This window comes from Eleginops maclovinus, chromosome 19 (assembly GCF_036324505.1).
Source record: "Eleginops maclovinus isolate JMC-PN-2008 ecotype Puerto Natales chromosome 19, JC_Emac_rtc_rv5, whole genome shotgun sequence".
Classification (NCBI taxonomy): Eukaryota; Metazoa; Chordata; class Actinopteri; order Perciformes; family Eleginopidae; genus Eleginops; species Eleginops maclovinus.
Genome location: NC_086367.1, coordinates 1,424,442 through 1,568,620, shown reverse-complemented (window position 1 = coordinate 1,568,620; position 144,179 = coordinate 1,424,442). Strand labels below are relative to the sequence as shown.

The 144,179-nt window shown below is 42.5% G+C and overlaps 5 protein-coding genes across 13 annotated transcripts; 4 read left to right on the top strand and 1 right to left on the bottom strand.

Annotated features, from left to right (window-relative positions):
• Positions 1–2,593: 2,593 nt before the first annotated feature.
• Positions 2,594–4,049, bottom strand: LOC134881935 (E3 SUMO-protein ligase ZBED1-like). The gene is made up of 2 exons (XM_063909545.1): positions 3,340–4,049; positions 2,594–3,162 (listed from the first exon to the last, which is right to left on the bottom strand). Exons 1-2 carry the CDS (start codon positions 3,775–3,777, stop codon positions 2,758–2,760), a joined length of 843 nt encoding a protein of 280 aa, XP_063765615.1. The 5' UTR covers positions 3,778–4,049; the 3' UTR covers positions 2,594–2,757.
• A 68,126-nt stretch (positions 4,050–72,175) lies between these two features.
• Positions 72,176–78,722, top strand: LOC134881233 (GTPase IMAP family member 9-like). Its single transcript, XM_063908414.1, has 2 exons — positions 72,176–72,309; positions 76,271–78,722. The coding sequence occupies exons 1-2, from the start codon at positions 72,288–72,290 to the stop codon at positions 77,239–77,241; spliced, it is 993 nt and encodes a 330-aa protein (XP_063764484.1). The 5' UTR covers positions 72,176–72,287; the 3' UTR covers positions 77,242–78,722.
• A 197-nt stretch (positions 78,723–78,919) lies between these two features.
• On the top strand, positions 78,920–80,285 carry LOC134881646 (GTPase IMAP family member 9-like). Its single transcript, XM_063909151.1, has 2 exons — positions 78,920–78,941; positions 79,522–80,285. Exons 1-2 carry the CDS (start codon positions 78,920–78,922, stop codon positions 80,283–80,285), a joined length of 786 nt encoding a protein of 261 aa, XP_063765221.1.
• Positions 80,286–82,289: 2,004 nt separating this feature from the next.
• galcb (galactosylceramidase b) lies at positions 82,290–103,407 on the top strand. Of its 2 annotated transcripts, none has more exons than XM_063908412.1 (17): positions 82,290–83,856; positions 84,959–85,027; positions 85,110–85,173; positions 92,227–92,340; positions 93,216–93,355; positions 94,909–94,947; positions 96,379–96,509; positions 97,650–97,805; positions 98,290–98,414; positions 99,310–99,437; positions 99,676–99,765; positions 99,851–99,943; positions 100,033–100,177; positions 100,677–100,857; positions 100,951–101,114; positions 102,345–102,421; positions 103,008–103,407. In XM_063908412.1, the coding sequence occupies exons 1-17, from the start codon at positions 83,716–83,718 to the stop codon at positions 103,149–103,151; spliced, it is 2,001 nt and encodes a 666-aa protein (XP_063764482.1). In that variant the 5' UTR covers positions 82,290–83,715; the 3' UTR covers positions 103,152–103,407. The 2 variants fall into 2 exon arrangements, with proteins under 2 accessions (XP_063764482.1, XP_063764483.1); XM_063908413.1 differs by lacking the exon at positions 96,379–96,509 and adding an exon at positions 95,125–95,252 and having other exon boundaries at positions 82,294–83,856.
• A 510-nt stretch (positions 103,408–103,917) lies between these two features.
• On the top strand, positions 103,918–130,574 carry ak7b (adenylate kinase 7b). 8 transcript variants are annotated; one of them, XM_063909701.1, is made up of 18 exons: positions 103,918–104,047; positions 104,908–105,140; positions 105,231–105,339; positions 108,558–108,652; positions 109,185–109,286; positions 109,369–109,452; positions 109,726–109,814; positions 109,929–110,019; positions 110,257–110,334; positions 111,238–111,387; positions 124,490–124,618; positions 124,687–124,792; positions 125,126–125,254; positions 125,627–125,695; positions 125,940–126,137; positions 127,664–127,884; positions 129,340–129,498; positions 130,413–130,574. In XM_063909701.1, exons 3-18 carry the CDS (start codon positions 105,264–105,266, stop codon positions 130,449–130,451), a joined length of 1,815 nt encoding a protein of 604 aa, XP_063765771.1. In that variant the 5' UTR covers positions 103,918–104,047; positions 104,908–105,140; positions 105,231–105,263; the 3' UTR covers positions 130,452–130,574. The 8 variants fall into 8 exon arrangements, with proteins under 8 accessions (XP_063765771.1, XP_063765768.1, XP_063765766.1 ...); XM_063909698.1 differs by having other exon boundaries at positions 103,926–104,047; positions 104,985–105,140; positions 127,667–127,884; XM_063909696.1 differs by having other exon boundaries at positions 103,926–104,047; positions 104,985–105,140; positions 129,343–129,498.
• The last annotated feature ends 13,605 nt before the right edge of the window (positions 130,575–144,179 follow it).

Here is a 144,179-nt window from a genome sequence, read left to right as displayed (position 1 = left end):
AAACTTCAGACGGGCCTGGACATGTACTGGCTTAAGCAGGGGGACACGTCTGGAACTGCAGGATTTAAGTCCCTGGCGGCGTAGTGTGTTACTGATGGTAGCCTCTGTTACTTTGGTCCCAGCTCTCTGCAGGTCATTCACTAAGTCCCCCCGTGTGGTTCTGGGATCTTTGCTCACCGTTCTTGTGATCATTTTGACCCCACGGGGTGAGATCTTGCGTGGAGCCCCAGATGGAGGGAGATTAGCAGTGGTCTTGTATGTCTTCCATTTTCTAATAATTGCTCCCACAGTTGATTTCTTCACACCAAGCTGCTTACCTATTGCAGATTCAGTTTTCCCAGCCTGGTGCAGGTCTACAATTTTGTCTCTGGTCTCATTTGACAGCTCTTTGGTCTTGGCCATAGTGGAGTTTGGAGTATGACTGTTTGAGGTTGTGGACAGGTGTCTTTTATACTGATAGCGAGTTCAAAAAGGTGCCATTAATACAGGTAACGAGTGGAGGACAGAGGAGCCTCTTAAAGAAGAAGTTACAGGTCTGTGAGAGCCAGAAATCTTGCTTGTTTGTAGGTGACCAAATACTTATTTTACCGAGGAATTTACCAATTAATTCATTAAAAATCCTACAATGTGATTTCCTGGATTTATTTTTCTCATTCTGTCTCTCATAGTTGAGGTATACCTATGATAAAAATTACAGGCCTTTCTCATCTTTTTAAATGGGAGAACTTGCACAATTGGTGGCTGACTAAATACTTTTTTGCCCCACTGTACGTACTCTGTTTAGGCCAGATATGGCCATCATGGTGGACAGAGGCTTCCTTGTTGATGACTGTGTGCCCTGTAACGCCTGCATTTTTAGCTGGGAGACCTCAGATGATAGCACACGAGGTCAGGGAGACCCAGTCTATTGCGCACCTCAGAGTGTATGTAGAGCGACTAATTCGGAGACTGAAAAAGCAAAACAGTTTCGACACAGTCAACCGCCTTAATATGTTTGGGAACATTAACCAACTGTATGTAGTCGCTTGCCTCCTGTTAAACTACCAGAGTGGTCCACTTGTTAAAGCCTGGTCTAAGTAGAGGTGTCAGGATGAAGGTGGAGTGCTTAGCATTTAGTATTTAATAGTTATTTCAATCAGTTCAATCTCCAATCAGTTCAAACATATGTTTTGGTTCAGGATTTATTGTTCATCTTTACAAATTTATAAAATGTGGACCTGTGGAAAAGAACATGCCAGGATCCCATTGACTTACAAATTCAAAAGAGAAAGTGGAATTGGATTGGACACACCCTCTGAAAACCTGCCACAAACATCACCCGACAAGTCAATGGCCTATGCTCCCTAGAGGAGCTGAGGGCTAAAGTCAAGTAAGACACGTATATACCAACCATTACAAATAATATGTATTGTTCACTTTTACAATTGTGGCGCTTATGTTTCTTCACTTTCTAAAATGTATAGAAATTGTTATGTCATGTACATGTCACCAATAATTTATTGAATTACATATTTTCCTGTAAGTGTTACTCGGTGTGTGTGTTTTGAGGTTATAATTCATTAGTACTTAAATAGTATTGTATAACTGCTGTTTGTAATGACCACAATGAAATACACAATGGTTTTGGGAGCCATAAAGAAGAGCAGCTTGACAGTTAAACAAACTTAAGTTTATTTACTGAAAGTGTGAAACTGACAGGGAAAGGTACAGATCCCTCAGTGTGAAGTATATAGGAAATAACGGACATTTTCAAGCCAAAACCATTGGTAGGTAAGAGTAAAAGTAGTCAACTTTCTGTTTGATTGTTCTTATGACTCCCTCATCTCTGGGATTTCTTTGAATGAAGATGTCGTCTTCGGCGTAGACAACAAAATCGCACCACTTCAAACCAGTGACGAGTAGTTGGCCCTGTACCTGCCAGTAGTATGTGTGACTGCTTGAGCTGTAACACTCCATCAGAGACCCTAAGGTAGGCAGTCTACATAGTTTCTCACATTTGGGCACTTCACTTCTAGCATTCCAGACACAGGTTCAGCTTAAGGGTCATACACCAACTAGGGCTGAACGATTTTAAGAAAAAATTGAAATTGCGATTTTTCTGGCAGAGATTGCGATTTCGATTTCAACCACGATTTTTTTTATTTAAACAAGTTTCAGTGTAACAACAAAGTGGAGCAAAAAAAGAAGTCTTACCTTAAAAGTAGTGCAAAATGGCTCAAAGGAGCTAGCTTATGAACATCAACATCAGCAGCAGTTACAGATATTCAACCCATGTATTCAGAAACCTGTGCTTCTTCTTCAAATAAAGTGGCAAGAGGAAGTGAAATGTAAAGGTAGTAGAAATAAATAATAATAATAATAATAATAATAATAATAATAATAATAATAATAACAATAATAATAATAATAATAATAATAATAATAATAACAATAATAATAATAATAATAATAATAATAATAATAATAATAATAATAACAATAATAATAATAATAATAATAATAATAATAATAATAATAATAATAATAATAATAACAATAATAATAATAATAATAATAATAATAATTTAAAAAGTTGAAATGACCCTACATTTTCCTCATCAACAAAAGATGTCCAACTGGTTCCATTATTTAACATCTAGTCTGTAAACAAAAGATAAGTAAAAAAGAGTGAACACCTTTTTTAATGGAACAAAGACATGTCAGGGTAAGGTGCAGAAGAACAACAACAAAAATCAATAAATCTTCCCCTTCATCCCTTCAGAGATTTTTGGCCAAGAAAACCAACATGTCAACCTTTGCTGGCTTCAGACTTGCACGCTGACATGTGACAATATTGCCACTGGCACTGAACAGTCTCTCTGATGGTGCACTCGTTGCTGGTATGCAAAGGTACTTACGAGCCAACTTGCTAAGCCATGGGAAGTTGACATTGTGCACCCTCCACCAGGCCAGTGGATCTTGCTCTCCATCAATGGTAGGAGTTATGAGGTAGTTGTCCAGTTCTGCTTTAATGGTATCCTCCAACTGCACAGTAGAGGAAGCAGGGACCACCTTGGTCTTGAAAAAGCTGCCCAGTGACCGCTTTCGCTTTGTAGAGGTGGATGGTGGTTCTTCTTCTGCACTCAGGGGCATGGGATGGGTTGTGACACAAGCCCTCTGCTCCTGCAACACACAGTAATAAGAGGCATCAATGTTTTGCTATCAGTTGTGATTAAGACCAACAAGGCATTTTGTCTAAAAGTTTAAAATGTCAGTAGAGTATAGTTCAAAAATTAAAAATTAAAAACACAAATACAACTTTGTTTTATTTTGAAACAACAAAGAAAAAGGAAAGCTTACCTTTTGTGCCACCTGTTCCATTTCCATCTTCACTCTGTCTTTGATGTATGGGACATTCTTTTCACTTATGTAGCTCTTCTTGAATCTTGGATCAAGGAAGGATGTGATGTCCAAGAGCTCCTGTGTCACTGGGTCGCTGTATTTCTCTTCAATGTAGTGGAGAGCTCTTGATTTGATCTCCTTGGTGAGATTCGTGTCCTGGTCAGTTTCAGGAAGCATGGGTGATCTGAGGAGATGGAGCACTGGCTTCAGGTATGACACGCTTACGTAGTCCTCACCTGAGAGGGCGTCTGTGAACTCCTGAAGAGGACCGAGGGCATTGTTTACAGATTCAAGGACATCTGTGTCTTGCCAAGTGGGGACCAGGTGCCACGTCTTCCTGTCTTCAGACAGAACCTGGCACAGTGCCTTGCTCTGCTCCAACACCCTCCCAATCATTTTCTGCCGGGAGCCCCATCGTGTCGGACATTCAGTGACCAGTGACTGTTGAGGTAGGTTCAAGTCTTGCTGTGCCTGTTTTAGTGCCGCCTTCTTCTTCCAGCTGTGAGTGAAGACCGCAACCAGCTGCTTGCAAAGTCCTGTGGCCCGTTTGATTCTTTGCTCATCTTTGACAGCATTTTCTGGGGGAAAACATTACATGTATTACAGTATGAAAAGCCATAAGGATAGCTCATAACACAGTATTCATAACATACCATTGATTACATCTGTTGTCATGTATTTAGTTCAATGACGTTTTTTTTAGCAGCAGACTTCAGGTGGTACTACCACAGTAAGTTATTGCCCATAAATTAATTTGTAATTGGTAATTAATGTACAAGCAAAAAATATGCTTCTTAGATATTCCACTAAAAACCAAAAAATCATTTAATCTGTATAGTGGCATCAGCTGATGTTGCACCACCCTGACATGTGCTACTACTAAAACACGTTAGCCGTTTATTGTACCAAAAACACGTTTCCCCCTCGCACCGAAACACACATTACATGGCCTCACTAATCCCTAATCCTTAAAACGTGCACACACACACACACAACACACACACACACACACACACACACACACACACACACACACACACACACACACACACACACACACACACACACACACACACACACACAAATCAGCAAAATTACACGTCACTGACCCATTAGTAAGGGCTTCAAAAATAGGGGAGACCGCCTTGCATCTCTCTGTTCCTTGGCAATCCGCAGTTAAACAGAAGCAAGTGGTATGTGGACAAGTTTTTGGTGGACTCCATGCTGGAAGGTGATAGGAGAGAACACTCCCTTCTTGTGATTTTCCAAAGGCACTGTCCACCAACGGTACATTCCCTGCTATTCCCATAGTTGTTATAAGCGGAGCAGTTTCCCTTGCCATGCCTTGGTAAACCTCATTCACCCGCAGAACTGACATGTCTGGAAGGGCACAGGTCAGTTCACAGGCCCCTTTGTACAAGTTACTCCTGGAAACATACATATAACTTAACAGTTAGTTAGACTGTTTATTATTATTATCATAAATGCTTTCCATGTCAAATTCTAATTCCGTGTTAAGTAGCTCTGCTTTACAGGGACGTTGTGTGTCTGTGTATGGACATTCAATGCAATTAGAGGTTAATGTAAAGTGCAGATCACAATGATCATAAACTAGTCTAAAAATACAAAGTACACATTTTTAATACATGTAGCAGAAATACTACCCATTCCTACAAATTACCTTTTACCTTTGGCCAATCTTCTCTATGGGCCTAGCTGACTACACCACCATCTCATTCGTCGGACCAGGCTTAAAGCCCTGTAAACGAATGTTGTATAAGAATTTATTTACTTTGTGTACAGTTTAGTTTAGTTCATATGATCACATATTGTCATATGAAAGGATGCTATATGTTCAGCCTTATTGAAAGTTAAACAAGGAACAAGACTTACATGACATAATGGGATAATTGTAATAGTGTTGGAAACATCACCTGGGTTCTGGGTCTGTGCCACTGCTGCTCAGATCCTGTGCAGCTGTGAGTAGGGGGGACAGCCGTTGCTCCCTGCTGGCTGTAATGTGAGGTCTGGTAAAGCAATGCTGCAATATGATTGCATAGTGCAAGCCCTGCCACACACAAGCATTGATGGGCCAACAGCTCCACAGGTTTACAGTCTTTGAGAACAACCTGTAAAAGACATTGATATGGATTGATAATGTAACCTGATGTGTTTTGAGGTTCAGGTAAATATAGAGTGGCTGTGATATTACTGAAATAAAAATGTATTAATGGAATAATGTGGGTTCACACTGTAGCTAGTGATATGTTTTAGCCTCACTGTGTACAATGTCAAAGGCTGGCCACCTTACTGTCTCTACTCTCTGGCAATCCTGATCTGTGTCCCATATGTCTACTACACACTGAACCTAGATGGTGTACCATGTGCTATTCAGCAAAATACAAGTTACAGCAGTAGGCTGTAGGTCCAAACAGTATAGTCACTATCTATTCTCCAGACTGTAATATACTAGCAAATATCATTTTCATTCCCAGAAAGAAGAGACTTTTAACATTATTACTTTGAACCTTCTCTCATTCTCCTACACTCAAGTTGTGAGGTCTCTCATTTTTCCTCGTCAACTTGAAGCAGCTTGCCCTCACAGACACCTCTTCTCATTCTTGTCAGACTGAGAAACAGAAGCAACAAATTCAACAACAACAAAGACATAGCAACACACAACTTTATGTTAATGCATATCTATACATTTCAATGCTGCCAACGGTAGTTATATCCTGTTTACCGGTGTTACGCTATCGCTAGCGTAGTGCTAGCTAGCTAGCTGTCTCGTAGCCTATAGAAACACAGAATTGTACTTTTGCCAACTTACCTTCGTAGTCATGGATATACATATGTATATATATGTACATATAGATGGATATGTACAGCTTAAATCCCTTTACACGTTTGCTTGATGAAGCTTTTGAGGTTGCCTGAATTAGGCGGTGTACATCATTGATGTTGACCTGAGGTATATCCTGCAAGCAGCGCCTATAGAACAACATCTTTGACAGTTGACCGGAAATTCCCGAGCTGGCTTATCTAAATCCAGGAAGTAGCCCTGTATATGTGACCGTTGTGAGATGTCTTCTGTCTAAAACGACTTCAGGAGCTGATCAGGCTTGTGGTAAAAGCAGGTTTATTCCTCATCTGCATTCATAACAAAAGAATAGGGTAGAACCTTCGTCACATGGGCAACAGCGCATGGTCTGTCTCAACGTAAATCCTCCGTTGCTTTGAAGATTACCCATCATCCTTTGCTATTTGTAATCATGCAGTTAAATCTTTATGACAGCAGGTGGCGTAGTTGTCCCATTTAGCTGGATTTAACCTGAACCTTTTTAACTATGTTACATACCACCCCCTTCAATTCTGCTAAATTGGGACACAATAAACAAGAAAACACAACAATTACAAATCACAAAACTTCAGTTGTGTAGCAATAGGAGCATAACTTAGTTCAAGTCAGTTAGAAACGTTCCACTTGGGAATAAGTCAGCAAGGGGTTGGCCTATCCCTTTACCAAAGACACAAAAGATGCCATGTACACCTCTTATATTGTAAACATTGCTCCATAATAGAGATAACTCCGACATACCTCAGGTAAGTACTAGTGCAGACAGAAAAAAACACATAGCACTTTACCCAGAAAATATGGTCCTCACAAAAGAAAACAAGGAATCAACTGTTGACACAGAGTCGTCAACAACCTGTCCATTCATTTCACAAATGAGTCGAGCTGGGGGTTTAACAGGTCTACCCAACCTAGGGCGAACTGGAGGTGGCTGTGCACAAACTACATGGTCAAGTGTGAGTGCATCTAGCTGTGTGTCAGTTGCATGTTCAGGGACTGGTTGAGTTTTATCTGCTGGGGGCAGGGAGAGTGCATTCCGGAACTCAACACATTCAGCAGGGGGCTCTGGGGAAGGTAGCTGTGCAGCATGTACTGAAAAATCTGAGGTATCCAACACCTGACTTACAGTGTGTGGGACCACAACCGCTTCAGTCACTGAGGGTGGCGTGCTCTCAGCCTCATCAGAAGAGCAGTTGGGTTGGCTGGCTGCAGTACCCCCATCACTTGTATCTTCCATTTGTAGAAGCCAGTCAATCGTCCTCGTTTCACTGTCCTGTATGTCAGCAGGAACCACTGGGTCATATTGTAAACTTCCAGCAAATGAAGAGCAGCTTGACCCCAAGGAGTCATCATCTCCCATTGGGAGAAAACTCACAGATAGCAGGAGGTTTCTGTGAACAACCTTTTCCTTTGATGTCACAGGGTCTCTGATGCAGTACACATTGATTCCAGGTTTCACCAATGTCACTTCATAGACTATAGAGTCCCATTTGTCTGCAATTTTTCTCTTCCCTTTTACACCACGATTTGCAAGCAAGACTCTGTCACCAACAGTGAGGGGTGATCCTTTTGCTTTGCGGTCGTAGTTCTTGGCCTGACGCACCTGTTCTGTTCGACTGTTCTGCCGGGCGATGCATGCAGCTTCAGACAGGTCACGCTTCAGACCAGAGATAAACTCATGGTGGTCAACCACAGCATCCTTGGGGAGGACATGCTGGAATACCACATCAACCAGCAGACATGGAACCCTCCCAAACACGAGAAAGAAAGGTGCAAACCCTGTCGTCTCATGCTCAGTACAGTTGTAACAGAACATCAGCATGCGAAGCATTTGTGGCCACCTGGCTTTGGAATGGGGGCGTAGGGCCCTTATCATGTTCCCAAGAGTCCTGTTGTGTCGCTCAACAACTCCATTCCCCATTGGATGGTACGGGGTAGTATGCGATTTCTGGATACCAGCCATCTCCAGGAGCTCTTTAATGAGTTGACTCTCAAAATTCGCTCCCTGATCCGAATGGATGCGTTTAGGGAAGCTGTATATGCAGAAAAAATCATTCCAGAGACGACGGGCAACCTGCTTTGCTGACTGATTTTTACATGGAAAAGCATGTGACAGTTTGGAAAAATGATCTGCAACCACTAAGACATCTACACTCTTCTTGTCAGTCTGTTCAGCAGTCCAAAAGTCAATACATACTAGTTCCATAGGTTCGGTGGTGCAGATGCTTTCAAGGGGAGCACGATCGTTAGGCTCTGGGGTCTTTCCAACCCGCAGCGGAAGCAGTTTCTCACATGATTGATGATGTCACGTTCCATCCCTATCCAAAAGAATCTCTGCCTGGCAAGGGAGAGTGTGCGAGCCTGCCCTTGATGAAAAAGCTGAGTCGTGGAGACCACGAAGGACTTGGGCCTTTAGGGAGTCTGGAACAACAAACTGGTAAATTGTCTTGTTCATGTGTCTGTCTTTCTTCACCTTGTACAACAGGCCATCCTTGATGGAGAGCTTGGGCCTGTGTCTCAGCAGTTTTACTACACCACAAGACTCACCAGCACGTTCACGCCTAGTGGGCCTCCTATGACGCTGGATGTAAAAGGAGGTTCTGCCCAAGACACCATCTTGCTCCTGTAGATTAGCCAGCTCACTTTTTGGTAGTGTTCGTCACTGACAAGCTGAGGGATAGCAGGACCTGTACCTCTCATTTGGCTGACACCTCCAGAGTCGTGTGCATCCAACACGGCCGAGACATCCCGCAAAGAGAGGGACCCTTGAGGTGGAGTGACAACAGCTTCCTCCTCGGGCCGATCAACAACCAGCTGGCAGTTAGTAGTGCATCGAAACGCATCCTGTCCACCATCCCATTAACTTGGTTCAGCAATGAGGCATAAGGCTCAGTTACAAGACGGTGGGCTAGACATGACTGGACAAATGGCTCTCTACTCAGCGCATCACCAACAACATTCTTTGTGCCAGGGACATAGTTCAGGTCGAAACTGTATGCTGCAAGTTTTGAAACCCATCGCTGTTCACATGCGTCCAGCCTAGGTTTAGTCAAAATGTATATTAACCGATTATTATCCGTCCAGACTGTGAACGACCGCCCTTTGAGCCAATGGCTAAACTTATCACAGACCGCCCATTTAAGAGCGAGGAACTCCAGGTGATGTGCTGGATAATTCAGCTGGGAGCGTGAAAGGGTCTTGCTAGCAAATGCCACTGGTCTGGCTAACTTTCAATCAGGGGGCAACTGTGAAAGAACAGCTCCTAAGCCATCAAAGGAGGCATCTACTGCTAGAATGAATGGTGCATTAAATTCTGGATGGGCTAAAGTGACACTGTGCACAAGTTCATATTTCAGAGTCCTGAATGCTTCTCCGCACTCATCAGTCCAGTCAGTTGGAGACAGCCTTACGCAGCCTTTTTTTCATTTTGGTTTGTGGCCTCTTCCTCTTTTTGGTGGTGTGGGTGGTTCAGCCACGAGATTGAACAATGGGTTAGCTTTGGCAGAACATGCTTCAGTGAAATGATGGTAGTACAGAACCATCCCTAATAAAGATCTGATCTTCTTAGCACATGGTGTTTTCCCATCCAGCTCCATCAGGTCAGCTTCCTGCACACCATTAATAGCCTGCATTTTGCTTGGATCTGTCATAACACCATCTTCACATATGATGTGTCCCAGAAACTTGACAGACCGGCAGAGAAAGTGACACTTCTTGGGAGAAAGCTTCAGGGTTGTTGGCAGCAAGACGTGAGAAGACCATCTGTGCTGCCTTCTGATTGGGACAGCAGAGAGAGGAGATGGGGCAGCTCATCATTCCATGCACTATTCACTGGAGATGAGGCGATCTGGTCGCTAACGGTCCTTTTCATTTGTGAAATCAGCCACTTAATAGCATTGCTTCCGAGGATCATTTCATCAGTTTGGCCTGGCACAACTAGGACAGGGATTACCACCTTATAGCCATAAACTGATGTAGTGAGTTCATACATGGCAGAAGGTGTGACAAAATGACCACCACAACCAACAATGACAAAGTCCTCAGCAGATTTTTTCTGTCAGGAGTCGACTGTGAAAGTTTTGCTGTAGAAAGTGCTGTAATGCTAAAGCGCTGGGAATGTGTTCATGGTGGTGAGTTCATGTACAGTCACATTAGTTACTCTTGGTTCTGTCCCTGTTAGACTTCAGTGCGGTCTCGTGAACATGGTTGGGGTTATTTACTCTGGAGTACGTCCAAGGTTGGGGTGGAGTTGCTAGTTACTTCGCCAGGCTTGTGGGAGAGAGTGCGTAAATACCCGCCGCAATTAACATCTGAAGACTAGGGGGAATTGAGCTAGTTTCCTGTGAGGCAGATAGAGGGACGGACCGCATGGCATCTGTGTGAGTCGTGCAGTGTTGCACTTGTTATTTGAGGGAGAACGTACTAGGAGGGCTACAATAGGAGAGAGGGGATCAACCAAGAATTGAACAAAAAGTTATGAAATAACTGATGAATCCAAAACTCCATAACGTTTATCAAGCAAACTAAGGTTTGTGATAAAGGAACAGCTGAGACCTTCAGGAGTAAAGGGTAAGAATGTATGGACTTCAGAACATTGTGTGCCATGATAGCACTCTCAATAAATATATAATTATCACATTTATATACCAGATGGAGACCTGCATTACATTTGCAGGAGAAACAGAAACAAGTCGGAGAATCAAAGTGTTATCAGCGGAAGAAGCTAACAAGCTCATTGAAGAGTTTCACTGCAGCAAATGTGGTGGACACTGTGTTGTGTTCTAGAATTTCTCTACGGAGCAAGGAGTCCAAACGAAGTGGTGAGGTTATAATAAAGCTGATTTATTTCCAGTTGAGATAAGGATAAACATACTCAATATTGAGGTTTCTGGGTTTAGTGAGTGAAGGATATTATTGAATTATTATTGCTTGCTCATAAAGACATGTTAATGTATAAATGCTACCAGAGAGGGTTTCAAACCATGAAGAGAAGTGAGCTTCATGACAGAGTTAAAGGTGAGCCAAAAACATTAAAAAGGAACTGCATTTTGCTTCTTTGTTCACAGTGAACACTAACTGCACATTCCTTTGAGAGAGAAGGCAGAGAGGCCCGAGAGAGGGACAGTAGGAGATAGTGAAGAGAGGCCTCTGGGTGCTTCACAAAGGACAGGAGAGTAAAAAAAAGATTAGGTAACAGGCTGCAGACCGGAAAATTGTGGACGCAAAAGAAGACTCCAACCAGAAACCAACACACACCACACTCAAAAATATTACGTTAAATATGTACTGAGGGACCGCCCCTTTCTCTTTTACAAAGTATAAGTATTGTGTGATGTCACATGCCGGGGCTCGGGGTGGAAGGAAAGACAGAACCTGCTTGCAGTCTGTGGCTCACTAAACCCAGAAACCTCAATATTGAGAATGTATATCTTCATCACAACTGAAAATAGACCAGCTTTATTATAACCTTAATACTCCTTCGTTTGGACTCCTTGCCTCGTAGAAAAATTCAAGAAACACAACAACTTGCATGCACGGAGAGACGCAAGGAAAGGAAACCACGCGAAAGAGTGGAAGCAAGGAAATATGGTCAACAGCAATGGGACGTCCTTTCCTCCAGAGCATCACGTGAAGCGACATCTGTTTGTGATGACGCCGGTACAGCTGGATCGTCTGTCAGCAGCCAGCTCTGTCCCCGTGGTATTCACACACAAACACCCTGCCGCCTCTGTTGTACGCATTTACTGAAAAAAACATTTGCATCATGTATTGTAGACCAAAAATAAATACAATAAAATAAGAACTCATTCTCAAAAAAAGATAAAAGCCATTCTTATAAAGTTTAAACAAACAAAAGTATAATTAAAATGTCTTTGAGTGTAAGTAGAAAGAACATATAAAAATAAACATAAAGCGTTCAATAACAGAAATATTTTGCGTTGAATACCATCTATTGTTTGTTTATATACTTAGTGGCACACTAAATTAATACAGTTGATTATGTGCTGAACACTTTAAAACAATGAATGATGTTAATCTTGTTAGCATTTGAAGAGCAGTTCAAATGTTTGGTTAGCATTCATGCTAATAGGAACTCAGCAGTTTACAGTGTTTGTTCAGTCTTGTGTATTTGTATTGATTGTTTGTTTATAAAACGAAAATGATGGAATGAAATGGCTCAAAAATACAATGGAATGAAGATGAGATGAAAAAGAAGCAGTAAACATCCTAAACTGACCTGCTGTCCTCCTGGGTGTGTATTATAGAAATTGATAAGCAATCGGCCAAGCCTGAAATCGCTCAACATTCTAGAAGGGGCAGAATCAAAGAGAAGAGAGAGTTCACTCCTATAGAGGTGCAAGGAAACAACTGCCGACAGCTTCAGCTTTCAGACATGTCAACAGTGTTTTACTGAAACGCTCAACAGATAGTGGCCACCAGTACATACAGTGAAAGAAATAAGCATTTGATCCCCTGCCAATTTTGTAAGTTTGCCCACTTACAAAGAAAGGAGCACTCTGTCATTTTTATGGTAGGTTTATTTTAACAGTGAGAGGGAGAATATCAAAAAGAAAATCCAGAAATGTACATCATTTAAAATATATAATTAGATTTGCATTTAATGTTGAGAAATAAGTATTTGATCCCCTTGCAACCAACAAAGATTCTGGCTTCCAAAGTCCGGTCCAGTGATCCTCTGAATGATTCAGAGAAGGCTTATCAGAAGGTGATGTGGTCAGATGAGACCAAAATCAAGATCTTCGGCATCAACTCGACATGTTGTGTTTGGAGGAAGAGAAATGCTGACTATTACCCAAAGAATACTATCCCCAGCATCAAGCATGGAGGTGGAAACATTATGCTTTGGGGGGATTTCTCTGCTAAGGGGACAGGGAGATTCACTGCATCGAGGGGAGGATGGAGGGGGCCATGTACCGTAAAATATTGGCTGTTACCTCCTTCCCTCAGCCAGGACACTGAAAATGGGATAGGATAGGTCTTCCAGCACGACAATGACCCAAAACATACGGCCAAGGCAACTAAGGAGTGGCTACAGAAGAAGCCCCTTAAGGTGATGGAGGGGCATAGCCAGTCTCCGGACCTCTATCCCATAGAAAATCTGTGGAGAGAGCTGAAGTTTCCAGTTACCAAGCATCAGCCTCCAAACCTTAAGGATTTTGAGAGGATCTGCAGAGAGGAGAGGACCAAAATCCCTCCTGAGATGTGAGCAAACCTGGTGACCAACTACAAAAAGCATCTGACCTCTGTGCTGTCCAACAAGGCTTTCTCCACCAAAATACTTATTTCCCCCAATTAAACGCAAATACATGTAGATGATTTATATAATGTACATTTCTGGATTTTCTCTCACTGTTACAATAAACCTATCATTAAAAGTATAGACTGTTCATTTTTTTGAAAGTGGGTAAACTAACTAAATCAGCAGGGGATAAAAAACATGATGTGTCAGCTGGAGCTTTCTGTGACAGACCTATGTACAAGACATAATCCATCTGTTTCCTGTAGAGATCACTGGTCTGCAAGAATCACCCAGCAGTTGGGAGATGGGCGTGAGCATTGATCATCCCAAACAGCAGGACTTGACAACATGCGGAGGGTTTGTTTGCAAGGTAACATTTATTATTGTGTGTATATATAACCATCTGTCATTAAAAAAAAAAAAAAATACGAAGACACTTATCCCAGACTTTGTTAGCTTGCAGAGCAAATACTATTGGACCAAAAGGCCTGTGGACCAGGCGGGTGTGGCCTCAATGAGGTTCAACATGGCAATGGCTCTGGTGAACAATGCAGGCATACAGGGCTAAACCAGGGAAACAGAAACATTGTGCCTTCCTTGGCATTTCACTACCTTAATACCTTTATTTCTTTTTTTTTCAGATGACCTATCCCAGCTGTGTTGGGCTAAGGTTGACCAACAAGTGAGGAGTTTTATTCAATTCCTGACTAGCAGATTATGAAAGTGTTTACTTTAATTCACCAAATATGCATGTCTTTGCACTATGGGTGTTATGATCTCAGATTTTGTATTTATAGTTTACTGTTTTATTTTGAAATGTATCTCGTTTTGTCTTACTTCCTGTCTTGTCTGGTTTACTTCCTGTGTTTAGTTTCCCTCCTGTCTGATTGTGTTCACCTGTTGCCCCTGTGTTTCACCTCCCCTTCCTAGCTGTGTCTTGTCTTGTGATTACCCTCCTCTGTATTTAGTCTTGTCTTCCCTTTGTGTTCATAATTGGTTCGTCGTCGTTTGCCTGTTTTGGATCTCCCTTTTCCACCGGTTTGTCTGGGTTTTTCGTTTGATATTTTTCCTTTGTTGTACCTTTTCCTGCGTGCCTAGATCTGCCTTTTGGTTATCAGCTTTTCTATTAATAAAAGCTTGCCTTTTGTTATACTTTTTTACCCCCGCCTCCTCTATTGGTTCTGCGCTTGGGTCCTTTTCCCCCCATCGTGACAATGGGGGGACCAACTCTACACAGAAAGGAACACCGCTTAGATCCCAACCTATACATTACTTGTTTAATGAAATGTAAACAGCTTGATTGTACAGCGGACTCTGGATGAGTGATGTTAACCTGAGTAAATGTTTGACTATATTCTAACATGTGTTATTTGTGTTTCTTTTAATTGAGTGCACCAGCTGCAACAAATGGTGTTGGGCAGCCCTCCATTGATGCGGACTACTTCAGCAAAGCCTGCACTTTGTAGACCAACACTGTGTAGACAAACACCCTCACACACATACACAAATTCCTTGTTTATGTTCACATCTGGTCCAGGCCCTTGTCATCGCACACTAAATGCTAAATGGAATGGAATCTAACTGACATGCCAATACATTTTAGAATCTTGAAAAAACTTTTCCAATAAAAGGTGGTTCTGAAATATAACTTTCACTGTTGTTTTTCCTTGTATAACAATAATGTAGGCTAAAAAAACTTTGCATTACATAATATGTAAACTTACATTTGGGCTCCAGTTGGCACTTAGCCCACGAAAAATTACATGTTGCAACCTAGGCAGTTAAGCATTTGCTATCAGTGGGTCCTAATGGTCCAAGATGGGAGAGGCAGACAGAATTGCTTAAACGTATATAGGCCTAACGGTATAATAGAACTACTGATTCAACTAGTGCCCCGGTGATAACGTTTCTGTGGTTTATTACCCATGGTAGGGACACAATTGATTCCAAGCTATGTATTTATGGTATTTTTATGTCGCCAGACAATTATCAACAAACAAATTAAAATGCAAAAAGATGCAGCTCTGTTGCACAGTGTAGAGTTACAAATTAGTTGGGAAGAATATGACCAACCTGAAGAGACACTTGAAGGCGCACCATTCTGCTATTTATGCAACGGTAGGTTAGCTAACTGTAACGTTACATGATAAGTCGTAATGCTAACTAAGCATATCATTTCGCTAACGTTAAGTCAATATTACTGGGCAGTCGGCACATTTGCTAGCTAGCCATGTTGGCTTAGCCTTTCTTGGAAAAAAGTTTTCAGTTGGCGGTAGCAAAGGATTGAGCCTGGCTTCCAGGCTAATGTTGGCTAGGCTTGCATTGCAGTAACTATCCAGTCACGCTGCAGTAAGTTGTTTTTTAAGATTACACAGCAATCTATCTGTAAGATATTTGTGTATGGTTTCTTATCTCCAAGGCCAGGTAGGCATATATAATAGGCTAGTTGTATTGTGTTATAACATAATTAGAATCTTCAAAATCTAAACGTGATACTATATTTTAATGATAATATTATTATACATAGATAGTATGCACCTTAGCGGATCAGCAAGGATAGCACAGCAGCATTGCATCAATGTGAGAGTCCAGGCCACAGATATCCAATAACCAAGCAAAGGAATCCAGATATTACACAAAGTGTTAAGAGAGTGAAATGTTGCTTCACGAATTTCAACACTTGATACTATCACCTTGATTCCAATTTCAGATACCTGTATTTGCCTAACTGAATTAGTTTATAGAGAGAAAACATTTTGACTAAAAGTTTACTAAAATGTAATGACTAAAACTATGAAGGATAAACAGAACTAAAATGTGACTAAAACTAATAACCATTTTCGTCTAAAGACTAAGACTAAATCTAAAATCGCTGCCAAAACTATCACTGCATGGCAGCCTCCACTGGCGCTTCCAGAAATCCTCTGCCACACAATTGAATTTCCCTATATCTTGCAGAAAACAGTGCTTCTGGTTTCAAAAGTAAGACTGTTGCACAGTGAAAATAAGAGGTGAATAAACTTGCTCTAGGTTGTGGCCAGGATAAAAAAACCCAGCAGCACTTAAAAAAAAAAATCAACAACCAAACTGACGAAGACATTAAAGCAAGTTTTGTATAAGTTTATGTGGCACTGAGTGTTTGCAGAGACATCAAAAGGGTTTTCAGAGACATTAACATTAAAAAGACTTGATCAAAATATCTTGCCCCCCATTTAAAATTCGGACTCATTAAAAACCTTTCCTTTCCATTCCGAGAACCTTTCCGAGGTCCTTTCCGGGAACCAGCACCTTATCGTGGTGGAGAGGTTTGTGTGCCCTGTGTTGTCTGGAACCTTGTGTTCCTGGTAGGGTCTCCCGTGACAAATTGGTCTCAGGTAAGGGGCCAGACTAAGATTGGTTCAAAAAGACCTTATGAAAAACACACTTGGAAGCGAGGATACCCGGCCCGGAGGAAGCCCGGGGTCCCCTTCTGGAGCCAGGCCCAGAAGGAGGACTCGTGGGTGAGCGTCTGGTGGCCGGGCTTGCCACGGAGCCCGGCCGGGCACAGCCCGAAAAAGCAACGTGGGCAACACCTCCGCTTCTCCGTCCCGTGGGCCCACCACCTACGGGAAACAACAATGGGGTCAGTGCGCTGCCAAAAGGGTGGCAGTGAAAGCAGAGGGTCTCGACGGACCAGACTCAGGCGACAGAAGCTGGCTTTGGGGACGTGCAATGTCACCTCTCTGGGGGGGAAGGAGCTTGTGCGGGAGTTGGAGCGTTACCAGTTGGATCTGGTGGGGCTCACCTCTACGCACAGTGTCGGCTCTGGAACCTTACTTCTTGATGAGCTAGTCGAACTTTTTAATTCAAAAGTTAAAAATGTCATAGAAGCCATTGCGCCAACTAAGGTAAAGGAGGTATGTGGAAAGAAAATATCTCCATGGAGAAAGGCCATGAGCGTGAGAACAGAAAAAAGAGGGTCTAGAAAAGCTGAACGCAGGTGGAGAAAAACAAATCTCCAGGTTCACTTTGAAATCTAAAAATAAAGACTTGGGATTTATAATTCGGAATTAAAAAAGGCACAACAGTCTTTCTTCTCTGACATCATTGCCAAAAACACAAACAACTCACGTGCCTTGTTTGCTACCGTTGAGAGACTAACAAACCCCCAGTGTCAGTGGCCTCTGAATTTCAATCCACCAGGGCCTGCAATGCATTTGCCTCCTTCTTCACTGACAAAATTCAGAAAATCAGACAGGCAGTCTGTGTTTCTGTATCAGGTACAGCAAATGTGTTGCTCTTGTGTCCACTTAAAATCAATGACACAATTCCATCTGATTAATGATAAAGACCTAGAGGACATTATTCAACATTTGAAGTCCTCCTCCTGCTGCCTTGAGATTATACCTACAAACTTTTCTAAAATGTTTTTCATAGCATGTCCTCAGAGCTACTTCACATAGTAAACAGGTCTCTTGTCTCAGGTGTATTTCCACAGGCCCAGAATACTGCAGTAATTAAACCGTTCTTAAAAAAGAATAATCTGGACGCTTCAGCAATGAATAATTACAGGTCCATATCAAACCTCCCATTTCTAGGTAAAATCATTGAAAAAGTAGTTTTTAAACAGCTGAGTAATTTCTTGGATGCAAATAACTGTTTTGAAGTGTTCCGGTCAGGCTTTCGACCGCACCACAGCACTGACACTGCTCTTGTTAAGGTCTTCAATGACATCCACTTAAACACAGACAGAATCTCAGTGTTAGTATTATTAGATCTCAGCGCTGCATTCGACACTGTAGACCACAACATATTACAAGACTGACTAGAAAACTGGTTGGGACTTCGGGAACAGTCCTAAATTGGTTTGAATCTTACTTAAAGGACATGAAACACTTTGTTTCTAGAGGCAGCTACATATCCGATTTGACCAATATGACATGTGGGGTTCCTCAAGGCTCCATCTTGGGGCCTCTTCTCTTTAACATCTACATGCTACCACTGGCTCAGATAATGAAAAGCAACAAAACAAGTTACCATAGCTATGCAGATGATACACAAATTTACATTACCATTTCACCAGGAGACTATGCTCCAATTAAAACACTGAGTAAGTGCATTGAACAAATCAATGACTGGATGAGTCAGAACTTTCTCCAATTAAACAAAGACAAAACCAAGGTCCTTGTTTTTGGAACAAAGGAGGAACGACAAAAAGTCAGTGATGAGCTTCAGTCAGCAATGTTCAAAACAACAGCAAACGCTAGAAATCTAGGTGTAGTCATGGACTCTGACCTGAACTTCAACAGTCACATTAAAACAGTCACTAAGTCCGCCTACTATTGCCTGAAGAACATATCTAGATTAAAGGACTAATGTCACAGCAGGATCTAGAAAAACTTGTCCATGCTTTTACCTTCAGTAGACTGGACTACTGTAATGGTGTCTTTACAGGTCTCACTCAGAAATCCATTAGAAAGCTGCAGCTCATTTAGAACGCTGCGGCTCGAGTCCTCACTAACACTAAGAGATTGGATCACATCACTCCAGTTCTGAAGTCTTTACACTAAGAGATTGGATCACATCACTCCAGTTCTGAAGTTTTTACACTAAGAGAGTGGATCACATCACTCCAGTTCTGAAGTCTTTACACTAAGAGAGTGGATCACATCACTCCAGTTCTGAGGTCTTTACACTGGCTTCCTGTCTGTCAAAGAATAGATTTCAAAGTTCTGCTGCTGGTTCATAAAGCATTGAATGGTTTAGGCCCAAAATACATTTTTGATATCCTGCTACATTATGAACCATCCAGAACTCTCAGGTCTTCTGGGAAGGGTCAGCTTTCTGTCCCCAGACTTAGAACTAAACAAGGAGAAGGAGCGTTCAGTTATTATGCTCCAAATATCTGGAACAAACTCCCAGAACCCTGCAGGGCCGCTGCTACTCTTACTACTTTTAAATCCAGGCTGAAAACACTTCTTTTTGCCGCTGCTTTTGATTGAACTGTTCTTATCTAACATTGCACTGTAACTTTTATTCTGCACTGTGACTTTTATTCATATATATTATACCTGTTGTGTTTATTTCATTATCTTTGCTCTTAAATGACTGTTTTTGAATGCCTTTTTATAATGTGTTTATGCTATACTATTTTTTACTGCTCTTAATGTCTTTCATGGTTGTAAAGCACTTTGAATGGCCTTGTGTTGAAAGGTGCTATATAAATAAACTTGCCTTGCCTTCCATTTACTGTATTTTCCCTCTGATCTGACCCCATACTCTTTCTGCCTGTGTCAACTCTTCAGACTGTACATCATCCAGCTGTAAGAGTACACTCAGATCTGTTAAAAAAATTAAAGGATCGCTTTCACTAACCTGCCGCGCACTATTTACATCATGCAATCCTAAAACATCATTTTATTTTACATGCCCATCTACTTCTGTTCTGTTCTGTTGTAGCGGTGGGATGTGTCCACAGCGCAGCAGTCATACTGTCATATTAATTCCCACAACGGCAGGCAACCGAGACAGTGAGTTTAATGAGAAAAATCATTGGGATGATGTATGTTGCGTTTTGTTCATATCACACCAGTTATCGAAATTACACCCTGAACACTTCACCAACACTTGACCAACTGCCTCGTTTTCTCACTGCCTTATGACTAAGTCAGAAAAATCTATTTGTCATTTCAAGTCAAACCTCAGGTCAGTGACAGTATTACTGCCTAAGGTGTTCTGGAGTGTGTGCAGTGCAGCAGTGCAGTGTTACCAACTCCATAGTAAGGATAGTAGTGATTGGTTGTCCTAAAAGGCGCTTCGCTAAATGATGTCATTGACTAATTTGCATGATTAGCTATTTGAATGTAATTGTTATGGACACTGTAAGACAGACAAAAAAGGGGAAAAAACACCCTTAATATTTCTAGAACTATAAATTAAGTTTTTTCTGTTGATTCTTGATACTTTTTTAAAAATGTTGCCATTGAAATGCTTTGTTTAATGCTTTGTCTAGACCAGTGGTTCTTAACCTTGTTGGAGGTACTGAACCCCACCAGTTTCATATGCGCGCTAACCGAACCCTTCTTTATTGGAAAAATAAAATGTGATTTTTTTCAAATTCAAGACATAGGTATATGTTTTACTGGTGCACAAAATGAACCGTGCATCAACATCACTGTTCAAAGAACAAAACCAGCAAAACATGATTTTCACACAAAAACATAATAATGAATACTTACTGCAAATCAGTGTGACTTCTGCTGTTGCCTTTGAGAGACCAGGTCAGAAATGCGCGGCTTCACCTTGGCAAGTGCCACTCTCATGTCATTTTCGCAACAAAGTCTGATCCTTTTCTTAGTTTTTATGTCCAGCATCCTCGAAAAGGATTGCTCTCAAAGATATGTTGTAACAAACGGTATGAAAATCTCCAATCTCCTTTCTTAGCAATAACAGGGTACGTTACCATTTGTTGACACCAAAACGTTGAGAGCGTTGTTGTTCTGAAGAGTTGCTGTTGAACCTGGCTCTGCTGAATTTCAATGATTTCGTCGAGGTATTCATCATTGACATCTGCTGTCTCAACACCAAACGTGAACGGCTGTCTCACCCATGCTGGATATGACTCTCTTGTAGGGAAGTATCCGTGGAGAGACTTTGCAAGCTCATCCAAGTGCGTGGCAATTGCTTGCTTCAGTTCCGCGGGTACAGAAATGTCTCCGATTCCAGACACATCTTCGATCTTACTTACACAGTCGTCCACCAGGGGAAAGTTTGCGAAGTTATCGTTCTCTGTTCGTCGTTTCCATAACGGAAGCTTTTTTTGAAAAGCCTTCAGGTTCTCTTCCGCTTCGATGATGTTGACTCCACCTCCCTGCATCTGCTGATTGAGACGATTGAGAGCTGCGAAGATATCAGCCATGTACGCTAAAATGAGAATGAACTCAGAATTTTTGAAGCAATCTGCATGACAATGTTGGTGCTCTTGCAAAAACAGGGCTAATTCCGCACGCATGGCAAAAAGCACGATTCAGCACCTGTCCCCGGGATAACCACCGAACGTTAGAATGGTACAGAAGTACCTCGAATTCAGCGCCCATTTCTTTACACAGCTCACTGAAGATGCGGTGCCTCAGAGCACTGTTTTGCACATAGTTCACGCATTCCACTACAATTTCTAATACTTCTGCCAGTTTTGGAGGCAAGGTTTTTGTTGCCAACGCATGCCTGTGCAGAATACAATGCGTAACAATGATGTGTGGTGCATCGGCTTTCACTAGCGCACCAAAACCAGACTTTCTTCCCAGCATGACTGGAGCTCCGTCCGAACAAACTGCAGAAACCATATCCCACGAAAGATTGTTGTCTCTGAAGAAGTCATCCACAAGTTTCTTCACATCGGCTGCCTTAGTTGTTGTTGTAAGAGGCTTACAAAATAAAAAATCTTCCTTTATCACGTCGTCTTCCACATAGCGCACGAATACAGCAAGCTGGCTTGGATTGGAAACGTCTGTGGTCTCGTCGAGTTGGAGGCTGAATTTTGCCAGGCTTGAAATCAGATCTGCAACTACTTGAGCCAAGATGTCTTTGCTCATATCCTCTATTCTGTCGCTGATGGTGTCATTTGAAAGAAGAATTTGGGATAACTTAACTCTAGCCGCTTTTCCCAGCATGATATTCGCCATCTTCAACACAGCTGGTTTTATGAGTGTTTCACCAATGGTGTGTGGTTTGCCCTGCTTTGCGATCAGGTAAGCAACTTCGTACGATGCTGTGAGGATCGGTTTGTTGATGGGTACAAAGCCGAGAACACGCAGAGTAGCCTTTTCATCGAATCTGGCTCTCTTCACCTTGAATTCAGCAAGTGTTGTGTTCTTGTATTCCCCATGTCCATGCTGCTTAAGGAAGTGTTCCCTTAGTTTTGCCGGTGCTAGACTAGAATTGCTCAACTTGGCATTGCAAATCATGCAGTTAGGACGCTGACTCCCATCACGTTCAGTTATACATGTGAATCCATATTGTACATATTCGTCCGACCACTTTCTTTTTTTGCTCGACATAATTAGTATGAAGGGATTAAAATATTAAGAAAGAAATCACACGACGTACCATCACGACAGTCACAAGTCGACTACTGAGCGCGCCAAATGCCCTGCAGCACAGATAGGCCAAGCGATGTAGCGTGATAACCTGCAGCCAGTGATGGCCAAGCGGGGCGTGTCATCACGAATCATATGAGTCGAGTGTGTGTCTTGACCTCCGCCGAACCCCTGAGACTGACTCACCGAACCCCTGGGGTTCGATTGAACCCAGGTTAAGAACCACTGGTCTAGACCCACATAACCTAAATAATGTTACAATATCACATTTAATCAAAGACTATTTTGTGGGATGGAATTGCTTAAGCTACGTCCAACTTGCCTTCTTTGGGCTTAGGACAAGCAAAGTGACCCAAAACAGACAATCTGCAAGCCAGGGCCTGATCAGCGGTGGCTTTTTGCAGTCTGGACTGCCGCTCGTTGAGGACAGTAACTGCAGAATGATACGTGCTTTCACACCAGAGTCTCTAAACATCAGAAAAGTCTCAGATAACACCAGAGAAGTAGCTGGATTTGTCACTAGTCGCTTGTTGGCAACACTGCTATCTATCTGAATTTAAACTAGGCATGGCTTCTACTGTGTGTCCCATACCTTAAAGTAGGAAATATGTTTTGTAAAAGATGTAATGTTGCCTGGATTATTAATAATCAAATTATTCTGCAAATACATACACACATGGACAAAATTGTTGGTACCCTTCCGTTAAAATAAGAAAAACCGACAATACACACTGAAATAACTTGAAACTGACAAAAGTAATAATAAATAAAAATGTATTTAAAAATACTGAATGGAGACCAGCCATTGCTTTTGAATTGTGGTTCAACAAAATTATTTAAAAAAACAAAATAATGAAACAGGCCTGGACAAAAATCACCCTTTAGATAGGCAGACTGACAAGTCTGAAGACACCTGTGATGCTAAATACAGGACACACCTTAGTTTAACATGACCCTGTGGTCAAATTATTTTCAGTCTTTTCTAGGGGTACCATCATTTGTGTCCAGGCCAGTTTCATTATTTTGTTTTTTTAAATGATTCTGTTGAACCACAATTCAAAAGCAATGTCTGATTTTCATTCGTTATTTTTCAATACATTTTTATTTATTATTACTTTTGTCAGTTTCAAGTTATTTCAGTGACCATTGTGGGTTTTTCTTATTTTAACGGAAGGGTACCAACAATTTCGTCCACGTCTGTAAATATATGTTGTTAGGGAATATTTTGTGTAAGCTTGTAAATCTTTAGCGCATTTGCGTCTCTTCTCTCTGTCCTCCTCTGACCTGGCTCTAAGGCCTTGCAGGTGCTGTTATCTTCATTAAGGAGGGGCAGCCTGGGCTTCCGAAGCCTTGTTGTTCCCACAGTGGGTACAAGCTCATGCTGACCTAAGATTGGCTTTATTGTTTAGGGACAGCTAGCTCCAGTTTATCTGGACACAGATGCTCCGGTAAACACCTTATCTGTGACCTAGATGACAGTTTAAGTTAAACGTATTGTCTGAGCTTGTTTAGTCTGGCGTTTGAAGAAAGGTGATTATCCATTTGGAAATAGTTAAAACCTCTTCCTATTGTCGAGATTTTCAGAATTGGTTTGGCAACTGCTATGGCAACTTGTGTCTATAGTAACTGTCTTGTCAATTCTCCGGCCGTAACTCCAAATAAACCCAACAGTGTTTTGCCATCAAGTTCCTGCTCTCCAGTGTCTCTCTGTTTCGTCTCCATTGCTTCAGAAGTGTCCACCACATATGTCTCCCCTGTGTGTTAAGACACTTAAAAGTGTCAGCCAAAAAGGTTGTCTCTCTTTTCCTCCTGATCAATGTATGTGAAGGCCACTTAAAAAATGGGTGGGGTTCACAATTGATGTCATCTTGTATTTTGTGGGTTGTACAGCATAGCAACCGGGGCGGAGATCCAGAAACACTTCCGCAAAGGGGCGTGGCCAGGTGAGAAAATCTCCTCGGCTGCATCGGGAGAAACCGAAATGTGAAAGGGGGTGGCGGGGGGTGGCAGCCCCGCCGGATGTTGGGAAGTTTCTCCTGGAACTAGTAGGCCAAGTAGAGCCTCAAGCACGGGCAAGTGCTGCTAGGTCGGTTGGGGACAGCCAAGATTAACCCACCAAAACCCTTTTTCTCCTTATAAATCCTTTCCAGAATCTATTCTGTAAACAGGAAAGGGCATAAAAGCTGGGCACCTGAAGGTCTTAGACCACCACCATCCACAAAGACTTTAGAGCTTCAGTTCTCCCTGCATTCTGAAACATCCACTCCTCGAAATGAGACTGTTCTGCTGCAGGCAGGTCTAGGAAGGAGAGAAGTGAATCTTGCAGATGATGCTGATCATGCAGAGATAGGCCTAGGTCATTTTTTCCCGGAATATCCCGGAACTGGCGTCCACAGGCCGCTGAATGAGTGGAGCTCATCAGTAGTTACTGTCTGGCCATCCTGAACAAAAGAGAGCTCGATTTCACAATACAAACATGTTTTATGGTATTATCCCTCTCCGGTCATAAAAATAAACAACTTCAAAATAAGACGAGCTTCATTCTAGTGCTCTCATTGGTTGGTAGCGGGTGCTGGATCCTGTTGGCCGCTTGTTGTCACATGGGGTTCTCCGGAATCTTCTATTGGCTGACGTAGTCGGGGGCGGGTCCTCCTATGACATCACCGTCGCCATCTTGTTAGCGTAGTCTTGAAGCGCTCACCTACGATATTCTATTATGCAATCCTTCTGAAGTTTATCAGTTATTAAACACGCATTAGTATCATTGCAGCATCAATGAGTGAGAGGTAGAGGCGGTGTGTTTAGTTTGTAACTCGACGCGTCCTTCTCTCTCTACTCATATATACAATAGAATATTAGCTATATGCTATCTGAGGCTAAAAACAACATCCGGTTAAAAAAAAAACAGTTTCAAAGTAGAACGGCTTTCAGAATAAGACAGTTTTGTAGTTACACATAGTATTGATTATTAATTCTTACAATATGTAATTCCAAAAATGGAGTTGAAACATATTAATTGCATATTCCTTAACGTTATACGAACACCACACTGCACATTAACAGAACTAATGAGTGACAAGTATTAAGTATTTGTTTCGCAATACAAGAGTAGTTACAGTTACAAGGTTTCAAGTTTCAAGGTTTTATTGGTCATATGCACAGCATATACAACGTATATGTTGGCAATGAAAATCTTATGTCCCATGCTCCTCCAACAACTCAACATACATGGTGCAAATAAGATAAATAAAATAGTGCAAAAAGAGAGAAGAATATTTACAATAACAACAATAAAGATTTGAGGATGTGAAATATATACATATGTGGAATACATTGAAAGTATTTAAATACTTTACACTGTTGAATGAGGAGGTATAGACAGATGCATATATTACATATAACAGATGTGTATGGCAGATATGTATAATATATAGATATGTATATATATATATATATATATATACTGTATATATATATATATATATATATATATACTGTATATATATATATATATATATACAGTATATATATATGTGTGTATTATAAACAGATGTGAGTAGACATTCACAGAGGTCAGGAGTTCAGCAGTCTTATAGCCTGTGGTATAAAACTGTCTCTGAGTCTGGTGGTCTTGGTCCGGATGCTGCGGTACCGTCTGCCAGACGGCAGCAGACAGAACAGATTGTTGCTGGGGTGATGGGGGTCCTTTATTATGCTACCGGGCTTATTCCTACACCGCTGGGTGTAGAGGTCCTCCATGGATGGCAGCTCCGTCCTGGTGATGTGCTGAGCAGTTTTCACCACCCTCTGTAGAGTCTTACGGTTAAGGGCGGTGCAACTGCCATACCAGGCGGTGATGCAGCCAGTCAGGATACTCTCGGTGGTACACCTGTAGAACTTGCAGAGTATCCTGGAGTCCATGTTGAACTTCCGCAGCCTGCGGAGGAAGAAGAGCTGCTGTCGAGCCGTCTTGGATATGACCCTGGTGTGATGTGTCCATGTCAGGTCCTCACTGATGTTTACCCCGAGGAACCTGAAGCTGCTGACTCTCTCCACAGGAGTCCTGTCGATGGTGATGGGTGTGTGTGCCTCTCTCTGCCTCTTCCTGTAGTCCACAATCAGCTCCTTTGTTTTGCTGACGTTGAAATGACGATTGAGATACAGTCTTTCATCTACAGATAACTAGGGTGCTACTTCAAGAATACCCCAAATAAGTTGATTGCGTGGAGGCTGGTTTCTCCAAAAAGCAACAGGTGAGATTATTACATACATCAGATAATAAATAAGGAACAATGGATTTTCCATCCATGACAGTTCATTGCATTTTCTAACTTTTAAACGAGAAAATTACCCTCAATGATTAAAAATATTCTGTAACTTTCAAAAGAGGCAGTGGTCAAAGGAAGATAACACCACTCCCACAGGGTTCCCAGGGGTAAACGGCCAAAATGCTGAAGTCCTCCTCAAATAATGGGAAAAACATGATCCACATCACTTCAAGAAACCATGGACACGACTGCCTTGCCATATGACGCACCGGAATTTGAGAATATGCCCAAAAATGACTGCATGACCTGTGGCAAATCAGTTCCTCTGCAGTTGCTGCCTTTCCATTGGGGAGACCCAGAGGTGAACTGTCAACCGCGGCCCCCCTCCCCTTTCCCCTTCTCACACAGCTTCTGTGCACGGCACCTTCTCAGCAAGCAGGGGCGCCTGCAGATGGAGGGGGCACCAATTTGCCAATTCCCCACACAGTGATATGATAGATAGAAAACCGCTTTGCGGCCCAGATGACTTTTTGTTTTTTTCAAGTGCTCGCTCGTGCCGCCCCCCGCTTCGCCCATGCCCAAAACCGCTACTGGTGATGAACAAGTTGGCAAGGGATTCAAAGGGATATTTGGCAAGTCATTTGGACACAGTTCAAGTCCAATTTTGTTTTATTTATGTAGAACTATAAAAATATCTGTCATATTTACAAATATTGTCCTATGCTTTTGTTTATGTCAATGAAGTACATGGTACCAGCACTCTGTTTATTGTTCAAGATGGCTGGGAGGATGATTGGACACTGTAGAAATGTTGTTTCATTCGAAGTCCAGGAGTAGGTTTAAAAGAAAACAAAGTAAAGCTCCTCTAGTTAGTTTCAAAAGGAGTATTTAATAAAAGGATGCGGCCGTAGGTTCAGAACACGAACAACTGTCGAAACACAAAGCAGTAATCTGTCTGGCGGTAGGGAACAAAGAGCTTGATTCTTCAGTTCAATGGTCCTTTGATGTTACTATCGCCTCGACGCAATACTACGGAGCCCCCTAGGGGACATGGAGAAGGAAAAAAAAGAAAAGTAGGCTACCTAAGCGGGGTCTATATGGTTTCGCAAATATTCTAGCCTATCAAGCGCCCAGTGAGATACATAGTAAATGCTTTTTTTAATTTCGTTTTCTTCAGAGCATTGTTAACAATGATAAAGCATCGATTATAATTTTAAATTTAATTTACGTTTCCGTTTCATTTCCCGGGGCTCTACTTTCGTTAGAGTTTAGTGTGACTGCGTGAGCACCCTCAGCACTGCAGCACCGTCAGAGTGAGCCCGTCGTTTACTGTCTAGAACAGGGGTGCCCAACCTTTTTTGAACCAAGATCTACTTTTAAAGTTGATAGTGTGTCGAGATCTACTAAGCCATATCGAAAGCCATAGCGTAGCCACAATTAATTGTGCACCTATATAATAACACAATGTTCTGGCCTAACTTGAAATCTTTCATGGGGCCCAAGATTTCTGGCGGCGCCCCTGGTCATGGTGGATTTGTATTTTGACTTAATGATTTTCATATGTGAAAAGGCAGACTCACACAAATATGTTGATCCAAAAAGTGAAGTCAAATTCTTTGCGGTTTGTCTGAGGTTCGGGTACTTTGCTTTCTGCATTAGATTCCAGAATTGGACATTTGTGTCAGGTGTAGCTCTTGATTTGAGCTCAATGTCATTATTTAGTGTGAGGATCTCATTCTCAATAGCACCGCTATCCAGGTTGAAGAGTGATGCCACTTGGACGTTATACAATCCACATCTATATTTTCCCCAAATGGAAAACTGACAAAACTGACAACAGGCTCAATGGATGCAAAGTCAGTAAAGCGCCTGTCAAATTCTGACAAGATGCTTTGCACTTGATCATCATAACGTGCACTCTCAAGCTCCGCACAGTCTTTGCCCTGACGCTTAAGTTCTGTGTCCATGTGTGGAAAGTTCCGCAGATCACACTGTTGCAACCTGCTTGATAGCAGCAGCAACTTGCTTTTAAAGGTGTTCACGGAGCTGATCATGTTGATGATGTGTTGGTTCTTACCCTGCAGCTCTAGATTCAAGTTATTGAGCTTGTCAGTCAGATCAGTAAGAAAGGCTAAATCCAAGAGCCACTGACTGTCTTCTAGCTGTGCATATTCAGCATGGTTTGAACGTTTCAGAAAGTCTTTAATTTCGGGCAACAATTCAGAAAACCATTCCAGAAATGTACCTCTGCTGAGCCACCTTACGTCTGTGTGCAGCAGCAGATCTGTGTGTTCTGCACCGGTCTCCTCCAGTTGCGCACGGAATAATCGCCTCTGAAGACTCCTGGCCTGAACAGAACAGGCAATCTTGTTAGCCACATCCATCACGTCTTTCACATTTAAAATCTTCCCGCACAACCCTTGCTGGTGAATTATACAATGGTAATTCAGGAAGTCTGGGAAAGATTCAGACTGTTTGCACAATCCAATGAATCCAGCAGTACGTCCAATCATTGCTGGAGCCCCATCGGTTGTAATGGAGATGAGTTTGAAGAGGGGCAACTTGCTCTTATTAACAAATTCCATAAAAACCTGAAAAATATCTGTGCCTCTTGTGTGCCCTTTCAGAGGCAAAATGGTAAGTAGCTCTTCTTTTACACTCATATTGTCGAAAACCATTCTAATGAACACACATACAGTGGGGCAAAAAAGTATTTAGTCAGCCACCAATTGTACAAGTTTTCCCATTTAAAAAGATGAGAGAGGCCTGTAATATTTATCATAGGTATACCTCAACTATGAGAGACAGAATGAGAAAAAAAAAATCCAGGAAATCACATTGTCTGATTTTTAATGAATTTATTTTCAAATTATTGTGGAAAATAAGTATTTGGTCAATAACAAAAGTTCATCTCAATACTTTGTTATATACCCTTTGTTGGCAATGACAGAGGTCAAACGTTTTCTGTAAGTCTTCACAAGGTTTTCACACACTGTTGCTGGTATTTTGCCCCATTCCTCCATGCAGATCTCCTCTAAAGCAGTGATGTTTTGGGGCTGTCGCTGGGAAACACGGACTTTCAACTCCCTCCAAAGATTTTCTATGGGGTTGAGATCTGGAGACTGGCTAGGCCATTCCAGGACCTTGAAATGCTTCTCACGAAGCCACTCCTTCGTTGCCCTGGCGGTGTGTTTGGGATCATTGTCATGCTGAAAGACCCAGCCACGCTTCATCTTCAGTGCCCTTGCTGATGGAAGGAGGTTTTCACTCAAAACCTCACGATACATGGCCCCATTCATTCTTTCCTTTACACGGATCAGTCGTCCTGGTCCCTTTGCAGAAAAACAGCCCCAAAGCATGATGTTTCCACCCCCATGCTTCACAGTAGGTATGGTGTTCTTTGGATGCAACTCTGCATTCTTTCTCCTCCAAACACGACGAGTTGAGTTTTTACAAAAAGTTCTATTTTGGTTTCATCTGACCATATGACATTCTCCCAATCCTCTTCTGGATCATCCAAATGCCCTCTAGCAAACTTCAGACGGGCCTGGACATGTACTGGCTTAAGCAGGGGGACACGTCTGGAACTGCAGGATTTAAGTCCCTGGCGGCGTAGTGTGTTACTGATGGTAGCCTCTGTTACTTTGGTCCCAGCTCTCTGCAGGTCATTCACTAGGTCCCCCCGTGTGGTTCTAGGATTTTTGCTCACCGTTCTTGTGATCATTTTGACAGGCCTCTCTCATCTTTTTATATGGGAGAACTTGCACAATTGGTGGCTGACTAAATACTTTTTTGCCCCACTGTAGCTGAGCCACATCCACAGCATCAGTGGATTCATCGAATTGCAGAGAAAAACACTCACATGTGTCAATATCATTCCTCAGTTGCTGTTCAACATCCTCCGCCATTCCCTCGCATCGCCGTGTAACAGAATTTCTTGATAGCTGCGCCTCCTGAATAGTAGACACAATCTCCTTTCCATTTTTAAAATCGGCAAAAAGTGCATCTGTGGCTTCCATGAACGCTTCTTTCACAATCTCACCATCCTTGAAAGATTTCTTTCCTCTTGCAAGAACACGACAGACACGATAAGAAGCTATGGTTGCAGCCTTACTCGTGGTATTGGGCCTGGTAAAAATGGACTGTTGTCCTGCTAGCTGACTTTTCAATTCCTTGACTTTTCAGGCGAGCAGTGGTGATTTAGCTGGGAAGTTTGTATAGTAGCTCTTGTGGACCGTCTTGAAATGCCGCTCCAAATTCCCTTTCTTTGGTAAAGCCACATTTGCATTGCAGATAAGACAGATGGACTTGGCATTCGAATACACAAAAAAATAATCCTCCTGCCACTCTGAATGAAAATGATAAGTTTTAGATTTTTTAGCTTCTGCCGCCATGGTAGTATCCACTCGCTCTAGTTAAGCTTCTTGCGCCCTTCCGAGTCCTTAGTTAGAACCTAGCAACCATACCATGCGCGCGCAGATAGAAAGAAGCGCGTGATATTTTTTATGCCTGATCTACCTTACTACAGCTGTACAAATCTACACACTGCTTCACGCGATCAGCAGTTCATTGTGCCTATTTAAGATGTTTTAAGTTGGAAGTTGGAATGTAGGCCTATTTTACACAACAGTAGGAGGATAGCCTACACACAACATTTTCTCGCGATCGACTGGAACTCAGCCCGCGATCGACTGGTATACCGCAATCTACTGATTGGGCACCCCTGGTCTAGAACTACACAGCAAGATAATCAATTGTCAGAGAGCCCGTCTACGTCGCAGTCAAACATGGAGGATGGTTTGGAAATGTTCCTTTGTTCCAGAGCGGTCCCAGAAGAGGACATCAGGAGGATGAACAATGACAAGGTGAGCAGAAAATACACCCGATAACATCCCCCATCACTGTATCACACAAACTGGCGACCGGTTAGCTAGCCGTAGATAGAAAGTTGTTAGCGCGCACAACTTTGAGCCTCATACCTAGTAGGGATTATGTCATGGAAAGTTGTGCTGTCAGGTGCAAAACCAATAATAAAATAAATCTAATTTTCCCGTTTTAGTGCCTTTCACGTGTAGTTCACTACCACTAAATACATGTGTTTTCCAAGTGTGATGTTGCCAAGGAAGCTAGTGCTACTCAATGTTAGATAAGGTGACCAGACGTGGGTTGGCTAGCTAGCACTACTCTTTATTAGACTCAAACAAAAAGATTTCATTCAATCACAATCTTACATGCGCATTTCATATAGCACTTGTGTTTCTCTCGGTCCAGACAAGTCCGTATGTCATTTTACCATTAGCACTAGTGCTACTGGGAAACATTGGTCGGACTCGTTTCAATCGCCCCCGCCACCCCATTGAATTTAAGTTAACTGTCCCTAGTAGTGCTACCTAGTAGCAAGCTAGTTGTCAGAAGATGCTGAGGAATCAGCTGACAGACACGTAGCTAGTGCCTGGAGTCTGCATTCACTAATTGAAAGAGGCTTTTAAGCAAATCAGTGTTTTTGTAGAGTGGTAAGTTACTCTATGGCAAAGTTCCGGCACAAAGCCAGTCTACAGTGCCTCCAGTGTGATGTGCTGATATGGACACTAACCCATGGTTAAATCAAATACACATTTGACATTGATCGGTTTCAATGACTACCTCACGTCACAATCGCCATTATACTCAATAATGTCCTTGTTTGACAAAACTTGATCTTTGGGCACATTGAATCTTGTTTCATTGATTTAAGTTCATATTTTTTAACTTTTGACTCAAATTTGCTTTATTGAAAGGCATCAAACTTGGGATTCCCTTACTTTTGCCTCCACCCCTATGAATGTTTGAGGGGTTACTCAACAGAGACATTAAGGGAAAAAAAGTTTAAACGTTTTAAACTATCTTTTCTGACATTTTCTGTTTGCAGATTGACATGGCAGTGCTGTCAGTTATGACGGATGAACTGCTTGCAAAATATGTGCCATCGTACGGCGACCGATTAGCAGTCCTTGCCTTCTGCAACTAAGCCGGTCAATTACCTAGTACCAGCAAGGATGACCTACTGCAGAGGTTGAGAGAAAAAATATGTGCAAGAAACTAAAAATCTAAGAAAAAAGGACTGAGCCACACAACTGCTGTATTCCAAAATCCTGGTATGGCAAGACAGCAAAATAAGGCAGGAGAAAAATCGAACAGAAGAATTGAGATTGTTTGGCTTCATTTCAACAAAAAATATCAACAAGTTAGGACCAGGAATGGTGGTGGAACACGACACGCTAACGTGGAAAAAAACACAACTGTTGCTCAGGTAATGGACATGGGAAAAAAGCTACTCTTCCCAGATAGTCTTTCAACGAAAGGCCCAGCAGAGGACTTCATATTTCATGTTCGAGACTTCAAAAGGAACACCATCCCCTTCGATGCCACTGTTGGCGAACAGTATGAACTCACCAAATTAAAACTTCGGAGGTTTTACATTTGCACCAAAGACATGCGGACTCATCTTCTGGGGATGATGACTCACCTGAGGACTCTACTGGAAGTGGCATTAGTGAAGAGGTTTGTTTCTGTTTCAATTAAGTTATGCTAAAAAATGTAACATTGAGGGGGAGAAAGAGGAGAGGAGATATTTTATTCTGATATTCATGTATCACCCTTTCACCTCTTCCATATCTCCAATGACTCCCACTAATTTTGGTAGCCATATTGGAAAGCCCTTAAATTTGATCAGAACCCCTTCAGTAGTGTGTCTGCCAAATCTGATGCTTTTATCGCAGTGATCAATTTCACGTTGAAAGGAGCCAGTTGAGGTGGTTCGGGCACCTAGTGAGGATGCCACCTGGGCGCCTCCTTAGGGAGGTGTTCCAGGCACGTCCAGCTGGGAAGAGACCGAGGGGTAGACCTAGGACCAGGTGGAGGGATTATATCTCTTCGCTGGCCTGGGAGCGCCTTGGAATCCCCCAGTCAGAGCTGGTTGATGTGGCCAGGGAAAGGAAAGTTTGGGGCTCTCTGCTGGAGCTGTTACCTCCGCGACCCTGACGGAAAAGCGGGAGAAGATGGATGGATGGATGGATGGATGGATGGTGTTACTTTGTTCTTCTGGAAGGAACATGGATGGATTTCACTCCCACAAGCTGTGTATTCAACACTCCAATCAACCTCAGCTGGCAGCTCAGGACGTCAAGAGAGCCTACGACGAGCATCGGTTCACAGGATAAAAGTCGTTAAAGATCTTGTGTCTGTGTTCGTGGACAGTAGCATAGTCAACATGACTTTAAAATTGTAATTTGTTCATGAAAATACCATTGATGATGCAGGGGTTTCTAGGGAGGTTTATACTGCATTCTGGAAGCAGTTTCTTGAGCAATTTCAAGGGGAAACTGAGAGAGTCCCAAGGCTAAGGCCAGATGTCAAGTTGAATGGCAGGCAGTTGGACGGATATGGGTGAAAGGGCTGTAAGATCATGGCGTAATGCCAGTGATGCTATCAAAGGCGTTTATGTTAGCCTGCATACATGGCATTGATTCAGTTGACAAATATATCTTCATGATGTCTTTTCTTAACTACCTTCCTCTGGTTGAGAGAGCAGCAGTTGAAAAAGCTCTTGAGGGGACCGTGGATGAAGATGACGAGGAGGACTTGCTGGACCTTTTCACACGAATGGGCTCCCATTGCCTACCTCCCAAAGAAAGCATAACACACGCTATCGAAACAATGGCTCACAAAGCCATTATCCACGAGCCGAAATGTGTGCTAGACAACTTCTGTGCAGTCATGGATGCTGTTCTGCAAAATCTACCAGACAGGGAAAGTGTGTTGTCTCTTTATGAGTCAAAGAAGGCAACAGACAAAAGAGTTATGCAACTATTAGTAACCCAGTCAGTGCTTTCTCAGAGAGAGCAGAAAGGATTTTTATCATGTTCAACGTTATGTTAAAAATGCAGACCAAACAAAGGCAGAGAAAATCCTACATTTCTGCACAGGGTCTAGTGTGATCTGTGTTGACAAAATTACAGTTTGTTTCAATAGTGAATTGGGGTTCAGCAGAAGGCCCGTTGGCCACACGTGGTGCTACCCTTGAGCTCCCTTGCACATACAGTTCATTTCCGGAATTCCGGCAATTATTTTCAAATTTACATTATATAGACCACTATCTCATTTAGCTGTCACCAGTGTAATTTATAGTGCACTCTAGCCTTCACTTTTTTCTGGAGGGAGAACTGTCTCCACCTCCTACGCCAGACGAGAGCGACTAGCCAGCAAGAACGTTGTTAACGGGCTGTTCGAAAATAAATATATTTTGTTTCAAAGTACCAGTGGTCCTTCTATCACTGGGAACCCAGGTGTGAGCCCTAATGCTCACAGTGGCGCCTGAACAGGGACCTGATGGAAGGCCAGAACCCCCCAAGCTCGCTGGGGCAGGCTCTCCAGAGCCTCGCGGCACTGCAGGAGAGCACCAGCCATCTCCAGCGGCAGCAGAGCGAGGCACTCCCGGAGTTAGCAGCGACCCACCGCGAGGATCGTGCTCTCCCGCGGGAGCTGCTGCAGCGTCCGTCCACGCGGGAGGTTGATCCCGGGACCAACCCCACCCGGCCGAGCTAGTACTCGCCTTATGCACCCCCTGATTTTGGGAACGGATTGGCCGGGGTTTGCTAAACTGGCGGGAGCTATGGGGGGGCATTCACGGGTGGCAGGGAAATGTGAATTGTGTGCTGTGTTTAGTGGAGAGTCGGAGGCTGCTGACGACGTTGAGGGGGAATCGGACACGGAAGAGGCCGGGGAGGGCCCTCTGGCCCTGCCGGTGGTTCCAGTGGAGGATTTCCCACTCGAACAGTAAAGGGATGACACCCTCCATCAATGCACCCAGTAATACAGAAGCTATAGGGCTTCAGTTTATCATAGCAATCAAGGTGCCAGATGAAGTTATGGCCTTTCGAGAAATAATTCCTTCGTCTAAGCCGTCTTGCCTGCCTTAGAGTCACGCCTCTGGGGTCTAGCTCCTTCAAGAGGAGATGTACACCTTTTTCCTCACTCGTAGCTCGTGATCCCGGCATTTCGCGTACATCCACCTATAGCCGTGAAGCTGTCCAGAGTATTGGAGTTGAGTTCAGATGAACTCCACAAGAACCCCCAGATCGCAATATATTTTACAGCGATTTAGTCCCATTTCTGCCAGAATCCTCTTCAATGTCTTACACTTACTGTTATGTTATGCCTCATTTTCAAAGCGGACCTAATTTCAGTGTACGCAAACCTAAACTCAAATGTGTCCCTCCATTGTTTATTTCTCTATCGTTCTGGTTTGACCATTGACCTCTTTGACGTGACCTTTCTGACTCAGGAAATAGTTTTGTAAAAAGTTTTGCCTTTTGCGAGATCTCGCAAAACATATTGATAGATTTCGCTAAGGTAGCTTACTTTTATTTATTTATTTATTTTCAACCAATTTTTTTTTTTCCAAGTCCCCTAGGGGGCTCCGTACAATACCGGACTTCCGGTCATAAAAATAAACAATTTCAAAATAAGACGACTTCCGGTCTTGTCTGCTCTCATTGGTTGGCATCGGGGGCTGAATCCTGTTGGCCCCTCGTTGTCACATGGGTGTTTCCCGGTCTCTTCAATTGGCTGACGTCGTCGGAGGTGGGTCTTCTTATGACGTCACCGTCGCCATCTGTTGCCGTACTCATGAAGCTTCCACCAAAGCCCGTCTACGGAAAGCCCCTTCACTCTCTATTCACCCCCATTGTACCGAATTTGGCTGCAGTTCACCTAGGGGGCGATCGCGGGCGAGTGCAGAATACATGGACCCCTATGGAGCTAGGCGGCTAGCTACATCATTCTCCTAGCATATCGTCTACAAAATCCAAAATACTACTGTGGTTTCCGAGAGGTCGACAGGGATTTTTCGTCAAAAGTGGAATAATCTGGGGGTCATAGCCTTTTGTTTTCTTACAGGTTGGGCAGTTGCGACCCAGGTTCTGCTAGCATCTGGCTAATGAAAGCCGATTGGTCAATGAAGAACTCACGACTGGTTACGACCGAAGAATACGCTTTGTGGTACCTGTCCACAGAACATCAACAACGATTTGTAAATTATGAGTATCAAATAATGTCACACCTTTTCAAAACATGTAGAGCCGAGTTCAAATCAGTCCCACGGAGCCAAATCAGCTGCGATCGTATGCAGCTGTTGCTGCGAGGGAAAGGAAAGGGAAGGAGAGACACAAGGTGCCGTAAAGCAATTTATCACGCATGACGTCATCCGATTTACAAAAACCTAATTTTAGTCAAAATCAAGCGAATATAAAATACTAGCTATGTGTCGTTTGTGAGGATTATCCATTCCATGTTTAAAAAACTATAGCAGTGATTTAAAAAAAAATTATATCCAAAGAAATGTAGGAATCTATGGGTGGGGCTCCATAGGACCACATTCATTCTGCACTGGCCCACCAGCGCCCCCCAGGTGCAGTACCATACCGGAACGGTTTTGAGAGTGAACGTTCTCGTCAATATTAAAAGTTCTCTGCTTCCACCTACAATATTCTTATTATGCAATTCGTCTGAGGTTTATGGGTTATTAAACACGCAATAGTATTATTGCAGCATCAATGAGAGAGAGGTAGAGGCGGTGTGTTTAGTATGTAACTCCACGCGTCATTCTGCCTTTACTCATATATACAATACAATATTAGCTACATGCTATCTGAGGCTAACAACAACATCCAGTAGTACTACCGGAATTGGACAAATATGGTCCGTCCAGAAACAGTGAATTATCTTTTAATATTCCGTTTCAATATATTGATTATTTCTTACAACACTTCTTCCTACATGGTGGTCCTCCATTGACAGGTATAAGCCCAGCAGTCGTGCATGTGCTGCTCGGTGGCTCCTCTGAGACAGCAACCCTAGTGTTGGACGATGTGGCAGACATTGACATCCGGGAAACAATTCAGCTAGTAGGTTTGAAGTGGAAAATGTAGAATGAATGCCACATTAAAACATCAAAGTGTTTCACCATAGTCGTATACCTTTTTTCAACTTTGTCCATTAAGCTTTCTTTAGCTGATTGCTCCATGAAGTCAAATGGTGAGAGAGGAGACAATGAGCTGACAGTATAAAAGGGTAGCTGTCAATGATTTGGCATTATCTTGGGACCTTCCTTTATTGACAGAAACCAACCAAGCTTGGCTCCTACAAAGTCTCCTTCTGCATGCGGTAAGGTTAAATGACCATTAAGTTTGACATAATTAAGAAAAGGGATTGCTTATTGCGGTTTTCTTTCCATAAACTGTTAGTTCAGCTGAATGTGCAATACTTTACTAGCCTAGAATACATTGTAATCTATCCTTGGTGCATATGTTAATGTGGATGTTTTAGGAAAAATCATTTTGTCTTAAACATACGTATGTGCTCAGACGAACATCGCAACAAATTACAAAATTGAGGAAGGGACTGCAAGAGTCAATGTTGTGGCCACTGTTGGAAGCCAGACCAGATGTGGTAGACGTTGTCTTCCCACGTCAATCTAAAACTGAATGCAGTGCTCAGGTATTCTGTTTTATGTTGATAAAATAAAAGCATTTTTCAATTAATTGACATTGCGTCATGATCCTTGTTTTGTGTCTGTTTCCTGTCCCACTGGTCCCACTGAGACCTGTTCCGTTGGGGGTCCCGCCAACACCTGCTCCTGTTCCGTTGGGGGTCTCGCCATCACCTGTTCCGTCAGGGATCCCGCCAACACCTGTTCCTGCTTCATGGGGGTCCTGCCGTCACCTGTTACGATGGGGCTCCTGCCAACACCTGCTCCTATTCCGCTGGGGGTCCTGCCATCACCTGTTCCAATGGGGGTCCCGCCAACACCTGCTCCTGCTGCGTTGGGGGTCCTGCCATCACCTGTTCTGCCGGGGTCCCGCCAACTCCTCATCCCGTAAAGTTGCTGGTCCCTCCGACACCTGTTACGTTGGTGGTCCCACCGATCCATGTCCCTTTCCAGTCCGGGTTCCCGTTGACCCATGTTCCTGTCCAGTCGGGGGGCCCGCCGACCCGTGTCCCTGTCCAGTCGGGGGCCCCGCCAACCAATGTCCCTGTCCAGTTGGGGGTCCCGCTGACCCATGTCCCTGTCCAGTCGGGGGCCTCGCCGACACATGTCCCTGTCAAGTCGGACCCTAACCCGGCCTCCAGCCGGACTCGTCGTCCTCTGGAGCTATTCCACCGTCCTTCAGGTTGTCCTCCAGGGTTCCTTTGCCGTGATCTACGCCAATGTCTCCAGCCTCCGGAATTCCCTCGCTGTGGTCTCCGCCCTTGTCTCCGGCCTCCCGAGTTCCCCTCGCCATGGTCTACGCCCCTGTCTCTGCCCCTGTCTCAGGTCCCCGGAGTTCCCTTGCCATGGTCTACAAACATGTCTCTGACCCCCTTGCCACAAGCCCTGTCCGTGCTCTGTCTCGTCCTCTGCCTTGCCCCCGGGCCATCCGCCTGAGACACCCTTCTCGTCCTCTGTCTTGCCCCCAGGCACTGCACTTGGGTCCTGTTTCCCCAACCCTGACACATTGTACCTATTTTGGCTTTCCTTTAATATTTGTGAATGTTACATTTAGATGGTTCTAAACAACATAATTTGGCCTGAAAATGGTATAATGAAGATGACGATGGATGTCCTGTTGCCATCAAATGCAGAATTGCTGACTACTTAGGGCAATTTGTGGAGACAGGTATTTAGATGTTGTGCTCTCCTGGTTGTGTCAGGATCTGCAAGATGTTATGGAACATGTGGAAAGCCATATCAGTACTGTATTCTTATGCAACATTTTTCATCTTCGCTTCAGGAGAACATAAGTTAAGAATCACTTGTTTTTTGTAAAAACAATTGAACTTTTATCTTGCAACACATGTGCCAAACTGCTCTATTGTTTAACTGAAAAGGGTTAAAAGCAAGACTCATGTCCACATTGCTTGTGACGGTCAGGCCAGCATCTTGCGTGATGGCTATTGGTGAGAGCATGTGTTAATTGGCGAATGAGAGGAAATTGTTAGGTTCTATACATTTGCTGTATATACTACATACTTATATTACTACACTTATACAACATTTAGTAATTACTACATCATAAAAGAGACATTGTAGTGAGTTATGAATTATCAATCCATTTGCAAATGAACAACTTGAGATCTCCTAGTACAGTGATGCTGCATTAGATATTCAGATATGTCTGTATGCTCCTCTGGTAAAGATTATTTGAATAAATGGCCTCTAGGTCCTCATTATTAGAGAATCCTGCTAATGGGATTTAACCTTTTTATTTGATCAAAGTTTACTATAAGATTTCATTTTTATTCTTAATTTCCATGACTAAAATAAAAGTTTGGATTTCAATGTTTTCTGGAAACGAAAACAACCTTTAACCACTGAACTAATACATAATGTTTCTCCAAAAACAAACATCTTAAATACATCAGTATTGTGAACTCAGTCTATGTATATGTAACGGTTGTTCTCCTCTCTTTCTTTGGCATCTCCCTTATACAGTGACTGAAGACAAGCGGAAGCAGTTGGAGGTGATGCAAGGAGACCATCCAACATCTTCTACCTGCTGACATCCTGCATTTGCCATGTCACTACAGCAGTTATGAACAGCTTCATGACCATTTGGAAAGTTGCATTGCAACAGCTGAATATGGGTTTGGACTGATTTAAACTCCCTGTTGGTCTCTGGGCAAATTTGACCTGATATAAATGTGTTGGAGTTCATCCCAACATCATTGAATTGTGGGTTTGTTGGCACATATGGCACATTCATACACAGCTACTGCAGCTAAGAGTTACCATCATAATGCACTGGATCACACTACATATATTGTTTCCCGCAGGTTGATGCACCAGACTGTGTAATCCTGTTCTTATAATACCAATGCATAACAGCCCAAGTTGTGTTCTTCAGCAGATACAGTTTGTATCAAGATTTGCTTTTCTTTCAATAAAGAAATATAATATATAAAATCAGTTTGTTTATTACTGAAGTTACTGCAGTATGAACGCTAACCTGTTAAGAAGCTGCTTTTGTTCTTTTGTTGCGTCTTTTTGTTGTGTCACACACATAAACACGCCTAAGACTTAGAAATCAGAAGGTCCTCAAAGGATGCTGATTGGTCCGGACTCAAATGCATCACTTTAATTTCTTATTAACTTTAACAATTAAAGCTCAATTTAATGGAATTTCATGTCAGGTTACAAAGGGAACTACCAAGTATGGTTATTGTGTTACAAGCTTATAAAAGCTAGATAATGTCGAGCAACTACGCTTTAGCTGATGAATTATCTTTGTAAAAAATCGATTAAATTTTTCAAAAAGCAAAGATTTACACTGTTGTGGAAACTTTCCAATAACATACACACAAAATGATGCACAAAACACTCATGGTTGAAAGTGTGAACAATAGAAAATATACTCACGATATTAATAGTCGAGCTGTGTTTCTCAGAAGACACATGATACTTATTACATATACTATACATTTTTTCTTTTGGCAAAAAAGAGAGAACTGTGTGAAGGGTGCGTTGGGTGGTGCTGAGACCAGTGTCCAAAACCCCTGGAATCAAAGGTTACTTTACATATAGCCAATGCACTGCATGTACTGCATTGCAGCTAAGTAGGTGTCAGTACCCAGACGTGTTGACTCCGGGGGGTCCACAGCAGCTTTCAGTCCATCAAATTCCACTGGGGTAAGTGGGCTTTCTATTTTAGAAACCTGGATACCTGGATTGGGGTCAATGGGTACAAGGCCACTGCTTTCCCACTCTGTATGTGGAATTTGGAGATCCTGTGAAATAAAATAAAATAAAATAATTCAAATGAAATAACATAAGAAGTCATATCCAATGAACTTAAGCCTCAAAGGCAAACCCACCTCATCACACTCTTGGGAATTGTGCTGCTGCCCTAAGTGCCACAACCGATTGGGAGAGATGTTCCCTTCTGTTAAAAGGGGATTGTCATCCCAGCCATCTCTGAATATGTTGAGGTGGGCTTGAATAAGTGGAATGAAGGCATAGTGGCAGCAAAATATGTGCAGTGCATTTGCAGATCCAAATGGCTGTCCTGTTCGAACTGGTGTAGGACATCATAAAAGCGGCCAGTGACTGCTGTGAATACATCCCGCCACAATCGTTCAATTCTGTTTAGATGAAATGTGGTAAATGATTTGTTAGTCTTGATATAAACCCTTACAATTACAAAGAATTTCACGTAAGGATAAATCGAAAGAAAAATAAAAAATGCACACACATATAGAACACCTGCATCAGGTCGTTGTTGGCATCTTGACTGTTGCGTCAGATCTTTCATTTAATTTTCTTTTAACTGACCTAGTCTTTAGCCATCAATCAATCTTAATTTTAAATGTGACATTTTACTAATATACTCATGGACTACACATTGAGAAAGACTGATCTAGGTAAGTAAATCATTTTAAAATCAATTTGAAATTAAATGGGTACAGACGGACTTCGCGCAATTTGTTGGGACCTGCATGAAATTCATATAATGTGGCTATATCTTTATTTAATGCTGTTAAAGGTTATATTTTTATAAGTAATATTAGGGCTGTCGCGGTTTTGAAATGGGCTCAACTTCACCCCAAAAATATATTTGCATATCAATTAACCACCCATTTCTTTCCTTGAGATGGTAATTATTGTTTACTTGAATGCTGAATCTTCATTCATTGAAATCAACAGCTGCTGTTACTTTAGTGTTAATGATGTAATTAAAGATTGTGTCTTTTTTTTAAAGTTGTAATATTTCAAAAGTGAGCTCGTAATTACCTCTGATTGTGAACGCTTTTGCCTGCGATGAAGCTTCTCCTCCCTGTTCCCAGGAAAAAGAACATGAGATGAGCCACATCAACATTCTCCACTCCATGATCAGCCCAGACCCTGCAGGGGAATTGTCAGTGAACAGTAGACAGTGGTTACATGGAGTCGTCTTCATCCTAAAAATGTAGTGTACGTACAGATAAACCCTTATGTCAGATAGCTTCTTGAACATTAAAAGGTGACATGCATCTCTACGATTTCCAAGTTTTTACTCAGTGGAAAACCAAAGGTTTGTACTGCTTCATTGAGGAACAGGATGTTTGTTGCTGCCAGATTGTTGTTTGCCACACGTAGATACATGATCTTAGTGAAAGCACGGAAAACAATAAAGTTAGAGTACATTACATGATATTCTGTTAAAGGTGCAGTATTTAGAATGATGGCCATTAGACTGAATCGCAACGCTCGATGCTTCCCCCTCCGTTTCGGAGAATTGAGAGATGTGTGTATGATGTGAGGCTATTGATCTGTTAACCAGTTGAAAGCATATTAGAAACATCAATACAACAATATGGCATATCACGTTTGCAGGCATCCATTTAAGAAGTGAATTAAATTAGATTATGATTGTTAACCAAAATCTGTGCCCACCCTAAACCTTTTTCATGACTCAATATTGAAATAAATACTCCATCAATTCAAAAACTGGGTAGGAGCATTGTAATCAAGCACATATCTGTTTCATGTCCTTCATTAATGTAATGCAAAAGAATTGTATTGTATTAAATGTGAAGATGTTCAGTACCTTTGTAGAAGGTTACAATTTGCACGCAACGACGCAAGGAGGGCCCACAACGACGCAACGGGTCCGTAAGGTACCTTGCGTTACGTCGACGTCGGCCTTGACTGTGTGACTGACCCGAGTTTGCGCCTCGTCATTCTGATTGCTCCGCCCCTTCGCTCCAACCGCCCTCCCTCCCCCACATCTACAACACATTCATCGCAAGAGGTGTAGCAAAAGTCAAGGATGCAGATTCGTGGATTCATACTGCCACAGAGCAGATTTGTGAAGTTGTAATGACTGATTTGAGAGGTTGTAATAACCAAGTTGCAGTTGTAATGGAAAATATATTGAAAAAATAAGAAGTGAAAATTTCAGCACTAAGTAAAATTTTTCTACAAGCTTTTTTTTTCTTCTGTGACTTCACATTTTGTTAACAGACACGTGGATTTTTTATACAAGTGTAAATGTATGCACACAAGCTCACAATTTCTGCAAGATCTCACATTGTACTCTACAAGTTTTCACATCAGGTCTTCAAGCTCTCGCATTTTGCACCATATCTACCTTCATAGTTTCCCTCAAAATGCAAAAGGAAATGTTCCTGCTGCGAGTTTCCAGAGTGCTCTGTGGCGCAGTGAACTGATTGATACTGATAAACCGTGAAGCCTGAGAGCTTTGCCTGCTGAGCTATTAATCTGCCACTCTGCTTCCTCGCAATGATTGGAAAAGCTATTTCACTGATAGGCTTTTTTGTGCATTCTTCAATTAAATAAATTTGTAGGGAAACAAAATGGCATGGGTAGGCCGTGTAGAATAATGCATTTCTTGAAACGCAACGGATAAGGTGTCAGCAGGATGTGATCCCTGAAGGAAATGTGTCTGACTCTAAAACATCTCATGAATAACGAGTGAAGTCCAGAGGGTTTATTCTACTGACCTATTAGGATGAATACAGAAAGTTCCCCAAGGAATCAATACCAATATAAACACTTCCCTGAAGTAGTGACACAAGAGTTAGGCCGACTCTATTCAAGTCACAGAAACTGCTGTGACCTGAACTGATATGGTTATGGGACTACGGATAAACTAGTGTGGTTTTGTAGGGTTTTTAAATCTGAAGTAGGAATAGCAAAATAATTACAAGAAGCTTCTCATCAAGTTTAACGGCGTTTATTAATAAAATGATATGATAAGTCTACAAAGGACACTCAGCCGAGGTCTTCTCCTATTTCACTGGTCAACAGTCCACTTTTGAGTGGTTATCTGTCTACAGGGTCACAGAAAGAAGCTCCGATCTCTCGTTACAAAACACTTTAACGTCGATGTTTTGGTGTACAGTCTTCTCCTATTGGTTGGCAGCGACGGGGGTGGGTTCTCGGCGCATACTGCTTCGCCATATTCTTCTGTCGCTCTCTAGTGACGTAGCCATAATACAGCTATCGTAATATCTTGTTACACAATTGTTTTGATGTCTGTTGGGAATATTAAGTAACTAAACACATAATGATAGTTGATATAGCGTCGATGAGTGGGAGTTGGAGGCGGTGTGTTTAGTATGGAACTCCCGCATCATTCTTCATACTCACAAAAAAAATAATCCTATTAGCTACATGCTATTGTGAAGCTACAAACAAATAACAACTGGAAACCGGAACTCCAAGGTGTCGCCCATCATCCGGTCCGTAAGGCAACTCTACAACAGTGAATTATGTCCCTTACAGTTCCGGAACAATATATTGATTATTCTCATAGTTTGATATTTTTTCCCGATGTCCGAAGAGGAAGGTGGTTAGGCAGACTGGACTCTTCCAAGCAGAGTCCCCCACACTTATCCTTTGGCTTTAGATTTGCTTTTGCCTTACCTTACATACTACCCACACATTCACATGTTCACCTTAATAAAGTAATTAGCTTAACAGTGTTCATTTACTTATTAGAAATGGCCCAGGACCTGGGTGGTAACATATAGTCTAAGAGAAGAAATCACTTTGAATCAGCTTCAGAGATATTAGTTTGTGTGCTGCTTTATTCTTGAATCTATATGATATTTTTTCTGGATCTCAATCCATTTAAGTAAGTTCTTACAGCAAGGAAATATGATTGAATTTATAAAACGATTATTTTCTAAGTTACTTAAGATGACAATGAAATGTTCACTCACTCAAATCACATCACAAGTCCTTGGGAAAGGACCACTGAGAACAGTTTTGTAATGTTTTCTGACTCAAACGTCCTTCATTGCAGCACACTGGCAAAGACTTGTTTGTTACAACAAGGACTTTTCTCCTGTTTCTAGTGTGACAAAAGAGATGCACAATTTTGATGTGTCATTTCAGCATATATAAACAGGTAAGGGTCAAAAGGAGTGTCTGCAAAGAAAAACAGAAATGTAAGTGTGACTGAAAATTGTATTTACTGCTTGACTATGGATTTGAACTATAGTACATTTGCAGGTCTAGGATGGTGAGAAAGATAAATACTTAATGAGCCCATACGTCTGTCTGATCATGAGGCCCTGCAGTTGTTGTGTTTTCACCATGTTCCATTCCTTAGGGGCCACATTCAGACCTGAAGTGTATCGTTATGTGCACAACACACCTCTGTGCATTGGGATACAGCACTCTAAAGGGGCTGTTCAATTTCCTCCCCTCCTCCCTCTAGGGAGCAATAGATCAGCCTCCTCCCCCGCCCTCGATGATAGAAGAGCACCTAATCTGTCATCCCCCCCAGCAGGACTTCTCTCTTATTATAGGTCGGACTATTTCAAGAACATAGTCATCATATATGGAACTTACCTTGCAGGTGGAGCGACACATTCCCACTCAGCAGTGAGTCACACAGCGGCCCCTCATCCATCACTGACACCCTCTCTCACTCAGAATGTGCGGCAGAGCCATTAGAACCACACAGGACTGACACCAGTAGCGTTGAAAGCCCAGGGTGGTAATCATTAGGGGTTACATTAATTGAAATATGCAATAATTTGGATCACTATATATGATGAGACAGTTAAATTAAAAACGTACGGACTTAATGTTGAGTGAAAGTGTTGCATCAGTGATTCCCTAACTTTTTACCTGTGTAATGCTTTCTGTTTGAGCTATATATTGCGTTATATTATTGAATAGTTAAACATTTATTAACTTGCTGTTGTTGTTAATGCATATGAAAATCTTATATCCCATGCTCCTCCAACAACTCAACATACATGGTGCAAATAAGATAAATAAAATAGTGCAAAAAGAGAGAAGAATATTTACAATATCAACAATAAAGATTTGAGGATGTGAAATATATACATATGTGGAATACATTGAGAGTATTTAAACACTTTACTCTGTTGAATGAGGAGGTATGGACAGATGCATATATTACGTATAACAGATGTATATGGCAGATATGTATAATATATAGATATGTGTACTATAAACAGATATGTATGGCAGATATGTATAATATATATATATATATATATGTATGTGTGTACTATAAACAGATGTGAGTAGACTTCACAGAGCTCAGGAGTTCAGCAGTCTTATAGCCTGTGGTATAAAACTGTCTCTGAGTCTGGTGGTCTTGGTCCGGATGCTGCGGTACCGTCTGCCAGACGGCAGCAGACAGAACAGATTGTTGCTGGGGTGATGGGGGTCCTTTAATATCCTACCGGCCTTCTTCCTACACCGCTGGGTGTAGAGGTCCTCCATGGATGGCAGTTCCGTCCTGGTGATGTGCTGAGCAGTTTTCACCACCCTCTGTAGAGTCTTACGGTTGAGGGCGGTGCAACTGCCATACCAGGCGGTGATGCAGCCAGTCAGGATACTCTCGATGGTGCACCTATAGAAGTTGCAGAGTATCCTGGAGTCCATGTTGAACTTCCGCAGCCTGCGGAGGAAGAAGAGCCGCTGTCGAGCCATCTTGGATATGACCCTGGTGTGATGTGTCCATTGTCAAGTCCTCACTGATGTTTACCCCGAGAAACCTGAAGCTGTCTTGTTTTGCTGACGTTGAGATGGAGGTTGTTGTCCTGGCACCAAGATGTCAGGGCTCTGACCTCCTCTCTGTACGCCATCTCGTCGCCGTCTGTGATCAGGCCGATGGCGTTCGTGTCGTCAGCAAACTTGATGATGGTGCTGGAGCTGTGTGTGGCCACGCAGTCGTGCGTGAACAGGGAGTAGAGGAGAGGGCTGAGCACACAACCCTGAGGGGCTCCGGTGTTGAGGGTCAAGGTGGAGGATTTGATGCTCCCCATCCACACTGCCTGGGATCTGCCCGTCAGGAAGCTCAGGATCCAGTCACAGAGGGCGCTGTTGAGCCCAAGGTCCCTGAGCTGGTAATGGTGTTGAATGCTGAACTGTAGTCAATGAACAGCATTCTCACATAAGTGTTCCTGTGAAGTGTTGGTGTGATTAGCGCTCCAGCATAAGGAAATGGTTTTTTACCAGGGTGAATCAAAGGTAGCTATAGGAAAGGCTTCAGGAAAGGAATACATTTCAGTTCAGTTTCTGTTAACTGTTATACAAAAGTAAACGGACAATAAAATAATTAACTCTGAGTAACTCCAGTTTGTTCTGTGATAAACAATAAATTCATAAAAAATAAAATATATAAAATATAAAAAATAACAATTTAAATGTGCTGAATTTGACAATACCAAACCCACTGTCCTGTTATATTTAAAGAGAGTAAGCGTCCTATGGGGAGACCCAAAATACAACACATCACCTAAATCACAGTGCAGGGGCGAATTCACTTTTAAATGCTGAGAGCCAGCTTTCAGGTTTTTACCAGTTGCCGTGAAGGCCCCCCCACCACACACACATACACACACACACACACACACACACACACACACACACACACACACACACACACACACACACACACACACACACACACACACACACACACACACTTTGCCTTTTCTGAAATGCAACAGTATGCAAATTCTTTCTAATTGAACGGGCTGCTCCTACACCTTTCATCTGCTTCAAACAGTCAACTCTGCAACTTATTCATTATATTTTTAATGTAAATCCAGATCTCTTTTAAGGGTTAGTAGGGGTTTTATACGGTGCCTAACCATAGTCAGTTTGGAGAAACAGACAGATTGTGGTAGCAGGGGCCTAGCATTACTGCTGTGGACGGAGCTGTTGGTGAAACATATTTCAGCCTCCTTAAAAAAGGCTCATTTGGGTCAAGTCTAAGGTGGCATTCACACCTAATAGTCCGCTTCTGTGGTGCTCACCAGACGCACGGTAGTTACATTGTTTCATTTTTCAGAAGGTTTGGTTTGCGTTCACACAGGCACACCTCAAACTGTGAACAAAAGTCATATGCAAGGAAAAGCTGTTTGACAATTGGTCAGACAATAAGTGGGTAAAAACGCAAATCCTGGCAATTTCTATCAAAGCCTCGACCATGGAGCATCGGCAGGTTATTTTTCATTCTGCTGTTAATCTGGAAAGCATGTCAACAGACAAGGCGCAAAAAATGAGAGAGGTTCTGCAGTAAGGAGGAGGTTTCCCTGACGACAGGGGGCTCTGATTGTTTTATGTATTGTTGACGGAGCTTCTTAACTTTTACACAACACTGTTCAACACTCTGGTTAAATCCATTCTGCTTCATTCTTTCTGTAACATTTTAAAGACGTTGCATCCTTGTGATGCGTTAACACTACGGTTCCTATGTTTTGGGGCCCACTGCGTTCACACCAGCGATGAACCGCAGAGTTCACGAGCAAGCGGACCGAGAACACCTCTGTTAGCAGACCAGAGTCCGGATGTTTCGTTCACATCGGAGGTCTCGGGCTGCGTTCACACCAACCCAAATGAACCGTACAATTAGCTAGTGTGCCATCTAGACATTTTTCATCGTAGTATTACGCCTGATGATGTGTGCACAGGCTACTGTACTGAGGTCGGATTTAAAAGTGAAAATGTGCAGATGTACTTTAAAGAAACAAACAATACAAACAAAATAAATAAACACACACACACACACACACACAGACACACACACACACACACACACACACACACACACACACACACACACACACACACACACACACACACACACACACACACACACACACACACACACACACACACACACACACACAGCTGAAGCAACACATGTGCCAGCTGTATACATATTCGTATTCAGATTTCTATATAGGGCCAGAATATTCACACTCACACATCTTCATGGTCACACACACGCAGCAGGGTCTGAGAACCTCTGCAGGGACCCTTCCCCTGTTCCCCTGGAGCTCAGGATTGGTGGGACATCATAGCTGTTTGGTTGGATAGGCTAAAGGGGGGACATAACTCATACAAAAGATTCATTTTCTGAACAAAAGATAATGAGTAGGCACAAGTTGGAATTCTTAGTATGTAGCTAGGTAGGTAACTAAAGTACCCCCCTCCCCTTTCTGTTATCAGGTACTAATCAGCGTGCCTCCAGCTCAGGACGAGTCCAGTGAGCAGGTTCAGTGAGACCAATAAGTAAATTCAGCTGAACAATTGGACGGTGGCTATGGTTCAGAATATTGTTATTGTGATTGTGTCATAGATTATGATTGGCAGCATTGTCATCATCAGGTGAGGGTTCCATAGGGGCCCGCGGCGTAACCAGACTCAGGATAGAGAAACAATGCGGGTTGACTCCTGAGGGCTACGGCCCAATAGCGTTGTCCAAACTTGATCTGTGAGTGCCGCAGGCGGCAGATTCATGGAGGTGCCAGCACTACCGGGGAAGTCTCAGTTAGACGCTCCTGAGAGCAGCCTGTTTCAGTTTGTACTACTCGCTTCAACACCTCCGAGCTTTATTTAGTACATTTGTTCTAAGAGCCAGCTGTTCTTTGGATGAGAACAGTATGCTCAGCCGCAGAATACATTTTAAAACAATCAGTGAATCTGAAAAATAATTTCGGATCCAGTGAGCTTAACAGAGACCAGCTGGAGTGCCAATCAGTGCCACAGAAAGACCATTACCAAGTGTAAACACAGGACACTATTCACCTAAATGGAAAGTGTGTGTGAATATGTGTGAAGATGAAGAGGTTAATTCACCGGCTGCTGCCATTCCTCTTTAATCCTCAGACAACACTGACATCAAGTGGCTGCTTGTAGGGATTTCTACTTATAGGAGCCAGACTGCCTTGTGCAGTCAGATGAATTATTAGTAATTAGGCGTCATTGTTATAATCACTATAGATCCCATTCTCTTCAGCATCATCAGAATTACAATCCAGGAGGTAAACAAAGATTAATAATGTCTTTTGTTCACATATACTGTTATTATTCTCATATCTTTAATTAGGTTTAAGTAAGTTATTGAATACAGGTATTCAATAACACATTAGATGAATATATTATATTATATGATTGAATACATATTAATATATGTATTCAATCAATAACTTGGATTTACCTGATTGTAATGTTGAGTTCTGTTGGAGTCAGTGGCGGGCCGTGCATTTCACACCTAGGCCTTCAGTGATGTCCTACACAGTCCTACCTGAATTATTCCACCTCTTAATACCATCATTATGACGCCATGGCTCTAGAAACTATACATTTAGACAGAAACGCAGTATAACCGGGCGTTGCATCACCTTAACATAGTCAAGTACAACAGAGTTATATTAATATTTCCGAAGCATGTATAAGCAATACATCAGCATTTACAGTTAACTTAATTAATCAGATTATCTGACAAACCGCTCCTTGACACCTGTGTCTGTCACATAACGCAGGACAAGTGCCAGCTGTGCTACATTACCCACATCTGGCGTCTCGTCCACCATAACAGCGACAAAGGGTGCTTTTTTAATCTTCATTTTGATCTCTTCTCCCATCACTTCAGCAATAGCATAAATCAGGTCGTTTTGTATTTTGCCTGACGTCCCAGTAAACATGTTGTTTGTGTACAGGTGGTAATGCAAATCTGTGTTGTTCTCAGCAAGAAAAGAAAGAAGCTCCACGTAGTTTCCTCTGTTTCTGGACTCGGCGCTTTCATCGTGTCCCCTAAATGAAAGTTCCTGTTTACCCAAAAACAGGACACAATCAATCAGTCTTTCAATATTTCCCTATTTTTGTTCACCCTTTCGTTGTGGAGCTCCGTTTCCCTGCGCACTTGTTCGTTGAGCTGTAGATCCACTCGGGTGTCCCCAAAGGTTTTCAAAAGCACCAGTGCTTCCAAGTGCCCAGCTGTGCTTTGGTGTCTCGTTGCTGCCTTGGTTAGACAACTCAAGTTTGCAAATTTAGTGTGGCTCCAAACACCAAATCGATCAGTTGCAAATACCAGGCATTCCCGGCAGTACAATTTGCAGTGCCTCTCGGAGGCTGTGAGCCAGGGGTACCGCTCGTAGTTTCCCTGCTGTGCTAGGCTCGCTAGCGTCGAGTTGGTCGTTCCCTTTTCAAGATTTGTAGCTTTACTTGAAAAGTTCGTTTTGAAAATGGAGTTGTAATTATATCTTCGACCAAATTGATCTCTTCTCCTCCTTCAGCCATTGTGGGTTGAAAAAAATAGCTTGTAGAAATCTACACAAATTAGCTCGCTCAAGTTCTAGTTCTGTTTGCTAGCTTTGCCCATAGACTGTATGGCTCTGCCTACTGCCTAGCTCTGCCTCTCAACTCGCCTTATTCACCTGGCGGCCATTTTGAAACTCGAACGAGGCTGAGGGGTACACAAACCCGGAAGTTTGACTCCGACGCATACGATCTATGGAAGATTCAGCAGCACCAGCAATGGAAACTCCAGTGTGGACCACCAACCTTTCTTGTTTGCCAGAATTAACAATTCAAAATGTGGAGCAGTGGGCCAGTACCGACTGCTCCACACACACACACATACACTGAGTGTGCAGTGAACCTTCCTCAACCCTGGATACACTGCTCCAAGAAGTGAGCAACTCTTATCTTATGAATGTTAATACTTAGCTTACCTTATCACTTACCTGATAGTTATACTGTCATTATACTATCATTGTCAACAAGCAATAGCAACATGCACCTAGCGCTGTCTGGCTTTGCTAATTTGAAACAAGATAATACTGTATTTGAGTAGATATCAATGAGGCTTATGTGATATTACATCAACTGGAGATAACATGTTAATGAGATAAAATCAACATGTTATTTTCAGTCAGACAGGGAAAGGTACATCGTTGATAAAACTCATAATGAACATTTAGCAAGCTGGTTTAAACTGTGGCACTGCTCTGCGAACTGAGCAGTTTGCCCACTTAGCACTATGATACCTGTATGTTGTACGGTGACTCATTTTTCCGCACCGAGGGAAAAGACCTAGCCCTCACAAATATGTGTGTTGGGCTCCTATTAACTGTCGATTAAATACATGTTAAGTTTTAAATAAAATCAAACATAGTACAGTCAACAACTCCATATCACAGCTAAGCTTACTACCCCTAGCTGCTACACGCTAGCAGAAACTGAGGTAAATTAGCGTCCATTCTTACCTTCAATGTCGTGGATAAAACCTTCGATCCAGTTACTGTATCCTTTAATTAACACCGCCCGGGGGATGTTGCAGTCGGTACTGGCCCACTGCTCCACATTTTGAATTGTTAATTCTGGCAAACAAGAAAGGCTGGTGGTCCACACTGGAGTTTCCATTGCTGGTGCTGCTGAATCTTCCATAGATCGTATGCGTCGGAGTCAAACTTCCGGGTTTGTGTACCCCTCAGCCTCGTTCGAGTTTCAAAATGGCCGCCAGGTGAATAAGGCGAATAGTGCGTATCCAATCAGAAGATGTGCACTTGCTAACGCTTGTTAGCGTACGCCTGCTAGCTGGCCCGTTGTCGCCACATCGGAATCTGATTGGTTAACGCCACAGTTTTGTTTGCGTTCACTTTAAGCTACAGGCGCCCGCACTGTTGATTCTGAAGGCCTAAGGGCAGATTTCTTTGACCCTAGCAACACATTATGGCTGAAATGTGATTGGATAAAAGCTCTAACATAAAGGCCAGCCCTCCAAATCTCGTTCTGAGGCTGGAAGCAGCGCAGCCAAGACGAACGCTATAAAATGAAGAGAATAGACTATGGGGAATAATTTAATACGTATTTGTGGAAAAAATATATCAAAATTTAATTTATATTCTGATGATGTTTAGGCCAGCAGAGAAGGCCTTGCTGGCCCTGACGGCCCACCACTGGTTGGAGTAGAATTCTTTTGGAAAAATGCTCAGTATTAGAAAAGAATAGGGAATGATAAGTCTTCAGAATAATAATATAATGTAAAGGGCGTGTCAGAACAGTGTTATTTTGAAGGTCTAGTTGTAGATATCTTGTGTATGTATTCATATCATTGTCTATCATTGACTTCACAAAGCGTCAACAGATTTTGTTATGCTGCTATAGTTGCTATGAATTGTGTTTAGGGGTTAATTCTTATCTTGTCCTATTTTTAAAAAACACAGCTACAACTTTATTATCTTTGGGGGAATAGCTGGCTATTCAATTAAGGTAAGACTTTATATTGTCAAGAACCAACAACTGCAAAATTTTGCTGAACATCATGTGATGGTTTATTTTCTGTACCAACAGGTGGTGATCTTTAGATACACAATCTAATCTATAGTCAGCCGTGGTGTGCAGGAACTCTCCAAGCGTCAGGAGGAGTTTCAAGACTCCGTCACTTCCCAGGTGAACCACCTGGCTAGCCAACTCCACCAAGTCCTGTCTCACCTGGGAACGGCACTCCCTGCAACACCACCGGCAGAGACTCCAGCTGCGGCACCAGCCACAGGTCCGGTTGTTCCCATGCCCCTGCGTTTGGCCTCCCCTGAGAAGTTAGAACTTTTCTAGTCCAGTGCGACCTGCACTTTAAGCACAACCCGGCAGCCTTCACGTCAGACCAGGCTAAGGTGGCCTTCATGGTGTCCCACTTAACGGGCAGGGCCGCCGCTTGGGCCACAGCAGAATGGTCCAGAGACTCTGATATCTGTCAGTCACTCATAGTGTTCCAAGACAATCTAAGCCGAATATTTGATCACTCCTCACCTGCCAGAGAGGCTTTGCGGGTACTCATGCAGATCAAACAGCGTCAGCACCAAGTAGTTGATTACGCCATTGATTTCCGCACTGCGGATGCAGATAGTGGGTGGAATTCACCCGCTCTAATAGATGCTTTTGTGAATGGGCTTACTGAGCCCATAAAAGATCATCTAGCCCCCTTAGAGCTCCCCCAGGACCTAGAAGCCATCATCGCCATGGCTATTCGAGTGGATAACAGGCTCCGAGAACGGGAGAGAGAGCGGCGTCGGACTTCAGTTCGTCCTCCCGGTCACGGGGGTTATACGACAGGAATCCAACCTACAAGATCCACCTTTTCTCCCATGCCGGCGGGTTCAGGGAGAATGCCGCCTCCCCAAGAGTCGCAGGAGCCGATGCAGTTGGGGAGGACCAAGATTACGGCAGAAGAGAGACAGCGTCCTCTGCAAGAGGGGTGCTGCTTCTACTGTGGACAGCTAGGCCATCAACTCGCCCCCTGCCCGGGAAAAGGTCGAGCTCACCAGCCATGAGGAGGGCGCTGGTGAGCAAGCTTGCCTCAGCCTTTCCTCCTCGTCAACTGACTCAGGTAAAACTCTCCATAAACAATCAGACTGTAAATCATGGGGTTTTAATTGATTCTGGGGCAGACGAAAGTCTCATGGACTGGAGTCTAGCTCAACAGAACCAGGTTAAGACTGTTCCTCTGACCCATCCGGTAACTGCCAGTGCCTTGGATGGCCGCCTACTATTTAGAGTGACTCATTGTACTGAACCTGTTCAGGTGACGGTAAAAGACGACCACACAAAGGTTATGCAGTTTCATTTATTTAACTCAGCGCAGCATCCACTGATTTTGGGGTTCCCATGGCTTAAAAAACACAACCCTCACATTGATTGGCGCTCAGGGGAAATCAAGGGGTGGGGAGGAGGCTGTGCACACTCATGTAAAGGGAGTCAGGTGATGCAGACTGACATTCCTGAGATTCCAGGGAATTAACTCAGCAGGGGCATCGACTCAGACTATCCAGACTTATCGAATGTACCTTCATGTTATCATGACTTAAAAGAAGTCTTTAACAAGACAAAGGTCATGTCCCTCCCTCCTCATCGACCCTTCGACTGTGCCATTGACCTGTTAAGAAAAAAAAGAAAAAAAAAAAGATTCAACTTCATTGTCATTGCACAGAGTACAAGTACTAGGACAACGAAATGCGGTCTCTGCATTTGACCCATCCTAGTGTTAGGAGCAGTGGGCTGCCATTATGTACGGCGCCCGGGGAGCAGTGTAGGTAACCAGTGTCTTGCTCAGGGACACCACGGTGGCACTTGGTCTTTCGGGGGACTTGAACTGGTGACCTTCCAGTTCCCAGGCCAAGCCCCTATGGACTTCGCCACCACCGCCCTTACCTGGCACGCCCATCCCCAAGGGGCGTCTCTACTCCATCTCTGGGCCGGAAAGAGCGGCCATGGATGAGTACCTTACCTCATCACTGAAGGCCGGAATGATCCGACCGTCCTCCTCTCCCGCTGGTGCAGGTTTCTTTTTTGTGGGTAAGAAAGATGGTTCACTCAGGCCATGCATTGACTATAGCCCTCTAAATGACATTACTGTAAAGAACCGTTACCCACTCCCATTAATGGCATCTGCTTTTGAACTGCTCCAAGGGGCCACTGTCTTCACCAAGCTAGACCTCAGGAATGCTTATCACCTCATCAGGATAAGAGAAGGAGATGAGTGGAAGACGGGCTTTAACACTCCTAATGGTCATTACGAGTACCTGGTCATGCCGTTTGGACTATGCAATGCTCCAGCTGTTTTCCAAACCTTTCTGAATGATGTTCTGAGAGAGTTTTTGAACATTTTTGTGTTTGTGTACCTGGACGATATTCAGATTTTCTCACCAGATATGGAGTCACATGTGGGTCAGGTTCGCCAAGTCCTTCAGAAGCTGTTGGAAAACCAGCTCTATGTCAAAGGTGAAAAGTGTGACTTTCATGCAGCTACTACCAGTAACCTGGGCTACGTTGTATCGGCCAACAGGTTACAGATAGATCCGGCTAAGGTCAGTGCTGTGACCAATTGGCCAACTCCGGACAGCAGGAAAAAGCTACAGCAGTTCCTGGGCTTCGCCAATTTTTATAGAAAGTTTATTCGTAATTTCAGCTCTGTTGCCGCACCTCTGCATGCACTCACCTCCACCAAGACACCTTTTCAGTGGACCCCTCTGCCGAGGAAAAGTTCACCACAGCACCTGTGCTCACGGTTCCGGACCCCCAACGGCATTTTGTTGTGGAGGTTGATGCGTCCAATGAGGGCGTTGGGGCGGTGTTGTCCCAGAGATCCGCTGTGGACAACAGGATGCACCCCTGCGCCTATTTTTCACGTAAGTTGACACCTGCAGAAAGAAATTATGATGTGGGAAACAAGGAACTGTTGGCTGTCAAGGCAGCTTTAGAGGAGTGGAGGCACTGGTTGGAAGGGGCAGAACAACCTTTTCTAGTGTGGACAGACCATAAAAAGCTGGAATACATCAGGAAAGCTAAAAGACTCAATTCACGTCAGGCTAGATGGACCTTGTTCTTCAGCAGGTTCAACTTCACGTTATCTTTTCGCCCCGGCTCACAAAATGCTAAACCAGATGCTCTATCCCGTCTTTATGACTCTGAGCCTGTTGCCAAAGACCCCGAAACTATCCTTCCACTGAACCGTGTGGTTGGAGCGGTGACGCGGCAGATAGAATCAGATGTGAAGCAGGCAAATGATGCAAGTCCAGCACCGAGTGAGTGTCCACAAAACCGTTTGTTTGTTCCTCTGTCGCTACGCTCCAAGGTAATCCACTGGGCTCACACATCCCTGCTCACATGCCATCCAGGCGTCAAGCGAACCATGTATGTGATCAAGCAGCGGTTTTGGTGTCCAGCCATGGAAAAGCAAGTCTCGGAGTATGTGGCGGCCTGTCCAGTGTGTGCACAAAATAAAACCTCACCTCGGGCCCAAATGGGCCTGCTGCCCCAGCTGCCAGTCCCTCAATGACCGTGGTCTCACATCTCCATGGATTTTGTGACAGGACTGCCACCGTCTAAAGGTAATACAGCCATCCTGACGGTGGTGGACCGCTTTTCCAAGATGGCACACTTCATTCCACTTGTCAAGTTACCCTCCGCCAAAGAGACTGCAGAGGCCATGATGTCTAACGTGTTCAGAATCCATGGCTTTCCCAGTGATATCGTTTCAGATAGAGGGCCGCAGTTCATCTCTAGCTTCTGGAAGGAGTTTTTCCAGCTCCTTGGGGCCACTGTGAGCATGTCCTCCGGTTATCACCCAAAGTCAAATGGTCAGACTGAATGCCTCAACCAGGTGCTTGAGACATGCTTACGATGCCTTGTCTCCCAGAACCAAACCACCTGGAGTGACCACCTCACATGGGTGGAATATGCCCACAACACCCTTCCCTCATCGGCCACGGGTCTCTCCCCTTTCCAGTGTGTCAACGGCTACCAGCCTCCCCTGTTCCCAGCCAACGAGAAGGAGATCATAGTCCCCTCGGCTCACGCCATGGTCAGACGCTGTCGGTGGATTTGGGCCGGCGCTCGGTAGGTTCTCCTCCGGAGCTCAGCTAAGATGAAAGCAGCAGCAGATAAACACAGGCGGCTGGCTCCTCCCTACAGGCCCGGCCAAAGGGTGTGGCTGGCCACCAAAGACTCCCATCATGTCGACTCCAGGAGGTTGGCTCCCAGGTTTCGGGTCCATTTCCCATATCAAAAGTCATTAACCCTGTGTCTGTACGGCTACGCCTTCCCAGGTCGTTAAGGGTCCACTCCACGTTCCATGTCAGCAAGATCAAGCCGGTCAAGGAAAGCGCTCTGGTGCCGGCCGTCACTCCCCCTCCGCCCCCTCGGATTATCTGTGGCGGTCCTGTGTATACGGTCAGGAAGCTCCTGGCAGTTCGCAACCGTGGCCGGGAGAAACAGTTTTTGGTGGACTGGGAAGGTTATGGTCCGGAGGAACGTTCATGGATCCCTTCACGTTTAATTGTGGACAAGGGTCTGGTCAGGGACTTTTATGCCCACCACTCGGGGCTCCTGGGCCGTCAGGAGTCGGCCCTAGAGGAGGGGCTACTGTTATGTCTCGTCAAATTTGTTAATCATGTTTATATTATGGCATGTCTTGTTTAGTTTCAAGTGTTGGTCCTGTATGTTTTAGTTTAGTCAAGTCACGTTTCCCTCTTGTTTTAGATCTTGACTTTCTCCCTTTGTGTGCTTTCTCTCCGTTGTGATTGTCAAACCCCGCCCCTGATTGGTTCCACCTGTGGCTCCCTACCTCATGTTCAAATAGCCCTTGTCTCCCTTGTCTTGTTGTCAGTTCGTTTTTGTCTGTCTCCAGGTCCAGTCTGTGAGCCTTAAAACCAAGTTGTGAGTTCTGTTTTTTTGAATATATAATCTCTCCCCCAAGTCAGTGTTTTTTGGTTGTATTTTTATCCTCCCTTGGGAGCGTTTTTTGTTAACAATAAATTTCTTTGAGAAGCGCATTTGAGTCCTCCCTGTCCAGGTTAAGTTCATTACACTTATATTTAAAGTCATTCAGATCAGACGGTATGCATTTACGTGTTTACTTAATTTCAAAATAAAAACTTTGAAGACCTCATGAAATAATCAAAACACTTATACTAGTAACTGCACATTATATGTCAAGCAGCTTGCCTGAGCTCTCATGTTATTCTGTTATACATTGAATAATTCTGTTGTTCGTTGTTCACTTAATGTTGCACAGTGTCATTTGACAGATGCTGCAGGTAAACGGACTCATCAAGGTACTAATATGTTGTTTTATGTGTAGATTATGTACTTGAAGATAGCAGACAACAACCGGGCTGACACCCACTTGTGTTTCTTCAATGAAGCTGTGGACGAGCACGGGTTCCCTCTGAGGTATTCACATTATTTCATATGTAATTTCATAATATAATGTAAGTGCGGACCTTTCCACCAAATTTAGATGCTCCCCTCCAATTACTTCATCCGTGACGACCACTTTTACTTATTATTGATGGGACTCATTCATTGCAAATATTGTTACCTTCAAATACATAGATTTCAACTATGCATAATTATTTGATTTATTTTCCACAGTGAGAGGAGATCATGCTGGAGAAAATGTGGGAGTGGCACAACTAATGTTCTCAGTTTGTGGAACTAAAAGTAACAGCTGTATTGCAGGGAAAAGCATACACAATCAACGGTGAGTTAAACCTAATTTTGGAAGTTTATGAGCATATTTCTTCTTCTTAATATTCCCTTTAACAAACCTTCATAAGCACATGTTGAGACCATTCCTTCATAAAGAAGAAAAAGACCATTTTCACAGAAATGTAAAAGTCTCTTAATGTTATGTTTTTACTCTCCTGTCAAGTCAGTTGAATCTTTTAAAATAAATACAATCTTCAGTTAGAGACATTGCCATTAGTAAGTAAGTAACATTTTATTTATATAGCACCTTTCTCAACACAAATGTACAACGTGCTTTACAGGCAGTAAAAAATACACAATTACAGCTGTAAAATGTACAATAAAAGGCAAAAAAAAAAAAAAACACAACAGTACAGATTAACACCAGTGCAGGGACAGCTAAAAACTCACCTCCCCCGACACCCCAAAAGCTTGTCGGAAAAGGTGAGTCTTCAGCTGCCCCTTAAAAATTTCCCCTGAGACAGCGGCTCTCAGGCCCTGGGAGAGTTCATTCCAAAGCATGTGTGTGTCAGTTAAAAGAAAAGGTCACTTTTAAGATTATTCTTCCCATTATTATTAGCAGCTACTTATTCAAAGTAATTATGGTTGACAATTATATGCCATCTGCCTGGTTAATGCTCTGGAGTTTTTTTTGGTATGCAATCACATTCTTCCATTAATACAAGTAATATTAATGTCTATTATTGATTACTTAGACTGGCTTTGGTTAGGCTAACATCATTTATGTAATACGAGAGAAACTTTAGACATGTATATTATACAATCCTTAATTTACAGCACTGTGTTGCCAAACATTGGGTATTACATCATAGCACATGTATATTTAGGAGGAAATAAGCCGCAGTGTACGGTACTTTAAGCATCATCTGCCAGGAGGAAAAGCTTGTGAAACAGGAGCAGCAAACCACTACCAAGTTCAGAACTCATTTTAGTGGGAAAGGGCATCGCCTTAAAGGTCCTCTATTGTGCCAAATGCACTTTTTGCTGTCTTTTATACATAAATATGTATCTACGGTGTGTAAGCAGACTCACAAAGTGTCAGAAAATACAACCCTCTCTCTTTTCCTTCTTACCCACACAAATGAGCGGATCCAGATTTGCTTCGGTTATGAGTCATATCGGAAATGTGGGCTGGCTTTACATTGAACTCCTGGCAACGTCCCGCCCACGTGACACCTCCCAACGTATCGTCCCCATTATACAGTCACGAGCTGAATCCCCTCCGCAGCACCTCTGTGTGTGTGTGTGTGTGTGTGTGTGTGTGTGTGTGTGTGTGTGTGTGTGTGTGTGTGTGTGTGTGTGTGTGTGTGTGTGTGTGTGTGTGTGTGTGTGTGTGTGTTCAGCAGGATGTCTGCAGGAGGGACTTAGAGTTGTTTAATATAATACATATAATGTCTCTGTTCTAGTGGTAAACACTGAGAAGTGTTTCAGAAATAATGCTGGATGTGGTTTGGAACATAACATGGCGTTTAATCACGGCAGCGTTTAGCTGAGTTTCTCCCGGTAGAAAACTCTCTTCAGAGGAGAGATCATGACGCTCCAAAGGGGCGCGGCCAGCAGCAGCTCCAAAGGGGCGTGGCCAGCGGCAGCTGGTTAATTTAAAACGACAGTCACAGAATCAGCACTTCAGGAACAGGGCTGAAATAGAGGGGGATGAGGCATGCTACAATGGGGTATCTGTTTGGTATTTTGAGCAAAACAGCAAACAGCCATGTTTAATATAGATATGGCCATACAATGTATTGTTCCAATATAGCATAATAGGAGACCTTTAAGGTTAAATATATATAGGTAAAAATATAGAGTGAAGCCATAATCAAACTGCATCATCAGCAGACCTCTCACTCTAGATGCCACATCAGCCAGCTCTGACTGGGGGATTCCAAGGCGCCCCAGGCCAGCGAAGACATATAATCCCTCCACCTGGTCCTAGGTCTAACCCTCGGTCTCTTCCCAGCTGGACGTGCCTGGAACAGCTCCCTAGGGAGGGGCCCAGGTGGCATCCTCACTAGGTGCCCGAACCACCTCAACTGGCTCCTATCAACGCGAAGGAGCAGCGGTTCTACTCCGAGTACCTCCCAGATGACTGAACCCCTTACCTTATCCCTAAGGGAGATGCCAGCCACCCTGCGGAGAAATCCCATTTCGGCCACTTGTATCCGCGATCTCGTTCTTTCGGTCATGACCATAGGTGAGGGTAGGAACGAAGATGGCCCTGTAGACAGAGAGCTTTGCCTTCTGGCTCAGCTCTCTTTTCGTCACAACGGTGCGGTAAAGCGACTGCAGTACCGCTCCCGCTGCTCCGATTCTCCGGCCCAGCTCATGCTCCATTGTTCCCTCACTCGAGAACAAGACCCCGAGATACTTGAACTCCTTCACTTGGGGTAAGGCCTCATTCCCTACCTGGAGTGCACAGTCCATTGGTTTCCTGCTGAGAACCATGGCCTCAGATTTGGAGGTGCTGATCCTCATCCCAGCCGCTTCACACTCAGCCGCGAACCGATCCAGTGAGTGCTGAAGGTCACAGACCGATGAAGCCATTAGGACCACATCATCTGCAAAAAGCAGTGGTGCAATCCTTAGCCCACCAAACTGCAGACCCCCTCCCCCACGACTGCGCCTCGAAATCCTGTCCATGAATATCACAAACAAGATTGGTGACAAAGAGCAGCACAAGCTGAGGTCAACCCTAACTGGAAATCGGTCCAACGTGCTAGAGAGGACCCGGACACAGCTCTCGCTTTGGGAGTACAGAGATTGGATGGCCCTGAGTAGAGACCTCCTCACCCCATACTCCTGCAGCACCTCCCACAGTATCTCCCTGGGTACCCGGTCATACGCCTTCTCCAAATCCACAAAGCACATGTAGACCAGATGAGAGTACTCCCAGGCCCCCTCCAGGATCCTTGCAAGAGTAAAAAGCTGGTCCGTCGTTCCACGACCAGGACGAAATCCGCATTGTTCCTCTTCAATCTGAGGTTCGACAATCAGCCGGACCCTCCTTTCCAGCACCTTAGAATAAACTTTCCCGGGGAGGCTGAGTTATGTGATGCCTCTGTAATTGACACACACCCTCTGATCCCCCTTTTTAAAAAGAGGAACCACCACACTGGTCTGCCACTCCTTCGGTACTGTTTCCGACATCCACGCAATGTTGATGAGACGTGTCAACCATGACAGTCCCTCAACACCCAGAGCCTTCAGCATTAATGTCCGGATCTCATCCACCCCCGGGACTACCTCATGACTTCCCCCCCGTGAGATTGGAGTTGATCCCCCTTCATACTCCGGCTACGCCTCTAACATAGAGGGCGGAGTTGTCGGGTTCAGGAGTTCCTCAAAGTGTTCCTTCCACCGCCCTAACACCCTATCAGTTGAGGTCAACAGCGTCACATCCTTACTGTACATAGCTTGGATGGTTCCCTGCTTCCCCCTCCTGAGTTGTTGGACGGTTTTCCAGAACAACTTTGGGGCCGACCGAAAGTCGTTCTCCATGGCTTCTCCGAACTTCTCCCACACCCGCTGCTTTGCCTCGGTCACGGCTGAGGCTGCTGCCCTTCGGGCCTGTCGATACCTTGCAACTGCGTCAGGAGTGCCCAGGAATAACATATCCCGAAAGGCCTCCTTCTTCAGTCGGACGGCTTCCCTGACCACCGGTGTCCACCGGGAGGTTCGAGGGTTACCGCCCCTTGAGGCACCTAAGACTCCCAGCTCCCCGCCGCAGCTCCAGCAATAGAGGCTTTGAACACCGCCCACTCAGGTTCAAGGTCCCCAGCCTCCACAGGGATGCCTGAAAAGCTCTGCCGGAGGTGTGAGTCGAAGGCCTCCTGGACTTGGGATTCCTCCAGACGTTCCTAGTTCACCCGCACTACACGTTTGGGCTTACCAGGTCTGCCCAGAGGCTTCCCCTGCCACTCGACCCAACTCACCACCAGATGGTGATCAGTTGACAACTCCGCCCCTCTCTTCAACCGAGTGTCCAAAACCTGCGGCCTCAGGTCCGATGATACGATAACAAAATCGATCATGGACCTTCTGCCTAGGGTGCTCTGGTACCACGTACACTTATGAGCATCCTTATGTTCGAACATGGTGTTTGATATAGCTAATCCATGACTAGCACAGAAGTCCAGTAACAAACCAACACTCCGGTTCAGATCTGGGGGGGCCGTTCCTCCCAATCACGCCCCTCCAAGTGTCTCCATCATTGCCCATGTGTGCGTTGAAGTCTCCCAGCAAGACTAAGGAGTCCCCTTCAGGAGCCCCATACAGGACTTCTTTCAGGGTCTCCAAGAAGGCCGAATACTCTGAACTGCTGTTGGGTGCATAAGCACACACAACAGTCAGAGTTTTCCCCCCCATGACCCGCAGGCGTAGGGAGGCGACCCTCTTTTCCACTGTGGTAAACTCCAACAAAGCGGCACTCAACCGGGGACTTGTGAGTATCCCCACACCCGCTCGGCGCCTCACACCTTGGGCAACTCCGGAGAAGAATAGAGTCCAACCCCTATCCAGAAGTAAGGTTCCAGAGCCGACACTGTGCGTAGAGGTGAGCCCCACCAGATCCAACTGGTAACGCTTCACCTCCCGCATGAGCTCCGGCTCCTTCCCCCCCAGAGAGGTGACATTCCACGTCCCCAAAGCCAGCTTCTGCCGCCCGGGTCTGGTCCGTCGAGACCCTCTGCTTTCACTGCCACCCTTCTGGTAGCGCACCCGACCCCATCGCTCTTTCCCGTAGGTGGTGGGCCCGCGGGACAGGGAAGCGGATGTGTTGCCCACGCTGCTTATTCGGGCTGTGCCCGGCCGGGCTCCGTGGCAAACCCGGTCACCAGACGCTCGCCCATGAGTCCTCCTTCTGGGCCTGGCTCCAGAAGGGGACCCCGGGCTTCCTCCGGGCCAGGTATCCTCGCTTTTATGTGTGTTTGTATGAGGTCTTTTGAACCAATCTTAGTCTGGCCCCTTACCTGAGACCAATTGGCCTTGGGAGACCTTACCAGGAACACAAGGTTCCAGACAACACAGCCCCCAGGTTCATCGGTGCACACAAACCTCTCCACCACGATAAGGTGCTGGTTCTCGGAAAGGAGAACAAGATCTCCAAGATTAGAAATACTTGAGTAACAGGCTTTAAAACACTAAAAGAACAAGGCAGTGAGTCTGCTTTAGCATTAAATCTGGTAAAGAGTTGCTATTATTACGCTTATATTAGGTAACATCGTGTTCTGTTCTATTAAGTGATAATATCCAATTTTTCAAAAAATTGATTTTTTTTCCAAAATGAGAAAAACCAACTGCTTCTTTATTTTGAGTTTTTTCCCCCCTTTTTTCAAAACATCATAACTTGGCCAAATATTGCTCAGAAAAGATGGGGATTGCTGCATGGGGTAGGTAACATTGTGTTCTGTGCTATTAAGTGATAATATCAACATTTTCAAAAAATTGATTTTTTTTTTTCAAAAATGAGAAAAACCAACTGCTTCTTTATTTTGCGTTTTCCCCCCCCTTTTTTTTCTTAATTTCAATGTATCTGTCGTAAACTGTAACTCGCATATGGGAAGACTGGTGCTGGATTGAAGATCAACATCAGACTTAGCTCTATTGTTATTCATACTCATTACCTCTCTGGTTCTTTCGTCTCGTCTCTTGTGAGATTAACCAATAGGTCCAGATATACCGGATCCACCAAACAATGTAAAATCACTACAATAATAACAGAGACACGTCTATCTGCAAAACTCTGCGGGAGTTCCCGGTAGTTGGCCCACATAACCGCATGTTGTCCGGATGGTTTGTGCGTTCTCTTCCATGATTTCTGTCATTACCATTTGGACCTCGATGTATACTATTCAATACCTTCACCAGAGGGTGCTATTTTATTTCTATAATGATGCTGGAGACACGTATTAATTCGTCCAGCAAGGGCGCTGTTTTATCTCTGACCCCATCTTTATAGGCTGCTTGCTGACTGGTTTAGCCTCTCTGACCATTACTTCCAGTATAATTTCTTTAAGTTGACCTCATCTGCTCCTCTTCTAAGGTTTTCTACTTTATACTTTCTATTACAAAATAGAGTGTTTTAGTCTAAATTAACTGTTCATTGTAACACTCATCACTGTGTATTCAATCAGTTGTTTACAGGATGTGTCTTGAAACTATTTATTTAAAAACTTTACTTCCTCTGAATTCTTTCTGTTAATGAGTAATGCTAACGGGCTATGCTAACTGGATTAGCCTATTGTCTAGAACCCCACGTGTAAGATTTAAAGACAAAGGACCATGGGGGAGGGAAACACACACCACATTTTCAGATCGATTCAAGCAGAACAGCACAGTTCAAAAAGGCCCAACACTGCTTGTTTTAAAATCTCCCTGCTTACGATTACATATAACACTTATCCCTACACTAACAATTTAGGTATTCGTAATTCTCCATGCCCTAACAATTTAGGTATTCATCAAAACATCGCGGAAAAGGAGACTTCGACTATCTTACTTCCCGTTGACTTTGACAAAGCCGACCCTGTCGGATTTAATTCAATCTTATCTAAGTCTATGAACTATGCTTTGTTAAGTTCCAGAATCAGTGCAGGAGACGGGACGTCAACCTCATTCTCTCTCACTGACTTCCTCCCTTCAACAAACAGTAGTCTCAGGGACTTCAACCCCGAGTATACGCCACTTTTGGCCGAGTGGTCTTCCTTTTAATATTAACACTATTACCAACTATGATTGTTCAATAAGGCAACACGCTAATCAGAGACTATTGGAATGTCGTCACAACTCTCAACATACTTCTGTCGCAAAGATTACGTTTACTGACTCAATCACTAATCACTCTATCGATTAGGCCTTAACCTATTAGGACTTTTTTAACTTACTTTCTCATCAAAATTGTAATATCAATGTCGCTACGCTGCCGAGCTATAATCAGCATTTACGTATTAATTTACCTAAAGCTCTTTTACTAATTCCGGCCTAAAAAGGACAAACAATTCACCAGCTTTCGCTGGTAAAAACACTAAACAAACAAAACAAACAAACAAACACACAAACTTTTGCAAAACCCAGGACCGCACCCCAGTTAATGTCAATATATTCACTTCTTAACTTTAAATAGACTGGCAAAACGGCAATCACCACAGGGCCACCACAGGCCACCTCGGTAAGTATGTTTTCCAAATCACGTATCATTGGATGCTTGTCAAGGCTAACTTAACTAAACTAGGTAACGGTAGCCAGTAGAGATTTGCTACTAGCACCAATGCACTTTATGTGTAGCACATATGTTTCTATAAACAGTAAAACTCACACTGGTAAGTGACGCAGTGCGACGAACTCATGAGCTGAAAAACAATGTGTGTAAATGTGAGTTAAAGATTACGTGAAGATGTTCTGAGCAGCAAAGCATAAATTACATCATTTAGCGTCACAGCTGTCCTTTGCCAATCACATCTGTGGTTTTTGACTGCTGGGCGTATAAACATTAAAAACACATGAAATATAATGTTGCAAATATTTTGCTAATTTCTCTTCAGGCTCCCACCAGCTACAATATCGCACCTGGGCCAGCCACACCCACCACCTCCTCTGGGACGTCATACCGCTCGGTATACTTTCATACTCATGTAACCTAGCTGGCTGTTTGTTTGTTTTCTGTGTGGTGTAATGTTTACGTGTTTATTTTACACAACACTAACATGTGACAAGATAATAACGTCTTTGGTATTTTGTTTGTATTTTAAAACTCCTCAGGGTTCCAGCTCCAGCGCTACCATACCTTTAACAACAGACCTTGCTCCAGTGACCTGTCTGTCAGTAAGTACTCATTAATATTCATGTTCATATTTGTTTGATTTACTTCTCATTTACCTCTCTCATCTTTTGATTGTCCATTTTATTTAGTTAAACATTCCTTAAATAAACGTACAGTACAATCTATGATTCTCTTCAGTCAGAAAGATGACGAGTGGATGTGAATGCTCATCTGTTATAATGTCTATAATTCTCTCTTGAATAACCCTTGTTTGTTATAGAAACATGCCAAATGTCATATTCTTTGCTGTGTTCTAGAACGAAAAATAGCAGCAATTTCCTGAATGCGTAAAATCTTCAATTCCCTCCTTTCATATCTTCTAATGAGGTGAACAAAACATTTTCGATTCTAGCCCTGTGTAAATGCACTTATTCAATATGATCATGTAAAAAATAAATGAACTGTGTGTAAATCATAACAGAAATCAACTCTACCATAATACCAAGTTGTAATAAGTGATTAATCATATACTAGGAGTAGTTTATAGAGCATTTCATTTATATAATAATAAGAAATTATAAGGCACTTCCTTCAGACAAACTCGTCTTGCTCATGGTCTGAATACGGGATCGGATCATCTTGCTCCTCAATTAACATATAACTGTTCTCTCAAAAGAAATTGACCTTTATTTTGCTCACTAGAGAGGACCGTGGTGATCAATCGGTCCGCTAAAGTGCAAATACATGGAATGCAACAACATCCACATAGTACCAAGATTGTATCCATTCCTGCAATGGATAGCATTGCACTCATTATCGGAGTCTAATATTTACCGGACATTCTTTCTAACGTTCCTACAAAGGGGTCCTCTACTCCACTATTGTCTGCTAGCTCGATGATCAGGGCGGTAAGTCCTTTTAACGCTCTGGTTACTGATCCACCTGCGGAATTTTTATTTGGGATGAAAGCACAGCACAAGATTCCAAATAGTCTGCAAACACCCCCTTATTAGACAAAAAACATATCTAAGGCCCACCCTATTTTGCCAGGCCATTAGACTGGTTCTGTCCAACTGTTCGTGCAGTCCTTTTACTGCATCACAGGTGTAATTTATGAGTCTCTGCTGGTTATAGCAAATGTAATTAGTCCATTCAACATTCTTCTTGATTGTAGGCCAGAGAAATATCAATTTGAACCCTGCGGTTATCTGATTGCTTGCTTTAAACTCATCTGGAACTCCCGGGGGCACCCCAATATAGCCAAAATAAACTGAAGAAATAAAACTCCCTCCTGGAATTGACCTTTTCATTCTGCTGGTCTTGGGGTGCTGTGCAAGCTTTATTAGTGGTCTGGCTGTCATTGGTACTGCATAGAAAGGCATCACTAACTGCACCAGTGCAAATGTTCCAGGCCAGTCATGTGGAATGACCGACACAAAGTTTTAGTACCACTGTACCACCAAACATCTGCCCTGGGGTATTGCATGTTAGCCACAACAATTCCTGCAAGAAGGCCCTGGCTGGTTACGGCTGTTGTGGAATTTCACCATCGTAACATTCCCATATTAGTGCCTTTCGTGTGGTTCTTCACAATACAATCATAAAGTCCCTCATAGGGAGTGAAAACAGGTGGAATGTCATTTTCTTTTCTGATGGGGTACATTAATGCAATATCAGTAGAGCCTGCTTTGTTCTACCGCATACACAACCCAATCTAACCATGCATTAGTGCCTTCATACCCTGTTTCCACCGCTATAACCTTCTGCACAGTCGATGTACTCAAATATGTCACCAGTCTATTATTATCCTGTGAAGAAGCCTGCGCTGTTCCTATATTGGGACTGCATTCAGGGAAGAATTCGAAATCTGCCGTTTCTTCGGGGGTAAAATCAGGGACTACCTCCGCTTGGGGTTCAGCTATTTCTATCAAAACCGAGCCCACAGGATCTTTTCCAGGAACCTCAACTCCTAATAGTAGATGAAATGAAGTTGTTTCTCCCCTTGCTTTGAATAGATCATCCAATACCATTTCATGCTTTCACCGTACCAAACACACACTCTGTCATTTACCCTTTCCTCTTATTTCATGTCTCTCAGGGGATAACACTTCATTTTACCCAACTTTGTAACTGCAAGCTTTCTCTTCTTTTTATCCCAACCAGTCACAAAATCAACACAATTCGACCACTCATTCAAACCATCCTGTAGATCGTTGAAACAACCTGTATGTTTCTTATCTGTTTCAAAACACTAAATAAGTAAATTATGAAAGTTATGCTCATCTTTTCCAACCCCCATCTGGTATTATCTGTTATGCAACATTTGTGCCTGTCATTGAAAACTCCTTATGGTCTAACGTGACTTCAAAACATTATTGGCTTGTGCCATAATTACAAACAAAATGAAACTCCAACATCCTTTCGGTGAATTATGTTACATATTGCGTAGAGTATCCAAATTATTCCTACATTTTAAAATCCCCATTTCAAGTCAAAATGCAATATGTCAACCACTACTCTCATTTCTGGAGAAGGAAACACTGACTGTGTAGATAGAATAAGACCCAGTAAAACCATGATGCAGCCAGAATGAATGAATTTCCTGGCTGTTGTTCCTGAAAAGGTGTGTATGAGATATACTTCTGTATCAGAATCAATTACCCAAGGCTTCCCTTCCTGCCAATCACATAACCTCTTTAGATGTATCAGCTTTCTCTTGTGCCAAACTCCATTCACCAACCCCATGTCGATCTCTGCCTGAATCGTGTGCAGAAATCCCTCCTTAGACACCAGATAAACTGCTTCTACCTGTTAGTGTTTGGAATTTAGAGAGCTGGAACATGAATTCAGAATTCCCACATAATGTCATCACATTTTTCCTAGGAACTTAGATTACTTCTGTGGAACTATTGTTGTGTTTTGTTTTGTGTTTGAGCCTTACCCTTTGTTCCACTATTTTATTCATCTTACCTGCACTATGTATATCGAGTAGTTGGAGGAGCCTGGGATATAAGATTTACATTGCCAACCTATATGCTGTATCTGCTGTGCATATTACAAACAAAACCTTTGATCCTTTGATACTTCTCAATCTCTACTAGAGAAAGGGCGCTGACTAACTTAGTTCCCATTTCATCACATCATATGTTTAGCTTAACTTGAACTATTCTTGTTATCTCCACACTTCCTAACCCCAGATATCATATCTGTTAAAAAAAAACATTTACAAATTCAATATCATTATCACAGGTGAACTTCTTTCATAGGTTCCACTCTGGAATTGTAGTCAGCAGCCTCTCGGCAACTGGTTCTGCTTTTCCTGTAAAAAAAAGTAAAGAAATGAAAACAATATCATCATTTATAAAAAATGGAATTGTTAATCATGGAATTTTAATTTGAGCAAACATGGAATTTTAATTTAAACAATCATGTTGAGCAAACATGTTGCCTCTCCCCCTTTTCACACATCTTAACAAAGAGGTGTCACAAAAACCTGGTCAAGAAAAAGAACTTCAGTTAAGCAAAAGTTAAACACATCAATCATTATTCAGACACTTCAAATCTATGCTATTAAGTCATAATATCCAATTTTTCAAAAAATGGATTTGTTTTCAAAAATGAGAAAAACCAACTGCTTCTTTATTTTGGGTTTTTTCCCCCCTTTTTTCAAAACATCATAACTTCGCCAAATATAGCTCAAAAAGCTGGGGATTGCTGCATGGGCTAGGTAACATTGTGTTCAGCAAATGCGGCTCTGTTATTTTTATTTGTTATAGTTACTTTTGACTACCTAAAATGTCACTCTTGGCACTGAAAACAGATATTTCTCACATGATCCTTTTCACACCCAAAGTGGAACGAGTCTCCTGCTCTGCCGACTGAGCTAAACAGGCTCTTTTTACCAGCAGAAATGTCTCATTTTTAATACGTGGCAAAAAGCAAACTTTCCTCAGTGTTTCTTGAGTAATGGACAGCCTTAAGGACTGCACTTATACACTGCAAAGTACAACACCAAATGCAAGCAATACATTTTTCCAGATAGCTTCTTAAGAAAACGGGCAAGATGACACCAAGTACTTACTCATGTGCCTAACCTGCCCACAAACTGCAGCTATGTTATGTTTCTGAGGATTACTTTGAAAACTTAAGTGGACTCATAGTCATGAGAACAAATCATACTCACATTTAGCTTCATAGGTTAACATTTACACCCAAAGTGGGCCCAAATACACAACCCTGACATAAAGAATGTCCTGCTCTACCCGCTAAAGTCAATAATCAGGCTTACGGGTATGGACATTGCTTTCTGTGTGGGGACATTGTCATGCATGGAGGATGGGAATTGCTGATGATTGGTGGAAATTCTTCACATCTCCGCAGGAACATTGTTTGGTGGTAATCAGACACATATGGCATGTGACCATAAGAGATGTAGTGTTTACTGACATGCTGATTTTAAGTATGCATTTCAGTTGCACTTTGTAGGTATGTCTAAATATTTGTGTGTTATTGCTTCATTCTGTCACTGAATATACTATAGCCTACAGGTAAAATACAGCCTCTTAAAACATCTGAACAATACCAAAAATGGAAAAGTCAAGTTCCCTGTTCTCTGATAGGACAGTTGTATTTATTGAGTTAGCTTAACAAAGCTTGATATACCTATAGTCAAGCTGTGTGTCTCATGGCGAAGTTGGATGGCAGCAGCAATCATTCCAGTCCAGCAGCTTGTGAGGGAACGCCCTTCTGGAGGTAGAAGAAAGGTGAGCTATTTAGTGACAAGTGCCAGGTATAAAAATTCCACGCACCACAGCACTGCAGCAGAAAAGTCCTCTTCCTCCTCCTCTCAACATGAGCGCGCCATACTATCAAGGTAAGAGTGAAACATCAAAACCTCAGTCCTTTGATAGCAAGAATGAATTTGGGTAAACACTGCAGTGTGTGAATCTATATTAATTTCATGTCATAGTTGATCGATATCGCATAGTTATGCTTCTCACAGCATGAGTCAGCAAAAGTTAGAAATGTGTTGGTTCTGTGCAGCCGCAGCTTGTCATCACCGTATCTTCCAATGTCAATGTATTTTTGATACACCATGTCAGCCCAAATGCAGCTAGCTTACATGTTGCATTTCCTGTGAGTACTTCAGAATAAAGCCAACTTGTCCTGGACAGTTAAACGCTTTGAATGTGAAACTGCAGCAGGAGAAAATTTAGTTTGCATTAGCAGTAACGTAATACAGCATTGTTCCCTGGAATGTTGCCATATTTAACTTGTCAAAAACACAAATATTATAATTCCTTCCATCATTAATCCATTGCCTTAATCACTGTTGTGTTATCTCTTTTTTGTAATAGTTAGGGAATTAACAGACATGTATTTACATGGAAGATTTTTACTCTAAGTGTTAAACATGAACATTTAGTTTGAAGGGTAAAACATGCATGAACTTCATAACGTTCTAATTTATCAGTGTGTAATTAGCCACAAATCTTATACACAAAAACCAAGTCAAAGAATTGGGCAAAGACATTCTGCTTTTACTTTTTGTATACAGTTTTTGTAGATGTTAAGTCGGCAGCAGAGCATATAAAACAAGATGGATGAGATTCCACACAGTCACAAGATACAGTAGAGGTCTATTTTTACCTTTTCAATCTGTCTTCACGGAGGACATTTTTACTTTCACACTTGGAAAAATACTGTTATTGATAACATTGACAGGGCTCTGTTCTCCTCACATGACTCAGTTGCAGTGACTCAGCAGAACCAGCACCCTGAATCTAAAGCAGTTAAAAGGAATATCACTTGTAATGTTCCTGTAATGTTGTTTTATAAAACGTATTTAAATAACTACATTATCATCATCTATATCAACATCAATATCACCAATTAAACCAATGAATATGGAAATTGATCCTAGCAGGGTATTTAGTGAAGTCAATCTGCATTGGTTTCATGTTATTGTAAGTTACATTACTCCTCATCGTATTTTATGCATCTGATCAAGAAACCTGCTTTCATTTTTCAATTTTGTCTCTCCTTGTACATGACGTCATAAAACCATATCATTATTTTCTTTATTATTTTCTCCCATGGGATGTTTGTTTATGGTTAAGTTTGTTAACTCTGCTTCCAGTTTGGCACCTATAGCCTTTCGTTAATTTACACCAAATTAAAAACCAGTTAAATGATAATTTGGATTATATTTGCATAAATAATCACCCCCTTGTATCAATTTGATTATGCACTTGATTATTATAAGAGTTTTCCACTTTATCTTGGAGTAAGACATTTAAATAGTTAATTCCATATTAGAGGCACGCTTCTACCATTTACTGTCTGCACGCTGTGCTGTGTTGAGCAGCAGAGTTATATTAAAGCAGATTGATTATTAACATCATCTGTGATGGACGAACTGGCTTAGCTTAAAGAAAGCACTGTGAAGATGAGGTGCTGTTCATTCATGGCTGGTTAGGATTTAAATAATATGTTCAAATGGTTTCTTTGGTGGATAATGTGCAGGGTTGGGAAGGTAACTTAAAAAAGTGATCCGTTACAGTCACTAATTACCTGTTAAAAAAATAATCAGTAATATAATCTAATAACCCAGATATTGAAGTAATGTATCCTGATTACTTTTGGATTACCTCAATATCAAATAAAGACAATAGAAAATGAATATCAATAGGATTGCTTTTACTAATTGTATTATGAAAACAGAAAAGAGGAGACAACTCAAAGATGTAACATTAGAAAAGAAGAACCCAAGTTTCAAATTCTTCTACGTGTTTTTTTTAAATGAACAACACACCTTTCATTCAGCAAATTCAGGCAGTATGCCTCACTATTCCACGTGTTGGGCTCCAATACTGAATTTCATGATGATGAAGTAAAAAAGCAACAAATATTCCGTCCAAGACCACTAACTCATATTTGTGCTGCTAAAACAGTTGAGACTGATATAATGTTTATGTCCGTTTGTTGTTTGGCTTAATTGTTTGTCCTGCTATTGCTTCCTTTGTTATGATAATCACTTTGTCATATTAATAGCAGCAATTATGCACATAAATATACGTTGTTAAGTATGCTATTCACACTGGATAATCAACGATATTTAAACAGTTCCAGAATATTTTTCAGTAGGTAGTAACATGCTAGTTAGCCGTTAGCAGATGATCTCACCCATAAATGCTTTTTCAGGTGAGACATAGGCCCCTTGGATGAAGAGGATATTTCACAGCTGGTGATTTCACGATGTTGAGCTCAATAACTGGCCAAAAGTCCCCCCACCCCCAGTGTACGAGAGTTCCCCAGTTTCTAAAAATGTAACTGTAATCTGATTACGTTTTTTTTATTTTTTTAACATTTTACAGTTAAACATTTTTTGCATCTTAATTAAATAAAACTGTTAAATGTATTCCATTACTACGGAAGAGTATTAGGGCCACATGAAAAAAAACCTTTAAAGTCAGAATTCTAACTTTTTTCTCAGAACCCAAAATTTAAAAAAAAATGTTCACATCCCCAAACATTTTTCATGTGAAACTAATCCTCTTCCGTACGTTACTCCCCAAGCCTGATTATGTGTTTCTCAAAATACAGGAGGATGTTTAAAACAATTCTGAAGAAATGGTCAATCTAATTTTGTTGTTACGGCTGGTTTCTGCCAGAAGAGCCTCTCACTGAGATTACAGTTGAATAGACTTCCCATGGTGGCTGTTAGCGGATGTAGCCGTGCTGTTGTGTGGATTTTGATGCATTAACCCAAAACAGGCGGGGCGAACATGGTTTCACAATTTTCTACGGAACCACTGATTAAAATCACTGCATGCACAGCAAATTAACTCCCCAGGGTCAACACAATAATAATAGAAATAATTTGAATTTATATAGCGCCTTTCTAGGAACCCAAGGCCGCTTTCCATTTTGTGAGGACAGACAGAAAACAAATAAACAAACAAAGAAGTAGAGCAAATAAAAGGAATAGAAAAATAAAGTAAATAAAATAGAAAACAGAAATGGCAGTTGTGGTAGAAGAATGGGGTACTTAGATGAGTTAGTGGTCAAAGGCTATGGTGAAGAGGTGAGTTTTTAATGAGGAATTGAAGATGTCCAGGGAGGCTGCATTGCGGATCTCTGCAGGAAGAGTGTTCCAGAGGGTGGGGGCCCCAACACTGAACGCCCTGTCACCAACGGTTCGGAGGCGAGTGTGGTGAATAGAGAGAAGGCCCTTGTCCGAGGACCGCAGACTCCGTGTAGGGATGTAGGGATGGAGGAGGACTGATAGGTACTGTGGAGTAAGGCCATGGAGAGACTTGTAGGTGAGGAAGAGGGTTTTGAAAGTGATCGGGAATTGATCGGGAGCCAGTGAAGGTGGATGAGGGCGTGGGTGATGTGCTGTCATGGTTTGGTTTCAGATGAGAACTCTGGCTGCAAATGTGAAGTACGTCAGACCAAACAAAACTCGGTCTTTATTCAAATGTTTTTAGTAGTGCCTTGCATTCTTTTTATATCATGGCTCAATGTCTTTAAGGTGTATTGTAAAGCACCGTGAATGGTTTTGTTCTTCAGAGTTGAGTGAGAAATCATCTTTCCTTGTCATGACTTGTACTAACTAACAAAAACTGAAATGCTCTGACTTGGGGTTTTTTGAAAACCTGTTTCACCTGTTGGAGAACATCAGGAATGCATTCTTATCAAGATAAACAATGGCTGTTCCTCCAGGTTTGAATGGAGTCAGCTTCGGTGTTTTTTTTAACTGGAGTGTGCAAACATCCTCTGATTTCGACACCGCAGCACTGTATGATGAAAGGTGTATTTGTGTCCGACAGGGTTCGGAGTTGCCGCAGGTTCAGATGAAAGGAGGATTGTTTTGGTCGGGAAGACCGGAGTGGGAAAGAGCGCAGCAGGAAACACTATCCTGGGGAGAGAAGCGTTTGAGTCTGAGCTTTCTCCATCTTCCATGACTTCAGAATGCCAAAAAGCTAAGGGGGAGGTTGGAGGTCGAAAGGTCGCCATCATCGACACTCCAGGGCTGTTTGACACTAACTTCACTCAAGAAGAAGTGTTGAAGAGGATCAAGATGTGCGTATCTCTGTCTGCTCCTGGGCCTCATGCCTTCCTGGTGGTTCTACAGCTCGGCAGGTTCACCAAGGAGGAGCAGGACACCGTCAAGATGATTCAGACCACTTTTGGTGAAGATGCAGCCAAATACACGATGGTGTTGTTCACCCATGGAGACCAGCTCAGCAAGAAGCAAACCATAGAGGGATTCATTTCAGAGAGTCCTGGCCTGCAGGCCCTCATTAGAATGTGCTACCATAGATACCATGTCTTCAACAACGAAATCAAGGACCCTGATCAAACCAGTCGGTTCCTGGACAAAATTGACAAGATGACCATGGCTAACAATGGAAGCTTCTACACCAACGAAATGTTCCTGAAAGCAGAGGCAGCCATAGAGAAGGAGACGCAGCGACTGTTGAAGGAGTTGGAAGAAAAGAAGCAGAGAGAGCTGGAAGAGCTGAGGGCCAAATATGCGGAAAGGGCCTACCAAAGGGCAGAGAAGCAGGTGCATATAAGATACCATTATGAAGCCAGAGCTCGGGCTGAACGATCCAATGACTTCGTCGCTGCACCGGCTATAGCGATAGCAACAGCCTGTGGTGCTGCTGTCGGGGGTGTGCTTGGAATTGCAGGAGGGCCAGTCGGTATCGTGATTGGGGTCGCAGCTGGAGCAGCTGTTGGAGCAGCCGTCGGCGCCATATCAGTAAGGGTGTCAGAACGCTGCCATGTGCAATAAGAGCCGAAGAGCATACAAGGATTCAAAGTTCAAAAACACATCCATCTTTCACATCAGCATGGAATGCCTATTGTTCCCAAAACCCCCAACAGTCTTCACAATGTCCCCTCTGACCAAAAGCCTATTTGTCCCAAAGTGCGTTACCCTTGTAATAAATACACATTTCTCTGAAGGCCCATTGCCCACAAAAAATGCACCCTGCATGATATTGGCCGATACTTTCTTAGCATCGCAGTGGCTCCCTCTGAAAACCAATTGATGGAATTTTTCTTTAGGATTTTTGGAATATAATAGTAAGAAAAACAGAAACATGAACATCATTAATGAATGCGATTTTATAATTTTTGAAGCATTAATTATATCGCCAGAACAACTGAGCTAAAGGTGGAATTTTTAGACACGTAAAAGCTTCAAAATTCACAAGGAGTGTAATTAACAGGTTAAAATGTCTTAAGCTTGAGCTATATTTTCAGTCAGTTAACCAAAAACTCATTGACTTTGAGATAGAGAAACTGGAAGTCGTTTCCACGTTTTAAGACTCATTCGTGCACCACTCAACCCCAGATGTAGGATGTGATGCAGGTGGACAACAGCCTGGTGTCCTGGATCATAGTCTGTCTCACCAGCAGGCCTCACAACGTCAGACTGCAGGACGGTTTTCCGACGACTACTCCATCGTCAGATCCATCACAGATGACAACGAGGGGAGTGCAGGGCCCTTGTGAAGCGTTTTGTAGGCTAGTGTGAGAACAATCACCTCCAGCTCAACATCAGCACGACCAAGGAGCTGGTGGTGAACTTCAGGAGGAGCACGAAGAGGCCTCTAACCCCCATCTCCATCAGGAGGGAGGAGGTGGAAGTTCCTGAGAGAGTACTTGAACAATAATCTGGACACTGATGCTCTCTTCAGGAAAGGACAGAGCAAGCTGGCAGCACGAGGCTGCTGCAGATGTTCTACCAGTCTGTGGGGGCCAGGGTGCTCCTCCTCTCCCTTGGGTTCTGGGGCTTAAAATGAACAAAAAGGGACGCTGAAAGGCTGAAAAAGCTTGTAAAGCAGGCTCGCTCTGATGTTGAAGTAATCTGGACAATCTGGAGGAGGTGGCCGAGGGGAGGACAGCTCCCACCCCCTCCATGCAAGAGCTAGGGAAGATGAGGACTCATCCGTCAGTGTCCCGGATAATTCTGGATGCCAGTAGCCTTCTAATCCAGGGTTAACCAGTCACTCATGTGGTACAACCTGCACTGTATGCACATGTGAATACCACTCAGTTGCACCTGCACATAGACATGTATATATATATGTTTAAACATCTTCATATTTGGTAAATACGTAAATTATGCTACTCAGTGTTCTACCTTATGTTAGTGTTGTCATCCATATCCATACTGTTGATTGCTCCTCTGGTCCTTGTGTAACTCATATATGTTGCTCTGACACCTGTTAGTCCCTACATTGATTAATAAAGTTATTTCTGATCTTATCTTGTTCCAATGGGAATATTTTCCATTATTCTGCTGTTTGGTTGGTTGGTTGTTGCTAGGTCCTAAACAGATGTGGATTGTAAACCTTGAGTGGTTTTGATGACTAATTTACGGCGTAAATGCATCGACGTAGCTTTCAACGAGGAAAGCCAATCAACCTTCTTCATATGGGGTAATCCATTTAAGTGCACCACGAATGAAAAGTGTCCGCTTTAACGGTGAGGTTGTTCACTTTAACCGCCAAAATCATAGAAAAGTCAAACTGAAGTAGAACTTCAAGTGAACTGCAGCTAGGGCACCAGAAAGTGAATCTTACACAGGCAAATAGTGAAAGTCCAGGCTAGAACGTTGTGTTTGTTCCTTTATCCTGTTGTATTCCAATAATACACATATACAGATCAATAGTTTCACTGGTGCCTTTCCTGTGGCTTCTCCTGTGGCATATCCTATGTTCCCTGGGAAAAAAAAAAATATATGCTCGCCTTGAGCAACACTCCCACCACCACCTGTCTCGAATATATAATAATCACCAGGTGCCCAAAACCGCCTTCAAAATAAAAGCATTTCTTTAATTAACTTAAATAATTACACTAAATAATAGCACATTTACTAGAAACCAAAAAGCAATAAAATATTTATTAACCATTAAATACAATATATAGCTCCAACAACTAAGATTATTTTTTATTTATTATTATACATAAAGAAACAACAAACAACAGATGGTTTTTTTACAATGCCATGAGCAAAAAATCATAACACTGAAACCAAAGGTGTTGTTGTGCTCTATCACCACAGGATCTCAGAAGCAGAGGAGATCTGAGGATCTGCGGATCGTTCTCGTGGGTAAAACCGGAGCAGGGAAGAGCGCAGCAGGAAACACCATCCTGGTGAGGGAAGCATTCCAGTCTGAACAGTCTTCCTCTTCCTGGACGTATCAATGCAAAAGAGCTGAGGGGGATGTCGGGGGTCGAAAGGTCACCATCATCGACACTCCAGGGCTGTTTGACACTAACTTCACCCAAGAAGAAGTGCTGCAGAAGATCCAGATGTGTGTCTCTCTGTCTGCTCCTGGGCCTCACGCCTTCCTGCTGGTTCTTAAACTGGGCCGGTTCACCAAGGAGGAGCAGGACACCGTCAAGATAATTCAGACCACTTTTGGTGACCAAGCAACTAGGTACACACTGGTGCTGTTCACACATGGAGACAAACTGAAGACACAAACGATTGAAAGCTTTGTCTCAAAGAGTGAAGAACTCAAAGAGCTTATTCAGTTTTGCAATGGGAGATATCACGTCATCAACAACAAATCCAAAGACCAGGTGCAGTTGGATCAGCTCCTGGAGAAAATAGACAGAATGATCCTGGACAATGGTGGAGGATATTACACAACCAAGATGTTTAGAAAAACTAAAAAGGCCACAAAGAAAGAGAAGAAAAGAGTTGCAAAGGAGCTGAAGGCAGCGGAGCAGCAGAGCAGGAACACCCTGAAGGCAGAAGTTAAAAGACAATTACACTTAACCAGAGGGTCAAAGAAAAACGGCCAATGCGTTCTGCAGTAGCTGCTTCAGGCTGACGAACCTGCACTTTAGGACACCTTGTGGCTGCCCTATTTCTGATTAAAATCATAGGAAAATAGATGTATACTTTATTTATCCCAAATTGGGAAATTATTTTGTCACAGCAACAGTTTTGTCAAAGCATTTAACATATTTAAAAGAAACAGTAAATATGTTAGATTTAGATTAGATTCAACTTTATTGTCATTGCACAGAGTACAAGTACTAGGACAACGAAATGCAGTTTAGTATCCAACCAGAAGTGCAAGTAAAGCAGTAAAAGTGCAGAGAATGTATATACATATAGCAGTGAAATATAAATAATAAAGGATATGAACAGCTCGAATAAGGTATGTGCAGTAGAATGGTAAAAAGTAAACAGAGATGAGTTTAAGGTATGTATGAGTAAACAGCAGCAAGGTAGTGCAAACGGCATAATGTATGTAAAGTGCAGTTGAATTCAAGTGATGGTAGAGGTAGAAATTGCAGAATGAGGTAGGTAATGAGGTGCTGAGGTAGGTACAGTGTATAAACGGAATAAATATAAAGTATGTACAGTACATTTGTAAGTAGTGCAAAAAGTTCAGTGGCTGGGGGAAGGTGCATGGCCGTACAGGCCAGGGTGGGGTAACCAGGGGGGCCATCACCGTGGTGCGGAGTTCAGCAGGATGACAGCCGAAGGGAAGAAGCTGTTCCTGAACCTGCTGGTCCGGGATCGGAGGGCCCTGTAGCGCCTCCCAGAGGGGAGGAGGGCAAACAGTCTGTGGTTGGGGTGAGAGATGTCCTTGACAACACTGCGTGCCCTCCGCAGACACCTCTTGTGCTGTACAGTCTCAATGGTGGGAAGTGTATAAAATTCACAATAAAGGACATATATCACTACAGTATCTGAAAAATACACACTATAATCAATTATTGAATACATTGAGTAAAATAAATCTCACTGAGCTACAGAAATATATAGAAAATGACTACAGACACATATTGGCATTGGATTATACATCCATTACAACTGTGCAGAGTAGCTTTTGTGGGTAATAGAAAGGGAAGGAATGGGAAGCTTTGGTTTAACCACATCCCTGCAGAATATCTTTGTTGTCTATGTGTTGTTAATGAATACACATTTATATGATAGCCTGTTATTTCCAAATCTCAATATTCAGAAAACATTTCCCATTGGACCAAAAGCCCATTTGAGTGCTTTGTCCCAAAAACATTTCAATCTCTGACAGAGCGCACTTTCATTGAACAAACCGAAGCATGTGTCTAAAACGTGAGCAGGATGACAGCCGCAGCATGACAATGGAAAATGGAGGTTTCAAATCAAATCAAACTGTCACACACATGTCTGTGTATTTAACCCAGGCCCTGAACATTCAGAATTCAATTATATGAGATGTTTTCATCGTCCATGCTCTGTTGTTCAAAATTCAGTCAAACATAATAATTATTTTAAGCAAAGTCTTCACTTTTTACCTTACACAGATATCGGGAAGGCATCTGGAGATCTCTTACTGTATGTTTATATCGTGTTTTGGTAACTGCTTAAGATGGAATACAGGATTGATGGTATTTAACTTGTCTGATGGATGGCTGGATTTACCACATTTGATATGGTTAATAGGTCAAACAAAATGTATATGTATGTAAAAACATATATATGGTACATTTATGTTATTATTATAATGACCTAGAATGTAAATTTGTATATTCAAAAATATACATAGAAAACATCCCGAGGAAACATTTTAGCAATTTTTTATTTTTGATATTGCAAATGTAGACGTCAAGAGAAGCCTCAGATTACAGCCTCATAGGAGCTGAAGATGTTCAGTCAAGTGTTGTACAACTATAAATGGTGTTCTAGTTTTCTGACAGAGAAATTATATGTTACAGTTGAATAACCCAGGCCAACAAAGGCTGAGGATAAATGCTCCCTCTGCAGACATGCTTGTTGAGTTTCCCCACAGCGCCCCCTGGTGGCCGTGTTCTGTATTGTACCTGCTGTGAGGCAGCGGTGTGTTACAGGAGAGAATGAGTTCATGATTTGTCTCATTTGTGTTGAGCTGCAAACGACATCGTCTTTACTGTAACTGACAGTTGCCAAATTATAATCTTACATTTTCATGATTTGGTATGAATTAGAGATGGACCGTTTGTTTTATAGACATCTTCAAAATCTGAATACGAATGTTAGGAGGGCATTTTTATTTATTTTATTATTAAAATCCCACTTATAAACTAGAAGCTATGATTAGTAAACTAGAGGAAAAAAAAGCTAGATTTTTTTTCAATTCTAAAAACCGTATGATGGAATATGGACCACACATATGCTTGACTTCTATTATACTTCTTGAATATATAACAAATTACACAGCATTCATGTGTTAATAAGCTTAATATTCAAATACATTTTTTCAATTAAGGTTGAGAACATTTTCTAACAAATCTTAGTTGATAAAAAAAGCCCAATTACTTATTTGCACAACAAGCTTGAAATAGACCCTCCATATTTCCCCTTATTATCATCAGCAATGTGAGGCTTCTGTTTCAACACTTATAGTAACAAAATCATGAAACGGGTTAGGGTTAGGGAGAGCTAAGATGTAGGCTGTTTTTAAGAATATTCAATTATCAACCAAAATCTACATACATCTGATTGATTTAGCTAACTTATGAGGCAATATACTTCATCTCTAGTGAGGGGTCCTTGGTAGGTTTTTCTGAATGTGGCCCTGAGTGAAAAATGTTTGTACACCCCCGCCTTAAGACAACTTTAATTTAGGAATACATTTTCAGTGTCTATTATTCAGTTATTGATATTGTAGCGTCTCACAATAGGAAATAAAAGAAACCTTTTATTGATTTTATCCGTGAGTTTATTGACTTCAGATCCAGGTTACTGTCGGCCGTAACCACGCCAAAAACAATAAAAAAAAGAACCAAGTTAACCGGCAGTCTCACACACATTCCGTTAGCTTTCTCCTCATATCCCTCTGTCTCTCCCTCCAGGAACCTCCCCTCTCCACACCAAACCAATCAGCAAGCACCCTCCCACTCAATTCACAGCCACAAGTCACAAGAACCGTCCATCAACAGTGACACTTTCGCCTACACCCTGCGAAATGCAAACCAACTGCAAACAACAAAGCCAGGAACATCAACATTATAACCAGTCTGTTACAGTATAAACCAGCGGTCTGAGACATTGGTGTTAAGTAACATTTGATGATTCATGGTTCTGTGTTAATCCGAGAGCAGTTAAAACAGACTGACACCAACACGACAGGAGGGTTAAAGGTTTAAACTAAATTCAGTGCTTTTGGGACTACGTCACTAGTGTTGGGATCATGTGACTGCTCCACCGCACTGTCCCGTGACGTGCAGAGAGTGTGAGCGTGCACACACAGCGGCAGCCGGGCAGAGAGTACGGATGGAGCTCCGAGAGCTGCTGCGGGCGGCTGTGTTCCTCGGGTTGTCTCTGAGTTCCTGCTGCTGTCAGACCGTGGTTCTGAGTGATACACCGGGCCTGGGGAGAAGTTTTGACGGAATAGGAGGTCTGAGCGGCGGAGGGGTGAGTTTAGCAACGCTACCGTCTACTTCCTGTACGGTGACGAGCTGTCCACAGAGGAAGCGAGTCAAAGAACCTCAGCTGGTTCAGTCTCAGTCTTTACTTCCAGCAGAAGGGGAGAAGTACTCGAATGTACTGGAGTGAAAGTAGAAGTACTCAGATCTTGTACTTGAGTAAAAGTAGAAGTACTCAGATCTTGTACCGAGTAAGAGCAGAAGTACTCAGATCTTGTACCGAGTAAGAGCAGAAGTACTCAGATGTTGTACTTGAGTAAAAGTAGAAGTACTCAGATCTTGTACTGAGTAAGAGCAGAAGTACTCAGATCTTGTACCGAGTAAGAGCAGAAGTACTCAGATGTTGTACTTGAGTAAAGTTGAAGTACTCAGGTCTTGTACTTGAGTAAAGTAGAAGTACTCAGATCTTGTACTTGAGTAAAAGTAGAAGTACTCAGATCTTGTACTTGAGTAAAGTAGAAGTACCAGAGTGTAGGAATACTCTGTCACAGTAAAAGTATTCTAAATGTTCCTCCAGTGAAAGTAGAAAGTACTCTCATCTAAATGTACTTAAAGTAGCGACAGTAAAAGTAGTCATTGTTTGATTGGTCCATTTCAGAATAATATCTCTGATATGTTTTATAATGATTGATCATTAAAGTGTTCTCAGAGCTGGTAAAGGTGCAGCTAGTTTGAATGGCTTTGTATACTGCAGGGTAGCTGCTGGATTTACTGCAGGTGAACTAAAGTCTGATTTAAGGGTTGGTTACTAAAGGGATTAAATAAATGGATTGGAGGAAAAGTACACTTTATTTCAATTTGTTTGAATAGTCTTTAAATATCTTTATTAAATAGCTGTTAATGGTACTATTTTTATTTAGTTTTTGGTTACGTATTCTACTTCTATGTCTCTCTATGCGCCATTTATATCAAAGCAAATTCCTTGTATGTGTAAACCTTCTTGGTATTAAAACCCACTCTGACTCTGATCTGATTTACGTCTGAACTGTAGTGGAGTAGAAGTACGAAGTCCCCCCAAATTGTACTTGATTAAATGTACTTAGTTACTTTCCACCTCTGCTTCTCATGTCCCTTTCTCTCCTTGTTTCCAGGCGACGTCTCGTCTGCTGGTGAACTATGCCGAGCCGTACCGCAGCCAGATATTAGACTACCTGTTTAAGGTATGAAATGATGAAGCTGTTCACACAGTCCAGCTGAACGTGTGTGGACACTAATGCACGCCTTTTATCTGTTTGTCTTCAGCCAAACTTCGGAGCCTCCCTGCACATACTGAAGGTGGAGATTGGAGGAGATGCTCAAACTACTGGTCAGTGATATTCACTAACACATGTAATGGGATTACGTAATCAGGATACAAAAAAAGTAACTATATTCCCTCACAACGACATTGAGAAAAGACGTGATCAGATTACTGTTACATTTTTAAAGGGATTACTTGCAGGATTACAATGAATCAATTAAGAATGATATATTATAGGTAGAAGAATTTCCTCTGGTTTTTATTTCAGCTACTTCTATTCTTCTATTTTTACATCATAATGCAGTAGGTGGACAGTAGGTGGATTTATCGAAACAAAAATAATAATAATGTTAACTTAGTTTTTATTTCAGTTCCATCAGCTTATACAAACATATTCACACTTTTGCATAGTGTTTTTCCAGTTTTTCAACAACTGATAGAGAACGATTAAAGGAATTGAAGAGAAGAAGAGCAAACAAACCAAAAGTAAACACAAGCATACCAAGAAATCAAACCAAATAAATGAAGAAAAAATCAATGTGTACTATATTAGAAGATTGCTGCTTTTTAAGGCTTAATGCTAACAATCTGCTTGCCCTGTTACCATTTTCATAATATTTTTGTTTTGTAAACCTTAAATTGCCCTCGATCTTTTCGGAGAGTAGGCTATTCAGGTCCCTACGTGTTAGTTTAAGAGCGTTAAGTAGATTGGAGGTTGGTGTTCTTTTATGTTGTTGCTCAAGCTCTCTTATTTTGTTTTTTAGTTCACGCTGTTTTGCTGCCCTTCTCTTTTTCTTTGCGCTTGTAAATTAGATAATGCGGCCCCTAACATATGCCTTGGCACAGTCCCATAGAAGGAGAAGTGATATTTCGGGTGAAACATTTGTATCTAAGTAATTATTCAATTCAATTTTTGCAAGGCTGATAAATTCCTTATCATTCAAAAGTGATGCATTCAGTCTCCACTGTTTAGTTGTTGACCTGTGACCTATAGGCTATCCCATGATAAAGCAAGAGGTGCATGGTCAGATATAGTAATTGGTAAGATCTGTATTTCCTCGACCCTATGTAACTCTGCTTTGGGTGTAAAAAATAGATATATTCTAGAACAAGAAGAATGTCTATGTGAGTAAAAAGTAAAATCTCTGCCCTTGGGGAACTTATTTCTCCAAACGTCCACTAGGCCTAACTCTGTCGACAGATGTTTAAGCATTTTACTCATTCTAGAAGTTGGAGTTTTGGAGGAAGGTTGTCTATCCATAAGCTGTGACACAACACAGTTGAAGTCTCCTCCCATCAAAAGAATACCAGAGCTGTGCTGCAGAATTGTATTAAAGATTGTACTAATAAAGCCTGGCTCATCCTCATTAGGAGCATATATGTTCATAAGAGTGACTTGTATTCCATCAATTAATCCATTTATCAGAATGAATCTCCCCTCAGTGTCCTTATGGACCACAGTTAATGCAAAGTTAACCTTTCTATGTATCAGAATTGAGACTCCTCTCTTTTTACCTGAATACCACCTAAAAAAAATTCAATCCCACCCAAATGAACATTTTGAAATTGAAAAGAAAAATGTATATATATTTTTTATTATGTCTCACATTAGTGTTGAGAGTTGTGCCCCCTCCCCTTACCAAGACCACACAGTTCTATTGTGTAGCCTCTTAATTTTGCTCTCAAAGTGCACCAGAAGCATGCAATTCACTTTAAAATGTTTTTAAAAATCTGCCCGGGGAGGCATGCCCAACCCCCCCCCCTAGAGGATGTGAAGTCCACCCCACTCAAACTTCAAAACTAGCTATGCCCCTGGAGCACACAGAAAGGGTGAGAGCAAAAGAGAAAGGGCAAGAGAGAAGTGGGGGGGGCATGCATCCACGATGTGTGTATGATGTGGCTCTTTGCAGTAACACAGTCAAATAATTGTCTCTTCGTCTCTGACTGGTTGGCCACCCCTGCCATATACACCGAGATATTTTCCTCTTGACTGCGCTGTAACTTATTAGTGGTACGTTTGAGCCTTTAACGCACAGTTTGAAATGTAAGTGTCGTTAAAATATGGAATCATTAAAGATTCTGCAGGAACCCCGAGAAAGACGTCTTACTCCATTTATCGCTCAGTAGCGCCCCCTTTTTAATTCATATTTTAAACAAAAATACTTTTTTTAAGGTCTACTATTCTGTAGGTCTAGCCTACATTTAAGAGGACATATTTCTGATCATTAATATCTTGGTCTCTTCTTCTCTAAGGTCACGTTGTTCTGTCGCTTACATAAAATGCTTCAGTCAGTTTAGTCAGAGCTATATAGATACTAAGAGTTGCGACAGTCTTTGATGTGCCGCCAGGATAGTCAGGTGGTTCATGTAAGCCCGGATAGTTCCAAACAAACGCTGCGCTGTCATGTTATTCTATGGGACAGACAGCAGCGATTGCGTTATTGAATGGTACATATTAAAGACCCCCACACCCCTGGACACCTTTTCAGCTGTTATTGTTTTATTGCATATTTGTTAATGTCAGTGTTGCATTTGGAGAGGCAGGGTGACAACGGAAAGCTGTGTATTACTTAGATTAGTTTTACATTTTGGGGGGGGAAGCTTAGTGTTCATGTTAGCATGGGTCGCACTACTGGCTTTAGTAGTTCTAACTTAACTTTCCCTTTCCATATCATTCATCTGATGATAGACATCTCATGATTTTCATTTTAACGTAACTGGGCTGTTTTATTGATTCGTGATTTTGCTTAAAGGTTTACCGTGGTCCATTCAGCATTCGCCTAGCTCAGTTCTTGTGATGAGAGTGACCACCCCCAGGACCACAACACGAAACATGATCATGTTAAGACTAAGAATATAATTTTAACATTAAGCTATAAACATATTATCAAAACAATAAAAACGAGTTTACGCTTGTATGTTTTGGCTCTATAGGTAAGTGCAGTCATCAAGATTTTTCTTTGCTGTAACTCAACCCAAGTAAATTTAGCAATTAACTATTAATATATTATTAATATTAATCACAAACGCCACCTTATTTCTACTAGAGCTAGCAGTTAATCTTATATCATACACAAAGCCAACTAACGATGGCTGACACGGCCAGGTTCAGCAGATAAATGCCAAAACCCAGAATAAATTACCCCCCCCCGATAATCAATCCAAATCCTGCTTGTTAGTTACCCAACATAGTTAATATAAAAGTGACTAACGATTCATTACCGAACTCTCACCTTCACAGCTGGCGAAGTCGTGCTAGCTAACTAACAGGCAATGCTTGCAAATTGGTTGTAACAACCAAGATAAAATATAGATAATAACGCTGTGCATATACACATGAAGACCAGTATAAGCATCATAAAAGGCCTGTGATACAATATACACAGTTGTTAATTCAAAAGAGGTCAATATTTCAGCAACTTACCTCTGGAACTAATCGACGCGCCGCAGTGTAAGTGAACGGGGTCCAACGCCCAAATGCCAATGTTTGGAACTATCTTGATGTCCATACCCCGGATGTAGGCGCTGCCATTTTTTTACAGCGGAGGTCTATGGGAGTGTCGCAACTCTTAGTATCTATATAGCTCTGAGTTTAGTCTTCTATTATTTATTTGCATTCGATTTACTTTTATTTATTTACTTTATTCTGCACATTCTGCACATTGCAAATGCACATAATTCATTTCAATTTCAATTCAGTTTCTACTGGCATACCCATATTTCAATGTAAATATTGCTATATTTTTAAGAGATTCTTCGTATGTGTTAACCTACGTGGCAATAAACCTGTTTCTGATTCTGATTTGATTTTGAGGTAATCCTAACGTAACAGAAAGTAATCAGTTTAGATTACTTTTATATTTTGGTACTCGGATTAAGTTACTGATAATTATTTTACAGGTAACTTTTAATTGTAATGTAATATCATTTTACAATGAACCCTCCCAACCCTGACGACAACAACAACAACAACTTATTTTATTGTTTTATTATTATTAAATGATACTCCAAGAGCCAAGTTGGTTGGTTTGGATTAAAGTCTTAAACGCATATATAATTCATCACCTTTAACTCTCTTTACCTTACATTTTTGCTTCATCAAATGTTTTGACGATTCAAACATAATTGTTCATGTTCTTTAACTTGACTAATAAATATAGTGTTTAGATAGTGTCAGCACTATCATGTGATGGTACATTAAATAACTTCTGGTTTTCCCAAAGGTAAAAATAAATATGTTGGAAAGTGAGAAATCAGTAATTTAAAAAACAACAACTTTATTTATCTATAACCATGGGGATATAATCTAAATGCCTAAATATAACTTGACTTTAAAATGTATAAAGCAGTGGTACTCAACCTTGTCCTAATCAGGAGCCACATTGACGAAAAAATATTTTTGCAAGAGCCACAATCCAAAAACGCTCCTTTGCTCCCTGAAAGCATTATGCATTTGAGAATATGGATCATAGTAATATGTTACTAAGGAATGAAAAGCATAATGTACAGTGCAATAACTGTGATTTATTATTTTCACTGCAACCACAAAACACACATTGCTGATCATCACTGCCCATAACAACAGATAACAGACAGCATGTTTACTGATCATCACAGTCCATATAACAGCAGATTATAGACAGCAGGGGTTGTCAGAAGAGTAATGTTGTGCTTACTTCACACTCAATGTGATTTCTGACACTCCTTCTGCCGCACAAGTGATTTGAAGTCGGGCTCTGTGCTGGAAACGGCGATCCGAAGGGCCTCTGTTGTGTGCTGCAGACTCAATCTGTTTCGGTTGCGACATTTTATTTTTGAGAGCGCAGAGAATGCTGCTTCACACCGGTATGTGGACGGAAACATTGAGATGATGCGTCTTGCCAGTCTGGAGATATTTGGTAGATGCCCCACCAGTTTCCAAAAGTCCACGACATCTGTAATCCGAAACTGAAGCTGAAGTTCATCTGAGCTCTTTAACTCCACAAACTCCATTTGAAGCTGCACAAGTCCGAGCTGGTCGCTTATTTGCTTCATTTCATTGACCTCAATCAGGAATGGGTTTTTCACAAGTAAAAAAATATTGCTATGGTCCTTGAAGTCGTGGAATCTTGATGTGTAGTTTTGCTTGAGCTCAGTTAGCACGTCACAGAATTGTGATTGACAGGGCAGGAGAGCGTCTGCATGCATCGCCATCACTTTCTGCACGGTGGGGAAGAAACGGTAATCAGAACCACGGACACTTCGTTCAAGTACATCCAGTTTGTCAGAGAATACTCTGACAGCCGTGTAGAGCTCATACACGGTCTTGTTTCTTCCCTGCATCTTGAGATTAAGTTCGTTCAAGTGCTGCGTAATGTCACACAGGAACGCAACAGACAGCACCCACTCTTCATCATCCAAAAAGGAAAATCGGGAAGTCTCCCCTTGGCCGACAATGAAGGATTTCAGGGGTTCAAGCAGGTCCATGAAATGTGCAAGCATACGTCCTTTAGACAGCCATCTGATCTCGGTGTGTAACACCAAATCTCCATAGTGAGTGTTAAACTCCTCACACAGCAGTTTAAAATGTAGGTGGTTTCTTGCACGGGCCCTGATATAATTAACCACTTCGATTACATTTGCCATCACTTCATTCAGACATTTGAACTTAGCAAACAAGGCTTGTTGATGCACAATACAATGGTATGAGAAAATACCCTCAGCAGCAACCCCGCCGTTTTTCAGCGTTTCTTTCAACAAAGCCACGGCTCCGTTCCTCTTACCAAGCATCGCCGGTGCGCCATCTGTTGTGAATGCTGTGATTTTTTCTGGTCCAATGTTCAACTTTTCTAATGTTTCCAGCACAGCGTTTTTTATTTCAATGCCCGTTGTTCCATTTTCCAGTGAAACCATGTCAAGCAGTTCTTCTGTAATGTCAAACTTACTGTTGATGGCTCGGATAAAGATGAGTAATTGTGGCGTGTCATTGATATCCAAGCTTTCGTCCATTGCAAGGCTGACAAACTCAGCGGATGACAGTTTGTCCTTAAGAGTATGTGCAATGTTCTCTGAAATGTTTGATGCCCTCCTAGCTACAGTAGAATCCGACAGTGAATTTGTTTTGCCTCTCGTTCCAGGTCTTTTTTCTCAGGAAACAACGTTGAACAAGCCAGCAGTATGCAATCCTTCACCATTTCTCCATCAGTATATGGCTTCATCTGTTTCATCAGTTCATGTGTGATTTTGTAGGATGCCTCTGTCGCTCTTTCACTCGTATTAGTGTGGAATACGTTTTTTTGAGCAGTTCGGTTCTGTTTGAGTCTCGCCAGCTTTTCCGCCCTCAGCTCTCCACCTTTCGGAAAGTCGGTGCTGAACTTCGGGTGTTTTGTGTCGTGATGGCGCTGCAAATTGGACCTTTAAAATTGTGAAATGACGTTGTCACAAAGCAGGCAGATGCATTTTCCCGAACCGGTGGAGACGAAGAAAAACTCGAGTTCCCAGTCCTCTTTAAATGTTCGATATTCCTCTTCATATTTTCTTTTCCTATATTCCTTTGCCATTTTTGCGTAGTGCTGTATGCTAGTTTTCCCAGTGTGACGGAGCATTTATCTCGCGCACCTGCAATCAGAGCGGGAAACCTGAAATCATTTGTGATTGGTTGTTCAGAGGGAGGGGGGAGGGGCGGCTTAATACACGTGACTTGTGAGTGATAATGAAATGTTGATGAATTCTGCTGACAATGTTTTTGTTTTTCGTTTTTTAAAGATTTTTTGAGATTTTTATTTTTTTTAAGTGGGACTTAAAAGAGCCGCAACTAGTCTTAAAGGAGCCGCATGCGGCTCGCGAGCCGCGGGTTGAGTATCGCTGGTATAAAGTGTAGTAACAAAGTGCTAAAATGTAAAGAGTGATGTCAGCACACAATTCATTTCCCACATTCCTATGGGGATTGACAGATCAGCTATGGTAAAAAAAATGTCTGACTCATTGTAGCTACGCACAGAACTCCAACATGGAGTGTATTGTGACTGGATTCCCTGGCAGAGAGAGGGTTTGATATACTTTGGATTTATAGAGGACATAATGAGGGCATCATGCGTTGTGTTAATGACGTAACATGGACTTATTGTTAACTATTTCCAGATGGAACGGAGCCGTCACACATGCACTATGAGAACGATGAGAATTACTTCCGGGGGTATGAGTGGTGGCTGATGAGAGAGGCCAAGAAGAGGAACCCAAACATCACACTAATAGGTAACAGTCACTTCTTCCACTCTGCATACAAACATCCCGACCCAGTACCAGGAACCCGACACGAAGGGTGGTGGTTTGGAATCACCCTGAAGGAGTTCCATCTGCTATAATGACCAGTCTGCTGCATATTAATCCCCCTATTACACAACTTCTTACTAAAACAATCAATAATCCGACACAATTGATTCAAACATGATTTTATTCATTTTAAACTGATTGAATGTCAAAGTAAAACATTGTCCGTTTTAATGTGTAACTATGTCTTAACTGCGGCGACAGCAATGCACCTTAAAACCACTGCAGCACTGATCCAGGTTTCTGTAACTGTCCCAGTCTGTTCCATCTCTGTTCACTGTGTTCCTTGTATTGTTTACGTCCTGTCTGTGTTCTTCTTCTGCTGTTCCCTTAAGTGTTTACTTCCTGTCTGTTTTCTTCTGCTGTTCCCTTTACTGTTTACTTCCGGTCTGTCTTCTTGTGCTGTTCCCTTTAGTGTTTACTTCCTGTCCGTCTTTTTTATTCTCCTGTTCTTTATGGTGTTTTCTTTGGCTACCGCTGACATTTAATTGAAGGGACTTTTTTTCTGAGGATTGATATGACTGCTTATAGACCTGCTTTTGTCCGCTAGGAGAGAACAGCGCTAAATGTCCAAATACACCAATCAGAGTTGAGTATTTACATGAGCTGTGTAATAAAACTCAAATGATTGGATGTACCATGTAGGCCTTTCTCTTTATCTTTACAATTGTGAAAGTCTTCTACAACTTTGGTTTAAAACTCTTTGCATTGCTATTGCTGTTAGTCTGACATTCATTCTGTTTGAGTGTTACGCAGTGTGTCTTGAGCCTGCATGTGTGTGTTGGTGTGTGTTGATGCAGGTTTGCCCTGGGCGTTTCCTGGGTGGGTGGGTCACGGTAAGAGCTGGCCCTATGACTTCCCAGACATCACTGCATCGTACGTGGTGAAATGGATCCTCGGGGCCAAGCAGTACCATGACCTGGACATCCACTATGTGGGGGTGTGTCTCTGTTACTTTAAATCTCATTCCTGTTCACGCTCACATCAGAATTAGATTCACCCAAACCTTCAACAGTGGACTCTCTGTTCATACAGCTGTGCTACAATTGTGTGGTGAGTTGTATGAGGTTCCTGCAGCCTTTTAAAATCATGGTAGAGGTCAGCAAAATGTACTTTTTGTACACCTGTTGCTTTGTTAATATTTAACAATAGTAGTCTTCATTCCTTTGCTCATTCAGGATTAGAATAATGTAGGGTGAAAGCAGGGGAGTGTAGATTATTGTCGGCATAATTGACACAAATTGCATGCTAACCAATAAGTATTTTGTAATTCAAAGGTATGTTTTTTTATAGCAAAAATGCAAAACAAAAAAAGATTTAACGTTGCCGTCTCTGCTGTGTGGGGGATAGTTGTAGCTAATGCTGGTAAAGCAGCTTTCCCTGTGAGAAATTCTGATATACATTAAGGTGCACACAAGCTCCCTACACATAATGAAAAAACCCTTAACAGAGAGAATAAAAGAGCAAGAAAGATAAAAAAAAGAAATCCGTAATAATGTAGAAATTATTTCACAATTATTTATATTGCAACATTAAATCAGTTTGACACATTGATTGCATTGCATTAATAGTAAATGTTATTTTAGAAAACATTATGTTTGTGTAACAGACAGTAAAGAGTAGGGATCATTTTGTTGGTTTAGTAGATAATAATGTCCCTGTATACCTCTACAGCAACCTGAGGTACAGTGCCAATCATCACACCCCTTTGAAATGGTTACTTTATTATCGTACAGCCTGAATAAAAACCTCTAAAAAAGGGGCTTTATTTACAAATTTAGTTTACCAGAATCAAAGTAAAGAAAAAAAAGTTCTGAAAATACAAAAAAATGAAAAACTAGAATCACAGGGTTGGAAAAGTCATCAGTCCCCTGATTTAATACTTCTTATGGCCTCCTTTTGTTACAATTACAGCATTCAATATGTCTCTACTAGCTTTGCACACCAAGATTGGGGAATGTTTGCCCATTCTCCCTTGCAGAATTGCACTACACAGAGGGATAGATAATGCCTTGGTTATCTTTTTATAGCCTTTACCTCACTTCATCCCGGAGGACTTTTAGAAAACTTTTTTCCAACCATTTAGAACGTTTTGCAGTACCATGCAATACTAGTACTTGAATCCTCAAGAAAACACTGGTTTTCTTCTAAAGTTATCAAAATCACCTCAGTTGATGTCAGGTGGGGGGCATTAGCCTGGTGTTTGATCTGGAAGTTGAATGGTTCACCTGAGCAGGTTTATAATGGTATACTCTAAGGGGCTGATCACTTATATTACACTAATTCCTTTTATTCATGTTATTTATTTTATTTTAACTCCCAGGGTGTGATGTGACAAAAGGTAGAGATTTTTTCACAGGGTTTGATGACTTTCAATAGGCACTGTACATTTAGAGGCAAAGGAGTGTGAAAGGTTGTAACATGTGATGCAGCTTGTTCTTGATGAACATGGCTGGTCTGCTGTTTTACTAAAAGATACTTTCATCTGTTTAGATCTGGAATGAGCGAAACTATGACAGCAAGTACATCAAGGTAAACCTCTTCCCTCTCTGTTCTCTCACTAATTCCTCTGACTGCTGTGCATTATGGGTACGCTTAGCCTGAATTGTGAATTGAAGTGTAAAAACAGCCACAAACATTGAGTCTGGTCCCTCGGGAGAGCTGCATGTGGGCTCAGTGGAGATGATGGAGCATGTGTTTGTTGCCAAGGTGCTGCGGAACATGCTGGACAAAGTGGGTCTGACCGGGGTTGGCATCATCGCAGCAGACGGCAATTGGAGCATCGCTAACTCTCTGAACGTTGACCCGTACCTTAATGAGTCTGTTGAGGCCATCGGGTGAGTACAGCTCTATGTCTCACTCAGAGCGCCACAAACGCTGGAGACTCACTCTCTCCTAACGGCAGGGAAATTACAATTCTAGGGAGTGGGCTTTCAACTATGTGCTGAGGGATCACTGATTAAAACGTCCACTCCTCCTCATCTGGCCCTTTGTTCTCCGCTATAAATCGATCTGCTCGGCTAGATCCCTCTGAATGTTTGTGGCTGTTTTTCTGTCGGGGTGTTCAATCATTAATTCAACAATCTGCATTTGTGCGATCTTCACCACTAAACATGTTGATATAATCAACCTTACAGTGTATTGCTGCCATCTTGTATGTTCTTTTTTAAGTGGTTTTAAAACTGCATTCATTTAATTTGATGTTCTCCATTAATAATCCCCAGTTTCAGTCAAGTCACTCATTGCATTCATTGCATTCCATGTTATTTAGCGTGCTTTTATCCCTAGTGACTTACCTGGACTTCAACACTGTAGACATGACTACAGGAGCATTTTGGTGTTCAGTATCCTGCCCAAACACCCTTGATGTTACCTGCAGGGGTCAGGGATCAAACCCCTGACCCTAAAGGCAGACCCAGACAGAGACTCCTGGTAAACAAAGGGAAACGTTTAGCAGATCAAGAGCCAGTTAATTTACTCAGGAGTTCAACTGGAGTTAAATATTGGACTTGCGTCAGTCGCCCAGTATCAGGATTGTTTTTTTATCACCAAGTAGGTTAACACATTCGAGGAATTTCCTTTGGTATAAATGGTGCATACAAAGACACAGAAAGAAGAATATAGCAAAAAATATGAGCATTATAAAACCAATTTTAAGACAAATTAGAAATAAAGATAATATTTACACAAAATATAAATATGTGAGAAACTGAGTACACTAAAATATGACAAATACTCTGTTCAAAGTGGAGTGCAGATTTAAGAAGAAGCCGTGTGGAACATGTACAAAGGGTGATGGAGGATTTACAATATTAAAAAGAACATTATATGGGGAAAGGATATGGCAGAGTTTGTGTTTTCAAACTGCTTATCTTCCCCAAAATCATTTTATTGATTATAAAGTTCTACATGGTGGCAGCATGACTGTAACCGTGTTCCTCTTCTCTGTCACTGGCCGCCCAGCTGCTGCGCTACACACTGGATAAGAGCGGTCTTGAGGGGGTCCGGATCATAGCCAGTGACAACCTGTGGCAGCCCATTACCCTGTCTCTGCTGCAGGACCCTGAGCTTGGGGGTGCTGTAGACGTGATAGGGTAGGAGCCTCCTCTTAGCATTCACCTGTTGCCGTAACAACAGCTTGTTTTGAGGGTCTGTCTCTAACCTGATGAGAATCTTGAGCAGTGCGTAGGTGACCCCTTTTAGAGGCGTCCGGTTATAGTCTTTACCTGCATGTACTCTCATAGCAATACTAATGTGCATGGGAACGTTTGTATTTTGTGTGCATAAGCTTCTAGTTTTTTTTTCTTTTTTTTCAAACTGAAATATCAATAATTTATCAAATATTTATAACAGAATATGTATGTAAAAGTATGCTGGATAAAGGGATAGGCAGTGTGGAGAACAAAAAAATGTATCTTATTGTATGAATATATGATATTATAGCGTTGACTTTTTGTGCTTTCACAAAATATGAACACAATAATATTGTTTGATTTAAAATCATCACTTATAAGGACAAAGTGGGCAAATAATATAAAAGCTACAACAGCCTGGTTATTTCAGAAGAGTACATCCCTGTACTGCAGGGTGTCCAATCTACAGCCCGGGGTGCCAATTTCAATCAGCAAATTCAAAAAGTAAAACTAGTTTTTGTCTTAATTGTACTTTTTAAATGTATATTACAAATATATTACACAGTAGTATTCATGTGTTAATAAGCCCACTTTTCAATTAAATTCAGTCAATTAAAGTTGAAAACATTTTCTAACAAATTTATGTTGATAAGAAAAAAGCCCAATAACGTATTTACATAATCAGCTTTGAATATACCCTTTATATTTCCACGTATTCTAATCAATCCGAGGCTCCTGTTTTAAGCTGCTAACAAAATAAATTAATCCCTACGGAGAGCTGTGATGTAGGCAGTTTCTTTCTTAAACCATTTTTATCAAGAATAATTGACCTTCATTTGATTGATTTTGATAACTTAACTTATGAGGCAATATACCTCACCTCTAGTGAGTGTATATTGCGTATATTTTCTGTAAGTGGCCCTCTGTGAAAAAAGCGTGGACACCCCTGCTCTACTGTAATGCAGCATTAAATCCAGATAAATAAGCTCTGATGTGATATATGTTAATGCTATGTTCAGATCAGATGCAGTGATAACCTGAGCTCAAATCTCAAACACACGTTTATAGACGTCTGTTCTTTTCTCCTCGTTTGGCTTTCAGGGCCCACTACCCAGGCACCAAAACAGTGAAGGAGGCCCTGCAGACCCAGAAGAAGCTGTGGTCCTCAGAGGACTATAGCTCAGTGAACAACGAGGTGGGGGGGGGCTGCTGGGCCCGCATCCTCAACCAGAATTACGTGAATGGATTCATGACTGCGTGAGTAAATACAGCAGCTTGACTTTGTGGTTACATTACCAAATGTTCTCTCACTGAACAGTATTTCATTTATCTTATTCTATTTCACTACAGATAGTTTACTCCTGCATTTATACTGGCACCTTTGTGTCAATTGCACATGTATTGTATTGTATTGTATTGTATTGTATTGTGCGTTGTTGGCGGCGTTAGAGACTTAAGATGAATTAAGATTTACGTTGCAAACACTGTAGATATTGTGCACATGACATTAAAGCTTTTGAATCTTGAAACTTAAATATGAATTTTCATTACTCTATGTCCACCCAAACTATAATGTTTACTACTTAGTTCATTAGTTAATTTTAAGCAAACCAAATAGAAAATATTTTTAGGACTACGTTTTAGAAATGATTTTTGAAAGATCTGACCCCTTGGTGAGGTCAGGACAGACAGCTTTGTCCCGCCTGTGTCCAGCTGTGATTTGACTACTGATCTCCTTCAGCACCATCTCCTGGAACCTGGTCTCCAGCTACTACGAGGATCTGCCGTTCGGCAGGGATGGGCTGATGACGGCGGAGGAGCCATGGAGCGGACACTATGAGGTGGAGTCTCCTATCTGGATCACAGGTAAAACACATCAAAAAGTTAGAATAATTTGTGTTACTTCCACCATGGAGGGGATGTTTTCAGCTGGGTCTTTCTGTCAGTAGGATGACAGTAAAAACACTGGCTTGATTTTAAATGGAACTTGGGAGAAGGGTGTACAGGGGGAGTACAAACCCAGACAATTCAATGGGCAAATACACATCCTGTTTCTGCTCCAAGATTTATTGGTTCATTCTTGGCCATTCTACACCCTTTCACCAAGTTGAATGAATAGAGCGGTGCAGTGATGAAGTATTTTTGTAGGCATCACAAGGACACAAGGATTTTTCCATTGGATTGTGGAATATTGCAGAAAAGATACTGTCACGATTAGTTTACCATAAATACAATCTCTAGAAGCAAAAAGCTAACGTTAGGCCATAATCAAACGACATCAAGGTCATTTGACTTCAAATCACTACTGCTAAGCTAAATGCAGCTAATGTTAGGTTTGATGAAGTTTATTCGTCTTATTTAGTGACTATTAGTATCAGCTTTTTTTAATGACCCATAAAAGCTTCAGACGTTCACAGGTGGGGTATTTACTGCCATGTTTTATGTCTTAAAGACACATTTTTTAAACGTCTTTAGCTTGTGTTTCCACAGACTTTATTTCAGTTATCTAACCAAAAACACATTCATAATACTGCAGACTTCGAGACGGGTTACTACAAGTGTTCAAATGCTGTTTCATTTCCAGTTATTACGACTCATTCCTGCACTAATCTATGCTTTATAGTAGTTACTGCTGACAAAATAAACCAAAAGCATAACCTTTTTGGTGGGAGGGATATACTGTAGGTTTGTTAGAATTCTGTATCTGAAACTAGTAATGAATTAAATGTTGGAACTGATTCCTGTTTGCTTTTCTTTCCAGCCCACACCACACAGTTCACCCAGCCAGGGTGGAGCTACCTGCAGACTGTGGGATATCTGGCACATGGCGGGAGTTATGTAGCTCTGACCAATGGGAAAGGAAGCCTCACTGTTGTCATAGAAACCATGGCAAGTTAGGCTACCCTTTGTTGGCATCTTTTAGTTTGTTACATTTTCAAGGAAGAAGCTGTTTACAATATTAAAACAACAGACTTCAGGGTTTAAAGGAAGCTTCGCTGTCATGTTCTAAGCTGATGAGAAATCTATTGGATTATTATTTCTATTTTTAAAGATGATTTTTGGGGGAGCTTCAATGATGGTATAGCTGAAGATGGAGAAGAAAATAAATGTTTTATTTCCTTTACAGACTCATGATCATTCAGTGTGCATTAGACCTCCACTCCCCCCCTTCAATGTGACCTCCCAGAATGCAACTTTCCAGCTGAAGGGATCCTTTGTAAGTTCCTCTGAGGTCTTAACCACACTGTTCAAATCACTGAGCGATGCTTTCGTCTCATACTAAATGAAGTGTTTTTCTGCAGGCCTCCATAAAGGAACTCCAAGTATGGCGCTCTCAGTTTAACTTCAAAACGAACAAGCCCTCCTCCTTCTTCCAGAAACTACCTCCTGTGAAGGTAACGGGGCAGATGAGAAAGGTCTTCCTACATGATATATCGGCAACAGCTCTAACTCAGTTTTATGGTTATATATCTTGTGATTTCAGCTCGTGGACGGATCCTTCACCTTGAGCCTGGCTGAAGATGAGGTTTACACATTAACCACAGTAACCTCAGGGCAGAAGGGCAGTTACCCTGGCTCCCCCCCCTCTGCTCACTTCCCCAAACAATACAAGGACAACTTTGATGTTCGTAAGTACGACACATACACCACCCAAACCTGAGCATGAGGTAGTGGAGATGCAGTGCTATTTTATCCAGGAAAAACCTGGCTCATTCTGCGTATTTTGTACACAGGCATTAAGCAGTCACGCTGTGCGACACAGACCTCATGTCAAAGTGTGACTTCAGTAAGGTAGCCGAGGTTATGGGTTGAGATTTATTAAACAATAAGCTCCATAGTCTGAATCTTGACACTCCTTTCAGCCTTGGCAAACCACACTGTTCTTACCTTTCACATTAAAAGACCTAGACACTGGTTAGCTGTTTAGTCTGAGCCTTATGCTGAAAGGGACTTCAAAAAATGGAAAATGAAGTCCAATCCATTTTTCCACACTAATGAGCTGGCTTCATTTTTTTTTTTTCAGAAAAATATACATTTTTCAAAAAATAACACTTATTCTTGTATTTCCTCGTGTATTCTGTCCTGATATCTTGAAATACTTGGAAAAAAATGTCTCCATTCCTGTAGGAAACCCTCCCTTCTCTGAGGCTCCAAACTTTGCCGACCAGACGGGGGTGTTTGAGTACTACATCAACCTGACGGACCCCGGGGCTCACAGCTTCACCTTACGCCAGGTTGTCACTCAGAGACCCGTCACCTGGGCCACCGACGCTGACCAGACCATCAGCGTTATAGGAGACTTCCAGTGGTGAGGGGATGCTACCTTCAAGTACCTCATAGTGTAACTTAACGGTGTGATTTCCAGATTAGTGTCCAATAATAGACCACTCTTCTGTTCCAGGCAGAACCTGACAGTCAGCTGCGATGTGTTCATGGAGAGCGTGAAGACCGGTGGCGTGTTTCTAGCAGCCCGGGTGGATAAAGGAGGGCAGTCCATCCGTAGCGCTAAGGGAGTCTTCTTCTGGGTGTTTGCAGACGGCACGTACAAAGTGACCAACGATCTCGGTCAGTAGCATCACCCTCCACCTCCCTACACATTTCATTATAGAGACCAGAAATAAATAATATCTCGATCGAACAGGTTCTACGATTTATTTGGAGACATTCAATTATAAGTTAATATTTTATTTTTATTACAGTTGACAATTCTAAAAAAAAATCAGCCCAACAATGTGTTAGTCTCTCAAAAAGTGTTCATTACCTCTCTGTGGCTCTGCGCCCATCCTTGTTTCCTACTGAAAGTGATTACATTTTTTAAAACAAAGTTTACAAATAAACAGTTTAATTTCATCCAAATTCATTCAAGCGTCTTTGAGCACCAAGAAAAACGCTATATTATTATTATTATCAAAAAACGAATTCTATTTTCAGTGGTGCATTAATTACCTTTGATGCAGTGTGTGTGTGTGTGTGTGTGTGTGTGTGTGTGTGTGTGTGTGTGTGTGTGTGTGTGTGTGTGTGTGTGTGTGTGTGTGTGTGTGTGTGTGTGTGTGTGTGTGTGTGTGTGTGTGTGTGTGTGTGTGTGTGTGTGTGTGTGTGTGTGTGTGTGTGTGTGTGTGTGTGTGTGTGTGTGTGTGTGTGTGTGTGTGTGTGTGTGTGCACCACAGTGGGATTGAGTGTAAATGACAGAAGAATAATATGTATCAACAGACGCTATAAAACACTGATGTGTCTCTGTCACGCCACCTATGGGTTTCAGTAGAGCCATTGTGAGTCCCCCCCACATATACTTTACACGAATGGGGAAATGAACTATAGGGTACAAAACAAGTGTTTGTTTAAAACACAGATATGACATCAGGGTGTCAGCCTCACCCGACCATTCCATACACAACGGAGGATGCTGCTTGAATGTTTGAGTCTTTGGAAAGATTTCAGAGCTTCCATTTCAACTATAAAATATGGCCAGACTTGTCCTTTTTTATTTAGTCTTTTTTATAGCATTGTTTTATAGTGCCTGTCTTTGCTTTAACATTCCTAACAGTTACTGTAAGTGATAGCAGATTTACTTTAATTCTTTGTTTTGATCTTTTTTCATTGACCTTGGTGAAAATAGGGAAAAAAGGACTACTACTAGAATTGTCCTTTTAAAGAAAATGGCAATTAATGAAGTAATCACCAAACTGATTTTAAGGAACATCCTTTTGAAATTATTGTACCAGCTGACCTAAGTAGAGGATCCAACAGGTGTTATGGCTGCACTCTGATTCTTGTTTCATCTTCTCCTGTCTCCAGCTGGACAGACTGTTCTGGCAGAGGGACAGTCTGGAACCCGAGCATACGGCTGGCACACCTTATCTCTCACCATGGAGGTGAGTGGAGACTTAAGTTCCTTAATGTTTGAAAAGGTTTTTTTTCCTTTTGACCTGTGACAAAATGATTAATGTAGTCTTGAAGACCAGAAAGGATATCAGCCTGACTGCAGAGTGTTCATACAGACTTTGAGATTAGCTGCAGACCTACCAGAGTGTCTTTAAAAATTAATATTTAAGTTTATATACAGAGCTGGTAACTGTGATTTAACAAGCAGGTCACACTTTTAAGTTTAATTTCTTAAGAAAGTCATCTTTTTTGAGGAAGCTGTATTTTTATATTTGTAAATCACTTTGAATCGCATTGTCTTAAAAGGTGCCATATAAATACGGTTATTTCTTTATTTACCAGCTTTGCTCTCCAAAGATTGAGCAAGGTTTTGCTGGTTGCTCAGCTCTCGAATTGACCTGAAGGGAAAGTGTTTAATGTTGTTTTAATGTCATCATGTGCTAACTGAACTATGATTTTTTTTATGCTCATCCATGTGACTGGCCATCAGTTTGAGCAGGCAGAAAGTCTAAAGAGATGTGCATATAGGATGATTAGTGTATGTAATAAAGCCTCTCCCTGTTGTCTCCATTGCAGGGTCAGTATGCGTCAGGTCTGCTGAATGGATACCCTCTGTGGAAGAATGCTGTGGTGCTGGCCCCTGACAATGGCTGGGCGGCTATAGGAACACACTCCTTTGAGCTAGCTCAGTTTGATAACTTTGCTGTGGTGGCACAATGAGGATTTGCACAATGCTGTGAATAGTGTGATGAATGACTTTATTAACACTTAAGTGTGTTTTAATATGTGCTTGACTTTTTTTCATCTTAAAATGTTTTGCAATTTTAAATCTGAAATAATTGTAAATAATTTGCACTGATTTTTATTACAATGGAATGCAATTATTTAAAAAATACGATTTGTTTTATTGTAATGTTTTTACATTTTAAATGGGTCAATTAAAAACAATTAAAAAGGCATGTAGTGGGGGTCTGAACATGTTTCTAAGTCAGTAAGTCTGAAACCTATCAACCTCTGCTCAATGTTTCCATAGGCACATGGTAACAGACCATCACACAACAATCACACTACATTTTAGCATCAGATACTGTACTTTTATTTGACTACATTTATTTGACAACATTAATTACCAGTTACTTTTGCAGGTTTATATTATTAATACAACAATGTAATCAACTGATATGATTTGGTACCTAAGAACATTTAGCTGTAGTTTTTCTTCAGTAACATTTTGAATGCAGGAACAAAGTATTTCTACAGTGGGTGTAAGATCTAAATACTTCTTCCCTCACTGCTGACAAGCTAGAGGCACTACCGTTTCTACATAAAGATAGAAACGTTTTTCTTTCATGTGTTTAAACCATAAACTGTATATGGTTACAACTAAGGCAAAGTGTTATAGAATGAACGCTCTGTTTTTAGTGTAGAGCGTGACATTTGATAAACGAACCCACCCACTGGCGCGTGAGGGGCGGGCTATCTCCATGGCAACTAGACAGCAACACTACTTTGCTAACAGCTGCAGGCTAACGACAGAGCGGAGGATGGAGAAAATGACACCTAAAAGAGTTTTCATCAACAACATAGACTCTTACGCTTCTAAATGTGTTGCCAAGGTAAATATGTATGTATGTGGAATATTCTAAATAAGTAAGTATAGCGGGTAGCGAGTGTTAATGTGAGTTCCTTCCTTCCTTAAAATACTCAACCCCGATTTGCTCCCGATGGCATGGCCAACGGTGTATGAATGTGTGTGAAAGGTAGTTCCCTTGAGCAAAAGTGAAGTGTATTGCTCTGTATGAATGCGGTGAATGACATGTAGTATGTAAAGCGCTTTGAGGGGTCGAAACGACTGGATAAAGCGCTATATAAGTACAAGTCCATTTACCATTCATGTGAAGCAACAGGGTAAATACATGGAGGAACGTTAGCACACTTATCTCCGGTCAGCAACATACACAGACTAATGGACTCCTCTTCTAATACTATTGTTACTCTCAGTCCGGCACAACACTACGGCCATGGATTTTAATTTTATTTTTATGCACTGTTATGTCGTGATAACAACTTATTATCTCGTTATCTCGATATAACAAAGATCGTTTTCTCGTGATAACTACTTATTATCTAGTTATCTCGATATAACAAAGATCGTTTTCTCTTATCTCGATATAACAGAAATATGTACGTTACCTTAGCTGAAGCAGCCGGATAGATAGGAGTTTGTCAGCCTCTCATCTGCTAACCGTTAGCCCCTAAACAAACCCAGTCAAGTAAACAAACTAACATAAGTGAAACTTACCGGTAGGCACGACGCTGAAGTTAGCATCGATTCAGAGCTTCCGATTTGGCAGTTAAGGGGAAAGTTAAGGGATATTTCATTTACAGCACTGAGCGACAATCATCGTCATATTTTACTGTGTGTAGCTTTTTTGGTGTATCTGTGTTTCTTACAACTGATCTGCTCTGACTGCAGCATGTAAACCAAGGCCCATTCCGTGATGTGTTAACCTGCTTGGCAGTAAACCTGGTTCTGATTCTGATTTGGACCAGTTTCTGTGTGAGTGTGTGGGGGGAGCAGCTGTGGATCCTGATGCAGGGACTGAGGAAGAGGAGAGGACACATAGCAGGGCGCCAGCGTTTCAGGTTGTTGGGACAGTTTCTGACACGTGTCATGAGGACAGACCTTATGTCCTGGAGGAGTATTTGGTAAGTTCCTGATCATAACAAGTGAACAGCATTCACCCAGTTGAGGGGCATTGTCTTACATTTCTCTCCCATGTCTTGTCTGCATGCCAGCACCTGAACAGGGATCAGCTGCTTTCAAAGCTGATGGACTGTGACATTGTCATCTACAACATTACCCAGCATGCTGAGCAGCTGGAGGAAGCCTGCTGGGCTGCTTCAGGTATAGTCAAGTTCTGAGGCCTGTGTTGAAATGTACAGCTAAACATTGGTTAGGCTTATCTATAGGTTAAGTGTTTCATTTTAAATCACAAAGGGATATTATATCCTGTCATGATTCATCAAGGTACTATTTACTAAGTATATCGGCTTCAAAAACAACTAAAGTACCAGTACACACTGCAGGCATAGTGCCTTTGTTTGTATTTGCCCGTGGTGTCACATAAACATTTCCTAATAATGAATCTGTTCAGATATACATAGTTACAGTATTTCTGAACAGATCATGATCCCGTTAACCACATCTGTGTCTATCACCACACCGTGTCAGGTGCTGACCAGGGTAGGAATTTCACAGCGGCCATCACGGCCACACCTCCGGCGGAGCTTTTCAGGCATCCCTGTGGAGGCTGGGGACATTGAACCTGAGTGGGCAGTGTTCAAAGCCTCCTTTGCCGACGGTGCGGCTGGGAGCTGTGGTCTCAAGGTCTTAGGTGCCTCAAGGGGTGGTAACCCTCGAACCTCCTGGTGGACACCGGTGGTCAGGGAAGCCGTGCGACTGAAGAAGGAGGCCTTCTGGGATATGTTATCCCTGGGTACTCCTGACGCAGTTGCAAGGTATCGACAGGCCCGAAGGGCAGCAGCCTCAGCCATGGCCGAGGCAAAGCAGCAGGTGTGGGAGAGGTTCGGAGAAGCCATGGAGAAGGACTTTCGGTCGGCACCAAAGTTGTTCTGGAAAACAGTCCGACACCTCAGGAGGGGGAAGCAGGGAACCATCCAAGCTGTGTACAGTAAGGATAGGACGCTGTTGACCTCAACTGATAGTGTGTTAGGGCGGTGGAAGGAGCACTTTGAGGAAATCCTGAATCCGACAACTCCGCCCTATATGTTACAGGCGGAGCTGGAGTATGAAGGGGAATCAACTCCAATCTCACGGGGGGAAGTCACTGAGGTAGTTAAACAGCTCCACAGTGGCAAAGCCCCGGGGGTGGATGAGATCCGCCCAGAAATGCTGAAGGCTCTGGGTGTTGAGGGACTGTCATGGTTGACACGTCTCATCAACATTGCGTTGAAGTTGGAAACAGTACCGAAGGAGTGGTAGACCGGGGTGGTGGTTCCTCTTTTTAAAAAGGGGGATCAGAGGGTGTGCCAATTACAGAGGCATCACATTACTCAGCCTCCCCGGGAAAGTTTATTCTAAGGTGCTGGAAAGGAGGGTCCGGCCAATTGTCGAATCTCAGATTGAGGAGGAACAATGCGGTTTTCGTCCTGGTCGTGGAACGACGGACCAGCTTTTTACTCTCGCAAGGATCCTGGAGGGGGCCTAGGAGTATGCTCATCCGGTCTACATGTGCTTTGTGGATTTGGAGAAGGCGTATGACCGGGTTCCCAGGGAGATACTGTGGGAGGTGCTGCGGGAGTATGGGGTGAGGGGGTCTCTACTCAGGGCCATCCAGTACTCCCAAAGCGAGAGCTGTGTCCGGGTCCTCGGTAGCACGTCGTACCGATTTCCGGTGAGGGTTGGCCTCCACCAGGGCTGCGCTTTGTCACCAATCCTGTTTGTGATATTCATGGACAGGATTTTGAGGCGTAGTCATGGGGGAGGGGGTCTGCAGTTCGGTGGGCTAAGGATTGCACCACTGCTTTTTGCAGATGATGTGGTCCTAATGGCTTCATCGGTCTGTGACTTTCAGCACTCACTGGATCGGTTCGCGGCCGAGTGTGAAGCGGCTGGGATGAGGATCAGCACCTCCAAATCTGAGGCCATGGTTCTCAGCAGGAAACCGATGGACTGTCCACTCCAGGTAGGGAATGAGGCCTTACCCCAAGTGAAGGAGTTCAAGTATCTCGGGGTCTTGTTCTCGAGTGAGGGAACAATGGAGCGTGAGATGGGCCGGAGAATCAGAGCAGCGGGAGCGGTACTGCAGTCGCTTTACCGCACCGTTGTGATGAAAAGAGAGCTGAGCCAGAAGGCAAAGCTCTCTGTCTACCGGGCCATCTTCGTTCCTACCCTCACCTATGGTGATGAAGGATGGGTCATGACCGAAAGAACGAGATCGCGGATACAAGCGGCCGAAATAGAATTATTCCGCAGGGTGGCTGGCATCTCCCTTAGGGATAAGGTGAGAAGTTCAGTCATCCGGGAGGGACTCGGAGTAGAACCGCTGCTCCTTCGCGTTGAAAGGAGCCAGTTGAGGTGGTTCGGGCACCTAGGGAGAATGCCACCTGGGCATCTCCCTAGGAGGGTGTCCCAGGCACGTCCAGCTGGGAAGAGACCGAGGTGTAGACCTAGGACCAGGTGGAGGGATTATATCTCTTCGCTGGCCTGGGAGCACCTTGGAATCCCCCAGTCAGAGCTGGTTGATGTGGCCAGGGAAAGGAAAGTTTGGGGTTCTCTGCTGGAGCTGTTACCTCCGCGACCCTGATGGAAAAGCGGGAGAAGATGGATGAATGGATGGTGTTCAAAATATTGTTACTCAAAGGTGGAAGAAGTACTCAGATCTTGTGCTTGAGTAAAGTAGAAGTACCAGAGTGTAGGAATACTCTGTCACAGTAAAAGTATTCTAAATGTTCCTCCAGTGAAAGTAGAAAGTACTCTCATCTAAATGTACTTAAAGTAGCGACAGTAAAAGTAGTCATTGTTTGATTGGTCCATTTCAGAATAATATCTCTGATATGTTTTATAATGATTGATCATTAAAGTGTTCTCAGAGCTGGTAAAGGTGCAGCTAGTTTGAATGGCTTTGTATACTGCAGGGTAGCTGCTGGATTTACTCCAGGTGAACTAAAGTCTGATTTAAGGGAGATTATATTTACCATCATTAATCCAGATCTGTAAAGTAACTAGGGATTAAATACATGTAGTGGAGTAAAAGTACACCATTGACCTCTGAATTGTAGTTGGTTAGAAGTAAATAGTAACATAAAATGGAAATACTCAAGTATCAGGCAAGTCAAATTTCAGACTCGATCTGACCATTAAACTATTACCGTATCGTATCATAGTACTTGAGTAAATATACTTTGTTACTTCCCCCGTCTGTTATTACTTCCCACTATGTATGAATTCCCAATAAAAAGTGCACATGCAGATGTGTTCATTTTGTTTCAAACTGATTTTCTGCACCTCTGGTATCTTAAAAGGATTTATACATAATAATGACATATAATAATGTACAGTGAATGAATGAGGTAAAGACTCTTCCTGTGTTGTTTCTGTAGCTCTCCATAATGAAATGGAACGTTTCACTAGACCGAAGATGTTCATCCTGGTCTCCACGGTGATGACCTGGGCCTGCAGCAAGCCGGTGGATCCCGTGGGTGAACACCTGCAGCTCCTCTCGCCTAACATGTTCCTTTTTGTTTTTATCCTCATTCCTCAGCCATAGGGCTGGAATGCATGCATTTCATTTAATTGTATCCTGTTGATTAAAACTGCGTTCTTTTTTCAGTTCCCATAATATCCAGACTTTAATATGGAAAACTAAAAACTAAAGTGCTCATCACAAACTATTTTCTTTCGATTGATTTTTATTCAGCAAAAAATCCAAACATATTCAGCTGACCATGGAACAGTATGTAACAGCGCAAACACACTACATGACAGCAAGTGTTAAGCATTTAATGAAAGTATTACCAAAAATATTAAATACATCGATACATGTTCTGTAAATCATATTAACCCATAGACTCTATATATACAGTCTATGGTTTAACCATTCGATATTTGATGTAAACCCTAAAAAAATGCATATAAACTTTATACATCTGAATACCTGGAATGTGTCATTTGTCCATCAGAACCACTGAGTTACTGTTCATTTCACAATGCTTCCTGTTGTGTGACAGGACGTGCCCTTCACTGATGAGATCTTCCGGAGAAGAAGAGCACATCCCAACTTCAGACAGCACATCGACCTGGAGAAGAGGGTGGTCAAAATGGGGAAATCGGTGAGTTTTAAACTGCTTTACGTTTGTATAGGAAACTCATGGGATGTAGCATACGGCCCCGTCACACTGCTGTTGCTTTCAGAACAGAACACTGTTCTCGACCTACGTGGTGGCTTCAGGACTCCAGTACGGGCTGGGGGAGCAGGTCTTCCACTTCTTCTTCAAGGTGAGAGCTGTTGTTTAAGATCCTTTTATCTAGTCACGATACAGACCTGTTTCTATATCTGAAACTAGGAGTGTGAGTTGGAGGTGCTCATGGTCTTTAAAACCACAAGTCTGAACCTTCAGATCCTTCTCAAGGGTCATGAAGTATTTATTGATGCTTAGCACTGTGACTACATCCTAGTTGTAATATATTAGAGAGGATAAAACTGGCTATGAGAAATGTAGGCACACTGATCTTGTAATGATAAAAGATTAAAATAATCTTCATCATTAGACGTCGTGGCTGGGACAGGAACAGGAGATACCTGTTTTTGGAGACGGGTGCAACATCGTTCCCACAATCCACATAAGTGACCTGGCGAGGTACGACATGTTTCTGAGGTTATAGATTTCACAGCGATATGGTTGTAAAATATGTTGAATGAGCATATATTGTCAGTTCATTTTGATATGATATACTGTGTGTTTGTGTTGAAGTGTGATTCAGAATGTGATTGAGCATCAGCCCAAGCCGTATTACCTGCTGGCTGTGGACTCTTCCAACAGCACCATGGAGGACATACTGAAGGTGTGTGTAGCAGCTCATCAAGAAATCCTTTCTCAAAAGTTACACACACTGTGACTGTATTAAATAACAAACAGTGCCTAAATAATAATGTGAATCTGTTTGATAAAACAATGTTACCTTTAGTCATTACATTTGTGACTCAGTGAAAGTATACTCACCTGTATTTATATAAATGTCTGACGCTTTGTTCTTCTTCTGAGGAACAGATATAATCATATGTGGGTTTTTCCTCCACAGGCAGTTTCCTCTTCTCTTGGACCCGGGAAGATCCAGAAGAGGCCGTTTGAAGAAGCGTCCCTCACACAGGAATTTAGTGTATGTTGTTCCTGTTTGAATGAGATGTCTTCATGTCAGGGCTAACACTAACATATACATCACGCTTCAGGTGGTTGTGTATTGAATTTAAAATAAGCTATTCCCATCTTTAAAAAAGCTTTAAATATATTGTAAAATTATTAGAAATACAAAGAATTCTTAAGCTTCCTGTTAAACATGTGGTTTGCTTAATCTGCACACTGAAGGAAATGTAAAAAGAACAATTAGTGATGGAACTATTTCTTAACACACCACAGCTGTGCTGCTACCTGAAGTTTTCTGGTTTCATTGTACCTGTACCAAACCAGAAAAAAGAAAAGTTACCCTACTGTTCAGTTTTTTACCTCCGTCCACGTGTTCCTGATATGTTTATGGAATCAATGTTTAGTTTAGAATGAAATGCAGCATGATGTTGATCAGGTGAACCATAGTCCCGTTGAGAGTCAAATAGAAGCTGAAGGCTATGCTTCAGAGCAGGGCTGTCCTTCATTGAAATGTTGCTTCCCCTGCTATGCGTCAATTTGAACCCTTTCACAGTGTGTTTTCACTTTACAAAAAGTCAATTTAACAATATGTTAGCCGAAAAAGCTCTTCAGCATTCGATTGTACTCAGCTCCATCCTCTTTAACTTTCAAAAAACCGACATGGCACTGATCAAAATACCAAACTCAAGGATTCAAAACCTTCAAACTAATCCACCTCTTACACACAACTTGTGTGTTGGTAGATGTATTTTTGAACTGTGGACAGAGCCAGGTGTTTGTTTCAGTCTGTATGCTAAGCTAAGCTAAGCTAACCACATCCTCACACAAACATGAGAATGACATCTTGTAACCCAACTAAGAAAAGTAATATTGAAAGAGCATATTTACCCAACTGTTGAATCTGTTGACCTCTTCACAGGTGATGGAACTGGATTCCTTGCTGGTCAACCTGCGTATGGAGGCGGTCCACCTAAAGGAGCTGTTCTCCATCAGCTGGCTGTGTGAGTCAGGGCTGGTGGACAACATGGAGTTGGTGGTGGAGGAGTATCAGCAGAGCAGGGGACTGCTGGTACGTACTGAGGCAGACAGACAGCAGGAGATGCAGTTTTACGTTATGTGAGCTACAGAATACATTTTAAAGTATGTTTACTGGTTTTTAAAGCTCTTAATGGTCTTAGGCCTAGCTATTTATCCTACGATCCCTCTGGAACCCTCTGGTCTTCTGGTACTGGCGTTTTAATCATTCCAAAAGTGAAGACAAAGACTCATGATGAGGCGTCTTTTTATTATTACGGCCCACGGCTGCCCCCAGGACCTGAGGGGGACAAAGAGCGCTTTGTTTGTGTGTGTGTGTGTGTGTGTGTGTGTGTGTGTGTATGTGTATGTGTGTATGTATGTATGTATGAATGATGCATGCATGTATTTATGTATGCAGTGGCGGGCCGTGCATTGCACACCTAGGCCTTCAGTGATGTCCTCCTACCTGAATTATTCCACCTCTTAATGCCATCATTATGACACCATGGCTCTAGAAACTATACATTTAGACAGAAACGCAGTATAACCGGGCGTTGCATCACCTTAACATAGTCAAGTACAACAGAGTTATATTACTATTTCTGAAGCATTTATAATCAATTAAGTGTTAAACTACCAGCTTTAAGATCGCTTGGATACTGTCAACACTTAAAAATAAAAGGCGCTTTTAAGGGATTAGTCTACAAAGTTATATTAAGTCCACCAAAAGTATGTGAGCTTTAACAAGTTTGTTCACTAAACAGCGCATTGTCGCACCCACTGCAGTTTCATTTAAGAAACGTGACGATAAAGACACAAACTATTCACTGAAAATAAAATAAAACAAATCATTTGTATTTGTGCGCCACACACATCTCTACATCTCTTGCAGAAGCATCAAACATTCATTGTTTATATATTTGTCATTTTAATTACATATATATTAATTTGTTAACATTGATTTAATATTAACGACATAAAATGACAAAAATATATCAAAATTAAATGAAATTAAAATGCGTTGTACTCTCCAAAACAACGGATTATTTGAACATAAAATCCATCCTCATTTCTTTCCCTCAATGTTTTGAACTTCTGAACTGTTAGTGTTGAAGTTAGGAGTTTACATTGATAATTTAACAGTGAGTAATATGCAATGTTTCAAATGATGTTTAAGCTTCCTTTTTTTCCCCAGACAGACATATTAAATAGTTCATTTGCATTTAATTTTAATGGTTCAAATGATGTCAGGCTTAATGGTCGGCCCCCACACATATTCACCTCACCAAATCTGGCCCTCTTTGCAAAAAGTTTGGACACCCCTGGCTTAGGGGATCTGGAGATAAATGCTGCAAGGCCATTGAGGCTGGCAAAAAAGACCTTGCATTCTTTAAGCTTTGAGGCCCCTTGATTCAACACTAAATTTAGTCGATGTGCATAGCAGTGAATGAATAAGGCCATAGGTGCCCTCTCCTTAACTTTAGCCTGTACCCCATTTAGTCCAGATGCCATGACCTTTGCGCCATCAAAACACTGTGCCAGAACTTTATCCAGACTACATTCATATTCCTCCATGAAACGGAAAATAAGAGCGGCAATGTCATCAGCTCGCTTGCCGCTTGTAACATCTTCAAATCTGACAAACCGCTCCTTGACACCTGTGTCCGTCACATAACGCAGGACAAGTGCCAGCTGTGCATCATTACCCACATCTGACGTCTCGTCCACCATAACAGCGACAAAGGGTGCTTTTTTAATCTTCATTTTGATCTCTTCTCCCATCACTTCAGCAATAGCATAAATCAGGTCGTTTTGTATTTTGCCTGACGTCCCAGTAAACATGTTGTTTGTGTACAGGTGGTAATGCAAATCTGTGTTGTTCTCAGCAAGAAAAGAAAGAAGCTCCACGTAGTTTCCTCTGTTTCTGGACTCGGCGCTTTCATCGTGTCCCCTAAATGAAAGGTCCTGTTTAGTGTTTACCAAAAACAGGACACAATCAATCAGTCTTTCAATATTTCCCTATTTTTGTTCACCCTTTCGTTGTGGAGCTCCGATTCCCTGCGTTCGTTGAGCTGTAGATCCACTCGGGTGTCCCCAAAGGTTTTCAAAAGCACCAATGCTTGTAAGTACACAGCTAGGGTGACCAGATTTGAGTGATATGTATGATAATGAACTTTATTGGCCGGCCCAACGCTAACAGAAAAACACTGCCTCAAAAGGCTATTTTGAACACTTGAAAGTTTTAAATGTGCAAAAACAAATTATACATTTGTCTACAATGTAAAGTATAGTCACAACAATGGTAAAACAAAAATAATAAACCTTATTGCACAAAATAAGACATTTTTAAAGTTGAAAAGTTGTACAATGGCTGATACTTTTCAGTCCTCCTCCTCACGTGGGGCATATTTCTCAGAGGACTGAATCTTTCCCAACAGTCTACGATTACTCATTAAGTAAGAATGGAAGTCTTTGCAGGTCATGTTCTTGTAATTGTACTGGGTGCACAGAATCCCCTTCAGTGAATCAACAGACAAGCGATTCCTCTCCTTGGTCCATTGGGCTTGCATCAGGGAAAAGATACGCTCAACATTTGCATTGTGAGCAGGTATGGCAAAAATAAACTGTACCATCTTAAGCAGCTCTGAATGAAAACCAACACTTTTGGATCTTTCAAAGAATTTGGTCCACCTCTGGTGTGCTTGTAGACCACAGAAGTCTGCATCACTGTTACTTCTCTCAATGAAATTCTTCAGATTGGTGACCTGATCAAAGCACTTTGAATCATCAATGTCCACCCTTTTCCCAGCTAGGTGCCTGATACAGCCCTCTACGTCATTCCAGTCAGGAATCTCACTCAGATCCATCCACATAAAAGTGGAAAACTCCTCCATGGGTGCCATCCATGTCTCTAGATAGTCCAAGCATGTACTGTACAGGCCCTGTACTTGAGCAGAGAAATGCTCACACCTCTGACCATGCCCATCCTTCTGACTTTGTGCCAGCATACTCTTGACTTTAAGAGGCATGAAGTTGTTCATCTTGCGTTCAAGAAGCATGCTATGGACCCTGTTTAGAATCCTCTTTACTTCCACAACTGAATTGTTCTCTCTCTCCATCTCTTGAATTTTCGACCGAAAAACACACATGAGTGAATGCATCTGCCAGAGGTAGATCTCACTGAACTCATCTTCAAAAAACTTCCTGATCTGCATTGGTGGTTTTTCCTGTGACAAAAAGAATGATTTCACAGCTGGATACATCTGTAGCAATCTCTCAATTCCTGGGAATAATGACAGCCATCGTGTCTTGCTGTGAGAGAGAAGAGCTCTAAATTCAACATCAGCAAACTCACAGTACTCCTTCAGACTCTCTGTGCGCACAGTGTAGATGTGGAAGTGCTGATAAATTTTGAAAATGATGTGCTCAATGTCAACATCCAGTGTGTCTGCTCCGTGGTGAACACAATTGTTCAGAATATGTGCTGGGCAGCCTACACCAATAAGAGCTGTGTTCTGCAAGGACTTTTTCAAATTTGCAAAAACATTCTTCCCATCCTCATTACGCCGGATTCCTCCAAAATTTGTGTTGCAGTTGTCACCAGTGAATGCAATGCATTTCAAAAATATCCCTTTCCTTTCCAGTGTGTCTTTTATGTACTGTGAAATCGTTTCAGCTGATTCATTTGGGGTGTTTGTAATTTCAAGTAACTTACTTTGCACACCACCGTTTTTCCAATCAAAATATTGAATGAGCAGAGGGAATATTTTCACTGCTCCATGATTGCTGCCATCAGTAGAAACGCCACAGTAGGGGATATCTTGAAGTGCTTCTAGCGCAACTTCAACGGAATGTGGGGCTATCACGGCATTTACAATTGCTTCTGTCTTTGTTCGAGCGCATGAGAACTTTTGAGCAGTTGGAGAATCTGTAAACACCTTTTTTAACAAGCCAGATGTGCAGTCCATTGACCTGTAGCTTTCGTGGTGCTTAACCGTGTGGAAAGCAAAAGCACCCTCAGCAGCAGTGACAGCTGCACTCTCGTTTTTACTTAAGAAAAAATCTGTCACTTTAGCTGATGAGCTCTCGCCCCTCGCTGCCGTTCGATGCTTTGCTGAACATATGTGTGCCTGTAGGTCGTTGGCACCGTTATTTGCGACCGACACGTAAGTGCCTGCTTTGCAGGTCAGGCACTCAGCTTCGTGTTGATCTCGACCAAGACGAAAACATGGAAACTTATGTTTGAATTCGTCAGTGAACTTGCACTTACGTTTCGGCATGGCTGAAGATGCCGGGTAGCCATGCGCGTTGCCAGTGGTAAACACTGAAGTTTGCACTAATGAGGTGAGTGACCAATTAAATGTTTAGGCCGAGAATATCGACCAATGACGGTAGCGCTAAGGTCAGGCTCTACACCCTGCACTTCAACCTAATGCAAAGCGAACTGTAGGGGGAGCAGGGGTGTAGTGGGCGTTGGACGCGGGGGTACGCCGTCCACCCACTTCTCCCGACGTGATATATAAAAAAATAATAAATATAAAATAGCTTAGGCTACAACTAAAAAAAATAATAAAAAAAATAGCTTACAACTCAAATGTCAATCCGGAGATATTGGCAATGGTGAGAACAACCTACATAGGCTACATAAGACATCCCCAGTATGCCGTGACCTATATTGGCTACGACATGAACATAACATGAACATTCGATAATCGTCATCAACCTGACACTTAAAACAAGGCAAAAAAAAAACAACGAGAACGTGGATGTGATGAAGCTGAATATATGTATGGCTTTTTGGGTGGGAGTGTGTGTGTGTGTGTGTGTGTGTGTGTTTGGGGGGTGACGTCACAAATAGCGTACCCTCACTTAAAAAATCCCCACTACACCACTGAGGGGGAGGGCGTGACTAGTATGTGAATGAAAGAGAGAGCAATGCAAATTCGCTGTAAACACGTTTGAGGCTAGAATAACAAAATCCCGGACGATTTTGAAATTCCGCCCGGACACATTTTTAGGTTTCAAAAAGAGGACATGTCCGGGCAAAAGAGGACGTCTGGTCACCCTAACACAGCTGTGCTTTGGTGTCTCGTTGCTGCCTTGGTTAGACTGTGCTGTTCTGCCCCAACGCCTTGCCGGGGTCAACAGCTTAGATAACCCTCTCCAACAAACCACACTGACGATAGGGTCTCAGTTCATCATTTATGGTCGGTCGAAGTAGGGTAAAACTGAGAAATAACATACATACATACATACATTAAGAATCTCATTTAACAAGTGCTAGAAAATGCCTGGTCAGTTTAACCAGCAAGTAACGTAACATACATATCTCGTACTAAATAGTTTTCAAAGTAATAAACTGGTTGAACTAAAGTCATTCATAAATCTTATATTAAATTATAACATACCGACGATGTCTTCAAAGGCAACCTTGAGGCTCAGGAAAGAAACACACGTGAACGAAGCACCATGCTTACTTTGCGTACCAAGTTTCTAAGCAGAATGATGTCCAATAATTATGACATCATCAAAATGATACCTAAATACGAAACACTGCTAACTCTTGCCAGTAGATGGCAGCAGAGGACTGAAAATGACTAACTAGAAGCTATTTATGCACAATAAACAGAACACTCCCTGCCTGATACCCAGGGGGTTTCATTCCTTTTTTCTCCATTTCTTTTACTGAATGTTAAATAAATTCAATAAACTCAGTTATGCATTCACTTGAACTCAACAAACATTATACACTAAACTTTTGTTAAAGCACCACACACTTATTTATCTTGGGAAATGAGCAAGACCAGCTCATTCACAGGTCTGAGAAGCAGTTTAGTTCCATCCTTTTTAGCAATTCTCAGCTGGACTTTGCGTACCCGTCCGTCTTTGCTGGGGTACGCATCTGTGATGATGCCAAGGGGCCAGTCGTTCCTTTTACATTGAATGTCCTTGAGGAGCACCACACTTCCTTCTTTGAGATTTGGTTGGTCGGAGGACCACTTCCTGCGAGGTTGCAGTGTAGCCAGGTACTGCTTGCGCCACCTGTCCCAGAATGTACTAGACAGGCTTTGAACCCTGCGCCACTGCTGCTTGTATAAGTCCTTCTGTTCGAATTCGCCAGCTGGAGGTGGACAAGGGCCTACCTTTTGAGTCAGCAATGATGCAGGTGTGAGGATGAAAGGATCTGTCGGGTCAGTGGACACAGGCACAAGTGGGCGGTTATTCACAATGGCGGTGACCTCAGCTAAGAAGGTTGTGAGCACCTCGTGTGTGAGTTTGGAAGATCCCATCTGCATGAGCATTGAATCTAAGATGCGGCGTGTGACGCCGATCATTCTTTCCCAAACCCCTCCCATATGAGAGGAGTGTGGGGCGTTGAAAGTCCACGTGCAACCGTGCTCAGAGAGGAATCTCTCCACTGTCTTCTTATCAGCATTGGAGGGGATTTCTAGGTCTTTAGAAGCGCCAATGAAATTAGTGCCCCTGTCAGAGCGCAGGTGTTTCACTGGCCCTCGGATTGACTGAAACCTTCTGAGTGCGTTTATAAAGCTAGAAGAGTCCATAGACTCAATGACCTCAATGTGAATGGCTCTGACAGATAAGCAAGTAAACAGAACTGCCCACCTCTTACTCTCTGCGTGTCCTCCCCTTGTGCGACGTGCGGCAACAGCCCAGGGTCCAAAGACATCCATGCCAACATTGGTAAAGGGCGGCTCGGTGCTGAGTCTGTCCGGTGGCAGGTCGGCCATCTTTTGAACCTCACATTTTCCTCTGAGCTTGCGGCAGACAATGCATTCAAAAATCACTTTGTTGATACATCTCTTACCACCCAGTATCCAGTAGCCAGCAGATCGGATGGCACCCTCAGTAAAGTGGCGCCCTTGATGTTGTGTCTGTTCATGAAAGTGGCGCACAATGAGGGTGGCTACATGGTGACGTCCTGGCACGATCAGTGGTCTCTTTTCTTCGGGTCCTAAGTCAGCAGCTGCGAGACGTCCCCCCACTCTCAGCAGACCTGCTTGGTCAAAAAAGGGATCCAAGGACCAGAGTGGACTGCTCTTTTGAATGTTTGTGTTGGACGAGAAGCACTCTAGTTCTTTCTCAAAGGCTTCACGTTGGACTGTTCTAATGATGACCGCTGCGCTCTGATTGACAACATCCACTGCTAAAGGCGTGCGGCAAAGATGCCATTTCTTGTCTCTTTTGAAGCATTGAATGATGTGAATCAGCACACCAACAGCCCTTGTGAGAGAAGTCCAGCGTGAGAAGCGGCTGAAGCGCTGTGAGCCAAGATTTTTAAGCGCTGTCGTGGACAGCGTGGTCACTTGTGGCCGGATTTCAGGATCTTGTTCTGGCTGTAGGAGTTCAAAAGTCTGTTCGGCAGGCATCATGTCTATAGGCTGAGACAAAAATACCGGCCCAGTAAACCACATTGTGTCTTTCAGGCAGGCTGCTGGGATTGGCCGTGTTGCGATGTCTGCAGGATTGTGATGTGTGTTTACATACCTCCACTGTTGTGGCAGTGTGCTTCGCCTGATTCGTTGAACTCGGTTGCTCACGTACACGTAGAATCTTCTTTTCTCATTGAAAATGTACCCGAGTACAATTCTGCTGCCGTGTAGAATGAGACTTCATCAAATGTGATGTCGATTTCAGACATGATGGCTTCAGCCAGATTCACTGCCATGACTGCGCCGCACAGCTCCAAACGGGGTATGGTGTGTTCTGGGAGTGGCGCGAGTCTGGCTTTGCTTGAAATCAGTCCAGTGTGGCATTGTCCATCTGCATCTAATGTTCTTAAATAGGCAACTGCAGCGACTGCCCTTTCTGATGCATCCGAAAAGACACAAAGCTCTATTCGCTTGGCTGCAGACAAGGACAGACAAGTGTAGGCTCTGGGAATTCTTAATTTTTCCAGTTCTTGGAGAGAATCTCTCCAGCCGTCCCACAATTTCTCCTTTTCTGCAGCAAGTGGAGCATCCCAGTCAGGAGAGCCAGCAGTGAGCTCGCGAAGGAGTGATTTTCCTTCAACCGTCACTGGAGAGACGAATCCAAGAGGATCATACAAGCTGTTCACTGTGGAGAGGACTCCTCGTCGAGTGAATGGCTTTCTTTCATCTTCCACACGGTAAGTGAAACAGTCCAGGTCCAGGTCCCAGTGTAGTCCGAGGCTCCTTTGCACTGGTAGGCGGACAGCAGTCAGATCAAGGTCCTTTAGGTCAGTGGCACGATCTTCACAGGGGAAGGCCTCCATGACCTCTTTGTTGTTCGAGGCCAACTTGTGCAGTCTGAGATTGGAGCAGACCAGCATGCTTTGAGTTCTTTTAAGCAGACTGATCACCTGTTCAGCTGTAGGAAGGGATTTCAGCCCATCGTCCACATAAAAATCTCTGCCCACAAACTGCTGTGCATCTTCTCCGTACTCACTCTGGCCTTCCTGAGCTGCACGTCTGAGACAGTAAATAGCCACGGCTGGGGAGGGGCTATTACCGAAAACATGGACATTCATGCGATATTCTACAACCTCTTTTCCTGGATCGTTATCTTTGAACCAAAGGAACCTGAGAAAGTTGCGGTCCTCAGGCTTGACCTTGAAGCAGTGATACATTTGTTGTATGTCCACAGAGAAGGCGATTTGCTCTTTTCTGAAACGAAGGAGGACGCCAATGAGGCTGTTGTTGAGATCTGGCCCAGTTAAGAGCACTTGGTTAAGAGACAGGCCTTTGTGTTGTGCACTGGAGTCAAACACGACTCTTATCTGAGAGGGCTTTTTTGGATGATAAACTCCGAAGCACGGTAGGTACCAGTGCTCCTCTTCAGGTTTCAGTGGGGGGGCATCCTCAGCATGTCCGTTTTGAAATATCTTTTCCATGAATGTGACAAACTGTTCTTTCATTTCAGGCTTTCTTTTGAAAGAGCGCTGCAGAGAGTTGAAGCGTTCCAGTGCTTGTGCACGGTTGTCAGGCAGCGATGGCCGGTGATGTCTGAAGGGCAGGGGAGCCACCCAGCTGTTTCCCTCATCCTTGTAGACTTCATGGTCCATGATGCTCAGAAACCGCAGGTCTTCTATGGAAGGGGCCTCTTTGTCGTCATCCTTGGTTGTCTGAAACACATCACTGTATGAAGTATTCTGTATTTCTTTTCCATGACACTTCATGTGCAGGAGGGGGTGAGAGAGGGGTTCAGTGTCACAGTATCTTTCCTTCACCGTGTAGCTGTTTGGGCATGGCTGAAAGAGAGAAGGGCGTCCGTTTCTCAGCACATTGGTGTAGTAGGAGTGGACGAGGGGCGGCTTGTGCATGTCCCCGATGCACACATCACCCACAATCACCCAACCCAGGTCCAGCTTCTGGGCGTAGGGTGCGCTGTGTGGGCCATTCACCTGTCTTCGCACTTTGTGTGCTCTGATGATGTCTCGACCTAACAAGAGCAAGATAGGAGCTTGTGGATCAAGTTCTGGGATGTGTTTGGAGAGATGTTTCAAGTGGGTGTGGCTGGAGGCAACCTCAGGTGTGGGAATTTATTTCCGGTTATTTGGGATGTCATTGCATTCGATCAGCGGTGGCAGTGAGAGCGCGACGCTGCCATCAACAGGTTCTACCACGAAGCCTCGTGCTTGTCTGCCTTCAGTCTCTATTGTTCCTGCACATGTTTTCAGGGAGTATGGTGTGGGACGTCCTGAGATGTTGAAAACACTGAAGAACTCAGACCGTGCAAGTGATCGGTTACTTTGGTCATCCAATATGGCATACATATGGACTGCAGCATCAGAGCAAGTGGCTGGGTACACCTTTACAAGGCATATTTTCGAACAGGAGCGCCCTGACATGTCGTTTCCACACACCTTGGTACATGTAGTTGAGACAGCAGTCTCCCCGCCATCCTTCGGTGCCGGGTCCGCCGAGCTGTTGACTTTCGGTGCTGGGCCAGGGTGTAGCGCTGCGACGTGCCTGTCGCTTCCACACTCTGTGCAGCTTACCTCATCATTGCAGTTCTTTGCCAAGTGTATGGCGTTGCAGCACTTGTAGCACACTCCATGTTGCTTTAAGAGTGCCTTTCTTTCCTCTATCGGCTTCTCTCTAAATCCACGGCATTTGTGTAGGGGGTGAGGCTTGTTGTGCAGGACACAATGTTTTGCTGGGTCCTCTCTGGTGGTGGACCTACTTGCATATGGGGAAACATAAGGCGTGAGTGGAGCATTAGGAGACACTCCAGTCTTGAGCACAGCTACTGCCCTCTGACTCTCTGACTTAAACACTGGCTTGCTATAGCCAGACTGTTCATTGTTTGAGGCTGCCAGCGTAAAGCCGGGATCATTACGCATCCTCGCCTGTTGGAAAACAAAGTTCACAAAGAAGCTAAATGGGGGATAGGGAGCCCTATGTTGTTCCTTATAGATGAAACCTTGTGTGAGCCACTTTTTTTGCAGGTAGAATGGCAGTTTCTGTGTGATAGGGTTAACTCCGCGGGGCGTGTCTAGATAGCTAAGGCCAAACAGGTCCCCATCAGCTTTAGCAGCCTGTATTTCCATCAGTAAGTCCCCCAGTTCTCTTAGTTTGCGCCCATCTTTGTTTTGGATCTTGGGGAAGTTCTCCAGCCTTTTGAACAAGGCACTTTCGATGACCTCTGGTGCGCCATAGTACTCGTAGAGTCGATCCCATACAGCCCTGAGTCCATATTCTGGATGATTCACATGAACCGTTCTTATGCGCCTAGCATGTTCGGCTGAGTCTTTGCCTAACCATTTCACAAGAAGGTCGAGCTGCTCACTAGCTGATAGGTTAAGGTCTTTGATAGAGTTCGTGAAAGATGCTTTCCAAGCTCTAAAGTTTTCGGGAAGGTCATTGAACTGCATAAGCCCAGTGGAGATAAGCTCACGCCTGGCCATGAATCTGACAAAGTCTGACATTCCTGTGTTTTCATTAAACTGAGCATGCACAGGGCTTCTTTGCTGGTAAGCAGCACTGGGTTGTATGCGTGGATTGTCTAATGGTTGGTTATATGCATTGCCACTGTAGCCATTTCCTAGAGGCTGTGATTGTGGCACACTCTGTTCAACAATGACTTGCTCTATAGGCAGATTTGGGGTATGGACATGCTGTGTGTAGGCCGGTGCACAGTTCTGCTGAGGGGGTACTTTACTTGTAGTGTGGTAAGAAGCAACAGTATGGTCATATTCAGAAGTCTGCATGTCTGCAATGCTGGCAGGAGCATTCTCTATGTGCACAGCTGGAGTGCATTTAGCTACTTCTTTAACATAGTCTGTGGTGCGTGCTTTTGGGTCGTCGGTTGGCACATCAATGTCACTGAACTGCTGCTGGAATTCCTGTTGCACTGCTGCCTCTAACACGTCTGCTTTGGCCGCTGTAGCTGCAGCTCGTTTTTCAAGACGAACTTTATCCAGCTTCATTTCCAAACGCTTCTTTTCAAAGTCTAATTCTGCTTGTTTTAATTTCAGTTCATTTTCTTTGTCAGCAAATGCTACTTCAGTCTTAGCAGCCTCTGCTTCTGCCCGTGCTTGAGCAGCAGCTACTTTGCTAGCCAAGGAGCTTGAAGACTTTCTAGATGAACAACAGGCGTTAGATCTGGTTTTCATGGATCCTGTGTTCGAAGCCTTTGCCGACATCTTTACTGTGATATTATCTTGCTTACTTGAGAAGATAATCCGCCTGCGGTGATTCTGTTGGGTGCGTTGCTCCCACGTTGTCGTTCTATCCACCAGGCACGAAGATTAGCCCGCCAGAAGACGTCGTTTTACTGTGCTGTTCTGCCCCAACGCCTTGCCGGGGTCAACAGCTTAGATAACCCTCTCCAACAAACCACACTGACGATAGGGTCTCAGTTCATCATTTATGGTCGGTCGAAGTAGGGTAAAACTGAGAAATAACATACATACATACATACATTAAGAATCTCATTTAACAAGTGCTAGAAAATGCTAGGTCAGTTTAACCAGCAAGTAACGTAACATACATATCTCGTACTAAATAGTTTTCAAAGTAATAAACTGGTTGAACTAAAGTCATTCATAAATCTTATATTAAATTATAACATACCGACGATGTCTTCAAAGGCAACCTTGAGGCTCAGGAAAGAAACACACGTGAACGAAGCACCATGCTTACTTTGCGTACCAAGTTTCTAAGCAGAATGATGTCCAATAATTATGACATCATCAAAATGATACCTAAATACGAAACACTGCTAACTCTTGCCAGTAGATGGCAGCAGAGGACTGAAAATGACTAACTAGAAGCTATTTATGCACAATAAACAGAACATAGACAACTCAAGTTTGCAAATCCAGTGTGGCTCCAAACACCAAATCGATAATTTGCAAATAGCAGGCATTCTCAGCAGAACAATTTGCAGTACCTCTCGGAGGCTGTGAGCCAGGGGTACCGCTCGTAGTACCCCTGGCTCACAGCCAGTAATAGTAGTAAGTGTAAGTGTGCTAGGTTCGCTGTTAGCGTACGCCTGCTAGCTGGCCCGTTGTCGCCAACTCGAAATCTGATTGGTTAACGCCACAGTTTTGTTTGCGTTCACTTTAAGCTACAGGCGCCCGCACTGTTGATTCTGAAGGCCTAAGGGCAGATTTCTTTGACCCTAGCAACACATTATGGCTGAAATATGATTGGATAAAAGCTATAAATTATAAACATAAAGGCAAGCCTTCCAAATCTCGTTCTGAGGCTGGAAGCAGCGCAGCCAAGAGGAAAGGAATGAAATGAAGAGAATAGACTATGGGGAATAATTTAATACGTATTTGTGGAAAAAATATATCAAAATTAAATTTATATTCTGATGATGTTTAGGCCAGCAGAGAAGGCCTTGCTGGCCCTGACGGCCCACCACTGTGTGTGTGTGTGTGTGTGTGTGTGTGTGTGTGTGTGTGTGTGTGTGTGTGTGTGTGTGTGTGTGTGTGTGTGTGTGTGTGTGTGTGTGTCTGTGTGTGTCTGTTTATATATATATATACAGTATATATATATATATATTTTTATCTCAAAGTTATGTGTTACACTGATTAAGATAGTATTATTTCTGTTTGTGAACTCTCTATGTGTTTTTGTGAAGCACTTAAGTTGTAATTAAAATAAAGCTTGATTTGATTTGATTTGATTTGATTTGATGACCCGTGTGTTTGTTCTCTCCAGCCCATCCGTGTGTGTGTGCTGGGTCCTCCTGCGGTGGGGAAGAGCTCGGTGGCCAAACAGATCTGTGAACACTACAAACTCCATCACATCACGCTGAAGGAGACCGTCTCTCTATCCATCGCAGTCCTGGTGAGCTTCACTTCAGACAGACAAACATATAATGTGCCTACAAATCAATATCTGTCTTTTTTCTCTAGGAGGATGCTGTGAGGAGCGCTGATCCAGATGCTGATAACGAGGACTCTGCAGCCGAGGCTAAAGAGCTGCTTGAAAGCATGAAGGAAAGCATGGAGCAGAATGGAGGTTACACCAGGCTCCACCTGACCACAAACACCTGCATACACTCTCAGGGCAGGAGAACACTGACTCATACAAGCAATCTGCTTTAGTGTGTTTGGGGGCATACATCAACACAGCAGAAGCAAATCAGTAGCAGAACCTTAATAAATAAATAAAAACCAAACAGAAATGTGCAAAATGTGCTGAGGTATACCGACAGAAGATCCGAGATTGAAAGCTGCTATAATCAGTATTTGATATTTTATTTGATAACAATATGAGGTTCAGCTGAATCCATGCTCTTTCAGTGCTTGCTGTGAGTTTCAGTTCTCTGTTGAGCTAATGTTTCTCCATCAGGTCTCCTGGAGGACCATCTGCTGATGAAGGTGGTGAAGGACAGGCTGATGTCCAACCCGTGCAGGAACCAGGGTTTTGTCCTTGATGACTTTCCAAAGACATATGAACAAGCTAAAGAGCTCTTCTATGGTGAGACACTTTTTATATTTGAAATGTGCATAGTTTACTTATTCCTGCATTTAACTTGCTCCATTTGACCTCTTGCTACTTTTTTACACCGTTACGTCTTCCTGTGTTTAGTATATTGTTTATTGCTGGTGCCTGGGACTTTAGATTTTCAGACAGCTACGCTTTGTTATTTTGCATATGACAATAAAACCGTTGGAATCTTTAAATCTTGAGTAATTCAGCAAAAGTGTCAAGGTGCAACATTATGATGGCATTGTAGTTTGTACGCCCATCTGAAATACATACTAAAGGTAAAAAAGAAAGAGTGATTTGGAACGCAGCCACAGCTCAGTGAAAAATAACACACATTATTCTTGCTGCTTTCTTTTGTAGCTGAAGAACAGGAATCAGAAGACGGAACATCCCAGATTTCTTCTTCATACAAAAGGAAGATTATGCCAGGTCTCTGCAGTGCTATCCATATGCTTTATGTCCCCCCCCCCAGCAGTGATGTAGAGGGGTGAAGGAATGAGTTCTAGAACCCAGAAATGAGTCAGAGTTTCACCAAACTACGGTTCCATCTTCTCAAAGTCACATTTTTTAAAAATTACATATTGTTTAGATGCAATATCTGTGTGTGTGTGTGTGTGTGTGTGTGTGTGTGTGTGTGTGTGTGTGTTTGATGGTTTTCCCCTGTGTTCCGCAGAGTGTGTGCTGTGTCTGGATGCGTCGGATGGCTTCCTGAAGGACCGGGTGATGAACCTGCCTGAGAGGCTGGTGCAGGACCACAGCTACCAGCAGGAGCACTTCCTGCGCCGCCTGGACAGATACCGAGAGAACAACATAAAGGATGAGAGCGTGGGGAACTACTTTGATGAGCTGGACACCACCCCTCTGTACCTGGGTAATTCACCACACACGCTGGTGTTAGTAAGAGGAGCAGCAAACTGTCTGACTTAGACTATGCAGGGTTCCCACTTATTTAGAAATAGCTCCTATAATCATTGTAAAATGGATCTATGTATTTATTTTTTAATTCAAATGAAGCCTTGAAAAAGTAAAGACCTGGATAAAAGGAAAGAACATTTTGTAAAGTGTATCTATTATAAAACCTCCTAATAAATTATGAATTATCTTTTTTTTTTACTTTTTAAAGATTGATACAAAGAGGTTTAATACCAATTAAGGTATTTTATTTAGATAGTTAACTGCTTTTAAAATACTCTTTTAGGATGAGTGGGACCCCTGGGTCCAGTTTTTCAAAAAGTGTAATCTGGATCAAATTGATCCGGATTTGGAAATCCCATGTTTTGCTATCCAGGATCACCAGGATCATCTTACATTTATGCCAGTTTTTTAAAGGAACATTGGATTGGATCACTGTGATCCAAATACCAAATTCAAGATGACCAAATCCTGTTTACCAGAGCCTTACATGGAACCAACAGTGTAGCCTACTGGCTTAGCAAAGCACAACAGGTAGGCACAACATACTATTAGGAGACAGCGCATATCCACTCCTACCATGGCTAATGACCCCTTTTTCAGTTGCAAACACACCTGAGCAGGCACGCTTCAACTCCTCACATTACAGAACAAGATGTGCCATTGAACGCCTAAATGGAGTCCTGAAGAGACGGTTTGCGTGTCTAAACTACTTGCGAGTACAACCCAAGGTGGCATGCAACATAATCCTTGCCTGCATTGTTTTACATAACATTGCCACCAGGCATAATGTCCCTCTTTATGACAATTTTGATGGACCTGAGCCTGATGTAGAACCAGAACAGCCGCCAAGGTTCTTACCAAATGAAGGAAACACTGGACATGCTATTAGAGATGCAATTGTGAGAAATTACTTTTAATTAGTCTACTGAATGACTGCGTATATTTTTTTGTTGTCATTGCCATTACTATACTGTGGAATCATAGAGCTGTGAGCAACAGTGACATTTATTTGACAGCTGAGAGCTTTGAGATTGTGTTTGTGTTTACCATATCTCATTAGATGTGACATGCTTCATAGATTTTCTTTATATCCATGGTCACTGTCTTGATCAATGATTTGTATTCATACAAAATCTGAAGAAATGTACATATCATCAGTAAACATTGATTTTGTGATCATTCACTTAAAAAAATCAAGATAATTTTGTTTTTTTGGATCAAATAGATCCCAAACCGAGTTCAAAGTTTTGAAAAACCCAAAGGGCAGGTTTGATCCAGATCAAATGTAAGATCGGATTACATGATCTGATCTCATCTGGAATCCCTCTTTTGCCTTTGAAAAACCCATTCCCAGGATTTGATCCAATCCGTGATCCTTTTTTACGTCCACATCCAGATAGCAGAGCAATTGTGTTGTAGTTGGGGTTAAGTAGTCTTTAATCCCTCCTGATATTGACACCATGTCCTGACTGTCCTCCTCAGAAGTCAGCAGCAGCGAAGAGCCGGACTGCCTGCTGCTGATGCAGAAGATCCTGGACACGCTGGGCCAGCCGAGGAACTACGGCCCCGGCTGCCATGAGGTGGAGGAAGAGGAGAGGAGGAAGGCTGAGGAGAGGATGAGGAGGGAGGACCAGGAGAGGGCGGAGCAGGAGAGGAGGGAGGAGGAGGAGGCCACACACAGGGCTGCATGCTGGGACGAGTGGGTGGGTACTGCAGCTGAACGTCTCTTAGAAATATGGGTGTGCTCCAATAATGTCCCACTCTTTTATTCCCCATTCACAGTATCTCTTATGATATAAGCTCTATATACCTACACAAATATACTATGAATTGTGCTTATTTTTAACCAGTTAGAATATATTATTGCTTGGTATTCCTCCTCAACATATATAACTCCTGATGGCAGACAGGAGCTCTCACAGGGATTTATTTCTATACATTCAGTAGTTAACATGTGCCCTTCTAACTTCTACAGTCAAATCAAATCTGTATAAAATGACTGGTAAAGACTAGATGACAAGTGAGCTACTTAGGCAGGACACTTCTTCCTACACTGCATATTCGTCTTGAACACCAGAAAACAGCAAAGGAGGAACGCATTAGATCAGGTTAGGCCTTTTTATGTATAAACAAATCTTTACTTAAAGGTCCACTTACTAGGTTATTTTCCTAGGCTCCCCCTCTTATGGTCTGCTTCATTGGATGCACACTCTGGGGTTTGCTCTATTGTTATCCAGGGTTAACTTGGAAAGGAAAACTATGACTATGTATGTCAACAAACCGTAAGAGGAGAAATATTTATGGTTATCTGTTACCCAGATAAAAGTGAAATGGACAGTCTTTTAGACAACTGACCCTGGCTAAAAATGAAACCAGGTGTGGTGCACTAAATATGATATAAACTAAGTATGAGCAGAGCGCCCGGCAGCACATCTGCCGGGCGAGAGATGATCCTTTTGCTGAGGCTTGTATTTGGCCTAAGACAAGTATCATTTATGCACTCACACCTCTCCTTTAATGGATTCACAGTTTAACAAAGTGAAATGGTAATTATGGTTCAAGTACTTTTTTTGAAGTAAAAGCACATCAAGATGAGCCAATTTTCTTTTACAAATCAAAGAAGGAGAAGAGTAATTTGTTTATTTTAGAGACCAACTCTCAACTTTCTTTACTAGCTGGACGTATGCTATGAAAGATCCCCTTTTAGCAGATTTGGAAGCATGGAGGAGAATCACAGGAAGACAAATGCATTATATGTCTCCCTGTTAAACTGCATATTTGTGCATCATTCAGGTGGTGTTTGAATTCTCGGAAGGCAGGATAACAAGTGCGATAGTGGATGGGAAATGTGGCATAGGACTTGCCAAGTTGATGTCATATTGCGCAGATACTATAAAGGCAAATGTCACTCTGAGAAATAACATACATTACATCTTCCATGTTGTTTGCAAATCATAAACACACAGAAGTTGGAATAAATACGACCATCTCAACAGCATGCAAAGGAAACTTCCGCCTTGGCGGACATTTCTGCTCTCAGATTGCGCGTTCTAGTTACAGACATTATCATTAGCCACGAGCTAAGCTAGTGCTAAGCTAGTGTGTCCTGTGTCTGTTGAGAGCCCTGCTTCACATGTGTGATGCATTCTATGTGTCAGAAGGCCGGTTTGGAGGGGGTGAGGCAGCAGGAGGAGGAGCTGCTGGAGGTCCAGTCCGTCCCCATGAGGATCTACCTGATGGAGCTCGTCATGCCCACCCTGACCCGGGGCCTGATGGAGTGCTGCACCGCCCATCCTCAGGACCCAGTGGACTTCCTGGTATGACTCATCACTTTATATTAAATTATATATGTATACAGAGTTATATGTTAGAAATGTATAGTAGGGGTCCCCAGCACATGGACACTCCCTGATGCTAACCTGCATATAGAATCAGAGGATGAAACCCTCTTTATTGTCACATACATGCACACAGCAGAGCCCACACAGTGAAATTGGTCCTCTGCATTTAACCCATCCTGGTACTAGGAGCAGTGGGCAGCTACCATGCAGCGCCCGGGGAGCAATGGGGAGGGGGGATTGGAGGTGTCCGGTGCCTTGCTCAAGGGCACCACAGCAGGGCATAGGAGGTGAGCTGGGACCTCTCCAAGTAGCAGCCTTTCATATTTCATGTCTGTTTGGGGACTTGAACCGGCGACCCTACGATTCCCAGTCCAAGCCCCTACTGACTGAGCCACTGCTGTTGTGCACAATTAGCATTATTTAGCATAAGCAGAAAATAGCAAAAAAAACGCCCGGCTGACTTGGACAACTTTGGAGTGGTAATGGGGGTTATTGAGACAATTTCTGACATTTTCAGGATAAACAATTGCAGTTTTAGCCAGAAAACAGGGACTATGGAACTCAAAACTGACATTTTTGATACCAGAAGTATTGGAAATTGATACATCCTCAATAAATCTAAAAAAAACCACCAAAATTGTCCATATCCGCCAAGTCATTTTCTTTAGCTATTATTTTCTTATGCTAATTCATGCTAATTAATCAACCTTATGCCAAATGTGCAAATTGCAAGTTAGCATCCGGCAGTTTCTATGTGCTGGGGACACCTACTATACATTTCTATCATAAAACTTTACTCAACATTTCAGGGTTCACACTGCCCTCATATTGCTGCTCCGCCTTAACATAGATGTGATCCTGATCCTGTCTTCTGGTCTGACTGCTTCCAGGCGGAGTTCTTGATCAGGAACAATCCCTTTAACTCCTGAAGATGGGGGTCATTTTTCTCTTTGGACCTACACTAAATGCAAAAATAAAACAACTGATGTTTTATTTATTTTTTCTCTAATCTTCCTGAGCTCTTTAATAAATGACAGAGTCAATAACGTGCAGCATTTGTGTCGGAGGAGAACCTTCTGGAGTCTTTTTCTCGCAGTATTTGAGCCATCAAATGTCCCCTGGTGCATGCTGAGATTTTGATTAGGTCTGATTTGTAAGCGGCCCATTCCGCTGCCCCTGTTGTATTTACACACCGCTCTGTTTGGGCTCTCATGTGCCGGCCATTACTTAAAAGCACCCTAAAAAAGCGGATGAAAGTGTGTATGAAGCCAAAAGCTAATTAGGAAGTTAATTTGCGTAATGAACTCGGTAAACTCCGAAGTAGACACGCTCGGGTCATAATTGCTTTGATTTGGCTTCTGATATCCAGGAAGGATAAATGTTACGAATGGCAGCTAATTTGTGTCTCTCTCATGTTGCCGCTCACGACTCCAAAGTGTACATAATTGGTTACGACAGAACAGCAAATTATTTCATTGTACATACTTAATCACCACGCGGGGAAATTAGTGGAGTTTATTCCGGAAACATTGTGACGCAAGCTGCCGCGAGACAATTTCACCGCACCATCTGTGAGTCCCTCAAACACAACACGAAGACTCTCGGAGAGGGACGCAGAGTTTGGCAGGAAATATGTCCGTACAATGACAGAGTGATAGAGTGTCATGCCATGGAGGATATATCATATTTCTATCTTTGTGAACACTTAAAAGATCCTTCAAAGTCATTAAAGTTCTACGCTAACTGAGGAACTGTGTATCCTGATTCTGTGGAGAACAACTCTTTTGCTTTCGTCCGATGACTCCTCTGAATCCTCCGGTACATGAATGGTTCCTCTAGATCCAAACTACAGCCTGGGGGCCAACTGCTGCCCTTGGTCCATTTTTAATTGGCCCGCAACAAATCTTAAAATGATGATGGATTACGGCCCACTCCTGAAACTTGTGCTTGTCTTTCATTGCAAATATGACACAGTATTCATTGTTTGTGTTATGTCAGGGTTAATAAGCCCAATTTATCTAACAAAATGCAGTCAAAGTAAAACAACCAACATTTTCTAACAAATCTTATCCCCCCTCCTCCTGAATACAGGGCTGTGAAGGGATAGCAGCAGCTCCTGTTTGAAGGAATAATCTGCTAACAAAATGAATGAAACTCTATTAATGGAAAGCTGAGATGTAGGCTGTTTTTTTTTCTTAAAGTATAATCAAGTATCAAGAATAATTTGGCTACATTTGATTGACTTTCCTAACTTAACTTCACTTATGAGGCAATAAACCTCTCCTCTAGTGAGGGGCCCAGCCCTTCGTATGTTTTTTCTGTATGTGGCCCTCAGTGAAACAGTTTGGACACCCTGGTCTAGATCAAACTACTCTTACCTTAAAGGAGGTCAAACTAGCTGCAGCTGGATCAGTGACAACAGTGAAATGCTACGATATGATTTGAACAATCTGCTGATATGACACAAGATAATAAATTAATCCCAGCGGCCAAGTCATTTCACTTCTGAAATTAAGAGTTAGTCCTTCATCCTGAGGGGAAACTCAGCCTTTCACTCTGCTGTTATTCACGTTGCACACATAGGTTATATACACATGCACACACAGGGCCACATGCAGGACCACAGGAGCAGTTGCTCAAGGTGCACCTCGGCAGGGCCCAGGAGGTGGACTCTCCAGTACCTCTCCAGCTTCCAGTCACCATCACCTATGTTGTGGGAGAGAAGACTGCTGCTGCCTCAGATAATCTCTGGGACTACGTGTTCAGCACTGCACCCCCCTGTCCCCCGAGTTAGTCCAGCTGAAAATGTTTCTGTTGTACTATATCTTAATGCTTTCAATGTTTTTACATTTTTTGTGAACCACTTTGAAATGTTTTTTTTCTTTTATGCTACTATTACAATATAAATACAGACAATTAATGAATCCGACAAACAAACAAAAATAGTAGAAGCGGGAGGGCAGAAAGCTTATACAGAAAGTAGCCCTCCCGTTAGTCATCAAGTTGCAGGAAGAAAAAAAGAAGATAAATCATTAATTAAATATGCTCACAAATAAACACAATTCTATGTACATACACCCGGGTTAAGGGTGAAAAGAAAATAATAAGGTAAACAATAAATTCCCACCAGTTCATGCTCAGATAACAAGACCATGTGTAATCCTAGATGCTGTAATGGAACCGGACCTGAATTCAGTCGGTCATCCTTCTGTCTCTCGCCTTAAGAATATATCTAGGATTAAAGGACTTCTGTCTCAGCAGGACCTGGAGAAACGTATCCATGCATTTATATCTGTCAGTGTCTTTACAGGGCTCACTAAAACCTCTGTTAGAAAGCTGCAGCTGATTCAGAACACTGCTGCTCCAGTCCTCACTAACAGTCAGAGTGGATCTCATCAGTCCAGTTCTGAGGTCTTTACAATGGCTTCCTGTCAGAGACTTCATACTGCTGCTGGTTTATAAAGCACTGAATGGTGTATTCTGATCTCCTGCTACATTATGAACCATCCACTACTCTCAGTTATTATGCTCCAAATATCTGGAACAAACTCCCAGAACCCTGCTGGTCCGCTGCTACTCTTACTACTTTTAAATCCAGGCTGAAAACATTTCTTTTTGCTACTATTCATATCTCACTCTGCACTGTAACTGTATTATTTTATTCCCAAATGATGTGCGTACTATTTGAGCTATTTTCTTGGCTTTCTGATGACTGATTTTTTTCATCTTAATGTTTTTATTGACTTTTTGTAAAGTGCATTTAATTGCCTTGTTTTGAAATGATTATATCTGAATTACTAGAAATCCACAGTTTAGCTTTGAAGCACCGATGACCTTTGACCTTCAGAGTAGATTTCAGCCCCTCTCTGGGTTGATGTTTGGTCTGGTTGTTTCTTTATTGAAGCTGAAACTAGCAGGTACTGCCACTAGGTGGCATTGTTGGATCATTTCTAAGCTCTCGCTGAACAGTGATTATTATGGGATTGCTCTGTGATCTTTTTCTCTGGATGATCTGTTATTAGAGGTTATAAATGTACAGTTTAGGACAGATCCATCCACACTGAGCTGCAGCCTGGAGGAGCTGAGAGGTGGAGCTCCTGTTCTCCTCTATGTCCCTCAGTGACGAGGAGTCTAAGTTAGTGTTAATTTCGTCAGACGAGACGAAATATGTTGTTCAACGACACTTTTTCCCATGACTAAGACGAGACGATGACGAGACTGCACCAATGTTCTAAAAACACTGACTAAGACTTTGTTTATGTGCCTTATTTTTGACGAATAAAAACGAGGCTAAAATGTTTTGCATGAATGTGAAGGTCTCACTAGCAACGAGCTAGCTATCCATCCAATTAAACACTTTGTAAACAGAATACAGACATAGCAGACTGTTATTAACTGCGCAACTGACCAGCTAAATAAACAAAATAATCATCACAATGAGCTATGGCACATAATACTGATGTGCTAATTAGCCTAGCTGCTAATTTGCTTAGCAACTCGGAATTCTCACTGTATTTAAACAAACATCACTATTTAGCAAACAACATAATAATAATAATAATAATAATAATAATAATAATAATAATAATAACAATTTTTTATAGAGCGCTAATATGTTCCTTATGACACCACAGTTTGTCTGACAATTATACTCGCAGACGATGCGTGAGCCAGCGGGAAATATGACTAAAACATGACTAACAAAAAATGATATGTGAATGACTAAATAGGACTAAGAATAATAAGGAACTTTGAAACAAGACTAAGACTAAATTGAAGAATGGGCAAAATGATGACTGGTCTCAGTGACGAGGAGGATGAGGAGTCTCAGTGATCAGGAGTCTCAGTGATCATGAAGCCAGCCCACTAATCATCCCTTCACTAACAAGCCGTCACCTTGCCAATATTCCAAATACATCACAACAGGGAACGACTCTGAAAGCAGTTGTATAATGTCATAATCGGGAGAGAGAAGGCTCTGCTGAGGACAGACAGGAGAGAGGAGCAGGACCACATCCCCCCATCCTCATTGTGGCAAACAGTCGGTATATTCTGCACATGCAAATCAAGTGCCTTTTTGGAAATAACTTAAACTCTCAACTTTTTGTGGTATTTTGCAAAATAAAAAAAAAATGAAATTCTGCTACACCAGAAGGACAATGAACGTTATGCAATGGAAAGAATAACCATGAGAGTTAGAAATCAACTTCATTAAAATATGGGCGAGGAAGACAATACAAAGCATTATTGATCAGACATGACAATTACATAATTATGTGAATGATGTAATCCTTTAACCCTATTTAAAAACAATAAAGATCAGAGTTTTGGTTTGTTATGATACATATGTTCAGGTTTTACCATATCCCATGTGGTTGGGTACGCCGTGTAAACATATAATCTCTTAAAATGCAAATAAAAAATTATTAAAATGTATTAGAAATACATGATTCTTGCTATGTCTGGGGTTGTATCGTTGAATGCACTTATCATAAGTTGCTTTAGCATTAAATAAATGAAATATATAATATTAAGAATAATTAAGAACTTAAGAAAAGCCTGAAGGATGATAAAGAGGATGTGTTGTAATTTAGCATCCCAATGAAAAGGCTTGTTTTCAAAAAATATTAAAATAATGTATTTCTTAAAAATATGTTATGTTGTTAATTCATTGTGCTAGGTAACTAAATTGTAAATGATGGAAACCTAAAGGACGGTCAATCACTTTACCAAATGATTTTCTGTCCTTTGTCAGAACATTTGAATAATTGTTTTCTATCAGAAATAAAATATTTTTTTATCTTCATCATCCATAACACATACAGAGAACCGAGCATCTGGACTCAATCCACTGTCTCTGATGCTGGTCACTGTTCCCTAACACCCTTAATACACAACACACACACACACACACACACACACACACACACACACACACACACACACACACACACACACACACACACACACACACAGAAGACTAGAAACTCATACATAATAGACACACGGAATAGAGACAGAATGACCCACTGCCGGTTTAAGCTGTCAGTTCCACCCACACACACACACACACACACACACACACACACACACACACACACACACACACACACACACACACACACACACACCTCCCTAAATCCTGACACCAACCTCGTTGTGAGCACTCGGAGAGGGAAAATGTGTTTTGTTGCTTAGGAACAGTTTGCCTTGCATCTCAGCAGGGGGTCTCCTTTTGAATATCATTATGTCCCCCTCGATTGGGGAGGACGACACATTTTTTCTTTTCTGCCAATATTTATCTTGGGCTCCTCTCGCTCTCCGAGGGCCCACAAAAACGTTTTCATTGATTAAAGGCGGTGGAAAGCAGGTTCTGCCCGGCAGACGCCTCACCTCTTTAATGTAGATTTATCAAATCGGCCGCACGGCGCCGCTGCAGGAGTCAAGGTGAGGAGCAGCTCTACTTCCTTTGGTAAGCAGGACTGTTAAAGAGAACTTCACAAATCTCTGTGGAAATTAGCTTCATTTCTTTCACAAACTACAGTACATGTCAACAAATAGCAGCTGTGCTGCCCTTCAGACATTTAAGTTTAATTTGTATGCATTAAACTTGGTATACTTTCAGTTTCATGCAGACTCTTATTTTGACGTTTGTTTTACTGACCTAAAACAGGAAGTAGGAAATCGCATTAGAATTCACAACGTTAGAAACACGTGAGAAACGGCAGGCTGATTAAAGATGCAGACGGTCATTAGGCCAGTGAAAATGCATCCTACCTGTTGACTCCTGTAGGAAATGTTCTTTTATTCGAAGCTAGGGTGGCCAGACGTCCGGCCTCTGGCCACGTCTGTCCTCCTCTTGACTCAAGAAGGAGGACAAATACGCGCCCGGCTTACTAAGCCGGACGCCGGACAGGGCATTGAAAAGCCGGACTGCCCGGCCTAAAGCCGGACGTCTGGACACCCTAAGTCGATTTAAAAGAAAACTAAGTGAAACTCCTCATGCAAGTTTAAAAGGAGTATTTAATAAAAGAATGCAGCAGTAGGCTTTACAAAAGTTTCACAGCTGTGGCTCAATAGCCCGGTATGCGTCCACAGGCCGCTGACTGAGTGGAGCTCATCAGTAGTTATAGGCCAGTCATTTTAGTGATATACCCACCACAAATTGCAATAGTAATGAAACTTGGCATTTTTGCTTCTTTTGACCCATGTAATAACATAGTAAAAGTCAAGGAAAATCGAGGCATTGGAACACATTCATTTCGAGCAACCACTTTTTGAAAGTTATGCATGAAAATACGCTACTAGAAATGTTATTTCTTTCACATTTCTCAAAAGATGTCAAAAAAAATAAGTGTATGTTGCCTACCTAGAGGTTCTGTGATATATTTATCTCTAAGTTAGGATGTAGTTACCTTATTTTTGTCTTTCAATTGATCACAATGCATAAAAAATGCCTGTAACATGTAGGGGAGAGCGGGGTTGGTTGGCACACAGTTAATTTCCAGGCCTGTAGAGGGCACTGCCCAAAAAATGTAACATTAAAATAAATGATTGCCCTCTTGACCTGAACATATTAAGTTTATCAAAACATCTGAAGGTCACTATCTGTTGAGGTGAGGACAACTTTTCAATTTTGCAGTGTCAAAACAAAAAAAATGCCCCTCCCACTAATACATTACAGAACTGTATTACAAAGAGATATAGAAAATGTATTAATTTCAGTTGATAGAGATAGGAATCAGCTATATTTTTATATGAAATTTGAAAGTCAGTGGTGAGTGATGCTAGCTGGCTAACATCATTTTAGTAGAGAGGTGTGTCCTAATGTGGGTGGGGTTGGTTGGCACACTGATTTTGGGGTTGGTTGGCACATGTTAAGCCATTGGGTGCAATTGTATTAACTTATTTGGTTAAAATTAATATGATCTAGTTTGTTTAGAGGTCTATGGGAATAGCCGGCCTGGGGAAGTTTGGCTTCAGTGTCGCTCATACACGTACACACACTCACACACATCACACACACTATACAAACTGTTATTTGGTTAAAAATGGAAAGTGTTGTGTTGAATGTTTATGTTTTCTGGTTCTTGTATGAAGCCCCCCTCTCCCCTAAGGGTAAATACATTGAGATAATTAACGTTTAATAGCCTTTTGTTTTTTTTTCAGTTGAACCAGTAGCATGGACGATTGCGTTTTCTGCGGCAAGTCTCTCGGCAATGGCGAACAAACCACGAAATTAGGTGCCAAGGGGTGTGATGGAATAAGCAAGGCAAATGACTTACGGCAGGCTGATAAAAGTGTTGCACCTGGACAAGTTGTACACACCAAATGCAGGAAGGACTTCTGCTCCCAACTGTCTATTGAGCAAGACAACAGAAAACAGAGATATGACTGTACTGGTGGTTCCAGCGGCACTGTGTGTGCGCGTCGATCTGCCAGTCCTGCGTTTCACTACAGTGAACAGTGTTTGTTCTGTGGAACACCAGACAAGTACCAGGGCAGAGAAAAAACACATAAACTTATACCAGTCCGAACAATGGACTTCCAGAGGAAGGTTACAGAGAGCTGTGTTGAACGCAATGATGCATGGTCAGAGACAGTAAAGGCTCGAGTAGAATTCGCCCAGGACTTGCATGCCGCTGACGCAGTCTATCACAATATATGTAGCATAAACTTCAGAACTGGGAAGCAGATTCCTCGCCAGTTCCTTACAGTGCCAAGCAAGCGACCTAAGTATGGTAGACCGGTTGATGTCACACGGAATGATGCATTCATAAAAGTTGCAGAGTACCTCAAAGCCAATGACGAGGAACAGACAACGATACCGGATCTCATAGAGAAAATGGGGGAATTTCTTGCTGGAACTGATTGCACACCTTATGGATTCACCTACATGAAGGAATGTATCCAAAAGCACTTTGGTCAGGATATCACCATCGCTGAAATAAATGGCAAAGAGAATGTTGTGACCTTTCACCACAGGGCCTCTGCGATCATTCAGGAATTCTATCAAAGGCCAAAGGAGACATCATCTGAAGCTGAGAAGATGAGACTGATTAAGACGGCAGCAAAACTGATCAAAAGTGATGTCAAATCCGTTGAACAGTCAATAGATATGTACCCATGTTCAACTGAAATGACCTCAACAGAAGAAGCCATGTCGTTCCTACCTGAATCAATAAAACTCCTTCTTCAAACACTCTTTGTGGGCCAAGATGCTGATAGGAAAGTTGGTTCTCTAGGCCAAGCAATCATGCAGGCAATTCGTCCCCGAGTGCTGCTGGCACCCCTACAGATAGGACTGGGTGTACAGATGCACCATCATTTTGCATCAAAGTTCTTGATCGACACGCTCCATGCCCACGGATATTGCAGTTCTTATCGTGAGATACAAAGGTATGAACGGAGTGCAGCAGTTGCACTAGGGACAGACATACCAAACTACCGGCCAGAGCAGGTCATCCAATATATGGCGGACAATGTTGATCACAACATCCGTACAATAGATGGCCTCAACACATTCCACGGGATGGGAATGATTGCGTCTGTCACTCCAGGTACCCGGACATCAACAAGAGTGCCACGTGTGTCTGTGACACTGAAGGATGTTGTAGCTGTGGGCCGGATAAACATCCGACATCTGACATCACCTTGCGATGGGCTAGATACTCTGAGGTATGAGGTTCTACAAGATGAGATGGAAAAGGACAGATCTACCAACCTTGACCTCCTCTGGAAGCTGTCCCTCACCACGACAAGCATGGTCTGGCATGATGCAAGCCGTGCACACTGGTGTACATCCAGGTCAGTCTGCAGTCTTCCTGCTTCCCATGATCGACATGAACAGCAGTGATCCAACTTGCATCTATTCAACATTGACATTTCTATCTGAGCACGCCAAACAGTACAACGCAAAGGTCATCATCACATTTGACCAACCACTTTGGTGGAAGGCGCTTACCATCATCGAAAGTCAATCGGAGGGCAGTGACTTGCGTAAGATTGTACTGCGCATGGGAGGCTTCCACATGTTGATGAGCTTCTTGGGGAGTATTGGAAATATCATGTCAGGATCTGGACTGCACTCTGTTCTGGAACTGGTGTATGCTGAGAACACTGTAACGCACATGCTGTCTGGCAAGGCATATGACCGAGCTATCCGTGGGCATCTCTTGGTTGATGCAGCACTGAACACTCTCCTCGCAGAAAGGATACTTGGTACGCTAGTGCCTACTTGTTCGCAGGCTAAGGATGATGGTCCTCAGGGCACTTTAGGAGATGACGAACCAAGTGAAGACGAGATAATGCATAATAAAGCATAGATGATGCACAGGCAGCCATGGATCCACATGATGCCGAGTCAGTGTCACAAAGTGTGGGAGCTGGACCAGTTGACCTGTGTGAGCTACGAGACCTGTATGATTCATTGATGAAGGGTGAGGGTTCCACTGAAGATATCCTTTCAGCCCCGGTTCTGGACTGTGTTCGTGACATCATGAATGTTGCCCGACAATCGATGAAGGATCTGCGTACTGCACAGCTATGGCTGCAATACATGGACATGATAGACATTCTGAGGACATTCCTGAGGTCGGAACGCACTGGTGACTGGCGTCTGCACATGCACGCTTTGCACGACATGTTGCCCTACCTGGCAGCTGCAGGCCACAATCTCTACACCAAATCTCTTTACGTCTACCTGCAGCGACTGTCACGACTGTCTATTCAGCATCCCGAGGTCCACCATCAGTTCCAGAATGGATATCACGTAGTGCGGCGCTCAGATCGGTACTGGGCCGGCTTGTCCACAGATCTTCTGATCGAGCAAGTGCTCATGAGAAGTGTGAAAACCACAGGGGGACTGACAAGGGGTCGTGGCATGAGCGAGTCGCAAAGGATCACATGGCTGCTGTCCACCCCCATATGTGCAGAGGTCAACATGGCCTTGCAAGACTACACATCAGTGCAGTATGGGACCAGTGACCAGCACAAAGAACAAAGAGCAGCTCGACAAGCACGGGACACAGATGACACGCACAAACTCATTGGCTACCTGTCATCAAAGGATCCCTTTGGAAACGATCCAACTCTGCAAAGCATTGACACTGGCATCACAGCTGGAGATTTGGTCAATGCTGACCAAGCAGCGTCAGTGGGCAGGAAGATCTTAGATGGAATGGTTGACAAAAAGGTTCTTGATCACACATTCAAGAAAAAAAATCAGGTTGTGACTTTTGACACACATTCATCAGTGAAAACTGGCAAAGAATCTGTTCTGATAGATCCACAACTGTTGTTCCAACGTCTGAGTACGGCAGTATCACGCTGTGATGACCTCACTGATGTCTTCAAGTACGAACTATGCAGTTACCCACCAGCACTGTTTCAGACCATTTATATCCTGCTTGAGGCCGACAAGCCAGCGCTAGCTGAGGCCATTTGGAAACAACTCCCCCTTGCCGTTCGCAACACAGTGCTGCCACAGAATGTGCAATATGTTCTGGATGGTGGGGCATTGCTACACAGAATTCCTTGGAATTCTGGCGAGACCTATGAAGGAATCTCCAGTCACTACGTACAGGTATGGTAACGCTGTCATAGTGTTTGATGGATATGTGAGCGCACCCTCCACCAAAGATGTAGCGCACAGCAGGCGCGTTCGATCTCACAGCAGTCCCCTTGTCAACTTCACAAAGGACATGGTATGTACTATGAAGAAAGATGACTTCCTTGCCAACCAAACAAATAAACAACGCTTCATCAATCTACTGAGTGATGACCTTCAACGGCAGCACAACGATGTTCTTCATGCAAGGGCAGATGCAGATGTCCTCATAGTGGAGACAGCCATTGCATGTGCAAACACCAAGGACACTGTGCTAGTTGGCGATGACACCGATCTTCTTGTTCTCCTATGCAGTCGTGCTGGGCCCATATCACACAACCTGTTCTTCCGACCTGAGCCTAAGCTGACGTCAAGGAGGCAAGCAAGATGTTGGAATATCGGGCAAGTGCAAAAGACAGTTGGACGCCATGTGTGTGACAAGCTTCTTGTCGCACATGGACTCCTGGGTTGTGATACCACGTCAAGACTGTACTCAATTGGCAAATCAGCAGCTTTGAAGAAGCTGAACTCCAGTGCGTATTTCTCTGAGCTTTTGGTAACGTTCAACACTCCTGGAGCGTCGAAAGAGGATGTCATGACAGCTGGAGAGAATGCCCTGGTTTGCTTGTATAATGGCCAGCCCGGGGAAACACTGGACATGCTGAGGCTTCAACGCTTCTGCCAGAAGGTTTCAACAAGCACTGTCAGAGTTGAGCCTCGTACCCTGCCCCCTACATCAGCATCTGCAAAGCAACATTGCCTACGGGTGTATGTTCAGGTTCAGCAGTGGCAAGGAGTTGGCATGGATGCCAATGGTTGGGGATGGGCTATCCGTGACGAGAGAATGGTTCTCGTTATGACTGAGATGAAGCCTGCTCCAGATTACCTGCTAGATGCCATCCACTGTGGCTGCAAAGCAGACTGGAGCACCCGACGATGCAGCTGTCGCAAGTACAGCCTGAAATGCTCTTCCACTTGCAGTGAATGCAAAGGACTTCACTGTTCTAATGTGACCTTGCCAGAACCAGAAAGTGATCCAGAAGAAGATTAATAATTTGTCAATGCGGTCTGGTACATGGAGATGTTCATTCAATTCATTCATTCAGATATCGTTTTTTGTTTTTCAGGATTTTTCTTGTAATAAAAGAATGCTGAAATGATTATTGCTCTACTTCTTTTCATTGAATTTTCATATCTTCAAGAGATAATTACAGGAAATATCAAGGTTCATGTTTCCAGAGACATATTCAAGCAATGGGGCAGGAGAACATGAACACCGACAGAAATGTCCTACCCTACCCCCCAAAATGCATTACACTTTGAAGCTGGCATGTGGTTAAAATACATTATAACTCCATTGAAGCAATGTTTATATACTAAGATATGAACCTGTTCAGATAAAGCCATCACATTGCAGGCCTCAGGGACATAAAATTGCAAGATCTGATTAGGATTTATCAAGAAAACAGTTGTTAAAAACAGTTGTCTAAAATATACACTCAACATTGTATGCAGATTTTCTCTTAAAACCTTCTCTTAAGGATTGCAAAATTTGGGAATGTTCCAATGCTCCGATTTTCCTTGACTTTTAGTATGTCATTCTCCACTACATTTGACATTGAAAAATGTCTGTTTCATTACTATTGCAATTTGTGGTGGGTTTGACCCAAAAATGGCATAGAATGACTGGCCTATTACTGTCTGGCGGTCCGGAACAAAAGAGAGATCGATTTCACAATACAAACATGTTTTATAGAACTACCCCTTTCCGGCCATACAATAAACAACTTCAAAATAAGACGTGCTCCGGTCTCGTGCTCTCATTGGTTGGTAGCGGGGGGGCTGGATCCTGTTGGCCGCTTGTCACATGGGGTTCTCCGGACTCTTCTATTGGCTGACGTCGTCGGGGGTGGGTCCTCCTTTGACGTCACCGTCGCCATCTTGTTAGTGATGTCCTGAAGCTCTCACCTACGATATTCTATTATGCAATCCTTCTGAAGTTTATCAGTTATTAAACATGCATTAGTATCATCGCAGCATCAATGAGAGAGAGGTAGAGGCGGTGTGTTTAGTATGTAACTCCACGCGTCCTTCTCCCTCTACTCATATATACAATAGAATATTAGCTATATGCTATCTGAGGCTAAAAACAACATCTGGTAATACTACCGGAATTGGACAAATATGATCCGTCCAGAAACAGTGAATTATCTTTTAATGTTCCGTTTCAATATATTGATTATTTCTAACACTCCCCAGCAGAAGCATCGCTTGTATGTATTTAATCTTTGTTCTGATTAAGTTAACTTTTAAGCATATTGATTTAATGCTGTGAAAGTAATGTTCATGAAAGCTAGGCGGCTTAGCTAATTACAGTATTTTGCTGTTTGTTTCCTAGTTTCACTCTCTCGTCTTTCATCACTCATATCATATGTATGGATTCAGTCAAATGTGAAGAAAATAAATCTACATACAAAGAACTCAGGATTTCTTCATGTTTATGAATAGAGAGAGTTTAGCTCACTGTTTAGTTTGAGTTGCCACACCTCAATGAGAACAGTACAGCAGCGGTTAAAACTCTGGACCTGGCATTGTGATCACATCTAACACGGCTGGGAGACCACTAGTTTAATTGGCTGCAGGAAATCTAACAACAGGGACACACTATTCATTTATTATATTTATACATATAAATTACAGTATAAAAGTATTATATTTTAAATGTATGAAATGTATGAGTTATCAGAAAGCAGACTGAGGATGAGTTTGAAGGAAAGTTGCTGAAGCTCTATGGAACCATTTATTTTTGAACAGATGTATTTGATTTATGTATCTACAGTATCCAGGAGTCCTGGGTCACATGATAACATAGTGGAGATATAAATCTAAAAGCTGACATATCACATCAAAACTCCACGCTGCAGCATCTAAATCTGACAATCCTACTGTAACGCACATCAAGATCTAGTATGGATATAGTAAAGGCTTGGATAATGTGTAGAGTTTGTGATCTAGTTTAATTTCTTTCACAGAAAAAAAACTGATTACA

Bases quoted from the DNA above. Each gene is read 5' to 3' on its own strand.
- LOC134881935 (XM_063909545.1), bottom strand. From the start codon at position 3,777: ATGATTGGGAGGGTGTTGGAGCAGAGCAAGGCACTGTGCCAGGTTCTG. The intron at 3,163-3,339 runs GTAAGCTTTCCT...TGTGTGTTGCAG, and splicing joins TGGAACAGGTGGCACAAAAG to GAGCAGAGGGCTTGTGTCAC.
- LOC134881233 (XM_063908414.1), top strand. From the start codon at position 72,288: ATGAGCGCGCCATACTATCAAG. The intron at 72,310-76,270 runs GTAAGAGTGAAA...TGTGTCCGACAG, and splicing joins GAGCGCGCCATACTATCAAG to GGTTCGGAGTTGCCGCAGGT.
- LOC134881646 (XM_063909151.1), top strand. From the start codon at position 78,920: ATGAAAAGTGTCCGCTTTAACG. The intron at 78,942-79,521 runs GTGAGGTTGTTC...CTATCACCACAG, and splicing joins GAAAAGTGTCCGCTTTAACG to GATCTCAGAAGCAGAGGAGA.
- galcb (XM_063908412.1), top strand. From the start codon at position 83,716: ATGGAGCTCCGAGAGCTGCTGCGGGCGGCTGTGTTCCTCGGGTTGTCT. The intron at 99,438-99,675 runs GCAAGTTAGGCT...TTTCCTTTACAG, and splicing joins CTGTTGTCATAGAAACCATG to ACTCATGATCATTCAGTGTG. The intron at 101,115-102,344 runs GTCAGTAGCATC...TCCTGTCTCCAG, and splicing joins CAAAGTGACCAACGATCTCG to CTGGACAGACTGTTCTGGCA.
- ak7b (XM_063909695.1), top strand. From the start codon at position 103,976: ATGGAGAAAATGACACCTAAAAGAGTTTTCATCAACAACATAGACTCT. The intron at 105,141-105,230 runs GTAAGTTCCTGA...TCTGCATGCCAG, and splicing joins ATGTCCTGGAGGAGTATTTG to CACCTGAACAGGGATCAGCT. The intron at 124,793-125,125 runs GTTACACCAGGC...TTTCTCCATCAG, and splicing joins AAGCATGGAGCAGAATGGAG to GTCTCCTGGAGGACCATCTG.